Source organism: Pinus tabuliformis, chromosome 3_2 (assembly GCF_031772625.1).
Source record: "Pinus tabuliformis cultivar Carrire ecotype Pingquan chromosome 3_2, CPIR1, whole genome shotgun sequence".
NCBI lineage: Eukaryota > Viridiplantae > Streptophyta > Pinopsida > Pinales > Pinaceae > Pinus > Pinus tabuliformis.
Window position 1 is genome coordinate 373,778,740 of NC_142302.1, and position 144,179 is coordinate 373,922,918.

Below are 144,179 nucleotides of genomic sequence, written 5' to 3' on the forward strand. Positions count from 1 at the left end.
GAGAGAAGAAAAGAGGAAAAATACCGCTGCCCTGTAGGCATCAATTAAGGGATGGATCTATAGTGGCAGTGTTAGAAGAAAAAGAAACATTGCGTTACTCAACAAAGCATCTAATAGAAGATGGATTCTGCAAAGATAACCACTACATTTAACAAAAAAATCATTGTGATAGGAACATCTTGTGCGAATGGATTCCTAGCACTTCCTTTAGAAAATGTTGTAACATAATTAGTAGAAAAAACAAAGCATGGGAATGAATTTACAAGAAAAGCATGCTGCACATTAAACACTATGATGGATCCGAAATCTAAAGGGCAGAAGCTGCTCCATTAAAAATAATATTCGGAAAAAGATTTACACAGTCCAAAGCAGCTTTCCTCTACCAAAAAATTCAAACCTGTTATGCTCTAAAATTCAGAAAATATATACAATTAGCTCATCCATATACTAAGGGAGTTGATCTCAACCATCTCCCTAAAGATAGAAACAGTTACATTAAATTTGGACCGAATTTCTAGAAATAGGGGTCAAAGATGAACTCATATGTCTTGAACCATAATGCCTGTTACAAATTGAAAGAGGTTTCTGTAGATAAGGTCATTTTTGAGAAAAACCGCTCTCAAATTTTGGGAATTCGTTTCCAGTTTCTCGATATATATGCCACAAAATTATCTCTAAAACAGGAAATCATTAAATATTTAAATCTGTAAAAATAGGCTGTAAACATCTAGTCAAATATTCCAATTCACAACATCTGTGAATAAACTGAAAGAGGTTTTTGTTATATGGATTGTGTTTGACAAAAAAATCCTTGGGTTTCTCAAAATCACTTTCCATCTGTACTAAAATGGCACCACACTACAATGACTAAAACAGTAAAAGAAATGCAAAATTTGTTTTGTTTTAATGTATGCTTCAAATATCACTGCATATATCCCACATAGTAAGACTTGTATATAAACTGAAGGAGGTTTTTGTTATATGGTATGTGATTGACAAAAACCTCTTTCACTTTTGTAAAATTCATGTCCATTACTTCAGGAACTAATTTTGTAGTAAACTTGTCCCTGTGTGCAGCAAATGACCTCAAAACATGCATAACCAAGAATCAATCATTCATTTCGATCAAATCTTCTGATCCAGGAACCAGTTTTGGGCATGAAATATACCATTGTACATCTCTTTCTGAGGTACTTCTGATGAACATACTTAAGATATGATTTTCACTGAAACTCATGTGCAAACCATCTCTGAAAACCAGACATAGTAAGATCCCATTTTGATCCCTTGGTGACAGGCTGTGAAGACTAGAACTAATAGGCACCAAGCAGCCACTATTACCCAACTTAAGAAAACTTGTTCAAGTTTCTTGCTTTTATGGGGAAAAATAACATTAACAATATTGTTGATGTTGAGGTATGGATATTATAAATCTTTTATAGTCTACTTTAGTTTATATTTCAACGTTAATCAAATTTCATGTCTTATACTCTGCATTGTATCTTTTTTTTATTCAGAAAAAGACTCAATATTGATGGTAAGAAACAGGGATTGAAGAAAGAGGAGAACAATAACACTAGAGTGACAAAATGAAAATTAAAGAGAGGGAAGAGAACTGGTCTAGTGGTACCCATAGAGTCAATATCCCTCATAAGACACACACATAGAGACTGATGGTCAAGTCTTCAGAGTTGGTGAATTCACTTGCAATGCCTTGGCAACACAATGATTATGTTTTGAAGTAATGAAACAATATTTCATGTGTAAATTGTACTACAACAAATATTAAGTTGGAAAATCATATTGTAATACTTGACATTTTATATAATATAATTTGTGGTTGGTATTATTTATAGTTGCATTTGATATTACTTAGTCTTGTAATTAACGTATATAACTTTGTGTTTCCATATTGAATGAATATGTACATTGTATGGATTTCTTTTTTTAAATTTAGTTGCAAAATCGTACTAATTAATTTATGTTGATTAATAATCAACACATAAAATCAATATAAAACTGCTAAATTAGTAGTTTATGTTTATTAATGATGAACACAAATAAAATGAATATACTACTAAATTAGTTGTTTATAACGATCATTAATGAATGTAAATGAAATGAATATAAACTACTAAATTAGTCATTTATATAATGAATATAAAACCACTAGAAAAAGATAAATGACTACTGAAAATTATAAATTTTTGATTACAAATGATGACTAATTTTTTCATATATACGACTATTGGTAGCTAATTTATAGTATCTTATAACACGACCAAAATTTATTCATATTTCTTTGGTCATCAATTGGCTTCAAACGATGACTAAAATTTGCATATATGTGACTATTAGTATCTAATTTATAGTATCTTATAACACGACCAACATTTTGGTCATATTTCTTTAGCTATTAATTGATATTCTTGGGCGATTATTTAGTAATATATTTTGTTATATATTTGGTCAATAATTGTGGCAATCAATGACCAAATCAATGACTAAATTAATGACCAAATCATTGACTAAATTAATGACTAAATATACTACTAGACAACATAATTGAGACAACCAATTAATGGATAAGATAAAGACGACTAAAAGTTGGTCACGTTATAAGATACTATAAATTAGCTACTATTGGTCACCGACCGAAAAATAGTCATTTATATGTAAATTTTAGTCATTTTTTAGTAACTAATTAGCCATTTTGTACTAGTGCACGAACTCGACACATCTGTCATGCTGATATTGTACTTATTTTGACCATGCGACAGAGGATTGCCTTGCATTATTTGCTAAGATACGTGAAAAATGGGTGCAGCCTCAATAGCCGAATTAGAACCTATAGATGATGAAGGTGAGCCTCGCGAAGAGGATCCTAAGGTAAATATTGTGTTTTGTAGTCGAATGCCAACTGTCGAAGATAAGGGGAAGCATCCTGAAGAAAGTGAATGGGTCCACAAGGCTCCAGAAAAGGAGATCAGGTTTGATCTAGAGCATGTAAGGGAAACATTTATGGATGTGAAGAAAAGCTTTGCTGAGGCCTCTACCTCAAGAATTCAGGATACGCGAGGTGAAGAGATGGACCCTTCTATGCTTACTACTTTCTTGAAGACCTCTATGTAGCTGCTATGTGATAGCAAGGTTATGAAAGGACTGTAGGGACTAATAAATAAGTGCACCGAAAAAGAAAATGCTCCTAATGAACCGCACGTAGTCAGGAAGACTAGTAAGCATAAGGCAAGAACGGGGCATGAGATGAGGCTCACTGTACAGATAAGAGAATATGAGATGGATCAAGTTATTCTAGATCTGGGGTCAGAGGTGAATGTTTTGCCTAAATAGACATGGGAGAGGATGGGGAGACCTTCGCTGCAGTGGTCTCCGATTCAGTTAAGAATCTAAAATCAGCAGAAAATAATCCCCATGGGAAGATTGCAGGGAGTGATAGTTGATATTGAGGAAGAAAGCACATTGGCTGATTTTGAAGTAATAGAGATTATGGATGAAAACAATCCCTACCCTGTGCTCCTTGGGATCGATTGGGCTATTGAAATGAATCGGGTAATCAATTTGAAGAAGCAGAAGATGATATTTGAAAAGAACATTGTCCACGTAGTAGTGCCCCTGGACCCTACAGAAGGACTGCGTTATACTGAACCGATCCATGATTATGAAAGAAATGATGATTTGGACTAGATTTATAAGATAACGATGTGAGATCGGGATTGGGTAAATCTTACAGTAGATGGATGCATTTCTTGGGACCATGAGAGTTCCTTCACATCAGATTCAGATGAGGAGTTGGAGCACTGGAAAAACCATTGCACAAAGTATCTATGTTGCGCTTTAATATGATTACCAAGTCGTTGTGCTATGTATCATCAAAGGTAAGAAGTATTCCTTATTATGATGGTTTAACTGATGTCGATAAATTTTTGGATGCATTTGAAAGGGAAGTTTCAGAAAAGAATCACTTTCAGGCCTTGGATTGGGCATTGCACGCTACGCCTGTGAGATGGAGGGGTACGCACAAAGACAGTTTTGATGATTAGTGTGTGTATAGAATGATGATGAGATTGCATTTTGGTCACCCACAAGTCTGAATAACAAAGAAATATGATGTAAGGGATGATCCACGCGATCACCTAGCCAAACGGACTAAGGTTTATGGAGCGGAGCCTCAGCCTGAATGGGTGCATCTATTTTGTCATACTTTGGATATAATACCGATGAAATGGTATTTGGAATAGAGCTCCACCATGGCACTAAAGAATGGGACATTTTGCAACAGGGATTCTTGATGATGTTTAGCTTTGAGGATGGATTTGAATTTATTGATGAGGTATTGCAGGAAGTCAAGGTAGCGATCTTTAGAATACTGTAGGATCCTTTGGACTTAATTCAACTGGATTGGACCACCCAGTTGTGCCACGTGCTATGGTGCTACAAAGTGACTGTTTAAGAAGATGATGAGGATCCAAGTATTAATATCCTAGAGACTGAAGGCCATCGTAAATTGAGAATCCAGATATCACCGCACCGTAAAAACAAGACAAGTGAACATTGGAATAGAGGAGAAGCTGAAATTTGCAAATATTGGAGACTATTGGGATGATGCAATAGTAGATAAGGTCATTGAATTGCTCCGCAAATATCAAGAATTGTTCCCTACAAAGTTTTCAAATTTGAAAGGGAAAATAGGGGACCTGGGAGTTATGAAAATTATGTTGAAACTTGACACAAAGCCGATCAAGCAAAGGCCTTATCAGCTCAACCCCAAGTATAAAGAAAAGGTCTACTTATAGTTGGATAAAATGCTTTCCGCAAGTATTATTGAACAAGTCGGAGAATCTTATTAGGTGAGCCCAATAGTAGTTTAGGAAAAGAAGCAGGAGGATGAAATAAGGATATCTATAGATCTTAAGAAGTTGAATAAAGCCTATGTACATGATCCCTTTCCAACTCCATTCATTGATGAAGTGTTGGATAATGTAGGAGGACATGAAGCATATTCGTTCACGGATGGATTCTCAGGGTACCATCGGATCAATACCACATCGAAGGATAGAAGTAAGACAAACTTCACCATTGAGTGGGGGTGCTTCTAGTATACTATCATGCCTTTTGGACTGAAGAACGTTCCAACGATATTTTCACATGTAGTCATCACAGCATGTGAGGACTTCATTCACAAGTTTTGGAGGTATACTTTGAAAAATGGATGGTGTTTGGGCAGGTGAAACACCATATAGCCAGCTTACAATTGATGTTGGATAGATGTCGAAGGTATTAGATTGTGCTCAACTTGAAGAAATGTTTGTTCTATGTTTGTCTCAGAATCTTACTAGGCCATGTGGTGTGCAGACAAGGATTGATGGTCGACCCAACTAAGATATTAGTTATAATTAATTTAGAGGCACCAAGAAGTGAGAAACAACTGCGCGCAACGCTGGGGCATATGGGATACTATACGAAGTTCATTAAGAGTTATGCCTAGATTACCACGTCGATGGAGAAGCTGCTAAAGAAGGATGCTATATTTTGTTAGAATAAAGAGTGTCAGCAAAGCTTAGATGTGTTAAAGGAATATATGGTCACCGCGCCGATCCTAGTCTTCCCAGATTGGATGAAGGAATTTCATGTGCATGTGGACATGTCATGTATTGCACTTGGGGTAGTACTGACACAGGCCAATGAGGGAGAGTTGGATCACCCTATAGTGTTTGTGACCAGGAAGTTGTCTAAATCTGAGAAGAACTATTCAATGACAGAGCAGGAAGGTTTGGCTATGGTGTACACGCTCTAGAAGTTCAGACATTACCTGTTAGGAAGAAACCTCAATATGTATACAAACCATTCTGCATTGGAGTACCTGGTTAACAAGCCTATGTTGGGAGGAAAGATATGTAGATGGCTACTGCTATTTCAGGAATATGATTTTGAAGTCATTGTGAAGCCAGGACAGTTGAATGCAGGGCCATATCATCTGTCATACATCTAAATAGGAAAGGAGCGTGCTAATTTGGAGGAAGGACTTCCTGATGCATAGATCTTTGTAGTGCGTGTTGCGAACAATCACTTTGCAGATATCTTACACTTCCTGACAACAATAATGGCTCCACAGGGGTATACTAGTCAACAAAAGGAGTTGGTGGTATGTGCAACAGACTTTTCTGTCATTGCAGGGCATTTATATAAAATGGGATTGGATGAAATACTACAATGTTATGTGCCTGAGTTTGAATGAAATAAAATCCTCATTGAAGCTCATGGAGGAGCTGCGGGAGGACATTATGTTGGAAAGGCAACAACGCAGAAGATTTTACACACTGGTTTGTGGTGGCCAATGCTTCATAAGGATTCCAAGGCTTATTGTAATGCATGTGATGCATGTCAGAGCATGGGCAGGCCATCGCACAGGGATGAGCTACCTATGAATCCGTAGTTGTCGTTACAACCATTTGATAAGTGGGTGATTGATTTTGTAGGACCAATTCAGCATCCAGAAAGAAGACAGGTGCATGGTACATCATGATGTGACTAAGTATTTGACTAGATGGGCAGAGGTGCATCTTGTGAAGGACTGTACAAGGGCAATAGCAACTAATTTCATCTTTGTGTATGTTCTAACTAGGTTTCGTTGCCAAAATATTTTGATGAGAAATCGAGGTAAGCATTTTCTTAATGAGATAATCAATGCATTGATGGAGGAATTCGAAGTTTATCACCAAAAGAGTATGCCGCATCACCCGCAGGCTAATGGGATGGTTCAAGCATTTAATAAGATATTGGAGGACGTGTTGATGAAGGTTTGCAATGAAAAAATAAATGATTGGGATCTGTGCGTTGCTTCGGTGCTATGGGACAAACGCCTTTCAGGCTGGTTTATGGCGTAGAAGCTGTGTTGCCGATGGAGTACATTGTACCTAGTCTATGCATAACAACATTCACAGGGATGGTAGATCATGGAGCCTTGGAAGAGAGGCTCTCATAGTTGACAGAGTTGGAAGAAGATAGATTTTTGGCTGGATTCCATCAGCAAGTTCAAAAGGAGCGTGAAAAGGCATGGCACGATCAGCACATCAAACTGCACACCTTCAAGGTAAATTGTTTAGTGTTATTATATGGGAACAAGTTTGATAAATTTCTAGGAAAATTTCAGATGCATTGGCTAGGGCCCAATGTCATCAAGGAGATTACTGATAGTGGAGTAGTTTAGCTAGTGAAATTGAATGGAGATCCATTTCTAGGGAAGGTAAATGGCAACGAATTGAAGCCATACACTGGGGATCCAACCAGATGACTATGTGTGGAAGCATAGTCTTAGTGCTCCAGGAAGCTAAAAGGAGGCATGGGACTATAAACTACATTGCCTAGGTTGTAGAGGTACATGACTAGGGGACTGTGTGGAAAGGAGGAACATCATAGTATCAGCAGAAGTGCGAGGGGATTTGTGCGAGGGGAGGAGAAACCGTGCAAGGTAGTCAGAAAGTGACCATTACGGTCACTGTTCATGATTTTGACAGTGAGAAAATGGCTAAGAGGAGCAGGGGGCACCATTTAAGGCAAAATTTAAATGTAAGATCTTTCGAAATATGCCACCAATCTAGTATTTATGAATGAATTTTGGGGGGAATGGTTGGATTTGAATTCAAATTTGTCTATAAATTAAAGATGGCCACCCAATGAAAAATATTTTGCATTTTGAGAATTGAGGTGTTGAGCTATTAGTTGCACATGAACCTTGAGAGATTTGAGGCTTTGGTGGCTAGTTCAGTGTTTAACAATTTTCCTAAGGAAACCTGAGAGCTCCTTACTAGCCTCATGTCGGCACCCATGGAAACCGAAAGCACTGGAGGATTGATGGCCTCTGAGGGATCTTCCCCTGAGGTCGTCAGTGTAGAAGTGCCTGTAGAAGTGCCAAAGTCGCCAAGGTCACCCAGGCCGAGGCTTATGCCGACGAAAGAGGGGCCTAAGAAAAAGAAAGACAAGCAGGAAGTGACACATCCGGTGTGTGAGTCGCCAAGAAATCACCAGAAGAAAGAGAAGCCCACTGTGCAGGAGAAAGGCAAGGTGGTAGACCTAGAATCTGATGATGGAGTTTAAGAAACTGCTATGGGCACGGAAGAAATTGATATTAAGGGGGTAGAACCTATTTCCAAGCTAAAAGAATACATCCCTCTGCGCCAAGGCAAGGTGAAGGTCCCAATGGACCCATATGAAGGAAAATTTTTACTTAACATACTGTTGTTGCCAAACCAGATCACATTCGAAGGTCTGTGCTTGGCGCGCATCCCACATCTGAAGTTAGAGGACTGGGACTTGGCAGATACTGAGTGGTTCCCCCACTTGGCGACTAATACATTTATGACTCGCATCTTCTATAAAGGTTCTGGTGGGAATGCATTGGAGTTGAGGAAGTGCATTAGAGGAGTGGACAAGGTAGGACTATTGAACCTGCTATGGGTGCCGCATTACAACCGCATGCCTATAACTTTGATTGTGATCAAGCAATTGTTATGCTTGGTGCACGATGGGTGCTTGTCATTAGGAGAATCGATACCAATCCCCAATATGCTGATCCATAGGATGACATTGTTACCCACTCAAGGTTAAATCCAGCCAAGGCATTTGGCGGAGAGGTTGGTGAATGCGACCTCGCTAAGAGAATGAAGGGAAAGTTTATGTTTGTCAAGAAACTGCGTGGATACTCAATTTCCAGCATAACCAACCCTAGGGTTAAGGTAGCCACCAAGACCTTGGCTAGGAAAAGCATGAGGAAGTGTCACGCAAATGAAGTGTCGACACCAGTACTCTCACTAGCAGCCCAGTGTGTGGAGGGCATACAATTCAATTGGGAATGTTACCTATTAGCTTATTGCACCCTAACCCAGGTTCGGAAGAGGTTTCAGCCCAAAAAATCCCGCACTACCAGCCCTTTCAGTAATAATCCATGGAGCGCGGACTGAAGTCTCACCCGAGGTAGTATGGGAGGGTGCTGGAACCAGGTTTCCGCATCGTAGGGATGTCTTGATGAGGTCTGGAGGATTCACAACCCATTCTACACACTTATGCTATTCCGCGCAGTAGTTTGGTCTTTTTGAAGATCCACGAAGGGGTGTTTCTTAGATCCTTAGTCTTATTGCAGTTATTATAGATCTGATTTATTCTTTAAGGTCTTTAAGCGAACATTTAATAGTTAAGCCCAATGCGTGCAATCATCAATCTTAAATATACTTCATAAAATCCTAACATAAGCATAAACATTTAGATCTGCGATCAGATATATAATAATTCAAAAACACTTATCTTTATTAATCTTCCATTCAGTACAATCCACATTCCACCCTGCACACATAGCTGTAGGGGTCTGCGCACATAGCGGCGGACTCCACTAGGCATCTACGCACACAGCTACAGAGCCTACTTTAACCTCTACCCATATGCTTTAGATCTCCATTACAATTATCATCCAAAAACTGTTTTCTAAACCTAGAGCCTTGCTCTATTTATACATTCCCATGGTCCGTGAACCATGGGCAAGTCGACACATTCTATATTAACCTATAAAATTTTTGGGTGGACTACCCTTGGAATTTACCCCATTACAATTCCCGCTCCATACACTTCGCAGAACCTTTACCATCCTTTTACCTAGAACTGCGGGCTATGAGCCCCAAAACCGTTACACTAGGGGTCCACTACCCAACAGGCCCCCAACACAATCATCGTGACTCATCCTGAGTCACTCGTTGGTGCGGCTAGACACGCTGCCAAGGCTTCACAGTTCACCATCCCCGTGAGTGGCATACTCCACCTCATCGTTCAATCCTTGCTTCTTGCACGCTTCTTCAAGCTCCTACTCCATTGCCCCTACTAGTTCATTGAACTGATAATGCTCATTCTACTCTGATCAGTTAACACAAAGCTCCTAGGATTTTAGCTCTAGCTAAGACACCAAAGCCATAAACTCTTCATGTAGGGACAACAAGTTTGCACTTTCTGGTCCTGTATACTCAATATTTGTTGTATCTTGTGTTGCAATTTTTCAAGAAAAATGTTGTTGTCCACAAGATCCCAATCTCGAAGTCTTGTTAGAGATGAACTTGTAAGCAAAATTCCATCATTTGCCTCAGAATCCACCATCTTTCCCGTAGCTTTCACAGATTGCTTGCCAACCCTTGGTCTATGGAGTTTCATTCGGACTGGTCCTGCTACTTGTCTGAGAATTTCTTGTACATCTCCTACTGTCGGTGTTGAGCGCAGCATGGCGCCCCCATCTTCCAACATTGCACTATTCAAAAGGTCCTACATATCTTTTGAAAATACCTAGGTTACTGCCCCACCGTCGAAGTTCATCGGTTCCATATCTGGTGGAGTGCACAATAGCTTCAGTATTCAGATACTACAATTTGTGCGATAGGTGCCCCACTATGATTTATAGGCTTGTGGAAATTTAAATTCAGCCATTTCCTCCTTTTCTGGTCCATTAATGCTAGATTGACCGTAGATCATTCATACTTCATAACTTGATTGCCTGTCGCCTGCTCCTTTTCACCATAGCTCGGACATCTTGTCATGAAAAGTGACGGCAACGGTCACTTCCTTGATTGTCCATGCAGTAGCACAACCCCTCCCATGCAACTACGACCCTTGTGACATACTGATTCTACGTGCACCCCTGTTGTCGCGCAGCTCCCTAATAGACTTCTTTATCGTCCCACGCTCTCTTTCAACTGTCCAGAGTCGTGAGACTATACTCTGGTCAGTTAGTCAGGCAGTTAGCCTGCCTATGTAGGGCTTCGGGTGACTACCATTTACTCTTCCAGGGAATGGCTCTCCATTAAGCTACCGCGCTGGACTGTGCCTCCATTTGTGACTTCTTTGATGACATATGGCCCTAACCAATTCATCCAGAATTTTCCAGGGAATTTCTCGAACTTGCTGTAATATAGTAATACTAAATCATTTTCTTTGAATGTGTGAAACTTGATATGGCGATCATGCCAGGCCTTTTCATGCTGCTTTTGTACTTGCTGATGGAATCTTGGTAGAAACCATTCCTCCACTACTTCTGCCAGTTGCGCGAGCCTTTCTTCGAATGCTCCATAGTCTGCCATGCCTGTTATTGCTACTATTCACAAATTGGGTACAATGTATTCCATTGGCATGACGGCTTCCATACCGTAGACTAATCGGAAAGGTGTTTGACCCATCAATTTCTTGCAAGTGGTTTGGTATGCCCATAGCACAATAGGTATGTGCAATTCCCAATCGTTGCACTTCGCGTTACAGATCTTGGTTAACGTAGTCTCTAAAATATTGTTGAAAGATTCCACTATCCCATTCGCTTGTCGGTGATATGGCATATTTTGTTGATGATATACCTGGAATTCCTTGGTAAGCATGCTGATAGTTTCATTTAGGAAGTGCATTCCACGGTCACTCATTAGAATTTTTGGGCATCCAAACCGTGTCAGCACATTCTTGAACAAGAATTTTGCAACTGTAGCGGCCATGCAGTCCTTAACCGGTTGTGCTTCCACCCATCGAGTCAAGTATTCTGTCGCGGTGATGATATAGCATGCACCCATCTTTCCCTGAGGTGTGATGGGCCCCACAAAGTCGATCGCCCATTTTTCGAATGGTTGCAGCGTCGCCTGTGGATTGAGCAGCATTTCGTCCCTTCACGATGGTTTACTAGTCTATTGACATACGTCATAGGCCCGATAGTATGCTTTTGAATCCTGATGTAGAGTTGGCCACCATAGTCTAGTGCGAAGAATCTTCTACGCTATCGCCCATCCCACATAATGTCCTCCTGTAGCCCCTCCATGTGCTTCTGCAAGGATCTATCCCCATTCAAATTCAGGTACATATCTTCATAATATTTTGTCATTTCCCATTTTATAGAGGTGTCCCACAATAATAGTGAGATCCGTCATGTGTATCAACAATTCTTCCTTTTTTTGAACTGAATACCCCTATGGCGTGGTCGTTGTGGTTAAGAAGTGGATTATATCTTCAAAGTGACCATTCGCGACATGTACTGCATAGAGTTGTGTATCAAGTAGTTCTTGCTCTAAATTTGTTGACTCCTCACCATTGTCAATTCGAGACAGGTGATTTGGGCCTGCGTTTAGGCATCTTGGCTTTACGACGACCTCGTAGTCATACTCCTGGAATAGTAAGAGCCATCTACAGATGCGTCCCCCCAACACAGGCTTGTTCACCAGGTATTTTAATGCGGAGTGATCGGTATACATTTTAAAATGCCCACCAAGTAGATAGTGGCGGTATTTCTAGAGTGCATATACCATCGCCAATCCCTCGCGCTCAGTTGTGGAGTAGTTATTTTCTACTTTAGACAGTCGTTGGCTCGCAAATCCGATTGGGTGATTTATGCCTTCTATTCCTTCCTGTGTGAGTACAGTGCCCAATGTGATACACAACGCATCCACATGTACATGAAAATCAAGGTCCCATTTCGGGGAAACCAAAATGGGGGCGAAGGCCATTTTTTCCTTTAGAATCTCCAAACTCTTCTTACAATCCTTATTCCAACAATATGTAGTGTCCTTCTTTAACAATCGTTCCATTGGTGCCGTGATTTGTGCGTAGCCCTTAATAAACTTCAAGTAGTGCCCAGCGTGTCCCAATGTGGTACAGAGTTGTTTGACAGTGTGTGGTGCTTGTAGATTGAGTATGACAACAATTTTTGCAAGGTCCACCATCAAGTCCTGTCTGTAGACCACATGGCCAAGCAAGTTACCAAAGGGAATGAGGAAGGTACACTTCTTAAGATTTAGCACAATCTGGTGTCGTCGACATGTATCCAGCATCAATCGTAAGCCTGCCACATATTTCTTGACTAGCCCAAATACGGTCCAATCATCAAAATAAACCTCCAAGAACTGATGAATGAATTCCTTGAACGTAGCCACTACTATGCATGAAAATATCGCTGGCGAATTATTCAACCTGAAGGGTATCACATTGTACTGAAAGCATCCCCATTTGATTACGAAGGTGGTCTTGCTCCTATCTTCCGGCGTGATCTTGATTTGGTGATATCCTGAGAACCCATCCGTGAATGAGTATGCTTCCTATCCACCAACATTCTCCAGGACTTCATCTATAAACAGGGCTGGGAACGGGTCATGAATGCAGGCATCATTCAATTTTCAGAGATCCACGTAGATTTGAATTTCACCCCTCCGTTTCTTCTCTTGTACTATCATAAGACTCACTCAGTCAGATTCTTCAACAGGTTCAATAATTCTTGTTGCAAGCATCTTGTCCAATTCTTCGCAGACTTTTTCCTTATACTTTGGATTTAAACGGTAGGGACGCTGCTTAATTGGCTTCGCATCCAGCTTCAAAGTTATCTTCATCACCCCTAGGTCACTGAGAATCCCCTTCAACTCTATCAGTTTTGTCAAGAATAAGTCTTGATATTCGTGCAGTAACTCGACGACTTTATCCACCGTGGCATCATCCCAATAATCCCCGAGAGTCTCGTACTTCAGCTCCTCATCTATACCAATGTTCACCTGTTTCACTTTTAGTGGTGTTGTGATGTCAGAATCCTCAATTGTCGGTCCTCGAACTTCGTGGCTCCCTTCTGTTTCCGGAATGTTAATGTTTCGACGATCATTATCATCATCCTCCGCTTGCAGGTTGTAACATTCTAGGGCATGGCTTAACTGATGTGTCCTTTCCAGTTGAATGATTTCTTCTAGTTCTTGTGGTAATTTGAAGATAGCGGCTTTTACAAATTGTAGTGCATCATCGATAGTATCCATCCATTGGTCCTCAAATAAGAGTGTTAATAAAAACCCTTCATGCAAGGTATCCCATTCGCTCGTACCATGTCGGAGCTCTGTCTCAGTATATGAGTTTCTGGGGATGACATCCAGGGTATGATAAAATAAATGTACCCATTTAGGCAGGGGCTCCTCCCCATAGGCTTTCGTCCATTTTACGAGGTCCCTATGTGGGTCATCGTGTCCATCATATTTCTCGGTTATTCGTAGTTCCGGCCTCCCAAATATTAGCTGCATCATCCTTTTGCAGTCCTTCCAGCTTTCAAAGTTCCCTTCATGTGTTCCCCACTAACACACAGGAGTCGCGCGCAACACCCATTTTAATGCATCGAACCTTTGGTTTTCTGGTACTACACTCTCATACTGGAGCAAGAATTCGTCCACCACTTTTATTCCATCATAGGTTGGTAGATCCCATGCCTGGGAAGTTACGCAATGCAGGGAATTGGTCATCATATTACAATTTAGTGTCGTCACTTCCCTTAACTGATTGTGCCATCACTCATCATCTTTATCGGCCTCTGACAGATAGGATTTTGCGAGCCTCCACGGGGTCCTTTCATATACAGTAGGGTGTAACTGATCCTGGTTCCACGCAGTTATTTTGTAGAGTCCACAGCTATGTGTGCGGATCCCTGCAGATGTGTGCACAGGGTGGAAAGTGGATTGTACTAAATGGAAGATTAATAAAGATAAGTGTTTCTGAATTATTGTGTATCTAACCGCAGATCTAAATGTTTATGCTTATGTTAGGATTTTATGAAGTATATTTAAGATTTATGATTGTGCGCACTAGGTTTAACTATTAAATGTTTTCTTAAAGGCCTTAATGAATAAATTGGATCTATAACAACTATAATAAGACTAAGGATCTAAGAAACACCCCTTCATGGATATTCACGAAGACCAGACTACTGCGTAGAATAGCATAAGTGCATACCCAGGTTTGGAAGAGTTTTTAGCCAAACAAAGCCTGCATTACTGGCCCTTTCGGCAACAATCCGTGGAGTGTGGACTGAAGTCTCACCCAAGGTAGTATGGGAGGGTGCTGGAACTAGGTTTCCACACCATAGGGATGTCTTGATGAGCTCTGGAGGATTCGCAACCCAATCTACGCACTTATGCTATTCCGCACAACGGTCTGGTCTTCATGAAGATCTGCGAAGGGATGCTTCTTAGATGGTTAGTCTTATTGTAGTTATTATAGATCTACTTTATTCTTTAAGGTCTTTAAGTGAACATTTAACAGTTAGACCCAGTGCGCGCAATCATAAATCTTAAATATATTTCATAAAATCCTAACATAAGCATAAACATTCAGATCTGCGGTCAGATACACAATAATTCAGAAACACTTATCTTTATTAATCTTCCATTCAGTACAATCCACTTTCCACCCTGCACACATAGCTGCAGGGGTCTGCACACACAGCTGCAGACTCTACCAGGCCTCTGCGCACACAACTACAGAGCCTACTCTAACCTCTACTCATGACTCGGACTTACAGACTCAAATCACCCTTGCTTCACAAACCCATACGCTTTAGATCTCCATGACAATTATCATCCAAAAATTGTCTTCTAAACCTAGAGCCTTGCTCTATTTATACATTCCCATGGTCCGTAGACCATGGGAAAGCCGACACATTCTAGATTAATCTATAAAATTTTAGGGCAGACTACCCTTGGACTTTACCCCATTACAATTCGTGCTCCGCACACTTCGTAGAACGTTTACCATACTTTTACCCAAAACTATAGGCTTTGAGCACCAAAACCGTTATGCGGGTGGTCTGCTACCCAACAGGCCCCCAACACAATCATCGTGACTCATCCCGAGTCACTCGTTGGTGCGGCCAGACGTGCTACGAAGGCTTTGCAATTCACCATCCTTGTGAGTGACATACTGTACCTCGTCATTCCCTCCTTGCTTCTTGCATGCTTCTTCAAGCTCCTACTCCATTACCCCTACTAGTTCACTGAACCGATGATGCTCATTTTTCTCTACTCGGTTAACACAAAGCGGATCCTCCTAGGATTTTAGCTATAGCTGAGATGCCAAAGCCATAAACTCTTTGTGCAGAGACAACAAGTTTGCACTTTCTGGTCCCGTATACTCAATATCTGTTGCACCTTGTGTTGTAATTTTGCAAGAAAAATGTTGTTGTCCGCGAGATCCCAATCTCCAAGTCTTGTCAGAGATGAAATTGTAAGCAGAATTCCATCATTTGCCTCAGAATCCACCATCTTTCCCGTAGATTTCATAGATTGCTTGCCAACCCTTGGTCTATGGAGTGGCACTCGGACTAGTCATGCTACTTGTCTGAGAATTTCCGATACATGTCCCATCGTCGGTGTTGAGTGCAACATGGTGCCCCCAACATCTGACATTGCACTGTTCAGAAGGTCCTGCATCTCCTTTGAAAACACCCAGGTTACTGCCCCACCGTTGAAGTTCGCTGGTTCCATATCTAGTGGAGTGCACAACAGCTTCAGTATCCGTATAGTACAATTTGTGCGGTAGGTGCCCCACTGTGATTTATAGGCCTGTGAAAATTCAAATTCAGTCGTTCCCTCCTTTTCTAGTCCATTAATGCCAGATTGACCGTAGATCATTCATACTTCGTAATTTGATTGCCTGCTGCCCATTCCTTTTCACCATAACTCGAACATCTTGTCGTGAACGGTCCCAACAATGGAACCATTTGTTGGCTTATTAGGCCCTGACCCAAGTTTGGAAGAGTTTTTAGCCCAACAAATCTCGCACTACCAGCCCTTTCAGCAACAATCCGTGGAGCGCGGAATGAAGTCTCACCCGAGGTAGTATGGGAGGGTGATGGAACCAGGTTTCCACACCCTAGGGATGTCTTGATGAGGTCTGGAGGATTTGCAACCCAATCTATGCACTTATGTTGTTCTGCGCACCAGTCTGGTCTTCACGAAGATCTGCAAAGGGGTGTTTCTTAGATCCTTAGTCTTATTGCAGCTTTTATAGAATTGATTTATTGTTTAAGGTCTTCAAGAAAACATTGAACAGTTAAACCCAATGTGCACAATCATAAATCTTAAATATACTTCATAAAATCCTAACATAAGAATAAACATTCAGATCTGCTGTCAGATACACAATAATTCAAAAACACTTATCTTTATTAATCTTCCATTCAATGCAATCCACTTTCCACCCTACACACATAGCTGCAGGGGTCCACACACACAACTGCATACTCTACCAGGCCTCTGCGCACATAGCTGCAGATCCTACACTAACCTCTACCCACGACTTAGACTTATAGACTCAAATCACCCTTTCTTCACAAACCCATACACTTTAGATCGCCATTACAATTATCATCCAACAATTGTCTTCTAAACCTAGAGCCTTGCTCTATTTACGTGGACCATGGGCAAGCCGACACATTCTAGATTAACCTACAACATTTTAGGGCGGATTACCCTTGGACTTTACCCCATTATAATTCATGCTCCGCACACTTTGCGGAACCTTTACCATACTTTTACCTGAAACTGTGGGCTTTGAGCCCCAAAACCATTATGCTAGGGGTTCGCTACCCAACACTACCTTTGTAGTGACTTCCTCGTGAACTACATAGAAGCACAAGACCAGAGTAAGACCTTCCATTACGCATGGATTTTATTATCAATCATATTGGTTGCGTGGGAATTACCGAGGATAGTGAATTTCCTTCGGTCACGTCAGATCCACCAAAAGCAACGAAGTTCGCTTCACTCTGGGCCACAAAGGATGTCGATAGGGTCAAAGACAATAAGATATTTTGTGTGCTGATGGATGAAAGTATACACGCTCCAATAAACCACAATATGTGGCTATCACCAACTATCTTTGAGCAGTTGTCGGGATATGTGGAGTTCAAAGCAGACTTGCACTATGTCTCCATCTGGGCGTGGAAGGACCCTGAGCAGAAGTGGTATGATATCCCATACCTTGCGATAAATGATTCAATCATAGCGGTCCTTGAGCATTTTCTAGTAGAGTCGTGCACAACCTTAGATCTTTCAGCCGAGTCCAGTAAGTCCGCAGGAAAGTAGAAGAAGACAGAGGCCTAGTTGAAGATGTAGTAGTTGGCTAAAAGGAGGAAAAAGGAGTCTGAGGAGAAAGTCATAGCAGAGCACACTATGAAGGAGCAGGTTGAAGAGAAGGAAGGGGAGGAAGAGTGCGACTCTGACAAAAGTCAGAGGCCCCCTTCGCCGTAGACAGAGGATGAAGAGAAGCAATCGGAACAGGGTGGTGGAGACCAGGAGAGTACTTCATTCCGAATAAATCGCACTCGAGAGCAGGAAAAGGAAGGGTCATGGAAGAAGTCCAAGGCCAGTAAATCATCCCTTGACCCAATCAATTTGACAGAAGGTGACTTGGACGACATCGGAGATAGAGTAAGGGATGTGACCATTGAGATGATGCAGTAGTTTGAGCAGCAATAGAAGCAAGCCTTGGTTTCCATTCAGACGGGTCTGCGCAAGCTTCAGATCCAAAATAATCAAATGTAGACCGATGTAGGGCAGGGCAATGCGGTGTCGACTAATTTGGCACCAGGGACCTCTAAAGCAGCGGAGATGGTCCACTCCTTACATCCCTGGGCCGTCGCGCTGCCGGATGGAGCTTTGACTATAGAAGTGGAAGTTGACAGGGCTACTGTCAGCACTCTCAGGAAGGTTGGGTTGAACTTGGCCATGCTTCCAAGTGAGGCCCTTCACACCTTGCAAGCAGGTGTGATCGCAGAACTTCAAGCTCAAGAGAAGTGCATGCTGAGTGTGATCAACGAACAAAAGGTGAACAATGTGCAGATGTTTGTTGAGAATACTTCAACAATTGACACATGGAAGAATGTGCATCAGAAGAATGAGCACACTGTGGTAGTAGTCGCTGAAGCATGCACACTAGAAGAAAATGATGAAATTAGTGACCAGGTGACCAAAAACGTTAGTCACCATAACTTTTCCAAGTGAAATACTACCAAAAATGAGAAATCTTAAGTGACCCACCTAAAAATGACTAACATAAATGACTAATTTAGTCTCAGGTTAAAATATACGACTAGACAATAAGTAATGCGACTAAAAATTACTAATGTGAATGACTAATCCAGTTTAGGAACAAAAATACGACTACTTAAAAACGACTACAATAATACAAATTAGTCATTTATGTTTGTCATTTTAATTGTGGTCGATGAATGGCTACAAAATAGGGACCTTATGAGCCAATCATTCATGTTGTTGATGTATTTCTCACACGACACAAACATTTGATGGTCTATCATAGCGAGACACTCTGTGATGGTTTTCATAAATGCCCAACCTATGTCAATGAGCTACATTCTATTGCCAAAGCCTGTAAGTAATTAAATTATTATATTCAAGCCTACTATAACATGTTGCACTTACATTCTTATCAGAGTGTTGAGAATCATACTTCCTTCACACCTTTTTTTATCCTCTCCTTAAATTGTCACCTCAGAGGAATGCTTCAATTATACCTATGAGGTGTGAAATTGATATCCTTCTACCAAATACCAAAGAAATTTTCTATATCCTAGTTAGATTTATATATTCCTTCATTTTTTTCATTTCCTTTTGTTATATGTATGTGTGGAGATGCAAATACCTTTGTTATATTTTATAGGAGGATCATGCCATTGTAGGTGGGTAAGGAGGCCTAACCTTTTGATTTGTTTGCATATTATTAGATTTATTTTGGCATATTCTAATAACATTGCTCATCATTGATGTCACATAATCATGGTCTCTTGTGATTCTAGCAGGTTAATCATTCTTCATTCTATTACGTTAACTTGACACTAAACACAATTGGTAATACCCTTCAAATACATGAACATTAAACAATATTAACAATATACTCCATCCAAGAGCCATTTTGATTTTCTTGTTAAATTTTAAAAATACTTTTAATTTGAAAACATAATCTAAATTAATTTTTAATTGATTAAATATTTTTTTATATTTTAATATAAAAAATAGATTAACTATTGAAAATCCAAATATTCTTATAAAAAAAATTGAAAACTAAATTTCCCCAAGAAACTTTGAACTAAACCCAATCCAAAACAAATAAAAAAATATTAGTGTTTTCTTTTGGCGGAAGTTAAAAGAAATTAAAGCCAAAAAAAAAATTAGTGTTTGCTTTTGGCGGCACTTAAGAGATATTTAAGCCTGCAGGAGGGCTTTATAAAAACCCTTTTTTGATGTTTACTTTATGGTTAGCTCTGAAAATGCACCTCATGAATGCCGAAATGAGCAGGCCGAAATTAGTAGACAGGCCAAGCCAAGGTGTTGTTAAACATTTGGAGAAGCACCTAGATGCTCGACCTTGAAGCTCATTCAGTTTTACAGTCTTACAATCCCATGTGTAGGTGAAAATCTGAGCCATGACTGCGATGCAAGGAGAAGCACCTAGATGATCGGGCATTGAAGTTCATCCAGTCTTACAATCACTTGTGTAGGTGAAAATTTGAGCCATGATTGTGATTCTCTTGAGGAAGCAGATCACATAGGATGAGACATTTTTAGGCCATGATTGGCACTTCTTACACAGACTGTCATTTAGGCCCACTTCCTCACTTGCGTTTAGAGGTGTTTAGAGGTAGGAGGAATTCAGAGGTAGGATGCCAAGTAATCAACATATGTTTATTGCAAATGATTCCAAGGAAGTTGTTTGTCATGTACCAGATTTGTTTTTTTTGTTATCTTCAAATTGGTCATTAAATGTGGAGCCTATTGAATACATTAATATGAAATTTTTTGCTAATCAAATGGTAAATTCTGAAATGACAATGCATTTCTCTCTTACGGTGTGGTTCCATATTTTTTAGATATATATTTGAGGTTTATGAAGATCATTCCTACTCCTTAAGTGGATCAAAATGAACATGCTCATTTTTGTCATGGCAGCCGAGGGTATATTCCCATCATTTGTTAATGGATGGTACTAACGGTTGAATATTTGTCATAGATAAATTCTGTGTAATAAATATAAGATATAGGTAGTCAATCCTAAACCCTCCTTTTAAACCAGAATGGGCTAGATCTTGTGTTTTAGATTTGTTTTCTGCAATATAAAAATCTTTTTTTTTTCCTTCTGTATTTTTTCCTATTTTCTTGTATGGCATTTTGGTGGGTTGGTTACCTATTCCTAGATTTTGATGAGATCATCTTCCTTTTTATGAGTTGGTGAGGTCCAGTGTTCGAGCATGCTCAACATTTGTTAGGCACCCAAGTTCTATTATGGTTTTCACGATGATTGTACATTCTGTTTATCCCCAAGATATGAAAACTTGTTGGTCTCAGTGCCTAGGAAACTCTCAAGATATATCTCTGAACACTTTTAGTGTAGCACCTGCAAACTCTAAAACTCAATTAGTTAACCTATGCATGCCTTGTGATAACTTGAGGTAGACCCTAAATATAAATTTTATCTCATTGAGGGGTAACGTAATAGATTCAGATATTTGTAGAATGGATCTGGTTTGTACATGTTTTTAAATTAATCTAAAAGAAATTCTATAGCATCACCTAGATCAAGGCATTAGTGGGATGAATTGATTTAGTGGTTGCATTTCACATTGTTAGGGCCCTATGGTGACTTAGTAGGAAACAAACTAGTTATTGTTGGAGACAAAAATTTCTACTAATTCCTAACCAAACTAGCTTGTCAATAGACAATTTAAATAATCTGCATATAGTCTTTTTGGTTAATTGACTCTCTGTGCTGGAAACAATGTTGAATTTGGTTCATAAAATGAATTAACAAATATTTTTTGTCTCGGGAAATGAGTTTGGGTTTTGAATCTTAGGAATTTTTCCATATTTGGGTATAGGAGGTTACAATTGTCAGTAGACATAAATATACCATTTTTAGTTTTCTTTTTCATTTTTGTAACTTTCTTCTATGATGGTTTGAGGGTTTTATATGCATATGCAGGTTTTAATTTTTGGTTGTTTTGGCTTTATATTTCTCCTTGTCTCCACCATTGAATATAACAAAGTCAAATTACTGTACTGAAATTTTGACTTTCTCACTCTGATTTTTAAATGTGAGATGGCTTGAAAGAGCCTTCAACTTTTTGTGTGAAAATAATATTTAGATGTTAAGCTTTCACTCACATAAATAAAAAAGAAATGGAATCATATAAAACATGATCTCCCCAAGGCAATAATAAATAATATTTTTCATCTTAGATACATCCATCCACAAAATTACAATCTATTGCAGAATGTATGGGAAATGATTCCATCATATTCGAGATCAAGAACATATTAGGAGAAATGAGTGGAAATATGCACATATTGTATCTCTGCTTTACTTTACCAAAAGCTAAACATATTGAATTTCTTCTTGATGTTAATTTTGAACCTATGAACAATGAGATTATCATTTCCCTTGACCCCACTCACAGAGTAAACTGGCCCAAGAGGCTTGAACTGTAACATTGTTTCCTTGCACAGGAAAACCTCTGAACAATGAAATTATCATTTCCCTGGCCCTACTCACATATTAAACTGGCCCATGAGGTTTGAACCTTAATGTTGTTTTCTTTCACATTCAAAGCATAGCATAAGGGGAAATGCTTAAGAACATGCCCTTCGTTGATTGGAACCCTAGTGGATGGCTTGAGAAGCCACTGCACTCACCATTGGCTCACAATCCCATTGGAAATGGTGTTGGATATTCACAGATTTTTTGGGAAACCAACAATATTTTGTTCCTTTTAATTCATTCTGAAGTTGATAATTTTTTACTATACTATCAAACATTTGCAAGGATGGAAACAAACATTTATTTTTGACGAATGTGAAAATTCTTGACAAGGAGAAATGTATCAGAAATATCAATTGCAATGCTTTTCATACTTGTTTGTATACTCACATAGCTTAAAGTTTGGGTTTGATGTTTTATTTTGTACATTCTATTTCATAGCTTTTGACTTTTTTGTAGGAATCCATATTCACTACAAAATGTAGGATCTATACTAAATATATGTCCAAATAATAGTGGATGCTTGAAAGCTTTTAATAATATTCAACCTGACCTCAATTGGCTAATGGTAATAATACATTATGCAAGCTAGTAAATGTCAAGGTATCACTGGAGTTGAGCCCCCTTTAAAATCGACTCAACCAATGGAATCTTTGCCATTCTTGCCTAGTAAGGTAAATTTTGAATATCCGTTGTCAATGATAAATGAGAAGCATGATGCATTTAATGGAAAGAATAGACAATATGGACTAGTCTTGAACCATCAAGAAACTACAAATGGACATTTTGTTTAATAAATTACCAAAAAGAGGAAACTAGATGATACTTACTTTTCACCAACTAGTGAGTGGCTATCTGGGAAGTGTTCAGGTGAACTTGAGGTAGAGAGACAAAGAAAACTAACTAGAGGTAATGCAGTGGAATACCAATTAGTTTTCCCCAATTTTGAATAAATCCAAACTACTATGGCACCCCTAACAATACCTTGGTATGTATATCTATCTGTGTTCTCATTTTCACACTCTCCCACACTTACATTGTCCTTGTTTATGCTATTTTTTTCACATTATTATAAACATATTCATAAAACCCAAAGGAACACTATAACTCTTTGATAACTATACCCACACTTCCCTTAATTTAGTCTCACAACAAACAAATTTTCCAAAACAAAAGCAATATAAATTATTTCTCTTATTCTCAAAAATACATTACAGTCCATATACATAAGTCTTTCATCAAAAAACTATTTGAATTTCAACAATTCTAGAAATTAGTAAACCAAAATAAGAACATCTTACTACTCAACACTTAATAAACAACTTCAAACTCCAACTATTATCTTCAAGCTTTCTAGATGGTTGATTCCTTATTCGACCTCTAGGATCACACCTGACAGACTCCCAGAAGTAGTCATTTTGATAAATCATATGCTCTTGTGTTAGGTTCTCTACAAGAATTATGATATTATATGTTGGAGAAGAAGGTCTCCATTTTTTTCATCTCACCTAGCATAAGGTGCAAATTCATATTCCCCATTTTGTAGCAGTCCTTCATCTAGTGTATAACCACATCATAGTCACCAAAAATCAACAATTTTGTCTTGTCCATGTATGCTACAATTTTCATTAATATCATTAGAGCCATCAACTCAACATATTTATTAGTACTACACCCAAGATTGCATTGAAATTAAGGAGAAGAGAATCATTTAGAAATAAGGTACCTCCTATAGTACAAATAGTATGTTTCTCTTCACTAGCACCATACAAGTCACTCCAATTAATCAATTCATGGTTTATTCTGCATCCTGGGTTTTTGTGTCTTTTGATGTATTTTTATGATTCCAAACACTGTCTTGATATTAGATGCACATTAAAATGGAGGGATGTATCTCTCCTAAAATGTATCAACATTTCAAACTAATGATATGCTCCAAGAAACCACAATAGTAAGAGCTCTAAAACCTTCAAGTTCTTTATTTCGGGTCCAATTCTTCAAAGCCTCCTCCATAGTCTGCACTTTTGTTAAAATTGGAAACTAGGGCCAAACTCCATGTGGGTCATATTATTTATGGCAGCTGATATTTTTCTTGGATCACTCTCATCGAGAGGTGTAGGATTGATCCAATGGTCATCCGATTCCGATAAGTATTCATGGAGATATCAATTTATTTGTGTTATGGAACAATTCATCAAGGTCAGCTAACAACTAAATTGTCCACTCTTGTGCTCCACGTTTTGGTATAAATACAAGTGCCTTGCAAGTCATTTACACACATAACTCTCTTGAGATTTCTTCTTCTCCATTTTTTTTTGGGTTTTAGTGGAAAGAAGAATCTATAATGGATAAATGCTATCCTAAAAGGATGCCCTAAACATAGTCTTAGATGATGCCCTAGCAGCTCTACGCATGATCTCGATCTAGGATGCAGTCAGCCCTAATCCTCTACGCTGTCAAGGAAGAAATCCTTCATCTACTACACTATCCCAAGGGTGACCCTAACTGAAGTTATGGATATGCCCTAAATACACAACCATGGAAATGAAGGCAGAAACCCTAGCCACAGGTCTAAGGAGGAGAGATGCCATAATCTTAATTGCTACGTTTCCTAATGGAGAAGGTACCTAATCGATGTCTTAGAAGAGAAGTTCTACACAATTAATGCCCTCGTTGTCTTGGAGCTCTCACAATTAAACACTGAGGTAAAGAAGCCACCTCCAACTATCCTTAATGCTCTTCTCTAACTATTGTTTTGATTGTCATAGATTGATCTCTTAATGGAAGCCTATTGCTATCACCTAAACACTGAGAGGAGAATACATTGGGCACAATGGGACAACAATGGTTAACAATGTGACAACAATGGAACATGGTGTAGCGTATGGCACAATAATGGGACAACAATGGTCAATGGCATATAGTGCACAATGGGACAACAATCTACAATGGTCAGCAGTGTGACAACAATGGAACATGGTGCAGCATATGGTACAACAATGGGACAACAATGGTCAATGGCATATAGTACACAATGGGACAAAAATGTACAATGGTACAACAATGTGACAACAAGGTAAATACTGCTGCAAACTCATTGGACAACACAATGATGGGACAACAACATGTTGGGATAGCAGCATGTTAGGACAACATCATGTTGGGACAACACAATGATTAGGACAGCTATGACATTATGCAGTAGTGGCACAATAGGACATTAGCAACAACAAGTACATGGTGGTTGTACATAGTGGTATGGTACATGGGACATCAACAACAACAAGGTGCAACAAGCATAGTGCTGCAAGCACACTGGGACAATAGTATGGTACTTGGTGCAACAAGTACACAAAGCAACAATGGTACAACAAGCACATCCGTGATAGCATGGTGTAGCAATGGCACAAGGTAAAACAATGCTAAACATTGGGACAATAGTGTAGTAGTATGATGTGTACAACATGGTCATAAGGTCTAGAATTGTGATGAAGGGTGCAGCATGGTGCAGCACGGTGAGGTGAAACATGATGACGAGATGAAACACAATGATAGGTGAAGGAGTCGCCTTGGAGAATTAGTTGAAGTGGCATGTCTTCAATTGATCTCATGTATCATCTTCTTAGAGATGATCTATGCTCTTATCTAGATAAGTCAAAATGTTGAATTATGTTGTAAATGTACTATCTCTCTCTCTCTCTCTCTCTCTCTCTCTCTCTCTCTCTCTTTGTTGAACTATTGAAGAACATATAAGAAGAATTGATCAAGGGTTTCCCCACATTGGGGTTTGTACTTGGCTAGCACCACATCTTATGTCCTCTTGGCTTGGCTTGTCTTCTGCAATTTATTTTTATGTTCTATCTCCAGCTTTCTTTAATGTTGATGTGATTGCTAATCTGGAAAATATATTGAGATAACTGTGAAAATTGAAATAAATTTCTCTAAGCATAGAACATTCCTAAAATTAACAACTTGTCACCCTTCCCTACAAATTTGTCAGTTACTTCATCTCTTCCCATACCTTACCTGCATATGTTGAATTTTTAATAAATGATCAATTAGTTCTCTTTCCTTCTTACATAGCGTACACCACCCTGAACCATTATTGCTACATTTTTGAAGTATCTTCCAAGTTAGTGCTTTGTTCCAAAGAACTAGTGACATTCAAACCTTTGAATTTAGAGGAGCATAAGACTTCCATGGAATCCTTCACCTCCAAGCCTCCTCTTCCTAGGTTGTATCTACAAACTTTTCTTTGTACCCTAATATAGGAGTATATCCTCCAAGGGTAGGGTTCCTTGAGTACAACAGAAAATAATCCTTGATTATTCTGATATGAATATTCATATGTTGATCTAAAAAAACCTTCCAGTGGTGTATTTCCCTCTTTTTCAAGCTAAACTCCTTTCCTTTCTTCCATATTTCCTGCCAAAATGAGGCACATATTGCATCGGATCCCTAACCCAGGGTATGAATTCCTTGATGTTGTAAAGTAGCAACCAAATAAAATGGTAATATGTAGGCTTCTCCACATCAAACCTGTGGATTAGCCGCTATACCAATTTGATCCCCTTTTCCAACTCCCCATATTAACCATACACTACTAAAGTGAAACTCAATGCCAATGATTTCTAGACTATAGAGGCATTTTGGATAGTTTTTTTTTCCTTCCTATCTCATTTTTCAATGTTAAGGTGTGAAATGTTATTTTGGTATATCAACTGCCTCGAGAGTCCCTATTTGGAAATAATCTACCACAGACTTTTGGTAGCTAGAAATTTTCCAAAGAAGTGAATTTATTTTAAATCCCAAGCTCTAGTTTCTTTTGGTTTAGACAAGGACTAGCATCTTACAAGTGGAATGCCCTCTTTCTTCCTCTTACTTGTCCATAAAAATTTAAAGAATTTCCTTCTAATTATTTCAATACCCCTTAGGGATGTAGGCCATAATATGCCAATAGATTGGACTTGCTTCCAACACTGCATTGGCCAATGTCAATCTACCTCCCAAGAAAGCCATTGATTACATCGCTAGTTTTTTTTCCCTATATTCTTTATCAACTAATTCGAGTGATTCTTGAAATGTGGATACTTAAATCCTTCTTGAAAGTTGAGCTCTAAAACAAGAAGACATACAATATCATTGTAAGTTATTCCTCCACTACCCAATTAAAACCAAGTGAATATTTCTACATATTAATTTCCATTCCAGAAACTGAACAATATAGGTCAAGGGTCTCCTATAACTTGTTTAAATATTTTCAACATCAAATTGTTCAATGGTTTGATGAAATTTCATTGATAAATACATGATTCTGCCAATCTGTGTTGCATCTTTCCATTAACAATGTTTACTTGTGTAATATAGTGTTGTCTCTGCTTTTATGTTATTTTGAATTTTCTTTTAGTGTTGCAATTGGAATATAAGATATTAATTTATGCCTTGCAATTATAATTGCTGAGATACTATTATTTTTCTCTATTGTATTGTTATTTTTGGTCCTATGGGTGCTTTCTTCTTGTTTTTCTTTACTAGTTTAAGGGATTGGTAATTTTAGATTTTAGATTGCGAAAAGAAATTGTTGGTATAGCTAGACCAACACCATAGTTAGAAGACAGTGTTTTTCTTCCAAAATATTTTCGCTGTGTGTGCTATGGAAAAGGGCTCACCCCCTATAAATTCAAGCATTTGTGAGAGATCCTTATCATAATTAGCACCATTAATTTGACTTCAACCATTGGCTTTAGGCATAGCACTAAAAAAGAAGTCAGATGCACCATTGCTAAAGTAAATAAATGGTTGACAAGTTGAGATACTCCTGCTTTTATTACCATTTGAAAAGGGAGTAAAGAGTCTTGAAGGCAAAGTACTAGGGTTTGGTGATGAAGACAGACCATAAGAACGAAGTGAAGAACCATAGAGGGCATCATCTACCATCACTGAGTGTTCAATATCCTGGGAAAATGGATAGAATTCATCTATTTTATTTGTGGTTGTTTTCATAACTGTCATAACCAATCCCTATATTCTATCATTGTTTAGCCAACATGGAGTTTGACACTCTAAATTGAGATATTGCTATGCCTGTAGGATTCCCACTGGTCCTTGTGATAAGTTTAGCATCTACTCAGGACTGCAAGCTGTAATCTTTAACACATATTTGGAATGCAAACATGTAACAAGTATTGCTTGACAGGAATTACTGTGTTTACAGGTAAGTAAACATAGCAGGGACCAATATTTGTGGGGTAATTATGAAAATAGTGTAATTGGTACCATAAGGTTTCATATCTATAATACATACAGTTTCTGGTGAGTCAAGGTTTTCAATCCCCTCGTCAAGGTCAATTGTGTTTGGATCAAAGACAAAAACATAGAAAGTTTCAATAACAACACCAAACTTTGTAGCTTCTTCAAGGTCTTCTAACACATCTTCAGAGTTAGTATTGTCTGCATCAAAGTCCTAACCAAGGTCATCCATGCAATTATCAAAACCATTGTTTCAATCTTCCATGACAAAACTAAGTCAAAAGAATTCAGTTCCTCTGCTAGAGCCTTCTTCTGTGAGAAAAGATAGCATCATGTCATCTAGAAATTTTGTAATGCCACAATGAACTTCTCCTAAAGCGAAAACAAATCATTTGAAGCCTTCTTTAATGCCTACTTTTTCAGGTGGAACACCTCCAAATTTAAGGACCATAATGCTAGAAAATACAGCTTTAGCTAATAGTTGTAGACCTATAGCCCCCAAATTTGTGCGATGTGCAACTGAAACTCTATTGTAAGTAGTCTGAGAAGATAGTCATGGTCATCTAATAGAGCAAGAGAGAGTTTGGTATGACAACCTTACTGGTGATAGGTCTAGTTTGCATAATACGAGTCGAGAAAGGTATAAATGAATTGAGATCTCTCTCTAAAAGTATAGTAAAGTAATCAACTAAGTCCGTCAATGCCACCTTGCAACCTTAAGAGACAATGAATTCAATGTCATCTCAAGAGGGCACTATATTTGGGAGTACACTCTCAAAGCCAACCTTCATTATGGATTTGAAACACATGGTAAGTATTGACTCAACAACCTTGTCTACATAATTTTTCCTGGCATGGACCTTAATGTCATATTCTTCTTTTGCCTAAAATGAATGCAATGTGTCTTTCAATTTGGCCCGCAACATTTGATACTTCATACTGATGGAACATGTTTGTGTTGCAATTGTGAGAACATCTATTGTATGTAGAAGCTTCAATAAAAATTGATAAAAAATGACATTTATGCTCTGTTGTTTTCAGGATTTAAGGAAAATTAAACGAAGTAGCTTCCAACCTCATATGACCATCATGTCAAACTCATCTCAGGATACTGTCTTAGAAGGAGCCACCAAAAGCAAGCAATCTAGTATACATGACTCCCCAATTGCAATTAGCAGCAATGATAGTTCTGAGTATGTTGTAAGAATTGTTCCAGATATACTAATTAACCATTTTTAATTGGACGGGTCATTGGATGCTACAAAGAAAATACTCTTTTGACGTGCTTATTCCTCTTCTAGTTTTGTCCTTGTTCCAATATCTGGTTGAAACTATGGAATTTTGGGTTCTATAATTGTTCTGTATCAAGAAGGATCCTAGTGTACCATATGAAATTAGATACTATGAAACCATTGTAAGATATAAGAGTTAAATAAAGCTCGAACTTAAGTGAAACCATATTCTCCTTGCCAATGGTTTTTTTGTGAAAAATATTTTGTATGTTTAAACTTTGTGTTTGTTTATTTAGCTTGATCAATGTATGTATGAACAGTAGATTCTAGAATTCCACAATTGAACTCATACATGGAATCCAATGTTGTGGGGTTAAATATTCAAAAAAATTCTTGAGAGGAGCTAGAAGTACCAATTATCCATAGTATTAAGGGTTAGATGAGACAGGGAAGTTAATAAATCTAATGGCTAGGTCTTCTCTAAAAATCCAACCAAAGAATAGAGATCCTAGGTGAAAGGTTGTTGAAATCCTTGCCCTACTGATCCTAATGTTATCACAAGGAACATGTTGTAGGAATATTTCTTGATAGGAAGCACAAGTTAGATGATGATCTTATGCAAGACTCCCGTAATTCTAAACAACTTAGGAATCATACTGATCACCATAGTGAAATTGTGGAGTTTTGGAAATTGATTGGTCCTATTCCTCATAGAGAGAGAAAGCTACACTTATACAAAACAAAATGCATATAATAGATTGAAAGCAACCCGTCATTTTAGACTACCCCATCATAAATGGCATATGACTTAGAGATAGACCAAATCACTGACCTGGGATAGGTTGTGGGTTTTTTTTTCCGGGTCTGTTCAGTTTTCAACGTGCTATTGAAATGAGGCTGGTTGGTTCTGACTCTCATTCTATCTTGGTGTTGATACACTGTAGCATGGTTGTTATACAACTTGGATTCATGGAATGATTTAGTGTCACATCATATTTAGGCACATAATATGTGTCTCTATTTTTAAGGCTCTTTTATAATGCACCTAGCTTTTTGAAATACAACATATGGGGATAATGAAAAAACAAATTATAGTGGTTACCTTGTGAATTTGGTCTCTTGATTAAGGATCTAAGACTTTTTTCTTTATCTATTTATAGAATCCAGCCACAACGTGGCAGCAGAGTCAAATTTTGTCTACAATGCCTCACCAAAAGTGTGGCCGGAGGGTGTGCTAAAATTGATGTATATGTGGGCACTATGGTCCTTGAACAGATCCAAAAATCTTAGTTGGATGTTGTCGCATTTGGTGCATTTCAGCGGAAAAAATACTTCAAATATGGAATGAATTTGATCAAGGACACTATTTTGAGATGAGAGATGGGAACTGGGACTCTTCCAGTGCTGCAATTACCAATGGGAAGGTTAACGAGAAGGTGCCGTAATACCCCTATGCACCCCACATAAGACGATGTGCAAGGCTGGTTGAATAATTTCCTCATAATATTGGAGGATTATAAGTCAACAAAAAAGTGAAGTCCTTTGCTTGCACATATTTAATCCATCAATTTAAAATGATGAATTACCTATGCTCTGGGGTCAAAAGAAGAGATCTGGAAAGGTGTTCTGTCACACTGCTCTAATAGGTGGATACAAAAATGAAGAGGTTATGCTAGATCTGGGATCAAATATGAACATGAAATAAATAAATAAATAAATAAAATCATGGGAATTCATAGGGCATCTCAAGCTCCTATACTCACTCATTCAACTACATCTAGTGAACTTCTCAAGGAAGTTACTGATCGGTGGGCAGGAACATATGGAAGTGAATCTAGATGGAGTGAAGACCTATGTGGATTTCAAAGTAATTGATATCCTGGATGAAAAGGACCTCTGTCCAGTATTGCTAGGGATTGACTGGGATTTTCAAAATGATGCTACCTAAATCTAAAATAGCAGAGGATATCTTTTAAGAAGCATGAAAAGAAGGTATTCCAAACCTTGGACCCCTCGTAGGGATATAGATTCATTGAATAGTTGTAGATCGATTTAGACAATGATATGGTGGGCCAATTCTATAATTGGACAGTGGGACAATGATAGGATTATACTAATCCCACTTGTAGCTACTTGTGGTAACTGCAACTGGAGCATGACACATTCCTTTAAGCATTGAGTGATCCTTTGCATGGTTTGTTGAATATGTTTCTCCTTCTCTGTGTGTTCTTTTATGTGTTGCTTCATATAGCCCCATGAGTAGTATAGGGTATTGAATTTTTCCACAGGGGAGAAATAAGGTGTCAAATCCAGATTCGTTACCCACAACTCTGACCACATATGATCTAATCATCCCCTGACTGCCTCGAGCTCTACTTCCACCTACTGTCACATCTAAAATTGTGAATATCGATCTACTATGACCATTGTGAGATGCATATTGAGATCTTTATTTACTTGTTGTAGCTCCATGATGGACTACCTTGTCTGGCCCATCCTCACTAGAGTGTCTTATGTCCTCACTCTGATGACACACATCAAGTCAGCTGAAGGCATAACATTCACAGTGATTTATCCTTGCTGGATGTCTTCAGGGGGATTCAAGTTCAGTGGAATGCCACTTGTGAATGGTTGCTCAAACCAGAAAGGAGACTCTAATTGGGATTTTCTGTACTATTAGATGAATTTGATGTTTCTTCAATAAGGTATGTAGATATATCCAGTTCCTAGAAAACCCATAGGATTTTTAGTTGGTATTTTGGATCACCCACCGACAGTTGCATATGTACCATGGCTAAAAACTATTTCAGAGGGGAAGTGGCGCCTAAATAGTGTAGCTCACACATCTACATTTATCCTAGTTGTTGTTGCTCATGTACAGGGTCCGTTTCTTATGTGTATGCTTATTCTTCAGTTAAGTTCTCGTTCATCCTTGCGGGTGACGATTGATGATGTTTCGAGAAGTCCTCCCCGTAACATGTTGAGTTTGGTATAAATTGTTGGACCTCCTGCTCGAATATAGTACACAAGATTTGTTTGTTGGGGTCATCATCTATATACACAAGGGGAATATGTGCCCTTGTGGTTTCCATAAATCCAAATGCTCACAATATTTCATCGACCAAGGATAGAGTCTTAGCAGGCAGCTCTCTCAGGTGGGCCTGTAAGGTATCTCCATCGAGGTGGTAAGACCGATGGACTTGTGTCCCCAAGGGCACTGTGACTGGAATTGTTTATTCTGTCTATTTTTGTGGAAGAGTATCCTTTATTGGAAGAGGATAAGTCTTCCTGGAGAGTGGTTTCACCATCTATAACTTCTTGAGAGTGCTCTCACCTGGCAGTAGCCTTTTGAACATGTGTTTAAAATCTTTGCCAATGAAGGTGGCTTCATCAGGGGTGATGGGAAGCTCCACTATTTGGACCAGTGGTGTGGAAGTTCCCTACTGGGGTTACATGATGATCTCTTCTTCATCAACCTAGTCTCCATTTGTGGTCCCTTGTCGTTTGTTATTAGGTCCTTCTAGGTGATACATTGGTCACGTTACTACTCAAACACTCCAAGAAGGATGTATGAAGCCCTCAGATTTGTGACTACTCTATTTACACCAAGCTAGGAGCATACTTGTTTGTCCATGGCTTGTTTAGTTGTGACATCTAGATGTGGTGGTTGGCTTGAACATAATACGATTATTGCAACACCTACTAACTAGGACTAGAAATTGGAGATGGAAATAGACAGCAATAGAGCCCTATCAAGGTCCACTAATTGGAGAAGTTATAGTAATAGTATTTTTTCTGCACACACAAAAAATGTCACTATTGAAAATAGAAACAAAAGACAAAAAACTAAATGATTCTATCAGGGAAGTACTTCTGTGGACCCTGTTTTTGAAGCCAATTAAATTCAACCAAATAGTACATAAATGAATTTAAATCCAAGGATTCCATCTATAGGTGAGGAAGAGAAAAGAGAAATAAAATAGACCTTTTGTATTTATTGATATAATGGTAAACCCAACTAGGCCTATACACCTCATTAAGCAAGAACAATAAAAGGTTGTCAGAACAGGTTGCACAAAATCTCGATCAATGTCAACAGACAAATACTCCCTAGTAAGGTCCTAGTAGAGAATTTGTTTCTACATCTGGGAAAGCAATAACATTTGACCAAAGCACACTAAATAATTCAAATTTACAACATAAAAATACATTAAAAGCACTAGCAATTTCTTCCAAACCTGACACTCAAGAAACTTCCACAGTAGGACATGTTGCTGATTAAACAAAGTTAATTGAGTTGTATCTTGTGCATAATGACTATTTGTGAGATGTAATAGTTGAAAATACATTTTTCTTTTATTTTCTTTCCATTTTATTCTGTATATATGGGTTGAAGTAAGTGACCCAAGGCATGTGGCTTTGGTGATTTGTATTAGATTAATTCGTGGTCTTTGAAAATATGACTTGGAAGTTGGATCATTGCTTCTCTCTGTTGGAAGAGAAACCCGTGACTTCAATTCTAAGCCATTTAAAATGTAATTTGTTGCATCATTTAATTGTATATTCTAATTATTTCCAATATTCCCTTGGATTGATTATTCATCATTTATGTTATTTGTCGGTTGGGTAGGTTGGAGACCTTAGGAAGCCTCAGATGAAACCTCATGATCCCTGCCATATTCTTCACATGAATTCAGGTAATGATAATGTGAACTTGAGTGGGAAAAACAAAAAATTTATCCTATTGAGCAAGGAGATACGTGTGGTTTTAGGACTAGCAACTGCAAATCTGGGTCCAAATTTGTAACAGGTTCCTTATTTGCCTAATATTGAACAAAATTTCAAATAAAAGCTTGCAAGAATTGTCGAAATGCTAAAAAATTATAACATGAAAACATTATGAGTTATATCATCACAGATGTTTGTTGGGAAATCAATTAGAGAAATTGACCACATTGACATGGATCAAGAATTCTTCCCCCTAACATGTTGAAGTTCTTATAAACTTTTGGCCCTCTTTCTCAATTATAGTATGCAAGATTTGTTTGTTGGGTTCATCCTCTATATGCATGAGGGGAATATGTGCCCCTATGGTTTCCATAAATCCAAATGCTCACAGTATTTCATAGACCAAGGATAGAGTCTTAGTAGGCAGCTTTGTCAAGTGGGTCTGGAAGGTGTCTCCATGGAGGTGGAAAGTCCACCAGACTTGTGCCACAAAGGGCACTATGACTAGAATTTCTTATTATGTCTATTGTGGTGGCAGAGTATCCTTCACTGGAAGAGAATAAGTCTTGCTGGAGAGTAGCTTCACCATCTACAACTTCTTGAGAGGGATCTCACCTAGCAGTAGCCTTTTCAACATGTGTTTCAAATATTTTCCAATTAAGGTGGCTTCATGAGGGGTGATGGGCAACTCTGCTATTTGGACTTAGGGTGTGGAATTTCCCTACTACGGTTACATGATGATCTCTTATTCGTCAAAGTTGGTCTTCATCTGTGGTCCCTTTTCCTTCGTTAGTAAGTCTTGCTAGGTGATACATTAGCCATGTTGCTACTCAAACACTTTAGGAATGATGTATGAAACCCCCATCTATGTGACTACTCTATTTACATCAAGCCAAGAGCATACTTATTTGTCCATGGAATGTTTAGTTGTGACATCTAGATGTAGTGGTTGGCTTGAACAAAATACCATTATTCGAACACCTACTAACTAGGATCAGAAATCAGAAATGGAAATAGACAGGAATGGAACCCTATCAAGGTCCACGGATTTCAGAAGTTATAGTAATAGTATTTTTTCTACACACACACAAAATGTCACTATTGAAAGTAGAAAGAAAAGCCAAAAAACTAAATGATTCTATCAGGAAAGTACTTCAGTGGACCTTGTTTTTGAAGTGAATCAAATTCAACCAAATAGTACATATATCAATTTAAATCCAAGGATTCCATCTATAGGTGAGGAAGAGAGAAGATAAATAAAATAGAGCTTTTGTATTTATTGATATAATTGTAAACCCAACTACGTTTATACACCTCATTAAGCAAGAGCGATAGAAAGTTGTTAGCACAGGCTGCACAAAATCCTGATCAATGGAAATAGCAAAATCCTCCCTAGTAAGGTCTTAGTAGAGAATTTGTTTCTACATCTGGGAAAGAAATAACATTTTACCGAAGTACACTAAATAATTCAAATGTATAACATAAAAATACATTGCAAGCACTAGCAATTTCATCCAAACTTGACACTAAAGAAATTTCCATAGTAAGACATTTGGTGATTCAACAAAGTCAATTGAGTTGTATCTTGTGCGTAATGACTATTTGAGAGATTTAATAGTTGGAAATATATTTTTCTTTTTATTTTGTTTTCATTTCATTATGTATATGTGGGTTGAAGTAAGTGACCCAAGGCATGTGGCTTTGGTGATTTGTATTGGATTAATTGGTGGTCTTTAAAAATATGACTTGGAAGTTTGATCATTGCTTCTCTTTGTTGGAAGAGAAACCCATGACTTCAATTATAAGACATTTCAAATGTAAGTTGTTCCATCATTTAACTATAAATTCTATTTTTTTCCAATATTCCCTTGGATGAGATATTCATCATTTACATTATTTTTTGGTTGGCAAGTTGGAGACTTTGGGAAGCCTCAGATTAAACCTCATGATCCTTGTCATATTCTTCACATGAATTCATGTAATGATAATGTGAACTTCAGTGGGATAGGTAAACATTTTATCCCACTGAGCAGGGAGATACGAATGGCTTTAGGACCAAGAACTAAAAATCTGGGTCCAAATTTGTAACAAGTTCCTTATTCAAGGAAAGCTCGTAAGAATCGCTGAAATGATACAAAATTCTAACATGAAAACATTATGATTTCTATCATCACATATTTTTGTTGGGCAATCAATTACAGAAACTGACCACATTGACATGGATCAAGAATTCATTGAATCTTCTAAATTTCGAAAAGAAGATACTACACAAGACATAACACCTCCAAAGGGACAATGATAGGATTATATTAATCCTACTTGTGGCTACTTGTGCTAACTGATACTAGAGCATGGCACATTCCTATAAGCATTGAGTGATCCTTTGCATGGTTTGTTGAATATGTTGCTCCTTCTTTGTGTGTTCTTCCGTGTGTTGCTTCATAGAGCCCCATGAGTAGTAGAGGGTATCAATTTGTTCCTTTTTGGAGAAATAAGGTGTGAATTCTAGATTGGTTACCCACAAATCTAACCACATATACTCTAATCATCCCTTGACTGCCTCCAACTCTACTTCCATCTACTGTCGCATCTGAAATTGTGAATCTCAATCTGTTGTGACCACTGTGAGCTACATATTGAGATATTTATTTACTTATTGGAGATCTATGATGAACTGCTCTTTCTAGTCCATCCTCACTAGAGCCTCTTTTGTGCTCACTTTGATGAGACACATCAAGTCAGCTAAAGGCATAACATTTTGGGTGAACTGTCCTTGTTGCATGCCTTCAGGGGCATTCTAGTTTAGTGGAATTCCACTTGTGAATGATTGCTCAGATCACAAAGGACACTCTAATTGGGATTTTTTGTACTCTAAGATGACTTCTATGTTTCTTCAATAAGTTATGGGGAGATATCTAGTTCCTATCGAACCCATAGGATTCTTAGCCGGTATGTTGGATCACCAACCAGCAGCTGAATATGTGCCATGGCTAAAAACTATATCATAGGGGAAGTGGGGCCTAAAAAGCGTAGCTCATGCATATGCATTTATCTGAGTTGTTGTTGCTCATGTATAGGGTATGTTTCTTGTACTTATGCTTGTTCTTCAATTAAGTCCCCATCTATCCTTGCAGGTGACGATTGGTGATGCTACAAGAAATACTCCCCCTAACATGTTGCAATTTCTATAAACTGCTAGCCCTCCTAATCGATTATAGTGTACAAGATTTGTTTGTTGGGGTCATCCTCTATATGCACGAGGGGAAGATGTGCCCCTATGGTTCCTATAAATCTAAATGCTCATAGTATTTCATCAATTGAGGATAGATCCTTAGTAGAAACTCTATCAGGTGGACCTGGAAGGTGTCTCCATGGAGGTGGAAAGATCGCTGGACTTGTGTCACCAAGGGCATTGCGACTAGAATTTTTTATTCTATCTATTGTGGTGGCAAAGTATCCTTTACTGAAAGAGAATAAGTCTTGCTAGAGAGTGGCTTCAGCATCTACAGCTTCTTGAGAGGGCTCTCACATGGTAGTAGCCTTTTCAACATGTTTTTCAAATCAGTTCCAATGAAGGTGGCTTCATCATGGGTGATGGGAAGCACCACTATTTGGACCCACAGTGTTGAAGTTCCCTATTGAGGTTACATGATGATCTCTTCTTTATCGAAGTTGGTCTCCATCTGTGGTCTCTTGTCCTTTGCTAGTAGGTCATGCTAAGTGATACATTGGTCATGTTTCTACTCAAACACTTCAGGAAGGATGTATAAAACCCCTAGATGCATGACTACTCTATTTACACCAAGCCATGAACACACTTGTTTATCCATGGCCCATTTAGTTGTGACATTTAGATGTGGTGGTTGCCTTGAACATAATACGATTATTCTAGCACCTACACTTGGGATCATAAATCATAAATGTAAATAGAAAATAATGGAGACCAATCAAGGTCCACTAATTTGAGAAGTTATAGTAATAGTATTTTTGTTACACACATAAAATGTCGCTATTGAAAATAGAAACAAAACACAAAAAACTAAATGATTCTATCAGGAAAGTACTTTAGTGGACCATGTTTTTGAAGCCAATCGAATTCAACAAAATAATACATATATCAATTTAAATCTAAGGATTCCTTATATAGGTGAGGAAGAGAGAACATAAATAAAATATACCTTTTGTATTTATTTATATAATGTTAAACCCAACTACGCTTATACCCCTCATTAAGCAAGAACAATAGAATAACAATAGAATTTTGTTAGCACAACCAGCACAAAATCCTTATCAATGTCAATAGACAAATCCTAAGGTCCTAGTAGGGAATTTGTTTCTACATCTGGGAAAGAAATAACATTTGACCCAAGAACACTAAAGAATTCAAATGTACAACATAAAAGGACATTGCAAGCACTAGCAATTTCTTCCAAACCTGATACTCAAGGAACTTCCACAGTAAGACATGTTGGTGATTCAACATAGTTAATTGAGTTGTATCTTGTGTGTAATGGATATTTGAGAGATGTAACAGTTGAAAATATATTTTTTTCATTTTCATTTCATTCTATATATGTGGGTTGAAGGAAGTGATCCAAGGCATGTGGATTTGGTGATTTGTATTGGATTAATTGGTGGTCTTCGAAAATATGACTTGAAAGTTGGATCATTGCTTCTCTGTGTTGGAAGAGAAACCCGTGACTTCAATTCTAAGCCATTTCAAATGTAACTTGTTGCATAATTTAACTATATATTCTATTTTTTTCCAATATTCCTTTGGATGAATTATTCATCATTTATTTTATTTGTTGATTGTATAGGTTGGAGACTCTGGGAAGCCTCAGATGAAACCTCATGATCCTTGTCATATTCTTCACATGAATTCAGGTAGTGATAATGTGAACTTGAGTGGGATAGGTAAACATTTTATCCTAGTGATAAGGTAGATATGTACGGCTTTAGGACCAACAACTACAAATATGGGTCCAAATTTGTAACAGGTTCCGTATTTGGCTAATATTGAACATAATTTCATGGAAAGCCTTGCAAGAATTGCTGAAATGCTAAAAATTTCTAACATGAAAACATTATGAGTTCTATCATCAAAGATGTTTTTTGGGCAATCAATTAGAGAAATTGACCCCATTGACATGGATCAAGAATTCATTGAATCTTCTAAATTTTGAAAAGAAGATACTACACAAGACATAACACTTCCCAAGAATTCTAGCATGGTTATACCCCTCGTAGAGTTTATCAGATCAAACTACCACTTCACACAAAACCATTTGAATCCTTGGGTTGATGTGGATCATCTCTTGGAAGAGCCAACTGAAGAGAAATGAGTCGCAATCTAGTAGGAACAACATGGAGAATTGATGAAAAAAATAAGATGTTTAGTGCCAAGAAACATTGCCTTGTTTTGAGCCATAATCAAACACTTCTAAATTTAGCTAAGGTTTCATTAAATATAATCCATATTGTTATAATTCTAGTGATTCCTATGAAAAGACGATGTGAATTAAATGAACTGATTCATGGTAATATGAGTATATAAATGTTGCTAATTCATGATTTTTTTTGTCCAACAATTTATTGAAATAGATCATGTGCATGAGGAAATTCTAAGGAAGGAGGAGGAGAAAGACCAAGGGAAATGTCAACAATATATTTTTTTCTTTCCTTATATGGCAGCATGGACTAAATTTTGGCCTAACATCTAAAATGTTTTGGACAAGGTTACTATAATTTGGATTTAACTATTAATGTCTTTGCAAACTGTAGTTCTTACATGCATCATTCAATTTACAATGTGGAATTGGAAACTTTTATGCATGCCAGTAGATGGATCTATTCCTTATTTCATCTAATTCATTCTTTGATCATTTATGTTCCAAGAAAGAATGTTGTATGAACAACATGTGTAGACAATGGGCAATAAAGTTTATGCCATAGAGATGGCCAAAGTACTCGATCCCACAAGAGCTTTATTTGCACAGCATGTTATTTTGAAGGGTGATGAGGCTGATTTAGATGGATATGATAGGCTACCCAAAAGTAAAGATCTAGATGGTGCTTTTGGAATGGAATATGGAGTAGTAATTATCAATACTTCTGCAAGGGTTTGGCCTCATCATAGATATATTTTAATTCTGGTCGAAAGGTAAGTTCATTTCAATTCATTTTTAGTGTCCAATCAAGACCTTCTAGTTGTTAATTTTTTCCTTTCAAAAGTGGTGGTTAAAGATATATGTTATTGTTCCTAAAACTGAGAGACTCCCATGCATATATACATCCATTTTCCCTGTGGTAGGTGCCAATTTGGATTTCTAGGGTTCTCATTGTTAGAAGTATACATTGATAAGAAGCAAAAGGATGGAACACTGACATCTTCTTTAGTTGTGAGATGCTAAAAATTAAAATATAACACACATTGTGTTCATGACACAAAATTTAGAGATATTTCTTGAGTTGACATTGTATTGTTGCATTTTTAATGCATATACCATTCAATTTGAACATATGTGATTGAGATAATTTACCACAATTGTTTCTCCAATAAACAGTTGCATGAAGTGGATGTCTTGTAATTTCTTGTAACTGAGCAACAAAAAGTTTAAAAAAATTGTAAAGTGGTTTTCAATAGGGATTTTCCATTTAGAGAAGCATAGCCACATCTTCACCCTTTGTGGCATATGGATGACCAATTCGGTGCGGTATGCACAACATAAATTGATGAAAAAGTGTATCATGGTGTAGCCCTTTCCCCTAGGACTAACAAGGTATGCATTTTACCTTTTGTCAAAAGAATACTAAGATTAGAAATGAAAAATCATTTACTAGGTAATGTTGGTCTTTGAATATTCATGGTTGTTTACCAACTAATAGAATATCACTTTATGTGCATGAAGAATGGAAAGAAGAAAAAATATCTATTAAAACTAGTGGTCTAATTGTAAGAGTATTAATTCCTATGGTTTGTGGAAAATATGGATGTGTGTTATGATCTAGAGATATTTGTTAGAAAAATTAATATGACAGAGAAATGCAAGATATATAATATGCGGAAAAACACAAACAGATAAAACCAGAGAGACATAGATATACGTGGTTCACCTAGATTGGGCTACGTCGACCTCGAATAGCCAGTCCTTCCTTTCTATTATCCAGCAAAATGAAGAGACACAACCTACAGCAGATTCACTGTAATATCCTTTGTTTTCTCTCACAGTCTCACCTCTCTATTTCTCACTCTGAGAATACACATCTATTACCCAGCCTCAATATAATGCCCTCATACAAAGAGAGGGGTTGCCTTCTAGGGCAAAAAACCCTAAACTAAAAATAAATTCTACTATTAGATCATCCACCTAATGAACAGCCTAGATTGACTAGAAATTACTATACTTTTACAAGGCAATTTTACATCTGTTTTTAGCTTTGGGGATGCTGCCCCCCAAACCCCCGCTGGGGGACGGCTGGCCCCCGAACCCCTGCGAGGGGGACAAGTCCCCCCCGCACCCCTGCACACCACCCCCCCGCGTGGAGGGGTGTACAATATTCCTAGGGTATACATCTGGCTGAAAACAAAGACCTCTAAATAATCATGCTTCACACCCAACAATATTAGGGCTCTCTTGGTTTTTGAAACTGATATTTTTCAGGATGTAAATGAATATGAAAGAAAAAAATCAAGTGGGTGCATTTGGTCAGATACATTGGAAGAGGGTGTAAAATTAGAATTTGTTTTTAGAGAAGCATGACATGTCTCTGAATAGGTTACATCCTCATTTCCACCTTATGATAAAATTGGAATTAAGTCTATTCAAATGGAAGGTGAGACAGTAGTACCAATGAAGGAAACACAAATGAATTGGGTTCCATATATTCCATTTGAAGACAGGTAGCTATAAGAGTGTATCTCTAGTGCCATTTAGTGTTTATTTTATTTTTGAAATTTCATGTACACATATTTTCGTGTTGAATATTATCAGTTGAAAATACAGGCTTAGTTTGATTGAGCACTTGAAAACTCAAATCTTTACTTTACAGTGTACACAACGAAGGTGGGTGTAAGAAAAATATTGAAATCATACAAATTCCTTTTTCCAACCATTTAATATTGATTCATGCATTACTCTAACATCATGACTAACTTAGTTTGACAATGCACCAACTATCCCATGTTTTTAGTAACTAATTAGCGTGTGGATGATGTATCAAAACACTTATGGTGTGCATCTTTCTAAAGGTATATTGAATCTAGAGGGTGCATCATCACTTAGAATCATAGATCGGTCAATGAATGATGAATAAAGGAAAACGAAATCAACATTGGTTGAGGAAAGAAGGGGAGAAATTCATCTTCCCAGGTGGAGGTACAATTTGCATTCTTTACAGGTATGTTTTGTGTTATCTTGCATTCACATTTATTCTTTTGTTATGTACACTAAAATTTTAAGTAATATTGGATGAAGCTTCAGAGTTTGTTGATTCTCTTATTTTTTCTTAAATTGGTTTACTCAAGGTATCTATAGTTTCCACATGTGATGCCCATATCTTCTAATTTTTAAAATATTTTCTAGAAATATTTTGAGTGGCTGTAAACATTTATCAGATTTAGATAAAGAAATGCTTGAAAATGATTGGTATATTTAATATATTTATTATTTTAGAGGAATACAAAGCCTATACACTCAATTTGTTGAGATACAAGTGGAGAATATTTTGTAGTTGTAAGTGAGGATTATGTCAGGGTGTGGTTTTTCATGCTAGAAAATGTGGTAAATGTGTACATGAACTGATTTGTAGTGGAAATAAATTCCATTCATGTGGCTTTCATCCAAGCTATCCAAAATTTTTTGTAATTGGATGCTATCAAGTAGTCACATTTTGTATTTGACTTCAAAAATATTACTTATTTAATATGGGTTTTTTCCCTTGTAAGAGTTGGTAACTTTTGGTAAATGGATGCTATCAGGTTAGTAACATTCAATATTTGACTTCAAAACTATTACTTATTTAATGTGGAATTTTTCCTTGTAAGAGTTGGTAATGATAAATGTTGTGATAGAGATATGTGATTTGTTAATATTTATTATGTTTGATTGCAGTCATTGGAGCTATGAAATATGGAAGAAAACAAGAGTATGACCCTTCTTGCACACGATATCGAAGCAGAAATTGAAGAAAGAGGAGACTAATAACACTGGAGTGACAAATACAAAAAGAGAGAAAGAAGAGAACCAGTCTAGTGATACCCTCAAATCCAATATCCTGCATGAGACACACACATACAAACTAATGGTCAAGCCTTTAGAGTTGGTGAATTCATTTGCCATGCTTTGGAAAAACAATGATAATGTTTCAAAGTGATGAAACAATATTTCAATTGTAAATTCTAGTCCAACCAATATTAAGTTGGAAACTCATATTGTAATACTTGAAATTTCATATAGTATAATTTGTGGTTGAAGTTATTTATAGTTATAATTGATATTATTTAGTGTTGTAATTAACATATGTGATTTTGTGTTATCATATTAGATGAACATGCACATTGTATGACAATTTTTTTAAAATTTAGTTACAAAATAATACTAAATAATTTATGTTGATTAATAATGAATATATAAAATCAATCTAAAACTACTAAATTAGTAGTTTATATTGATTAATGATGAACACAAATAAAATGAATATACGATGACTAAATTAGTTGTTTATAATGATTATTAATGAATGTAAATGAAATGAATATAAACTACTAAATAAGTCATTTATATGATGAATATGGAACTACTAAAAAAGATAAATGACTATTGTAAATGATAAATTTGTGATTACAAATGGTGACTAAATTTTGCATATATATAACTATTAGTAGCTAATTTACAGTATCTTATAACACAACCAAAATTTAGTCATATTTCTTTGGTCATTAATTGGTTTCCAACGATGACTAAAATTTGCATATATATGACTATTAGTAGCTAATTTACAGTATCTTATAACGCGACCAATATTTTAGTCATATTTCTTTGGTCATTAATTGGTTTTCTTAGGTGATCATGTAGTAGTATATTTTGTTGTGTATTTGGTCATTAATTGTGGCAATTAATGACTAAATCAATGACTAAATTTATGACTAAATTTATGACTAAATTAATGACAAAATTTATGACTAAATATACTACTAAATGATAAAATTGGGACAACCAATTAATGACTAAGTTAAATATGACTAAAAGTTAGTCATGTTATAAGATAGTGTAAATTAGCTATTATTGGTCACCGACTGAAAAATGGTCATTTATATGCAAACTTTAGTCAATTTTTTAGTAATTAATTCGCCATTTTGTACTAGTGGCAAAACCATTCCGGAGCTTCATATCCAAGAAGAAGTGCCAGTAGAGGCCAAAATTCGGAAGCTCGCTATATGTGTGCGCGATGCCAAGATAGAGCTGGCCAAGGTTCAGTTTGAGCTGAACCTTAAGATCACAGAGCTTGAGTTGAAGGCCTAGCCTTGAACTCCACCAGAGGTCAGAAAGTAGCGCGAGCCAACTGTCAAGGATGTAGTTGTTGCAGTAGATGATGCGGTAACAAATTGCACTGCACTCTTTGAGCAGTCACTGGAGGTATTTACCAGTCTGCCAGAAGATCTCAAATTGCAGAGATTAGAAAAATATGTGAGGAAATTATAGAAGTATTACACTGAGGTTAGAGTGACGACATGCACTGTCGTCATCACACAGAGGTTGGCCAAGCTTCAGGAAGCATAGGGATTAAAGGAACAGGTGGACGCAACACAATGAAGAGAGGCAATACTAAAGGCGAGATTGGGGCCTTGGATGGATGATGCCTATGTGCTCACTGCCACCATTGAGGGAAAATTGGGTAGACTGCAAGAAACACAACAACAAGTCAAGGCAGATAGCATGGGACCAACAACAAAGCAACTGGTGGAGTACGTTAAGCAAGCAGCAATGCGATGTGACACCAAAGTGGTAGTGGTACAAGTGGAGCTGGGAGGTCTTCGCGACAAGATCTCCACGCCAGAATCTTGACTCGAAGGCGAGTCACCATATTTATGTTGGGGGCCTGTTGGAAACGAGTCCCTTATAGTCATTTTTAGTGTTAAAAGCCCAAGTTTTGGGTAGAAAATCCCAAGTTTTTGTGTAAAAGGTGTAAATTCTCTGCATTTTATGGTCACAGAGCATGAAGATGTAAAGGGTCATAAATGGTTTCTTCCCTTCATTTATGTAAGTCATGTTAGCTTTAGGAGATCTACCCATGGTCTGTGGACCATGGGATTATATAGAAAGGGAAGTCTTAGAAGAGTCTAAGGTAGTTCAATTCTTGGTATGTTTGAGTCATTGATGAATGTAATGGGTCTGTGAGAGCTAAGAGCGAAAAGTCTTACCCTAGGAAAGAGGCTTTGCAACTTTGTGCATAGAGGCCTAAGGTAGAAGTCTGCGATTGAGTGCATGGACCCCTGCAGCTATGTGCACAGAGTAGTTAGAGTCTGTAAAGAAGATCTAAAGCATCAATAAAGAGAATTATTCTGGAATTATCTATCTATGATCTATTTTACTTATGTCATAAATGTATGTGATTATGTCATGATGAATACTAGGTTTATGTTTTATTGATGTGAAAATCAATATGTTTTGCTTTTTTATATGAATGCAAGTAAGAATATATGTTTACATGGAGATCACCTTAATGCATGTTGAATTTATTAGATAATTAAGCTAATCTGGGTAAATACAGAAGTAAGAGTAATTACAGAGGTGCGTAAGTGTCTAATTCACCTATCCAAGGTATGCGAAGGATAGTCATAGACCTTCGCAGAGGTCTATAGGATGTCTAAGATAAGTATATCAATAAGCCCTAAAAATTTTATCGACCTGTGTGAAGGAAGGTTTGGGCCATAAAACGACATCAGTACCATCTTTGTGTGCAGAAAATTGGTCCCTACATCCCCCCATTCTGCTTCGAGTGAGACTTAAGTCCACGCTCTGCGGATTGATACTGAAAGGGCCAGTAGTGTAGGGATTTTCTTGGCTAATTAACATTGAACCTGGGTCAGCGCCCGTCAACCAAGCACAAAGATCGAGTAAAAACTCAAGGGAGGCTCTAAATTTGGATGCAGGCCAAAATTTTGGAGGGTGTTGCAGCTGCTACAACATCATCATAAATAACTTCACAACATTCTCCATAATTCTCTTCATTCCTATCCAAAGTATCATAACAAGAAGGAATATTGAGCACATGTTCATTAATGTCATAAGAAAGATCAATTCTTGTCTCTCTATATTCATAAAAACTAATAGGAAATTCATTTATATCAGTCTCTTTGTTTTATGGAACAACATTAAAACAAAGACATTTCTATCAGCAAAAATATCAGGATAGAGGTGAAAATGATAATCAAAAGCAATGAATTTAAATATATCTCTATTTGTGAATTCTTGTTCATTTTCTTCATTACAAATTTTAGATTTATGATCATTCATTTTTCTACTAATGCTTTCTTGAAGACAGTTTGGCTACCTTGAATTTGTCTTTTGATCAACATGATCCATTTCAAAAATTTGTATAACAGATTGCATATTGTTGGAAACTTCAATTTATTCTTGTATTTGTTGATTTATAATCTATTTTTCTGAATTTAATTCATAGTGATTTTCAGATTTCATGGGAGATGGTCCTTCAAGATTATTTTTGTTATCTTCTTGCAGTTGATTATCAAATTATTGCAAGGTTTTTGAAAATATTTCATTAGCATTATTATCATTAATACTGTAAGAGGAGTGTACTAAATTTAAGAATTTATCATACATGGATGAGGCCACTTCATCATGATTAATATGCACCTCTATATCAATTTTTTTTCATAATATTACTAGAAGTTGAAGGAGAGTCATCTAAGATTGCAATTGTATGATATGGATTTGAAATGGGAGGAAGAGAACAAATATACTCAAACCAAACAATCAACTCAATTTCTAAAGGTTTATCTTCACCTTTGAATCTCAAGAAAATTAATCGAAATCTAATGGAAAAATCTAAGAGAGATTCATTTTCAAATCTTTGTAAATCTTCGAATTCATCATATACCTGTTCATAATCATAACCATCAAATTTATAAAGGAACATTGTGATAAATTGATCCCAATTGTGAATAGAGGCAACTAAAATATTTCGACACCAACTTATGGCTTCTCCTTAGAATGTACAAGTCAAAATCCTACATAAAATACCTTCATCAATATCATGAAATTAGAATTTGAAAACTTTTGAATGAACTCTAAGGCATGATTAAATGCAGAAAAATGCTTCTTACTGCTAAAATTTACCTTTGACAAGTGTATTACTATTTCTAGTAGATTATTGGCAGATGCACATCCAGAGGCACAACTCGAAATGGGAAGTTTAAGAGGAGCCATTATGATTAAAAAAAAATTAAAATACAAAACCTCCAAAAGACAACAAACCATTAGGCCCTCCTTCTAGCAGTAAAAAATGTTGAAGGTTTGAAATTCTCTGTCTACAACTTTATAAGGGAGACCACCCAGTCAGGAAATTATAGTAGCTCCTTTTCCATTGAAATGGTGGTTCCGATTGGTTAAATTAGGTCCAGTTACCTTATCTCGATCTCCACTAGCTTAAAGTATGACTTTCACTTACCAATAGATAAGAGACATCAAATCATCCCTCTTGCTGATCAGGTAAGAAAGTGATCCTCAATCTGATCTGGGGCTTAGCCAAGCCACTCTAAAGATTGCCCCTTCATGATGGAACTTTTGGGATGCAGGAATTAAAACTAGAATGAAAAATATAATATAAGATACACTTATCCTAGACCTATCTCAATTAAAAGAAAGAGTAGTCTTTCTCTCAATCAAGAGAAAGCTAAAGGAAGGGAAAAGAAGCATGTTGGAATTGAAATGAGATAAAGGAAATAGATCAAGGAAATAATTCACAATATCTAATCCTTGTTAAAGTAGATATAAACAACTAAATGCCTAATAAATAGTTAGAAGACACTTAACTACAAATAACTCCAACTCCTAATAAAGATATGCATAAGAAACAAAAGATCCATGCCATAATACTGAAATAGTTCTAATAAAATGATATGTAGAAAAGAAGTACATCTATAACTTTAAATCGTTAGATAGCTAACTAGCCTAAAGAAATAAAAGTCTATTCTTATATGATTTCAAATTTTTCAAGGCATATTTCTGATTAATCCTACAAGATAGATTGATCATATTTTAAATGGGCATATCAGATAAAATTTAATAATAGTGATAAAGCCAAACCAATATACTCATACAACATAAATTTATTTGAAATCTGAAGCATTTATTTACAATAACAGATGCGAATGGCAGTGCTATGGAAACAATTATTGAAATACATATTATTATAAATATGAATCAAGTTACATAAACCTCAACAGCAAACTCAATTTATTGTATGCAAAGAAGACTTCAATCCCACTATAGTAGTGAAAATGAGACAAAGCTCCCTCTACAAAAAGGCTATCAGCTCAAGTATTATTCTCCCTCTTATCCTGGACTCAAATCCTCCCTAACTTAGCCAAATGATGGGTTTTAAAAATGATTTATAAATAATAACCATTTCCCCAAATATCTAAACAATAGAGTTATTAAAAATACAATTAAACGGAATGATTTCTATGATTGGGATCTGACAAAAAACCAATAGGATAGTTAAGAATGAATTCCCCAATTTAGTCTCCGCAATGTTCAAATTAACCTGGTGGTTTTCAACAGCTATCTGCTAATAAATGATTCATTTGTTGCATGAAGGAATTTCATTAGATCATTTTCATTTTCAGCCATATGTCAGAAGCCCTCTGTAAAAAATAAAATCAAAATTAGCCATTATATACTAAAAACAGAGTAAAGCAAACTTTGAACAAACTCTCATTAAAACCGAAATCAATATATATCATGAATTTTCTTTTAATAATACAATGTCGCCCTAGAGGTAACGAATGGCAAGCAATGATAGGCATCAGAGAAATGTATATTGGAGGTTTAAACATAGTCACACAGAAAATATTATGATATATGGTTGTTACAGAGCAGACACGATACCAATCCCTAAACCATCATTTATATGGCCAACTTTATAACTAAGCGGAATTTTTAAATTTAGTGGCTATAACACTGGCCAGAGGATGATACAAGTGGCAAGAGGTGAGTGGTATCAGAGGTAAGGCCATCAAAAATTTGTATAATGTACGTAAACAAAAAACATCGATTTTGGGAGGCTCCAATATGGAGCGAATGTGATTTCACATTTTTTAAAATTGTATTGGGTCCAAATATCAGAGGTGAATGAATTATCAGGGGTTTTATGAATGTTACCATTTAAAAGTTCTAATATATAGGCAGATGTGATATTCTGATTAGACCATTGCTAATATGCATATCGGGTCTAAAATATCAAAGCCTAGTAGATATCGGAAGTTGGGGGGGGGGGGGGGAGGTGCATTTGGATATTGAGAATGGAAAGATGATCAAAGATCAGAGGGGGAAATTGATATAACATGGTGCATTTTATCTAATATTGATATAACATGGTGCATTTTAGGACTATGACTCTCCACCCAAACATACACCACTACAACTAGTCCTCGTTTGCATCTATCACCCTCGAGCTAGATTCCATGGACTAAGGGATCTTTTTCTCAGGGATTTAAACATAGGTATTAGCTACACCAAAGACTCTAGAGATTCCTTCACCTCCACCCACCAGTTGAGCTACAAAGAACAAGGTGCACAAGGAGTCTAGAGACCTTTTGTATCCACTTCCAAGTTCAACATTGTGGCTTCCACCCAACTTGGGCACTCAAGAACCACAAAAAAGTAAAATATATAACAAGGAATCCTTAAAAAATATTTGAGTTTTTCCAAGAATAATTACTCCACCCTATCCCTCAGGGATTTTTTAGAAACACTATCTCCACCATATCATCATGGGTACTTGAGAGGTAATTACTTCCTCAACTAGAGAGATTTCTTCCTCACTTCTTCCAACCAAAAGTTATTTTTCTACTAGTGTTTCCTAAATTTTCCACTTCGTTTCCTCTATGTTCTACTCTCTTTAGCTTTCAACTATTCTCCTCTTTGACTACTTGTCCCTTGCAGTTTGATGTTTAGTTTTCCTTTTTGTAGTTTGAAGCTTCTTTCTTTGTTTTATGCCTTTAGTAATTTGACTCTCCTCTTGTTCTTTATGCTCTCTTTGAAAATCAAGCGACTATCTTTTCCTCTTACTCATGTGTTATCCCAACCAATTCAAATTTTTCTCTTCTTGGTTTCTTTGTTTTCTCCCCAACCGTCTATTGATATTTTGCTTGTTTTTAGGATTTTCTCCTTTCATATAATGACTCCTCCCAACTAAATCGTGTCATCCAATGAGGAGAATGTCACTTGGTTGTTTATTCCTAGGTTGTTAAATTTTGTTTGATTTTTTGTAGTGGATGGCCAACACACTGTACCAGCTAGCAAGTCACCCTTTTCTTACTCTTTAAAATTTCATGTCATAGTTTTATTTTCCAATGATGTAAAAGCACAGTTGATAAGAAAATCCACATTTTCCATATTTGTGTAGGTATTAGCTATTATGTACCAACTTAGCTTTTTTTCTTGTTGTAAGGAACAATTTAAAATTTTCCCAACAAGTAACTTACCCAGTCTTTGAAATCTGTGTCTCATTACTAAACCCATTTATTTTTAGTAAAAATATTTACATTACATACATGAGTGCAATTGAGTAGGGTTGTCACAAACACATCCCCCTTGGAGGAACGTTTTCCCTTGGGTTCTCTATCCACATGTAACATAAAAAACATAATTAAAACCAAAACATATTATTTTGTGCAGCTTTATATGTATAACTCTATATAGTATTTACAAATTTTTATATATTTTCTTCAACCAGAAAACAAAAAAGGATATGTTGCCCTCACTGAATCAACCATTTCCCAAGTGGCTTCCTCAGGTGAAAAGAGCCTCCACTATACTTTGGTTTTCTCTATTTCTCAATTTCGCAGCATGATGCTCCTCCGGTATAAGATGCATAGTGTTTTGGCGAGAACTTTCCCTTCGGTTCCATTCATACCACAAACTAATCAATCATGTGATTAGAATCTTATACATATCTTTTGATGGTGCTACATATCGCCAACATGCAAGGGGGTATCCTTGATGAAAATTCCCAGTTAGAATTCACACCATTTGGTGGGGGAGCCCTTCTGGAAATAAGGCCTGAATGCCATATGTTCTTAGAGATTTTCCTTGGCTATGATGGTCAGCACAAGAGAGTAATATACATGTAATTTCGAATGAACAAGTGAGTACACCTTGCGGAATGTTGAAAACATGATATAATTCCTACAAATTAAATCCACTCATGGCAAGATGACATCATTTTAATAAACCCATAGTCTAACGTGGCTCACAAAAAACCATTGACTAAGTTGGAACTAAATGTTAGCTAGGAGACTGGCTCAAGGATTGCTTAGTTGCACAGCGAGAAGGGTTAGGGGCTAGGACTGAGGCTTGAGATTGTGTAGTGGGTAGTTTAGGGTGGCCAAGCAAAGGTAACTATGCAGTTGAAGGATTGAGGGAGGAGATATTGAGGATTGAGGCTTGATGTTTCCCACTACACAGTTCTGGAAAGACAAAGGCATAGGGATTTCACAATTTTGTAATTCAAGGAGACATAATAGAGTATTGATGCTTAATATTATGCAGTGTGTAGAAGAAGGTGACTAGAAATGAGGTTTATGTAGTTTTTAAGCTCAAGGGTTATCGATGAGCACTAAAAAATATAGAGTGCGCAGTTCTAGGAGGGAAGATTTGTGCATTGCATAGTTCCAAGAGAGAAGGTCTGAGCTTGAGGATGGAGATTGCACAGTGCATAATTTAGGGAGGCTGAGTGAGGCCGAGTTGCTTTGGAGGTAACATTTCTGGATTTGGCTAAGTGTAGGTTAGTGAAGTCAAAGTGAACAAGGAAAAAACTTGAGCATGATCACACACTTAGATCAATTTATGACACAACATTGATCACTTAGAACATGTGAACAACATAATTCCATCAACACGATGATAATGTGACAATTTTCCCCAAGTGTGACACTAAAGATACACTTTGCAACAGCAATGGCGACACTTGTGAGACAACACTTCAAAATTTGGGGATGATTATAATACATGTATAAATGATAAAGAGAACTTACTATCACCAAATTTACCCCTTGAAATGAACCAAAACTACATTTATGAGATATGCAACATTTACCATGCCAAAAGATTGCACTTTGGTTTTCTTCGAAAAGCGGCTAGAACACTTAGAAATAACACATGGTATGAGTCTTACTACTAGAAACAACACCATCTAAAGTCAAAGTAGGTTCCGAAAGTGGATGTAAGCCAAAATTTTGGAGGGTGTTGTAGCAGCAAAACCACTTGGTGACACACTAATTGAACTCTCTCTTCTCTTCCTTGGTTACAACTTTCATCCAAGGTCTAGTTTGTTATGAAGTATTGATTCATCACGCTAATTATTCTGGCTTCCCCACTTACCTCATTTATAGACATAGTTCCCTTCATCTCCTTCTCAGTTGAACAAAATCATAAGACCAACCATATTACAATGTTTTGATTTAGGATAAGGGTAACGTAATTTGCAAGCTTAAGTTATTCAGAGTATGATTTTTCATCTTTAGTTTTGCTCCACTACTAGTAGGCCTAGACAATACCTCGACAGAGTTACTATAGGAACACAAGAATTGCTTCAATTTGTATGAGCTCTGACAATACACCATCAAACTTAATTGCTTCACCCCCTTGCACAGGAAGTCTTTCTCTTCTTTCATCCTTTATTCAATTATTTTATAGGAATGCTTCAGCACTTATTTATTTCATGGGGTGGAAAAGGGATCCTGACTTACTTAGACCATAAGAGGTTGTTCCTTCATAAAATCATATATAAAACCTCTAATATGAGTTTGATCATTAATATTTTCCCCTTTTGCTTCTCTATTTAATTGGATCAGCGTGGAAAACATTGAAACATAAATAACTGAGCATAGAAATGAGTCTCCTAGAATAGATATGTGTGTCATTATTTCACAAAAATCTCTCTATACATAAGGATCATATTTTCCATCAAAACATCATCGACCAAAAGGTATGAACCAAGGCAAGGAATAATAACTAAAGGTTAGCCAAAAAAATTTGTGTCACAAATCCCCTTTCAATTCTTCTAGATACAATGTCATGCAGGAGCATGAGACTTGGAGGGAAAAACTTCAAACTTATTCCAAAAATACAAAAAAACCTACAATCAAAGGAATGGGATCCTTTAGCCATCAATTTCCATGTTTTTCTAGTTAAGCATAGAGATAGAATCTAGGAATAAATCATGATGTAATAAATTTTAAATAGTTAAGATGTAGTGGAGGTTCTCGAGGAGAATACCTTGCTGAACAGATAGGATTATTTAGCATAGTGGAGGTTCTCAAGGAGGATGTCTCGCAGAACTGATAGTTAGAATAAATTTAAGCCTCTATTTTAGGAACTGGTTGTTAAAACAAACCAGTATATATGTAATTTTGATGCTATTATAAAGGGATTTTGACCGAATCTGTTTATCTCATATCACTGAAGAAAAGAACAGACATCTCTATGTATTGGTCGATCCCAGAGACATTGAGATCTCTGAAACACTTCTGTGCATCTGAACTTATGCTTGTCTATTAAATCTGGTGTTTGTGCGTATTTTGGCTTCATGCAGCGATTTCTTATAAATCTTCACAACAACGGTTCAACCTTTGTTTCCAATTAACATTTTGATTGAAGTATGTTTGAGTGTGTTCCCTTCAAATCGGTGTACTCTGTTTCCTTTATATGCATAATTTAGTCCTGCAGGTGAAATTTAGGTTTACACTAAGAAATCATGGAAAACTTAGTCCGAATTGTGAATCTGGACTTGAAATCGTATCAAGTGTGGTTGATATCCAAGTCGGGTCCGTAAACGCCATCGCATCACAGTGCTTGAGTGGAGAGGGACTTACCTTTGGAACAGCCGAAATCCGAAGTAGCAATACATTCGGATCCAAAATACTATAGAGAGGGTTTGATAACCTATCGGGTCCACGAAGCTTATTGCATCGCAAGCAGAGGAGCCTGGCATTGGAACATTGAAAACCCCGATTGCGATTGTCGATAACACTATAGTGTTATCGCATTGGGAAAGGGTTGTTATGTTATTGTCCCGTTCCATGTGGAACTACTGATAGCAATCGCCGATAGTGTTATTCCATTTTATGGGATAAAAACCCCGCCGATAGTGCAATTGCATGTTAATGCATCCCTTTGGAAAAAGCCCACCGATAGTGTATTTTCATGCATAATAGCACTATGGCAATTAAACCCCACTGATAGTGTATTTCCATGAATAATCACATTATGGCCATTTGAAGCCACCAGTAGTGTATTTTATGCACAATTGTATTAATTCCATTAAAGAAACCTCGCCGATAGTGTATTTCATAATTCTCATGGAATTACGGCTCCGATAGAGGAAAAAAGGCTCTGTGGTGTAAATTATTCCCGATAACAAGGGTTGGGGTGATCAAGGCGAAAGAGTGGTGATAGCAGCCTAAAGGGAAAGTTTAATTAAACAGCCAGTCTAGAAATAGATGACTGATACTCCAGTTGGGATTGAAGAAGAGTTTCAGCCAAAATTAGAGGAAATTGTTTTAGGGTTTGAATGTTTTTCCATATTGCCTGCACCCAGGCCACCATTAGTGGTATCAGAGCAACCTTTTGACACTGAATTTAATCTCATAAGCAACAGAAGGAGACCTAATATGGATTTCAAAGTTAAAAGAGTACGAGGACATGGTGGAAGAGGTCGCCCAGTTGAAAATGCTGAAGTGATGGAAGCTGTGCAACAGATGTAGGTTAGAATGGAAGCATTAATAGCGGGGAGAAATATAGATGATGGAGATGTTAGTGAGCCTAAGGTTGAAGCTGAAGGAGAGGAGGAAATTGTAGCAGTTACTCCTGAGATGAGATTCCTCAAGTCAGTGTTGAGATCCATAGCTATGCTGAAGACTTAGGTTTCAATATATGAAGAAGGATTGAATCCAGAAGAATTGACAGATTGGGTTAATGGCATGGAGAAATTCTTTGACCATGAAGAAACTGAATATGAGAAGAAAGTAAAGTTTGCTATCACCAAGCTAAAAGGACATGCAACACTTTTGTGGGATAGAGTGCAGGCAGAAAGAAAGAGTCTTGGCAAGCAATCAATTGGAAATCGGAATAGGGTGGTAGGAAAGCTAAGAGGTAATTTTCTACCAAGTAATTATCAGAAAGCATTGTTCATACAGATGCAAAATCTTAGATAGAGGTCTATGACAGTGAGAGAATATACAGAGGAATTTTGTAAGGTAAGCATAAGTGCTAGACAAACTCAGGATACAGATGAGAAGGTGGCTAGATATGTGAATGGTCTTAGGATGGACATTCAAGATGAGATAAGTATATTGTCTCCTAAAATAGTAGAGGAAGCTTATCAGATGATACTAAAAGCTGAAGAAAAATTCATGAAGAAGTAGTCTGCCAAAGGGAGAGGTACTTTCTGAGGAAGGGGAAGTCAAGGTGGTAGAGGAAGATATACAACACCTAAAGATGGAGCTAACAACAGCTCAACCCAGCATGCAACCACAAGAGGCAATGCAAGTGGCAGAGGGAGTTTTTCTAGAGGAAGAGGAGGCAAAGGCAGAGGAAGAGAAGTAAGATGTTACAGATGTAACAAACTGGGACATAGAGCTTTCGAGTGCGCAGAGAATACGAGAACAAGTCAGAGGAATGTAATTGTTGCTCAAGTTGAGGGAGAAGCGACAGTGACAGCAGTGATAGAAGAAGAAAATATACCAGAGAGAGGAGAATCTTTGGTAGTCAATAAGGTTTTTCTCGAGCCAGCAAAGGAGATAATTGAACCATCACAAAGAAAGACTTTGTTCAAAATAGTGTGTAAGGTTCAAGAGAAATGTTGTTAGACGATCATTGATAGTGGCACCACTGATAATTTGGTCTCTACAGAAGTGGTGGAGAAATTGAAGTTGAAGACAATGAAACATCCAACACCTTATAAGGTGTCATGGTTACAAAAGGGACATCAGTTTTTAGTGAATGAATAGTGTGAAGTGGAGTTTCAGTTGGGAAAATATAAGGAAAAAATTGTATGTGATGTGATGCCAATGGATGTGTGTCACATATTTCTTGGAAGACCTTGGAAATATGACAGAGGAGCTACGTATGATGGGAAAATAAACACCAAAAAGTTTGGTAAAGATGGTATCAATCATACATTGCTACCTATGGGAGAAGAAGATGCATCAGGAAAGAAGATTGATCCAAAAACTCTATTACTGGGAGGAAAGGAATACTTGCAACAGATTGAAGAGAATGAGGTAAATTTTGCTGTAATTTGAAAGCCCAAGGTAATAATGACTTCTATTAAAATTTCTAATTTACCTATTGAAATTCAAGAAATGTTGGACAACTATTGTGATATCATTGTTGATGATTCGTCTAATGAGTTACCACCCATTAGAAGAATTAGCCATCATATAGATTTGATTCCTAGAGCAAATCTACCTAACAAAGCATCTTACAGAATGACTCCTATAGAAAATGAAGAGGTTAGGAAGCAGGTTCAGGAACTACTTGAAAAATGACTAATCAAAGAAAGATTGAGTCCTTGTGCAGTACCAATACTGTTGAGTCCAAAGAAAGATCGAGGCTGGAGAATTTGTACAAATAAAGAGCCATCAATAAAATCACAATTAGGTAAAGATTTTCTTTACCTAGAATTGAAGATTTGATGGATTGTTTGAGTGGAGAAAAGTATTTTACAAAGCTAGATCTTAAGAGTGGGTATCATCAGATAAGGATAAGAGATGGGGATGAGTGGAAAACTGCCTTTAAGACAAATGAGTGATTGTATGAGTGGAGTGTAATGCCTTTTGGGTTGTTAAATGCACCAAGTACATTTATGAGACTCATGAATGAAGTTCTTAAAGAATTTATTGGTAAATTTGTAATAGTATATCTGGACGATATATTAGTTTATAGAAGGTCTAAGGAGGAGCACATGAGACATCTGAATTATGTCTTACAAAGGTTACAACAAGAGAAATTTTTGTTGAATTTAAAGAAATGTTCACTCATGAAAGAGGAGTTAGTGTATTTGGGTTTTGTTATTTTTGATGAAGGGCTGAAGATAGATCTAGAGAAGATCAAGGCAATCATGGAGTGGCATTCACCTAAAATTGTTTTTGAGGTAAGAAGTTTCCATTGTCTTGCTATTTTTTATAGGAAGTTCATAAAGAATTTTAGTAAGATAAATGCTCCCATTATTGAGACCATAAAAAAGGATAAACATCCATTTAGATGGACTGCTGAAGCAGAAAAGAATTTTTAGCTATTGAATAAGAAAATCACTGAAACACCTATTTTGGTTCTACTTGATTTTAGTAAGCCTTTCCAAGTGAAGTGTGATACCAACGGGGAAGATATTGGAGGTGTTTTAAGTCAAGAAGATAGACCTATAGCTTATTTTAGTGAAAATATGAATGATTCAAAGAAGAAGTATTCTTCTTATATTAAAGAGTTCTATGCAGTTGTGCAGTCATTAAAGAAGTGGAGACATTATTTAATGTCAAATGAGTTCATACATTATTTAGATTACCATGCACTACAGTATATTATGCAGCAGCCAAAGTTTAGCCAGAAACATGCTAAATGGGTAGAGTATCTTCAAGGTTTCCATTTTGTCTTGAATCACATAAATGGCCAATGAAACAAAATTGTAGATGCCTTAAGTAGGAGAAATGTATTACTTCAACAGAATCAAATTCAAGTGTTAGGTTCTTATTTTCTTAAAGAATTATATCAAACAGATCCAGATTTTAAAGAGGCATCTAAAGCTTGTAAGAATCATGTTTTGATGGATAGGAATAAATGGTTGGATTATTATTTATTACAAGATGGACTGTTGTTTAAGAGAAATCAATTGTGCATACCAAACTATTCTATGAGGGAGAATTTAATCAAAGAGAAACATAGTGGTGGACTTGTAGGACATTTTGGTATAGAGAAGACTTATGAACAGTTGAACAGATTTTATTTCTAGTCGAAAATGAGATCTGAAGTGGAAAAATATGTGAAAACTTGCAAAATCTATTAATATGCAAAGGGAAGAAGCCAAAACACAGGTTTGTATGTTCCATTACCAATTCCAGATAGGCCTTGGGATATGGTAAGTATGGATTTCGTTTTTGGCTTACCAAAGACTTAAAGAGGAAATGATTCAATTTTTGTTGTAGTGGATAGATTTTCAAAAATGGCACATTTTATTCCATGTTATAAAACTAGTGATGCTACTCACATTGCTAATTAGTTTTTCAAGGAGATATTAAGATTGCATGGGTTGCCTAAGAGTATTGTCTCAGACAGAGATTCCAAATTTGTTGGACATTTCTAGAGGACATTATGGAAGAATTTAGGAAGTAAACTGAGTTTCAGTTCTGCCTATCATCCACAAACTGATGGACAAACTGAAGTTGTGAACAAGAGTTTGGGAAATCTTTTAAGGAATCTTACTGCAGAAAATCCAAAACAGTGGGATCAAGTGTTGTCACAAGTCAAATATGCATATAATGACTCACCTAACAGGAGTACAGGACAAATTCCATTCCATATTGGTTATGGAATGCATCCAAGAGGAGTATCCGAGTTAAGAAACTTGGGAAAAGATGAGATGAGAAGTGCAGAGGGAGAAGATTTTGCTTCAGAAATGCAAGCAATACATGAGCAAGTAAAACAACAGCTACAGGATAGCAACATCAAGTACAAAACCAGAGAAGACATGAGAAGAAGAGAGGTGAACTTTGAAGCTGGAGATTTGGTTTTAGCACATTTAAGAAAGGAAATATTTCCAAAGATGGAGTATAATAAATTGAAGTTCAAGAAAATTGGACCATGCAGAGTATTAAGGAATTTTTCTGCAAATGAATATGAAATTGAGTTACCCCCTGATGTTGGAATATCTCTAGTTTTCAATGTTGCTGACCTATACAAGTATGAAGGTGAAAATGTAGATGATACAGCACAAGATCAGGAGACACAAGAAATTGACTGGGTAAAAGAGTTACGTACAACAAAAGAATTATAGCCAAAAAGGATTTTGGACAAGAAAGTGTTTAAGAAAACTAGAGGACAGGAATACTTTCAGTATTTGGTCAAATAGAAGGATCAACCAACTGCTAAAGCTACTTGGGTAACAGAAAACATGCTACAGAAGCTCGGTAGTTCTGTAGAAAAGCTCATGGACAGGAGCCTATGAAGAATTTTGTCCTCAGGAGTCTGATGCAGGAACATGAGACTTGGAGGGAAAAACTTCAAACTTATTCCAAAAATACAAAAAAAAGCTACAAGCAAAGGAGTGGGATCCTTTAGCCATCAATTTCCATGTTTTTCTAGTTAAGCATGGAGATAGAATCTAGGAATAAATCATGATGTAATAAATGTTAAATAGTTAAGTTGTAGTGGAGGTTCTCGAGGAGAATACCTGATTGAACATATAGGATTAGTTAGCATAGTGGAGGTTCTCGAGGAGGATGTCTCGCAAAACTGATAGTTACAATAAATTTAAGCCTTTATTTCAGGATCTGGTTGCTAAAACGGAGCAGTATATATGTAATTTTGATGCTATTGTAAAGGGATTTTGACTAAATTTTTTTATCTCTTATTGCTGAATAAAAGAGCAGACATCTCTGTATATTGGTCGATCCTGAAGACATTGAGATCTCCGAAACCCTTCTGTGCATCTGAACTTATGCTTGTCTATCAAATCTGGTGTTTATGCGTATTTTGGCTTCATGCAGCGGTTTCTTTTAAATCTTCACAACAGAGGTTTGGCCTTTGTTTCCAATTAATATTTTGATTGTAGTCTGTTTGAGTGTGTTCCCTTCAAATCGGCGTACTCTGTTTCCTTTATACACATCATTTAGTCCCGCAGGCAAAATTCGGGTTTACACTAAGAAATCATGGAAAACTTAGTCTGAATTGAGAATCCAGACTTGAAATCTTATCAAGTGTGGTTGATATCCAAGTTGGGTCCATAAACGTCATTGCATCGCAATGTTTTAGTGGAGAGGGGCCGACATTTGGAACCGCTGAAATCCGAAGTAGCGATACATTCGGATCTGAAATACCATAGAGAGGCTTTGATAACCTATCGGGTCCATGAAGCTTATTGCATTGCAAGCAGAGGAGCCTGGCATTGGAACATTGAAAACCCCATTGCAATTACCGATAACACTACAGTGTTATCGCATCGGGAAAGGGCCGTTATGTTATTGTCATGTTCCATGTGCAACTGCCAATAGTGACTGCCGTTAGTGTTATTCCATTTTATGAGATAAAAACCCTGCCAATAGTGCAATTGCATGTTAACGCATCCCTTTGGAGAAATCCCAACGATAGTGTATTTTCATTCGTAATAGAATTATGGCAATTAAACCCCGTCGATAGTGTATTTCCATGAATAATCACATTATGGCCATTTGAGGTCACTGATAGTGTATTTTATTCACAGTTGCATTAATTCCATTTAAAAAACCCCGTCGATAGTGTATTTCATAATTCTCATGGAATTATAGCTCTGATAAAGGAAAAGAGGATCTGTGGTGTAAATTGTTCTTGATAAAAGGGTTGGGGTTATTAAGGGGAAAGAGTGGTGATATAGGCCAAAAGGGAAAGTTTAATTAAACAGTCAGTCTGGAAATAGATGATTGATACTCCAGTTGGGTTTGAAGAAGAGTTTCATCCAGAATTAGAGGAAATTGTTTCAGGGTTTGAACGTTTGTCCATATCACCTGCACCAAGGCCACCATAATGGAACCCAAAACACACTTACACACAAGGTTTATTCACATGAAAGAAAAGACAAACTAAAAATATTGCACATGACAAACCAACAAAAAAGATAAATAGACTATCTATATAGGATAGGGCACAACCCTAGACTGACATTGTAAATATTGTTTCAAACCTTGGCCATTTATAGTAAGAGAGTTAGTCTTGCCGTCAAAGGATTGGAGCCGATAAGTGTGTTGGCCAAGCTTCTCAAAAACAAAAAATGGTTTGATCCACAAGAACTGGAACTTAGTGCGTTTTTCCTTTTATTCATGGGATTTGTCCCACTTCAATACCTGGTCACCCACATTTAATTCCTTCTTCCCCACATACTTATTATTAAACCATCCCTTTTTATGGTTCTGATGAAGAGAAATTTTTTCTTTTTCTTTCCTCCTTTCTTCTTGTAACTTCAAAATAATCTCTATCTTGCTCTGAACCATAAGACAAGGCTTACCCTAAGACACTTGCGACAGTTGAAGGGTAGGAAGGTAAATGCTTGGAGGTGGGATGGCTTCTTTTCCATACACTAAAATGTAATGATACGTATTCATATAAGGTTTAGGCATCACACAGTCAGCCCATGGAATGTTCACCAAAGAATTGTATTAGTTCCTTTATTCAAAGAAGACGATTTTTTAAATGATATATATAATGTTCTTATTGGTTGACTTAGGAAGACCATTTCCCTGTGGATAATAGTTAGATGAATGTTTTAATGCAATTCCATTTTCTAATGCAAATAATAAATTTGAAGTGATTAAAAATACATTGCATTATAAAAAACAAGTGAAGTTAGAATGTTGAACCTGGTGATAATATTATACTTGAGGAAGATGATGAATTCTTGATCATTCACTTTCTTGAGAGGAACTGCTTTTGTCCACCATGTCAAGTAATCTATAACAGTGATAATATAGCATTGTTTCTTCGATGAGTGTGGAAAGATCTAACTGATAAAATCTAAGCCCCATTTTTGGAATGGTTCTTCTACAATGATGGATTGCAATGGGGAAACTGACTTCTTATCTCTGCTAGCTCACTTCTGACAAACCTGACACTTGCGAGTATCAGCATGAACATCTTTGAAAAGTGTGGGCCAATATAAATCATCCCACATAACTTTGTGCATAGTAGTGTCACCCAAAAAAATTCCTCCTGTTGATCCATCATTGAGGTCATGCAGTACCATTTTTGAATTAGGTGCTTCCATGCATCTGAGTAGTGCTTCCTAAAAGGAACTCCATGTACAAACTAATAAGAAAGAGCTTTCAATATATTTTCCCTTTTATATCTTGGTGATAAATGAGACGGTAGGCTACCTTGGTCAATATATTATCATACATTTGTGTACCAAGACGTGGATGCATCAATGGGTGTAACTTCTTCAATATTATACATTTCTAATTCCTGTTCCCATATAGAAGAGTCATCATCTGGTGAACTTGTCGCTTCTGCTACTAGGAGGCATAAACCATGACCTTTGATTGTATGAACTGGTTTGAAACCAATATCATACTCTTGCAAGTTGATTATCTAGTTCACCCTCCTTTCAGCCAGCTATTGTTTAACAAACAATGATCTAACAGTTGAGTGCGACACAAACATAATAACATGATTATTTAGAAGATAAGGACTAAAGTATTTTACATCCTTGTAAACTGTGTAAGCATGTTTATCAATGGTGGGGTAGTTAAGTTTACGTCCTTTCAAGATGATACTCATGAATTATATAAGTCATTCATTATAATGATCATCCTTTTGCATAATAATGATAATAAGAGAAGTATCAGAAGCGAAGGCATATAGCAGGAAATATTTGCCAAAATTTGGGCTATATAGCATTGGTGCTTCTATGATTACTTTGTTTATACAGGTGAATGAATCCTTTTCCCTTTTATATCATTTATAGATCACATACTTCTTTATTGTATCTTGCAAGGTTCACTATTAGTGTGTAATATGAGAGGAACTTCTGGAGGAAATTGATTTTCCCTAAGGACTCCATGTCTTTCTTGTTGGTCGGGAAGGGAATCTAAGTAATAGTTATGACCCATTCAAAGCCTACCTTAATCGCACTCTTTGTGATGATATGGACTAAGATATTTCCCTTGGACATTGTGAAAATTCTATTCTTTGGATTAAGGGATATCCTGTATTTGCGACATTCCTCAAAAAGTTTCTTTAGATGGCCTAAATGGTCAGATCTTCTTTTTAAAAACATGGTCACCTAATGTAGGAAGACCAACATGATTTGTCCAATCAAACCAAGAAATGTGATGTAAATAGAAAGTTGAAAGGTTTCACCTGCATTAATAAGCCCAAAAGGAATTCTTTTAAAATCAAACATACCCCAGTTGGCTTGAAATGTTGTCTTATGCATGTCAATTTTTGACACCAAAACCTAGTTGTATCCTGGAAATCCCTCCAATAATGAAAACATTTCATACCCCTAATATTTTCTATGAAATATTTTCCATCGATGGCACTGGATATTTATCTTTCTTCGAGGTGTGATTCAGATTGTGAAAATCTATGTACCGACATATTTCCCTGCACTTCTTCCTTACTAGAACCAGCTTTGAGACCCATGTTGAATGATGAACTTTGAAAATGATCAAAGAATACAAAAAAATTCTTAACTGTTTCTAAATCAGTGGTTCAAGAGTCAGGTGAAATTTCCACAATTTCTACTAAAAAGGCTTGTCCCCTTCCTTAATTGGAATCACATTCTAGATTATTCACATGCCATAAGTCTTGAGATCATCGTATGTCCGCTCGAAAACGACACAGTATTGCTTAAAGCGAAGGATGAAATATTGTTGCTCTTAAGGTTTGAAGCAAGTACCGAGATTAACAAACTTTGGACCTTCTTCTGTACCAATATTTATCTATTCGTGTGACATAGTGGAATTATGTGGCTTTGCATTGACTAGTCAGTTAAAGAAATTTTGAAAGTCATACAATTTTTCCAATGACAACACACCCTTGGGCATGAGGTTTCCTTTGCTTTCTTGAGTAGAATCCTACAATTATTTCTCGTGCTCATCTTTGTCAATATATTTTTCTTTTAACAATCAACGGTCACCATAAAATCAAGTATCTCTTATTAATAACCTTTGAGATTAGGTGACACATATTGTATAGTAATCTGTACCTGGTGTACAAATTTTTAAATTCACCTATTACTTTGAGTACCTCAACTTTGAGGTCAATGTATTTTTCCAAACCTAAGATAAGTTCTTCATATTAAGAAATATTGTTAGTGCACTCAACCTTAAAGTGTTAAGAGATCAAATGCTTTCTCTGTTGCAAGTCTATTAAAATACAACTAGCTCTAGATCCCTCTTGTATTTTTGAACTGTCAAAATATAAAGTCCAAATGTTAGAAATGCTAGAGCTACATCCTATATTACTATTATCTGTATCTATTGTACAAAGGTCATTAGCACCAATTTCATTTTGAGGAAGGCGTTCGAACTGTGTATCAGGTGGGATAGATGAAGGTTGTGCCAGATAACATCCATGATCTACTTCTATATTTATTTTTCTTCCAAAAATCACCTTTGAAAGGCCTATTGGTTCATTTTATTCCTCAAGTTGTGTCATGGTATGCTTGATGTAGGGCATTCTTTCAACTCGAATCTTAGTTATGTATTTCATTGTATGGAGGCCATAAATGACACCAGTCTATCACAAAGTATCCTTGGATTTTAATGGACCAATCTTTGCTAAGCAGTAAGCCATAATATTTGGGAATGTCTATTGGCATTATGATACAAGTATTTTCCTTGATGGAAACTCACTCAGATGAAAGATCATAGTACATCAGGGTAACAACAAAGAATTATAGATCAGTCTACATAGAATGAAGAAAGAGAGTTATATGCAGGTTCACCTTGACCAAGTTGTTTATACACGCAGGTTCACTGGCCATAAGTAGCGTATACATACACACGCACTTTCGCAGAAGGAAAAGTGCGTATAGCTTGGAAAACTAAGTTTTTGGTCCAAAGTATTTGGTCCATGGTATTCTGATTCATGGTATTGGTCCAATGTATCTGGTCCGAGGTATTGACCCTAGGTATTTGGTCCAAGGTATTGGTCCTAAGTGGTTTTGTTCCATGGTATTAAGAAAGGCCTAAAACTATAAAAGGAGGAGAATATCATTAGGCCAAAGTGTGTAAGTATCGAATATCTAATGAAGTGGGAGAACTAGTATGCAGGCTATTGGATTATGGTGTTGTGCTTGATCTAAACCAGGGAGAACCTTAGCGGTTGATGGAGGATAAGATCTAATGATGGATCAGGATCTTAAGGCTTGAAATGAATTATCTTTATATGGTTTGATCATGTTTATTCTAGATCTGTATACTGATGCATGTGTTGTTCCGTAAATATTATGATCTGGGTATAATTGAAGTCTGGAATAACTGCAGAATTATGAATTAATATTTGGAGATGTATACGCTAGTTGGCTTTGAGAAAAGTGCATATACACACAAGTTTGACACATGGAAGTAGTGTATACCTTATAAAATATGTTTTAGTTGTTTCTATTTGTTGTTGCAGAGTTCTGGGTTCTGGTTTGGGTTTTGGTTACTGTATTCTGGTGACAGTATTCTGAATGATCAGATTGATGGGTTGTCAAAGTGATTGATTGATTCGGTTGTGGTTGGTTCAGAAAGTGATTGGTTGATGCAGATGTATTTGATGATTGAATTACAGTTATGATGTTGTTGATGGATCCAATCTGAAAATTTATGAAACGTGGTCCTTGGAGGAAGAAAGAAGGTCGTAGCCTTCTGTAGGTTGCAGCCTACGTACTAGTAAACATATCAGCTAGTACAAGAGTTAGGGGGTTGTAGCTCCCTTCAAGGAGAAGCTGGAGAATGAGAGAATGTTGTAAACCTCTACAGGTAGAAGCCTGCATACTGGTATAAGTCTGCGCCAGTACAAAATTGTAAACAAATTTTCTTATTATTAAAAGAAGACCGAGATGACAACAGCAAGTGGTTTTCACCCACATTGGGTTTCCACCTTATATCTTGGTGTTCATGTGTGTTTCTTATGTTTGATGCTTTATTCTACTTTTACTGAACTGTCTAATAAATCTCTGATATATTGGTTAAAGTTCAATGCATGATAAATTGGGTAAATCAAAAGTTCTCTGCATATACGCTGGCTGCCTTAAGTACAGTCGCGTATACACGCTAGTTCACTTAGCTGAAGTAGTGTATACAAATCTGTTTGGAAAATTAAATTATTGATTTGATAATACTAATTTACCCCCCGTCTCAGTATTATTTCCAACAATTGGTATCAGAGCAGGTACTTCAGAAGAAGCTTGATCACTTGAAGGGAGATCCATCATCATGAGTAATCAAGAAAACGTGGGATCCATCAAACTGCCAATATTTTATGGGAGAAACTTTGTTTATTGGAGGATAAGTACCACATCCTATCTACAATCACTTGGAACATATGTCTGCAAAATCATGGAAGGAGGATATACATTCCGATCAACAATTCCTATAGATATGACTGGTAAAAAGAAATATGAAGCCAATGCTAGGGCTGCCAATACATTATTGGGAAGTCTGCCACAATCAGAGTTTGTCAAAGTTATGCAGCTCAAATTAGCCAAAGAAATATGGGACAAAATCGTTCTAAGCTACGAAGGAGACTCTCAGGTAAAATGTGCTAAACTACAAACTCTCAGAATTCAATATGAAACTCTTAAGATGCAAAATGATGAAAGTATAGCTAGTTACTTCTTACATATAGATGAGGTTGTTAATTACATGAAGAATCTGGGTGAAGAGATAAAGGAAGTTACCTCAGTTGAGAACGTTTTAATATCCTTTTCCGCTAAATTTGAATCAAAAGTATTTGCTATAGAAGAAAAACAGGATCTACAGACTATCACTATGAAACATCTTCACAGAATCTTAGTTGCCTTTGAGATGAGAAAAGAAGGCCCATCAAATATGAGAGAAGTCGCATTTAAAGCTTCAGCAAAAAGAAAGGAAGAACTCAATGAATCAAGAGATATTTCAGAAGAAGAAGATGAAGCAAACTTTGTCAAGAAGCTTCAACGGGGTTCCAGAAGATTTAGAGGTAAACTAGCTTTCAAATGTTTTTCTTGTGGTAGAGTCAGTCATTATGTTGCCAAATGTACTCATAAAGATAAATAAAATAAAGGAAAGGAATTTGTAAAATGGAATAGAAAACAAAGTGTAAGTAAAAAGAGTTACTATACTCATGAATATGGCGATGGTTTATCAAATGGTGATGAAGATGAAAATAGTAATGACTATAGACTTCTAATGGCTTATGAAGATGACAATTTTTGGTATGCCTTAGAAGAAGATGACCTTCATGAAGAAATCTCTAAACTCAAAATATGTTTAGAAGAAAAGAATATGATTACAGATATCTTGACATAACAACTTGCTAAAAGAGAAAAACACAATGAAAAACTAGAATGTGAAATTCTGGGTCTAAGAAAGGATCTTGAAAAAACAAAATCTCTCAATCTTAGATTTGCTAAAGGATCAAAAACCTTAAATGAAATTGTCAAAGTGTAGCATTCTCGTTGATAAAGATAGGTCTTGGATATACTAAAGAAGCATCTCAATCACAGAAGCCGTCAACCTCCACTAAAAGCTATCTTAATGCAACAAAGAACAGTGAACAGTATGACAATCGTCAGCAAAGGCATAAAGCATATCACCAGGTAAATCAGGCTCAATTTTCTTCAAGGATGAATAGAAGCCACAACCAACCTCAGGTAAATCATACTCAATTTGCTTCAAAGATGAATATCAATAGAAACTACAATCACCAAGTCAATAGATTCGATAATCGCAGGAACTTCTTTAATGGTCAATGTTTCTCATGTCATAATTGTGGACACAAAGCTGCTCAATGTGTTGCTTACAAAACCATGATGACTAGAGAAGCACAAAATCAAAGGAATGTGACAAGGATAAAGAAATATTCCTATAATAACTTTTCTCTTCTTGAAAATGAAGTAGAATGCTCAATTTGTAAAAACTTTGGCCATGAAGAATTTGAATGTAGGAGTAAATTTCGGCAAATATCTCAAAAGAAGCAAACTCCATTAAATCCAAAAATATGGAGAAAGAAAGAACCACAAATAGAAAGATGTGGTATAGCCTTGTATGCAAAATGACAAGAGAATCAGTGGTACATCGATAGTGGATGCTCAAAACACATGACAGGTGACAAAGAAAAACTTCACTCATATAATGCTTTAGAAAAGGAAAAGAATGTCTCATTTGGAAACGACACTCTGCTGTCATAAAAGGTAAAGGCTTTTTTATCTTGAAAGTAAAGGTTAAAGTTAGGAATGTTATGTATGTAGATGGTCTAAAGCATAACCTGTTGAGTGTCAGTCAAATGTGTGATCAAGGAAATGAAGTGGTGTTTCGATCAAACGGATGTGTTGTTCGTGAGCTTGATATAGGAGAAACTGTGATCAAAAGGTAGAAGAACTCCAAAAAACTTATACATACTCAAGGGAGGACAACAATAGTGCTATCTAAGAAAAAATGATGAAAACTAACTATGGCATAGAATATTGGGGCATCTAAGCTTTTCTAAAATAAGAAAAGCATGCAGGTTCCAGGCTGTTCATGATCTTCCAAATATCAGCATTCCTGAAAATACAATATACAAACCATGTAAATTCTGTAAGAAAACCATATCTCACTTCATTGAAAAAGAAGGGTCAGCTAGTAAGCCTCTTGAACTTGTTCATACTGATTTATGTGGACCATGAAGGAAAAAGTCACCTCGTGGAGAAGAATACTTTATATTGTTCATTGATGATTTTTCCAGAATGTGTTGGATAGGTCTTCTAAAGCATAAAGATGAAGCATTTGAAGAATTCAAAGCCTTCAAAGCTTTGGTTGGAAATGAATCAGATCGCAAAATCAAATGCCTCAGATCTGATCAAGGAGGGGAATTCACCTCAGATCAATTCTTTGAATTTTGTGAACAACATGGAATAAAAAGGTAGTTCTCCACTGCAAGGACTCCTCAGCAAAATGGAGTGGTAGAAAGAATGAACTGAATTTTTCAACAAATGGCTCGAGCTATGCTAGATGAATCTAGAACTCTTGCAACTTTCTGGGGTGAAGTTTCATTCATCGCCATCACTATTCTCAACCAATCAAATGTTCGAGTAAACAGCACTCAAACTCCACATGAACTTTGGTATGGTAAGACTCCTACTGTAAAATACTTTAAATTTTTTGGAAGCAAATGTTACATCAAAAGGACTGATGAAAAACTTGGTAAGTTTGAAACCAGAGCAGATGAAGGTATTCTTCTTGGCTACTCTTCCCAAAGTAAAGGATATAAATGTTATAATAAAAGACTTGGGAAAATTATTGAAAGTATTGATGTTGTGGTTGATGAAGCATGCAAAAATCCAAAATAGATAAAAACCGAGGATTATGATAATGAAGAAGATGGGGATTATTTTCCCACATCAAATCACACTGATTTTGAAGAAGAAACCAATGAAGCACCAGAAGAAGAGATAACAGTAGAAGAAAAGACTCTATCTAGGTATGTTCAGAAAAATCATCCAGAAACTCAAATTTTAGGGGAAAAAGAGACATGTGTACAGACAAGAAGAACTATTATAGAAACCTCAAGCTATCTAGCACTACTATCCTCCACCGAACCTCAAAATGTAAATGAAGCATGCAAAGATGAATGTTGGGTCAAGGCCATGGATGAAGAACTTGGGAAAATTGAAAAGAATAAAACTTGGGAATTAGTTCCTAGACCTCGTGATAAGAATATCATAGGAACTAAATGGATATTCAAAAACAAGCTGAATGAAAATGGGGAAGTGATTAGAAACAAGGCCAGACTTCTTTGTAAAGGATATGCTCAATGAGAAGGTATAGATTTTGAAGAAACTTTTTCACCTGTTTCTAGAATTGAAGCCATAAGGATGTTTCTTGCTCTTTCTAGTTTTCAAAAATTCAAAGTATACCAAATGGATGTAAAATCTTCCTTCCTTAATGGAGACTTAGAAGAAGAAGTCTATATTGAACAACCAGAAGGATTCATTCTTGGAAATGATTTAAAAACTGTTTGCAGACTTAGAAAGGCTCTCTATTGTCTAAAACAAAATCCAAGGGCCAAGTATTACCATCTTGACAAATATCTCCACCAACATGGTTTTTCAAAGGGGTCAGCAGATAGCAATCTATATATAAAGATTGACACTGATAAATTACTAATAATTGTTGTTTATGTTGATGATATCATTTCTGGTAACAATGAAGAATCCATGAGTCAGAATTTTTCTTTAGTAATGCAGTAATAATTTGAAATGTCCTTGCTTGGTGAGCTTACCTATTTTCTTGGTCTACAAGTTCAATAAAATAAAGATTGTATTTTTCTTTCACAAAACAAATATCTCAAACAGATCTTGAAAAATTACAGCATGGAAGATTCTAAACCAATATCTACCCCAATTGTAATAGGATGCAGTCTTAGCTCAAATGATGAATCAATAGCAGTACATCAACCAAGTTATAGATCCTTGATTAGCAGTCTGTTTTATCTAATAGGTACCTGACCTGACATCATGCATGCAGTAGGAATAGTTGTAAGATTCCAAGCAAATCCAAATGAATCACACCTTCAGGCAGTCAAAAGAATTTTCAAATATCTTCAAGGAACACAAAACTTCAGTTTATGGTATTCTAGAGATATAGATCTTACGCTTCATGCATATACAGATGCAGATTGGGAAGGAAGTGTTGATGACGGAAAATACACTAGTGTTGGTGTGTTCTATATGAGTTCCAGGTTAGTGTCTTGGTTCAACAAGAAACAAAGTACAATTGCATTATCTACAGCTGAAGCAGAATATGTGGCTGCTACATCTTGCTGCACAAAACTACTTTGGATGATGCAAACCTTGCAAGACATTCAGATCACATGTACTCCATCCATCTCCATTCTATGTGATAATACAAGTTCCATCAGTATTTCAAAGAATCTAGTCATGCACTCAAAGACCAAGCACATACCAATCAAATATCATTTTCTATGTGAACAAGTGCTTGAAAAAAAGGTCAAATTGGAGTATGTTCCCTCCAAAGAACAGGTTGTTGATATATTCACTTAACCACTGCCCAAAGAGACATTTGAATATCTCAGACAAAATCTAGGAGTAGTTGCTGCATCATCCTGCTACTAAATCCTATTTTTCAGAGAAAGGTTGTTATACATGAGTTTGATGAAGTGTAGTCACATACATATGCGAGTTTCTGTGGGCATAGTCGTGTATATGTTGGTTTGAGGAAAAGCAGTGGGCCAGACTCAGGAAAAAGGGATCTGATATGGTTCTTTCAATTATCTGCTCTGTTTAATGATGGTTACAATCTGCTAATAGCATGTGGAAATATATTGGTCCTCATAAAGTTGTTGATAACTTGATGTATATCTGATTGATGATGATGCTTTGATATTTCTTACTGATATATGCAATAATCAGATCTGACAGTAAACATCTGGCATAGGTTCAGGGGGAGCATATGCTTCTAATAATGCTTTTTTGGCATTATCTTAGAAGTTCTTGGTATAGATCTGCATAATTGCTTTGATTCAACGGACTCTTTTGATGATGGAAATGTACAGGCTATTGAACTTGATGTTTTTGATGGTGCAGATCATATATGGTGTATAATAGTTGTTGATGACTATCATGGTCTTGTTGATGTCCTTATTATAAATTTCATGCATATCATTTAATGTAAAGGTCATGAAAATACCTAATTTGTAACCCCACTATGCATGGGATGGATGATGTAATATTTCTTGTTTTTGTCATGTATAAACAATTGGTATATCCCCACTTGGTTGGGTGGATGAGTCAAATTTGGTATATCCCCACTTGGTTGGGAGATGCATGTATCTATGAGCTATTGGTGATAGGAAGGTCATTGGTGATGTATGTATAGAGTCATGTTATTCTTTTAGAAAATATTTTTGCAGACTTATACTCAGGGGGAGCATGGACTCAATCATGGGAGCTCAATCAGTACACTTAAGCATATCAGAGAATTCAACATGTACTCAGGGGGAGAATGGCCCTTTGCCCTTAATGTCAAATGGGGAGAGTGAGTTGGTGTTGTTGTTTCCATCAAGTCCAAAGAGGGAGATTGTTGGCATTATGATACAGGTATTGTCCTTGATGGAAACTCACTCAGATGAAAGATCGCAGTACATCAGGTTAATAGCAAAGAATTACAGATCAGTCTATGTCAGACCAAGAGGTAACTCCTCAAATCAATTCATTGATATTCATTTAGGTTGGTCTTTATTATATACATGAGGGAGAGACTGTTCATTTCATCTCCCGGTGACTATTCATATTTTCTATTATTTATTTACAACAATTTCAATTATTCACCCAATCCTGATGATTAGGTGTCAAAATTCCCCCCCTTAATCTGAAGGGGTGTTGGTGAGTCCAAGAATCATTCTGAATCTTTCAAGCTTTTCTCTTCTAAGCGCTTTGGTGAAGATGTCTGCAATTTGCTCATTAGTGGAACAATGGAAGAGACAGATTGTTTTGGCCTCAACATGATGTCGAATCAGATGATATTTAGTATTGATGTGCTTCGTTTGATCATGGAACTTTGGGTTCTTAGCCAACTTTATTGCCAAGGTATTTTCAATCATGAGTGGAGTCAATTGTACTTGTTTTACCTGCAAATCTTCAAGTATTTTCCTGAGCCACACAATTTCTTTTGTTGCCTCAGCTGCTGCCACATATTCTGCTTCTGTTGTGGAATTTGTTGGAACTGATTGTTTGTGTGATCTCCAGGAGATAGCTCCTGATCCAAGACTCATAGCATAACCTAAAGTAGATACCCCAGTTTCTTTGTCTCCATCGAAGTCTGAATCAGAGTATCCAATCAAGCTGAAGTCGTCCACCTGTGTATACTTGATTCCAAAGTCTTAAGTTCCCTTCAAGTACCTTAGAACTCTTTTTTGCAGTAGACCAATGTCCCTCACAAGGCTTTTGCATAAACCTGGAGAGCATTCCAACAATAAATGAAATTTCTGGTTTGGAAGTAGTTAGGTAGTTGAGACTTCCTACAAGCTGTCTATACTTTGTTGCATCCTCAAATTCTTTTCCTTCAATGGATGTGAGCTTTAAGTTTTGTTCCATTAGAGTAGTAAGAGGATTGCATTCTGTCATGCCAATCCTATTCAACATATCTCCAATGTACTTCTTTTGAGAAAGGAATATGGACATCAGATGTTGAGTTACTTCAATACTAAGATAGTAATGAACATAGCCCAAATCAGTCATTTCAAAACCTTTCCTCAATTCCTTCTTTATGGATGCAATTTAGCTTTCATTGTTCCCTATCATCAAAAGATCATCTACATATACCACAAGATATACAACTATTTTTTCAACTTTCTTGACAAATAAAGTTGCATCATCAAGATTATGTTTAAGTTGAGTTTCAGAAGATGCTCAGTTAGTTTTTCATACCAAGCTCGTGGTGCTTATTTGAGGCCATACAAGGATTTCACAAGTTTGCATACTTTATGTTCATGTCCTTACATAGCAAATCCTTCAGGCTAGGACATAAAAACATTCTCTTTTAGATCTCCATTCAAGAAATCAGTTTTTACATCCATTTGATGGACTTTCCAACCATTTTGAGCTGCCAGGGCAAAGAATATCCAGATGGTAGCCCATTTTGCTATGGTGGAAAAGTCTCCTCATAATCAACCCCTTCCTTCAGTGAAAAACCTTTTGCCACAAGCCTGGCTTTGTGCTTGTCAAGTGAGCCATCAACTTTATACTTGTTCTTGTAGACCCACTTGCATCCAATTGGTTTAGTTCCTAATGGAGGATCAACCAGCTTCCAAGTGCCATTCTTTATCAGGGCATCATACTCTTTTTGCATTGCTTCTTTCCGTTCATCATGAGAAGCAACTTCTTTGAAGGAAGTTGGTTCGAAATCCGTAGACAAATTCAACTCACAATCATAAGAAAAATCGATATCAACAAGTGAATCAGAGTCATCTACATCACCTCCATTTTGCTTGTTTGAATTTCTAGTTCATGTCTTCCCAACCTCATTAGGATGAAGACTTTCAAGTGTCTTTGTTAGCCACTTTGGGTGACCTTTCTTAGATGGTCCATGCTGCTCCGTTGATTGAGTTGGGACTGAATCAAGATTGAGTCTCCCAATTCTATCAATCACATCTCTTAAAGTATCATCCGTTATTGGAGTTTCATGTGGGGGAGAGAGTGCTTCAAAAGAAGATTTCACAGGTTGATCTAGTATAGGAATCCCCCCTTCAAGATGTGGAATCTTATTATCAAATTCTTGAAATGATTTTGCATTTGCAAATATTCCAACTGATCAAGTTGCCGCTCAACAACATTGTCAGTTTTGGATGTTTCAAGAAAGATTGCATCTCTAGATACAACAAAAAATTTATTGACTTCATCATAAAGACAATATGCTTTGGAGGTGTTTGAATATCCCAGGAAGATACACTTACGACTTCTTGCACCAAGTTTGTTTCTATGTAAATTTGGTATCAAGGCATAATAGGTGGAACCAAAGACCATGAGATGCTTTACCGAAGGAATGTTCCCATACCAGATTTCATAGGGAGTCTTGTTTCTGATAGCATTAGATGGACATCTATTCTTTATATATACAACACATAGAACTACATCAGCCCAAAACATCAATTTTACATTTTTGAAAAACATCATGGAGCACACCATATTTAAGATTGTCCTATTCATTCTTTTAGCTACACCGTTCTGTTGGGGATTATAAGGCACAGTTGTTTGATGTTTGATCCCATGTTGGCGAAGATAGTTTTCAAATTCATTTGAAGTATATTATTTTCCATTATCAGTGCGAATAGAGCTAATATGAGATTGTGAATCATTTTCAATCCATGTATGAAAGTTCTTGAATGTTTGAAAAGAATCAGATCTCTTCTTCAATAAATAAACCCCAACACATTCTAGTGTAGTCATCAATAAATGTCATCATAGTCATCAATAAATGTCATCATATATTTATTTCCATTTGCAGAAGGAACAGGCATTGGACCACATAAATCTAAATGAATGAGTTCAAGTTTTCTATGTTCTCTTGAATGTGAATCATGAAAAGACTGTTTGCTATGCTTTCCTAGAATGCAAGCATCACATTACTTAATTTTCCTAGGAATTGTAGGCAAACCAATAACACCATTTTTCTTCAACAAGCGGAGGCTATCATAGTTCAAATGTCCAAATCTAGCATGCCATAATAAACTTGAGGGAAGTGTACCTTCTTCATAATGAGAGTTGTATGAGAAATGTTCTGCACGAGTAGAGGTACCCTAGAGCTTGAGAAGCCTTTCTTCTTCTATCCTCCTGATGACAAGTGAGTGGTAAGATGCTTTTCTCACCTCAAGCTTGCCATCAAACATATGAATGGAGTGACCTTGCTGGAGGATGTGGACCAAGGACAACAAGTTTCTCTTTAGCTGTGGGAGATATAGAACATGATGCAGAAGGAAGTCTTGAAGGCCAGGCAATTTAAGCTTGATTGTGCCAAGCCCTGATGGCTTGAGTTTTGATTGGTCTGCAAAGTATACTACTCCATCAACATTGTCAATAAATTCTTCAAAAAAATCTTTTCTATGAGTCATGTGACAGGTTGTTCCTGAATCAAGTAACCAATCATTTTTCCAAGAAGCAAGTGAAGCAATAAATAAGTCTTCATTTACTCTGATATTACATTGTACCACAACATAATGAGTGGATTCAGGTGCTTTACCTTTGTCTGTGTCATTATTTTTACCTTTGGGTTGGTTTCTTTGCTGCTCAATTTAGTCCCAAGGTAACTTGCATGTAGAGGAATCATGTGATCCATTTATTTTGCAGCATATGCAGTGCAAATCTGACTTTTCTCCTTGAGAGTGCCTACCCCCACTCCGCCTCTAAAATATGTTCCTCTTCCCCTTAGACCCCCTCTTCCTCTAGAATAATCATTGACAAGATTCTTTTCTTTATGAGCAAGGCACATAGCCTCTTCAGAAGATTCAGGGGTTGTCTTCTTTCCAAAAGCTTTCTCTCTTTCAGCTATTTTTTTCACAAGAGAGTCAAAGGTAATACCTTTGAGATTTCCATTTTTTTGTAATGACTCAAGATAATTGAAGTAAATAGGATAAAGTGCCTTGAGAAAAGCTATCAGAGGAATATCCAATTCAACCTTAGTGGCTTTGATATCATGCATTATAGATTTTACTTCGGATGCAAGAGAAAGAGGATCATTATTTTGTAATTCAAGAGTGAAGAGCTTAATCATGAGTTGAACAACTTCAAGTGCAGAGTGTGAGTCATAGAGTTATTTCAACTTTTGTAAGGCTTCGAAAGCATTTGAAGATGGCGAAATATGGCGACTCATATCTTTACTTACAGATGTTACAATTAATGCATAGGCTTTGCTGTTCTTATTTTCCCAAATGGCGAACTCTTTGTCTGAGGTAGGTTGTTCTGGCTTTTTGTCTCCATCTCCAACACACACTCCTTTCCACAACTCATTGAAAATGAGGGTTTGTTTTATCTTCCAGGACCACTCAGGATAGTTGTCCTTGCCGATGGGAATTACTCCCACAATAGATATGATTGAATGCATTGTAAAATTTGTGTACTGTGGGAAAAAAAAATATCTCTTCTATTGGTAAAACAATTTGCACTTGTTGTGTAAAAGAGAAAAATAAAAGTGGTGTAGTAAAATATAGTTTTGATGTATATATTAGAGGTACCATAATGGTGACAACGTATGGAGGAGGGCAATATATGATAATGGCGGAGTCTTAAAAACACTTTACTATCAGTGTGATACGAACTTCTATGTGACCATATAATCGAAAAGATTAGATGAAATACAAAATGAAGCTATATAGCAAGGAATTTTCTTTGTAGCAGGTTTGAATCTACGAATCAGCAAACCCAAGTTCAGAAAGCTTCAGGTGAGCTTCCGCATAGTCAACAAAGAAAGTGTCTTCGTCCTGTGCATACTTCTGAAAATAAACTGCAAAACTAAGATCAGCAAGCAATGCCTATCCTACCATGGAGACCAACTGTGGATAGAAGAGTATAATGTGCACAATGATTTGGAGAGTATTCAAACTATAGCATTCATATGACCACCGATACCAGGTATTACACGTGAGGGTGTAATGAACAACAGATGAAGCATAGTATTAACCTGGATTATTAATAATAGAGGCAGCGCGGTATTACCTTGGAGTGTGGTGAGGAGAAATTAGACAGGAGGCTGCGAGATTGATTACAATGGCGGTGTGGCCTAATTTTTGCAGAAGATTGGCCTCCCTCATGAACCAGAACAAGCACAACATGACGCTAACTGAGAGGAGGAGGATGACATTGCTAACAGTAACGCTGAGTATCAATGCCATTAATCAATGTTGACCTTCTCGAGGGCTCCTCCAGGCGACGATAAAGAAAAAATCTTCAAAATGAAATGCGCACAATGCCATATGGTTGATAATGGTGCAGGTATCGATATCATGTCAGGTTGAATGCATTATTCTGGGAAAAGAAAGCGACAACTAGTGGGGAGAGTGTAGAAAGAACCATGAGCATTTTGTATGTAGGTGGAGCAGCGACAGGAGTATAATAGCAGAGAATAATAGCAAATTGCGGGGGAATAATGATGCGTTCACTCCAGTGGAAGCGTCAGAGTTGCCTGGCTAGCCAGTCTACATGGGATTCAGACTACCATAGGCAGAATATGGAGTTACAAAGCAGAGGGAAGCTAAAAAAGGTGTTGGCTCTGATACCATGTCAGACCAGGAGGTAACTCCTCAAATCATTTCATTGATATTCATTTAGGTTGGTCTTTATTATATACATGAGGGAGAGACTGTTCATTTCATCTCCCAGTGATTATTCATATTTTCTATTATTTATTTACATCAATTTTAGTTATTCACCCAATCCTAATGATTAGGTGTCAATAGTGTACATAGAATGAAGAAAGAGAGGTATACGCAGGTTCACCTTGACCAAGTTGCATATACACACAGGTTCACTGGCCACATGTAGTGTATACGTAAACATGCACTTTCATAGAAGGGAAAACGTGTATACCTTGGGAAACTAAGTTTTTGGTCCAAAGTATTTGGTCCATGGTATTTTGATCCATGGTATTGGTCCAAGGTATCTAGTCTGAGGTATTGACCCTAGGTATTTGGTCCAAGGTATTGGTCCTAAGTGGTTTTGGTCCATGGTATTGAGAAATGCCTAAAACTATAAAATGAGGAGAAGATAATTAGGCTGAAATGTGCAAGTATCGAATATCTAATGAAGTGTGAGATCTAGTATGCAGGTTATTGGCTTATGGTGATGTGCTTGATCTGAACTAGGGATGAACCTTAGCGGTTAATGGAGGATAAGATCTAATGATGGATTAGGATCTTAAGGCTTGAAATGAATTATCTTTATATAGTTTGATCATGTTTATTCTAGATATGTATACTAATGCATGTGTTGTTTCATAAATATTATGATCTGGGTATGACTTAAGTTTGGAATAAATGTAGAATTATGAATTAATATTTGTAGATGTATATGCTGGTTGGCTTTGAGAAAAGCGTGTATACATGTAGGTTCAACACATGGAAGTAGAGTATACCTTATAAAATATGTTTTAGTTGTTTCTGTTTGCTGTTGCAGAGTTCTAGGTTCTGGTTTGGGTTCTGGTTACTGTATTCTAGTGACAGTATTCTGAATGATCAGATTGATGGGTTGTCAAAGTTATTGATTGATTCAGTTCTGGTTGGTTCAGAAAGTGATTGGTTGATGCAGATATATTTGATGATTGAATTACAGTTATGATGTTATTGATGGATCTAGTCTCAAAATTTATGAAACGTGGTCCTTGGAGGAAGAAAGAAGGTCATAGCCTTCTGTAGGTCGCAGCCTACATACTAGTAAACATATCGGCTAGTACAAGAGTTAGGGGGTTGTAGCTCCCTTCCAGGAGAAGCTGGAGAATGAGAGAAGGATGTAACCTTTTACAGGTAGAAGCCTGCATACTGGTATAAGTCTGCACCAATACAAAATTGTAAACAATTTTCTTATTATTAAAAGAAGACAGAGATGATAGCATCACGTGGTTTTCACCCACATTGGGTTTCCACCTTATATCTTTGTGTTCATGTGTGTTGCTTATGTGTGATTCTTTATTCTGCTTTTACTGCACTATCTAATAAATCTCTAATATACTAGTTAAAGTTCAATGCATGATGAATTGGGTAAACCAAAAGTTATCTACATATACATTGGTTTCCTTAAGTACAGTCATGCATACACGCTAGTTCACTTAGCCGAAGTAGCATATACAAATCTGTTTGGAAAATTAAATTATTGATCTGATAATATTGATTCACCCCCACCTCAGTATTATTTCCAACATTGTCCAAAATTACAATATTTACACATAAGTGAACTCTATGATCAGATGATAATCAAATAATAACATTTTTGAACTCACCAATGGCCTAGACAAATGATCTATCTAGCTATATGATCTGTGCATTAGGTTTATCCCATTTTGCATTTATTTTCTTAGGAACAGACAATGGCATAATATTTGTGGATGCAATGGAATCAACCAAACAATTATGAACATTATAATTAAAAATTTTGAAACTTAATAGGAATGGAGGGAAGAGAGTGTTAGAACTTAAATTTATAGAATTTGCAATAGATTTGATGATGTCGTGAGAATTATCGGACATTACCCAAGAAGCAAAAACTTCTTTACATGCTGAACTGTGTGATGAGAGTTCCTGGAGAATCAGTCCCCGCTAAGTCGTTATCTTTGCGAGTTTGAATAGAGAAATTTTAGCTCAAGCTATTTTCATATATTCCATAATGTTTTAATTAATGCATTTTATCTTAACGAGTTGTGTTGATGAATCAGGTGGTGTAACTTTATCTGCTAGAGCAGAAGTGGTGGACTTGTTCTTGTTAATGTTGTAAGTGTTCTAGGAAGAAGGAGAACCTCCAAACTTGTTCTATGAATTTTGAGCTGGATCGGAAGGTGGTAGAATCCTCCACAACAACTACTTATTAATTTCTTTTGAAGAAACAAGTCCCTTGACTCTCAAGTGATAAACATCAGTCAACTGCTTTGGAGGAGCTTCACTTGCTGACAGTTGATCAACACTTTGTTCATTAGCATTTTCTATGACTCTAAACATGTTCACTGAATTTCCAACACACGAACTTTCTTTGGTGAAGATAGGTTCATTTTCTTCTTCAATCTTATCAAGTTCTTCTTTTGCTAATAGAGTATCAATGAGATTATCCATCATAGTGTTCATATTCCCGTTCCATTTTGGGAATGTCTTTTCTAAATGTTTTTCCTAATGAAAAGTGTAGAAATGATCCATGCCCAAGATTTTTATATTGAACACTACATTAGAACTCTAAATATATTTGGTCGGTTGTGAATTAGTGTTGTTTTTAAAGAAAGGTGTCCTGAAAGACTTCCTACTGGTAGTCGATGCCTCTCTTGACCATCTCTTCAATTCTGGTACTTGGTTCGTGAGAAAATTTAGAGACTTGTCCAATCTTTCCATATCGAAAGAGTTTGTCTTTAGCTTTACCAAAAGAGGCTTGGATTTTCTTTCTAGATTCTTTAGAGTCTTTAAGATCATCAGTGTCTTCAATGATTCCAATAGAATGCACATCTTTTTCAACAACAAGAGATTTTGCAAATTTTAAGGCCAATATGTTCTTCACAGCTATTTTAAAAAGTACAAAAAAGTTAGTTGGAAAATAAATTATGTAATAATCATTAGGGATATCATTGTGAGGCTACACATCAACATCATACTTGTTCAAACAAAGAGTAAATATCTTATTAAAATATTTAACAATTTCAGTGTCCCCCATTTTCAAATTCCCAAGTTATTTTAATAACATGGTAGGAGTCTTGTCGTTGGAAATCTTTTCTATTAAATAGATTCTTAAACTCCCTCTAGTTATGGATTGAATTGGTTAGAAGACTTTGATACCATATAGAAACTCTACCCAATAAAATGTATGGAAAGAGTATGTAAGCAACATCATCGAAACGTACCTCAAGCATCCATAAATGCATGTAGAAATCATATAGACAGTCTTTAGCCTTGGTCTTCTTTTCAAAATCAAACTTGACAATATATTTTTTGGATGTTTCTACATCTTGTGAAGATTATCTGGAAAAGATATTTTGCATTGGGCCATTTAATCCAAGTCTGCATCAACCATGTTTGCATATCTATCCTCCTCCTCTTCTTATGAATTTAAATATTCTTCTCCTTCACCGTTGAGATGTTCCTTCTCATAAAAATGAAATTCTTCCCCTTCACTATCTGGATTCTCCTCAATGGGTGGAAGTTCCCCTTGATTTTCTGTAGGTTTGACCAACTCCTCAAGGGTTGCGATAAGAAAATATTCCATTGAAGAAAATATTATGCTATTGGGAGTTGTTTCCTTCTTTATAGGCTTATGAAGTAGAATCAAAACAACGAGTAAACCAAGACCTCTCGCAAACTAATTGAGTGATGAGTCAAATAGTATAGAGTTGATTGTAAGTAACTTCAAAGGTTTTTCCTAGACTAGACTACCTATTTTCTTCTATTTCTAGCATATGGGGCGAAGTGGAAATGAGAATGCTACTACCTTTCACAAAATTATATTTGTTAGGATGTGGTGAGCTTTCAGCCATAAAAAGTTTGTCTCCCTCCTTCTAGCACGAGAATGTTGATGGTGTTAGATACTTCCAACATGTAAGGGGGTCTCCCTAATGAAAATAACCAATTAGACTTCGCACCGTTTGATGTGGGATCCCTTATGGAAATAAGGCCCAACTTCCATATGTTCTTAGAGATTTTCCTTGCCTACAATGGCTAGAAAAATAGAGTAATATAAATCTACTTTTGAATGAACAAGTGAGTATGCCTTGTGGAATTTTCAACTATAGGATGTATCAAGGTTCTTCTTTCGAAGGGGAGATAAAAGTGAGCCTTTAAAATAAAACTAATAGTACTAATCTAGTAAAGACACATGAGCATATCCATATAGATGAATCATTGATCAACTAGAAAAAGAGTTCACATAACAACAATGATTTTTAAAACACATACAACACATCTTGCACAAGATAAGTACCAAGGACACCAAAATAGTTCAATTTTCTTAGTACAAATGAAAATAACATACATTTCAGACATTCAAAGAATAGACATACAATATTTATGAGTATGCATGAGAGTCTGTTAGCTCAATGAACTTCGAAATTAAGCAAATGTTCCAAGATACATCAGTACATTGAACACCAGTATCTCCAATAGTGGAGAATTAGAGAAACCACTTACTTCTCTGAAAAAACTATCTTCCTCTCTAATTCTTGGTAGGAGGAGCCAAGGTGAAAATTCCCTTGCATGAGCTACAAGGTTGTATATATAACAAATGGGGTGGCCATTCACCTTGCTTGTGACTCTTGGACTACCACGATGACTGTTTGACTTCTCTGTGACCTTTTGAATCGTTCATGACTTTTCACGTTCTACAGATGATTCTTAGACTTCCACTTTACATTACATTTCTTACATATTAAAAATTACATAATCCACATATGATGTGGCAGATGACAACTCATATACATCTTGACATGACACCATCACAAGGCTTGACATGAGATCGGTGACATGGATTGCATGATTATGTGGCAATGTCAGGCCATGCTTTCTATTGTTGTCTTTGTCTCTTCTTGAAGGATGGTATATGTTCTTCCTCTTCCTCCTCCATAAGGATTGAAGGTAGGTAGTCTTCAATATGATCATGATATCCAGCTACTGTCACAATCTGGCATCCCTTTGTCTTTTCTTCATTGATCAACTTGTCTTTGCAGCTACAAAGGTGTCTTCTAGTAGGGTTTGCTTCTTCATCTTCATCATCATCCTATCATAACATGATATAATACCTACAACTGAAATCCACCCATGAAAATATGACATCAATCTCTAATCTAACATGCTTCATGATAAGCAATGATTGAGCTGGAACCAGGTGTTGGGATGAGGGACTGGTTCAAGGATTGTGTATTTTCATAGCTCAAGAGGTCAAGGGTAAGAGTTGAGGCTTGAGACTGCATATTACATAGCTCAGGTAGGCCAAGGAAATTTAACTACATAATTGAGGGGCCCAAGGAGGCAAGCTTGAGGCTTGAGGCTTCAAGCTTCCCACTGCATATTTCTAGAGGAATAGAGACCTATGGATTATAGAGTTGTGCAGTTAAAGGAGTCAGGCTCGAGGCATGATGCTTGAGAGTACATAGTGCACAAAAGAATGTGACTAGAAAGAAGGGATATGCAGTTTTGCAGCTCAAGGGTCAGGGATGAGAACTGAGACTACGTAGTGTAGATTTTTGGGAGGTAGGATTTGTTCATTACACAGTTCTAGGAGGCAAGGTATGAGATTAAGGTCTAAGACTACACAGTGCATAGCTCAGGAAGGCCGAGTGAGGTCGAGTTGCTTTGGAAGGAACTTTTCTGGATTTGGCTAAGTGTGGGATCAGTGAAGTATAAGTGAACAAGGACAAAACTTGAGCATTATCATGCACATATAACGATCAATAACACAACATTGATCACTAACAATAGAAGAACAACATAATATTCCCAATGCAACGACAATGCGACGACTTCCCCAAGTGAAACACTAAATGTACACTTTGCGATGACAGTGACGACACTTGTGTGATAGTGCTTGGAACTTTTGGGATGAGTATAATACATGTCTAAATGATAAATATAACTCATTATCACCTTGCTTCCCCTTGAAATGAACCAAAAATATATTTACGTGATATGCAACACTTTCCATGCCAAAAGACAACACTTTGGTTTTCTTCCAAAAGGGATTGGAACACATAGAAAAAACACATATTGTTACTAGAAATAACAATATGTAAAGTCAAAGTAGGCTTTGAAAGTGGATGTAGGCCAAAATTTTGGAGGGTGTTGTAGCAGCGACAATAATATAGTTTGGGCATATATGCATGGAAAATATCATGGATTTTTACTGATGGAGGTAAATCCATCATACAAGCTACTAGTCCAATCCTTTCAAAAATCTCAAAAGGTCCACAAAGTTGTGGTGCCATATTGGCACATGACCCAATTTTTAAGGAACTTTTATTGGTTTTAATTCTTATGTAAACATGTTCCCCAAATTAGAACTCTTTATTCACCCTATGCTAAACCACATAGGTATTTTACCTATCCCGTGGAACCTTCAAATTATGTTTTATAATATGTATTTTTTGTTCCATCCTTTCATGATATTAGGTCCAATAAGTACCTTGTTCACTTGATCATTCCAACAAATAGGAGTATTACAACTACTTCCACAAAGTTTGTCAAATGGGCTCATCCTTATGGATTCATGATACCCATTATTGTATTCAAATACTAAAAGTGGAAGATACTCTTCTCACTTCTTAGGATAATGCATAACATACATTCTCAACGTGTCTTCAAGGATGGTATTTTTCCTCTCTATTTGGCCATCTGTTGGAAGATGATAAGTTGAAATAATGCCAATTGTTTCCCCAAGCCCACAAATAGTTCCTTCCAAAATCTTGACGTGAACATGGAATCTTTGTATGAGATGATTTTCTTTAAGATTCCATACAAACTCAAAATTTCCTTTATACAAATTTGAGCCACCTCACTAGCTAAATTGGTGTATTTGACCACTACAAAGTGAACCACCTTCCTCAACTTGTCAATCACCACCATAATTTCATCATGCTATCCATAATTTCTTGGAAAATCAATAATGAAATCCATGGAGATTACTTCCCACTTCCATTTTGAAATGAGAATAGGTTGAAATAATCCTACTAGATGTTTACATTCAACCTACAATTACTAGAATTCTATACATTTTGCAACAAAATAAGCCCCTTCCTTCTTCAAATTAGGCCAATAATAAAAAAAATTGATGGATATGAGATTCTTTTGATATCTCATATGGTTGAAATATGGTGTCACATGGAGCCCTCTCATTATAAGCCTCTCCAAACCATCATTATTTGATACATAGATTTTGTTCTTGAATCTAACTAGGCCATAATATGTGAGATGATGTTTCTCATCTTCCCCATCTTGTTGTAGTTTTTCCTTCACATGTTGATATTTCTCATCATGTTGTCCTACATTTGTTACCCTTTCTATGAGGTCTAATCCATAACAATTTATGGTTTCTAGGTGATTCAAATAATTTGTTCTATTGAGTGCATCAAAAACCCTATTTTCTTCTCCTTCAATATACTTGATTTCAAATTCAAACTCACTAAGCCACCTATATTTTCTTGCACTCAACTTAGGTTGATCAAATAAATACTTAAGTACACTATGATCTATCATGAGTGTAAATATTTTGTTGAGGAGATAATGCTTCTGCATCTTCAATGCTTCACGACTCACATAATTTGCCTCATGCTAATTTATTTTTAGTGACTCATAACAAACTACTTGTCCTTGTTGCATCAATACTCCATTCATCTCTTCCTTGTAGGCATCTATACATACCCCAAAATATTTTTTCATATCTACAATCCTCAACTCTGGTGCTTTAGTGAGAAAGTACTTCAACTACTTGAATTTAGTTGCACAATCATCTATCCACTTGAATTTCTTTACTTTTCTCTACAAGGATGTGGTAGGGTGTCCTATCTTGGAGAAGTTTTTTATGAACCTATTGTTATAGCCTGCTAATCCCATGAATGATCTTACATGGTTCACATTGTTCGGTGTTGGCCATTACATTATGTCCTTGATCCTCTCTGAAGTAACTATAGCACTGTGCGCATGTGCTTTTCATGCTCTTATTTGGTTCTTGAGTACAGCAATATGTCATCAAAAAAATAAAGACAATTGTTTCCAAATAAGGATGAAACAAACTATTCATTAGACATACAAAAGTGGTAGGGGCATTATTATGCCGAAAGGCTACCACCACAAATTTGTAGTGCTCGTACATCATCGAGAAAGTATTTTTATGGATATCCTCTTCTTCGATGCACACTCGATGATAAGAAGACTTCAAATCGATATTGGAGAAGATTGTTTCTCCTCTCAATTGATCGAATAAATAATCAATTTGTCATAATGAATACTTATTTTTAATAGTCACTTTCTTTAATTTCCTATAACGAATACATAGTCGCAGTGTACTGTCCTTTTTCTTCACAAATAATGCTAGAGCAACCATCAGTGACACAATTGGTTGAACATAACCTATTGACAGTGTTGGATGATGCCAACAATAATAGGGTCTCCTTGATATGAAGACCCAATCAGACCTTACATCATTTTGATTCGGAGCTCCAACCAAAAACTAAATTCGATTGCCATAATATTAAATATGTTCCTTGACTGCAATAAACGATACAAGAGAAACACATATAATTTCAAGATAAATAAGTAAGTTAGATTTATCGTGTATTCAATTGAAAAATGTATAATGTCTCTTTTATGAAGAGGAAAGGAAAGTGAGTCTTTAAGAGAAGAGTAATAGTAATATCCTACTAAAGATGCATGCATAACCTGAAAGAATCGGTAATAATCTTTTGAAATAGTTCACAAACAAATAATGATCATGAAAGAAAAAGACACAGTTCAAAGATGCATACTAAAGCCAACAAAATAGTTAATTTTCAGTAATATGTGTTGAAATAACATACACCACAAACAACGAAAGAATAGCCTTACAATCATTCATGACACATGAATGAAAAGTGTTCCATCTACAAGAGCTTCAAATTATTGAGTGAAATTCTCAAGATACACTGTTACAATGATACAAAACTAGCTCCAATAGTGGAACATTAAGCAACTACCTGCTTCTCAAAAGGATAGTCTTCTCTCCTATCCCTAACTTGAGAAACCAAGGTGAAAAGTCCTTTTCTTGACCTATGATGGTGTATATATAACAAATAAGGTGAATTTCCACCTTCGTATGACTCTTGTTCTTCCCTCGTGACTCTTGAGCTCCCATGTGACTTTTTGTACTCCTATGAGACCCTTGAGCTTCTACATGACCCTTCACATTTCATGTGTGACCCTTGGGCTTTCACACATATTCCATTTTGGAAATTACATCCACAAATGATGTGGAAAAATAAAATGACACATAGGACTCTTATGGTGACACTTGGATAAACCATGACTTGGAAATGATGACATGGAACTTCATTATAGAGTGTCAATTCCAAGACTTCTCCTTGCTTCCATATTTGTATCTTCATTATAGGTCTTGCATGTATTCCATATTCATCCTCCAAGAGGCTGGGATGATACAAAATCTTTCGTGTGTTCTCATTCTTCCTTCTCCTATCATGATCTAGTGTTCTTTCATCTCTTTGCTTGATGATCTATTTGTTTTTTTAGCTTTAGAAGTGTCTTTTTGTATCATCTCCTTAGCATCAACCTTGAGCATCATCCTTCCATGTCACAATAATAGCACATTCAAATGGAACTCACTCATGATAATATGACATTAGTCCCAAAATGTCCTAGTCTATCTTGTTTCTCATGAAACATTCTAATTGAGCTGGGATAAAGTACCAAGTTTAGGAGGAGGCTCAAGGATTGAACAATGCACAGGAGCAAGAGGCAAGGAGTGGGCTCTAGACTTTGTGACTACAAACTGCATAGTTGTTAAGGGAAAGGGAATTATGATTGCATAATTAAGATAGTTAAGGATGCAGTGAGGTAGGCCTGCTCACTATGATTGTGTAGTGTGTAGTTCTAGAAGAAGGGGATCCATTCATTGCTCAGTTGGAAAAGTCAAGGATTGAGACAGGGCCTGACAACTAATTGAGAATGCATAGTGTGTAGTGGAGTCCTAATTGGGAAATGATTGTGTTGTAACATCCTTTATTTTTAATCAGTTAGTTTTTTATTTATAAAAGAGGGTATGAAAAAATAAAGAATGTAAAAATGAAAATGAAAAAATGGAAAATAAAAAGAGATGAAATTAAACCCCATCAAAACAAAATCAAAATTTGTATAAGTGAGCTTGTTTAAATGCCACTTCAAAGAAACAAATTGCATTGCAATAAATTAAGTTTTTGTGTTCAAATTGTTTAAATGTCACAACCTATTGTTTTGATTTGAATCATATTGTTTAATCATGATCAAATCATTTAAATTTATGTTTTAGAATAAATAATAAGATCACCAAATTGTTTAATCTTGGTATAACATTATTATATAGAATATGATCGAATAAATCATGGCCTAACATTCTCAAAATTTGCCCAAGAGATATATTAGATTAAGGACTAGATTGATTAGTAGATAATTACCTCTTAAGGGTGATTAATTTTTGTATTAATTTAAAATTTTATTATGTCTTAAGCCAAAGTCATAAACATCAAATCCACTTTTTTCACGAAGTGCTAAGCATCTGACACTTTTGGATGGTGATCCACTTCCCTGTTGAGATCAATAGCAGGGAAGCCATTTCTCACCCCCTTTCACCATTGCAAAATAACGGAAGTGGGGGGCGGTCTCCAGTTTTCCTTCACGTGGACCCTTCACAAGATGTCATTCCCTCCTCACTTCACACCCCCTGCCTATTACCACTTACCACTACACCCCCCCCCCTTCCAAAATCCGCTTATCCATTCACATGTACGTCATCTCACCAATGGTCATTCCCTTTCCCGTGCCTTCCATTCCCAAGCCATTTCATTCCACGTGTCCATATCTGTTCTAGTCTATCCGCCTATCCGTTTCTTCCAACCATTATATTCTCCGATTGGCCATAAATGAAAATCCTCCCATTCAATAACTATTTGCCTTTAACAATAACACATTATTTTTTATAAATAAGCCCCTTATCCTATTACACGATTTTCCCTCACTTTGTCTCTTATTCAGGTTTCTTAAAGTTCGATTATTCCTTGTTTCTTCTCTACAAGCTAACTGAATTTACCTTCATAACAAAACCTTTTCTCTGTCATGTATTTTCATCCCTAAACTTTTGTTATTTCTTCCTCTTATTCTGTAAATAATGGCTCATAAATTCATCACAGGAAAATGCCAAAGTCTCTAATACCCTAGACCTTGATCACATTCCCTTAGCTGACCAATTCTTCAAAATTATAAACACAGAGTGTCAATTCGACATGTTTGAATTGCACCATTGGTTAAAGCAGACTAACTAGGACTCTGAAGATAAAATTGACTTATGGAAATCTTTATTTCCCATGTACATGTTTCCTCAGACTCATCCTTTTCTTGACTTAGTCATGTGGTGTCAAGCTAAGTAAAATCCCCTATAGAGAACTATGGTAGCTTAGAATGGATATATTTTAATACCCATCACCCTTGAAACTATCAATAAGATGCTTCTTATCCCTAACAATAATTCCCTTATCTTTTTCTCAACTGTCATCTTAAAGGATCTACACCATAAGCTCACATTCCCCCAAAGAGATCAAATTTTTGAGATCTTTCTTCAAGAAGATGTTGAAATTCCTAAAAGAACCATCCTTATCTGGCATCCATGTTCCTTGAGAGAGCTAAACACATTATTTCCTTAATTTCTTGCTTGTTATGTTACCAAACAGATCAATGGGTAGATGAATATATCCTAGGTCATTTATCCATCTTCTCTAAAGAAAACAAACTTGCTTTCATGTATAATTACAATCAATTTTTGGTTGAACGTATGCATGAACAACTGATGAAAATTACTACTGAAGCAGCATTTAAATATTCCTCTGTGCTAGTGCATATGATCATTTTTCAACGAGGAGATAGGTTGCCTATAAATTTACACAAGAAGGATGATCAACAAGTGATTCAAGAAGTCACACAGTGGACTTCATTGATCAGTAGGAACTCAATTGAGTTCAAGTTTTCAGATTTCATTGACTATTTATTTATCGAGTTGCACAGATTTTCAGCAGCCAGAGCGAGCCTAGGATCAGTGCAGAAATCAAAAGGATCATGCATCTGAGTGACCATGCCAAGACATGGGACCGGTATATTTACCATTATTATACAGAGATTAGAGTGTATGGCTTTCAACTAGCTCCATACAAATTGCCCAAATATGTTCCAATGAGAATTTTCTCTCTAGAATATATTAGGAAAATGATTAATATGGATGAACTACATTTCATTTCAGGGAAGAGGAAATATCAATTCAAAATCAAGTCACAAGTAGGAACATTTATTTGCAATACCAGATCAATAGGTATTGAAGCATATTCAATCCTCAAAAAAATGGGATTCAAGCCAAGTTTCACTTTCTCTTATGACCCATTCAGTATAATGTCCAACTTAAGGGTGGAACTCAAAACCATACCTTACAATCGTACTCTAAGACCATATATTGCAAGGTACAAAAATCAAGAATATTGGGAGAAGAATACACTTCGGGAAGTATAAAAATAGACTTTACCTCCTTCTACCTTCCAGACTCCCACTTCTCAAATCTGTTGGGTGTGGAACCTGATTATCTTCTGTATTCAAAGGTATCTCTGCATTGGACCCCAGTTCGAAATGGGGGTGGCAACGCCACCCATAAAATATTCGTTGCAGGGGGGGGGCTGGGGGAGGGGGGGGGGGGGGGCAGCTGCGACCTTTGGGGAGCCCACCCCAAGTGGGGGGTTTCGGGGGCAGTGCCCCCGAAGCTAAGAATAGATGTAAAATTGCCTTGTAAAAGTATAGTAATTTCTAGTCAATCTGGGCCATTCATTAAGCAGAGATCTGATGGTAGAAGTTATGTTTAATTTAGGGTTTTTTGCCCTAGAAGGCAACCCCTCACTATATATGAGGGAATTTTATTGCATCTATGTAGATCTGTATTCTTAGTGAGAAATAGAGAGGAGATTGAGAGTGAAGAGGGTGTTACAACAGATCTATTGTAGGTTGTATCTCTTCAGTCTACCAGATAATATAAAAGGAAGGACTAGTTGCTTCTCCGTGGATGTAGCCCAAACTGGGTAAACCACGTATATCTGTGTCTCTCTTGTTTTATGCATTTTTTGTGTTTATATTTCTGCAATATTTTATGTGTTCCATTGCTTCATAATATATAATTTTTTGACAACTAGTATCAGAGCCAAAGGTATATTTGGCTAATAAACTCACAGGAAAGAAGAGTTCCTCATCCAAGTGGGAGAAATGGTGGAAGATGGTAAGTTTAGGGTTGAGAAATTTAATGGCCAAAACTTCTCACTATGGAAGATGCAGATGGAAGATTATCTGTATCAGAAAGATCTGTACCTACCATTGGGCAGAAAGACAAAGATGCCGACGGGTATGACAGATGAAGAATGGAACCTTCTCAATAGAAAGGCACTCGGAACAGTATGGTTCTGCCTCACAGCATCGGTCGCGTTCAGCATTTCGAAGGAAACAATGACAGAGGGTTTGATTAAGGCATTGGCGAAACTGTATGAAAAGCCCTCGACCTTAAACAAGGTATTTCTTATGAAACGGTTATTTAATATGAAGATGTCGGAATGTGGATCTATTGTAGACCATTTAAATGACTTTAATACTGTTACAAGTCAGTTAAGTTCTGTAGGGGTAAAATTTGATGATGAAGTTAGAGCTCTGTTATTCTTGTGCTCATTGCCAGAAAGCTGGAATGGTTTAGTAATGGCCATTAGTAACTTTGTTTCTGGATCTAGTACTTTAAAGTTTGATGATGTTTTCGGTGCTATCCTTAGCGAGGAAATGTGATGAAAAATCTTTGGTGAGACATTGGGTAATGCTTTAAGTGCAGAGTCTAGGGGAAGAAAAATGGAAAGAGGAAAGAGCTCAAGATATCATAGTAAATCAAGGAAAAGTAGATCCAAGTCCAGATCGGGGATATTGTGCTGGAAATGTGGAAAGAAAGGACACCTAAAGAAATACTGTAGATCTCGAAAGGGAAAAGAAGGAGATGCACAACAGGAAAAAAATCATGAAGCAAATGTGACAGGTGAGGTGTTATAAGATGCTTTGATTCTTTCTTTTGAAAATATTACTGATTCCTGGGTGGTAGATTTAGGGGCCTCATTCCATGCCACACCTGATAAGAAATACTTTCATGACTATGTTCAAGGAGATTTTGGACAAGTCCATTTGGGTGATGATAAACACTGTAAAATTGTTGGAATGGGTAAGGTTCTTGTAAAATAGTAGAATGGAAACCAATGGCTGCTAAAGGAGGTAAGGCATGTTCCAGATCTAAATAAAAATCTGATTTCAACAGGGTAGTTAGGCAATGAAGGTTGTGTGAAAAATTTCATGAATAAAGCTTGGAAGGTCACCAAAGGAACCCTGGTAATAGCAAAAGGTGAAAAGGTTGGTACATTGTATTTATGCAATGGTATTTCTAACTATGTTAATGCTTTAACTTCCAAAGGAGCAGATATAGCATTATGGCATCATAGGCTCAGACACATGAGTGAAAAGGGGATGAAGATTCTTCACTCAAAGAATTTGTTGCCGGGTTTAAAGAATGTTTATTTGGACTTTTGTGAGAATTACATTTATGGAAAACAGAAGAGAATCAGATTTCTCAGAGTTCGGAAAGAAAATAAGAATGAAAAATTAGAGCTTGTGCATATAGATGTATGGGGACCTACTCAGGTATCATCTCTCAGTGGCTCTCATTATTATGTTACTTTTACTAATGATGCAACTAGAAAAACTTGGATTTATTGTATTAAGAATAAATCTGATGTATTTGATACTTTCAAGAAATGGAAAGTTTTGGTTGATATTGAGACAGGAATGAAATTGAAGTGTCTCAGATCAGACAATGGAGGTGAATATTGCAGCCAAGAGTTTGATAGGTATTGTTTAGAGCATGGAATTCAGAGAGAGAATATAGTTCCAAGAACACCACAAGGAAATGGTATGTTAGAAAGGATGAACAGAACAATCATGGAGCGTGCAAGGTGCATGAGATTGCATGCAGGGTTGCCTTTACAATTTTGGGCAGATGCTTTAGATATTGTTGTTTATCTAATAAACAGAGGGCCTTCAAGTTCCTTGGATGGTGGTGTTCGAGAGGAAGCATGGACAGGTAAAAAGGTAAACTACTCTTTTTTAAATCCTTTTGGTTGTGAGGCCTTTATCCATATTAATAAAGAAAATAGAACAAAGCTTGAGGCAAAGTCAAAGAAATGTACCTTTATTGGATATGGTGTTAATGATTTTGGTTATCACTTATATGATTACGAAAATCACAAAATAATTAGGAGCAGAGATGTAATATTCAATGAAAAGGTCTTGTATAAGAATTAGTTGCAGGAAAAGAAACAGGAAAAAGAAAACAAGGAATACACAGTTCTTGATGAAATCACTGAAAAAGCAAAGGTGCCTGAAAATAATAATAATCAACAACCACAACAACAACAACCACCACAATAGCAACAAGCACCCCAAACACCTGAAAGTGGTGTTAGATGATCTACCAGGATAAGTAGACCGCCTGAACGATATTCTCCTTCATTATCTTATTTATTGTTGACTGATTCTAGTGAACCTGAACGTTATGAATAAGCAATGCAGGTTGAAAGTAGGAACAAGTGGGAGGTAGCCATGGAAGAAGAGATGGACTCCTTAATGTGTAACCAGACTTCGGACTTAGTCAGGTTGCCTGCAGGAAAAACTACATTGAAGAATAAATGGGTTTATAGGCTGAAGGAAGAAGATGGAGGAAAACAAAGGTACAAAGCTAGACTTGTGGTGAAGGGGTTTGCACAGAAGAAAGGTATTTATTTTGATGAAATATTTTCTCCTTTTGTTAAAATGACTTCAATCAGAACTATTTTAAGTCTAGTAGCAGTTGAAGATTTGCATCTTGAGCAGTTAGATGTAAAAACAGCCTTTCTCCATGGGGATTTGGAGGAAGAGATATATATGCAGCAGCCACAGGGATATGAAGTGAAAGGGAAGGAGAAATTAGTGTGCAGGTTGAAGAAGAGCTTGTATGGCTTAAAACAGGCTCCAAGGTAGTGGTATCTAAAATTTGACAAGTTTATGTCTGAACAAGGTTATACTAGATGTCACTCTAATCATTGTGTTTATCTGAAAAAGAAAAATGATGGCAGCTATATTATATTGTTATTGTATGTGGATGACATGCTTGTTGCAGGGTCTAACATGCAGGAAATAAATGTGCTCAAAATAAAATTGGAAAATTCATTTGCAATGAATGATTTGGGAGCTGTAAAACAAATCCTTGGTATGAGAATAACTAGAGACAGGAAAAATCACAAATTAACATTGTCTCAGAATGAGTACATAGAAAAGGTGTTGAAAAGATTTAATATGCACAATGCAAAACCAGTTAGTACACCTTTTTCTAGCCATTTCAAACTTATTAAGGAAATGTGCCAAAAGACCCAAGAAGACATGGATTATATGTCTAAATTCCATATGCATTAGCAGTTCGAAGCTTAATGTATGCAATGGTCTGCACAAGGCCTGATATTTCACATGCGGTGGGAGTTGTAAGTAGGTACATGAACAATCCAGGAAAGGAACATTGGATGGCAGTGAAATGGATTCTCAGATTTTTGAAAGGTACCACAAATCAAGCATTATGCTTTGGTAGTTCGAACATTTCTCTATAGGGATATGTTGATGCAGATATGGTAGGTGACAGAGATAACAAGAGGAGCACTCCATTATATGTATTTACTGTAGGTGGAACAACTATCATTTGGGTTTCAAAAATCCAAAGTGTTGTTGCACTTTCAACAATAGAAGTAGAGTATGTTGTTGCTACAGAGGCTAGTAAAGAAATGATTTGCTTACAAAGGTTTATCTGTGAATTAGGTAAGGAGCATGATATGGGCACGTTATACTGTGATAGCCAAAGTGCCATTCATCTTGCAAAGAACTCAACATTTCATTCCAAGACTAAACACATATAGCTCAAGTACCATTTCATACGATCAGTGTTGGAAGATGGAGAGTTGAAGCTGGAAACGATACACACTAGCCAAAATCCTGCAGATATGCTAACAAAAGTTGTAACCAGGGAGAAATTAAGAATCTTCTTAGTTTCAATTGCTCTTCAAGTATGATGAAGAAGATGAGAAACAGCCAAGTCCAAAGAGGAGTCATTGTCCAACAAATGAAGCAGCGGTGGAGTTGCTATAATTAGTCTCCAAGTGGGAGATTGTTGGGTGTTCAGCCTGATTAGCTTCTGTATTCAAAGGTATCACCGCATTGGACCCCAGTTTGAAATGGGGTGGCAACACCACCAGTAAAATATTCGCTGCAGGGGGGGTCTAGGGGGGGCGACTGCGACCTTTGGGGAGCCCCCCCTGGCGGGGGGTTTCGGGGGCAATGCCCTCGAAGCTAAGAATAGATGTAAAATTACCTTGTAAAAGCATAGTAATTTCTAGTCAATCTGGGTCGTTCATTAAGTGGAGATCTGACGGTAGAAGTTATGTTTAATTTAGGTTTTTTTGCCCTAGAAGGCAACCCCTCACTATATATGAGGGAATTGTATTGCATCTATGTAGATCTGTATTCTTAGTGAGAAAGAGAGAGCAGATTGAGAGCGAAGAGGGTGTTACAACTGATCTGTTGTAGTTTGTATCTCTTCAGTCTACTGGATAATATAAAAGGAAGGATTGGTTGTTTCTCCATGGATGTAGCCCAAACTGGGTGAACCACATATATCTATGTCTCTTTTGTTTTATGAGTTTTCTATGTTTATATTTCTGCAATATTTTATGTGTTACATTGCTCCGTAATATATAATTTTCTAACAAAATCGGGTAGGAGAAGAGGCTGAGAGAAGAATATTCATCATTAGCAAAAGGTGAAAAATAATTCATTCATTATCAGAAGAAATCAAGGACTGACTCCAAAGGCACTACTACACTAAGTCGGAAATAGCCTATAATCATCAATTTGGATGATTCACATGTTTCAAGAGGGAAAGAAGAAACTGTAATCACTCCTCCATTTTCCTCTTCAGTTTCAAAGAATTTGTTCGACATCCCCCAGTCTGCATGAGTAAATGAGAAAGTGGAGCCAGACATCTTCACTAATTTCCTTGAAATTAAACAGAAGAATGAATCTTTGAAGGCAAATGTATATGCTCAGTTTTGGAAAAAACATCAACTTCACAACACAAGTTATTGACAACTTTTGACAGTGAAAAAGGAAGGATGAAAATGGCATTCCTACAAGCCCTAGTGCCTTTTATAAGGGCTTATTCAGATTATAAGAAGACTATATTTTATTTTGATACCAACTAGATACATCCAATTGATCAGATGGACATGCATAGGCAATCTGGTCAATGCTTTTCTCTACCATGACCAAAACTGCTATGGCATTATCAAAACTCAAGACAACTCTTTCAAATGTACAGTCACAATTGAAGATAGAAAAGCTATCCTCTTTGGCAAAGGATAACAGGGTAAAATCATTAGAAGATTTAGTGATTAACATTGGGTATGATCGCACTGATGTTAAAGTTATAGAGGACATTATTAAAAACAAGAATGCAGAAATTTCAGCATTAAGGACGCAGCTCAAACTACCTTCTACAGAGGATCCTCAAACCAAGGAGATAGCATAAAGAAGAAATGCTCAAGTGGATCATTGAGAAAAATGTACAAATAAAGACAATGGAAGAGGAAATTGAGAAATTGCTTAAAGAGAAAGATGAATTTGATCAAGTAGCCATAGATCAAATTACAACTATACCTATTACAGTGTTAAGGATAGCAATTGAATCGAAATCAACATCAATAGGATCTAAATGAATGGCAGGATATTTAAACAAAGTCATACAAGATTTTTCTTTCCAGATACAAGAGAATGAAAAGACTCACAAGAAATTTAAGAATCTGGAGACTCAGAAGATTAAAAATGACACTATTTATGTTGAAGAGATATAAAAGACCTATAGATTGACTAGAAGGATAGAAGAGTTGGAAAATGAGTCACTAATGGCTTAGACCAGGGCCCAAGCCAAGGAAAATATTTGGGCAGACATTAGTCAGGCTATAATTGAAGTTTGTCCCTCCATAAAAATTATTTTTGAATAGGAAGAGATGATAAACAGGTGCCAAACAACTATTGAATAAATTAGATAGCTTCTTAACGATAAACCAAGTGAAACCATAAACATGATTAAAGTTCTAATTTCAAAAACCAGAGCCGAGTTAGAGAAGATTCAAATTGTGGACATGACTAAAACTATTTTGGAGATTAAGAAGGTATTGCAGAAAAAGAATATCATGACTCACTTCGACACCAAGTGCCAAGCCTTGAAAAATGTTGTCCAAAGGTTTCATTTCAAGTTCAACTTACTCAACCAAAGATGACTACCAAGATTAGTGGCACCAAATGACAGGTTGATCAGTTCAGAGGAATATTGTGAAAAGCTTTATGTAATTTCCACTGACAAAGCTACATTTGCAAGTATAAAGGGTCACCTTACAGGGAAGGAAATCTTATAAGTTTTGGATTTTGATTTAAGAACTAAGCATGAAATTAAACAAATCTTTGGTAATAAGCCTACCTTTGAAAAGTATACCAAGGTTGATAACGTCTACAGGAAGTTTGTTAATCTTTCTATACCAAGTGAAGATAGGTGGGATCACCTATTTGAAATTATTGAGTAACCTTCATCACCAACTACAGATAGCTATGCAACATTTTTTAGGGACCAGATCACCAACAAATTCCTTAAAGATAGTGACATCACTCAGCAGCTTTAGAATTCCTATAATTTTGTACTATTTTTGTATTTTTTTATAATGTCTCTAGAATATTTCTCATTTTGTATAAATAAGTTCCTTTGATTTATTAAGGGTTGAACCTTTGGATTACATTTCAAAACAGAATTCTAATCGAGCTAGAGATTTGCTTCAAATTAATGAAAGGATTCTGAATTTGTCTCAAATAGTTTGTCTTCTTGTAAGTTTTTCTTATGTGTTCATTTCATTATGTTTTTCTTCTTGTATTTAAGTCTTTATGGAGAAAGATGGGTAAGATCAAATTGAATATCAGTCCATCTTCAATCCCCTGTGAAGTTATAAAAACTAAGTAGAGATTAGTTTATATAACTGTTTGTTATTATAAACTCCTTTATATTAATAAATTGTCACACCCATTTGTATTAGACTAAATATATTCTGTTGACCAGGGAAACATTGTTTACCCTCTTTCCTTCTTATAATCAATTAAACATTCAGTTTGAATATTTAGTAGCTTGTAATTCTTTAAGATTATGTTATTCACTCAATTAAAATCAATTAACTATTTTAGACAAATAAACAACCCTTTCATTCTATTTGGAAAGTGTTAAAATTTAAGCACCTGCTTTCAAACTATTCATAACATTGGTCATCCAAAAAATTTAAAACAAGCAAAACATTTTAGATGCTCTGGCATGATTAATTAATCTAGAATCATCTCAGAGGACATCATCATATTGGTGTCATTTCCTGGGAGCGAAAAATGAAGTATTTTCCCTGGGACAATGATTAAGAATTTTCCTTTTAGGTGAATAAAGGAATTGAGGTTTAAAATCTTTCAGCTGGTGACTCCACAAGCTCGAGATGACTCCTTCATAACATACCAGATGTCATTCTAATTCTCAAATTTTTTCTCCATTATCTGATCTAGAGAGACTGATAATATAAGCCTCTTTTAGAAGGAGAATTGAAGCTTCTGATTCTTCTTTTGTGCCACTACAGGCTGAAGATATTTCAGCTTTTGATCCCTTTAGGTTTGTTCCATCCCAATTAGACATGGATGATCTAACACCTAGGGTTTTAGAACTATTATCTAAAGGGGTCTGCATTTAGCTGTCTTATTCCATTCTTTGGAATCATATTAAATCCATAAAATATTTTCGAATTCACCCAAGTCAGAATAAGAATTAGATGTACATTTACTGGAGTTAAAACCTATTGATTTTATCTCCCCCACTCATTATACATTTCCATGTACTTCTGCCCAACCTGAGGAAACATTTTCTATATATTCAAACCCTTTGTTTGAAAATAAAGAAGTTGAAACAGAGGTTCAGAATCTAGTTATCAAAACACCCTAAAAAACTTTTAGGGATCCTCCAATTTTCCATCCTCCTCCTCCTACCATTACACCTCCACCTTCACCTACATCTTCACCATCTTCCTCCTAATTCTCTACTACATCATCTCCCACCTCTTCTACTGATTCATCTTCATCTTCATCTTCATCTTCAAATATGGTTGCCTTTCAACCTATTATTAAAGCTAGGTATGATACCTTACATCTTCCTAACAAACTCAATAATTTTCTTGATGGGTATTTGAAATGCCTACCAAGGTTTAATGGAGAAATTGGTTTGTCTGCTAAAGATCATTTAGTTTCCATTTTGGATTTTGTTGATAATATGGACATTGAACATAAAGATCTATATATGAGATTATTTTTTCAGTAGAGGGGAACGTTAGGATTTGGGATAGACAACTGAGATTTGATTCAATTCATTCTTGGAAGGAATTAACTACCATATTGAAGAATCAATGGGGTGTTAAGAAGGATTCAGTTTAGTATATTACAGAATTTGAAGAACTAAAAAGGAACCATGGAAAACCAGTGGAAGATTTCATAAAACGATTCAATAAACTTTATCATAAGATGCCACCTGAGCGTAAACCACTAGTAGCAACAGTAAAAGTTCGATTTTCTAAAGAATTTGATGATGAATTTGTAGTCATTCTTAGGGAAAGGACATCCCATACTCTACAAGACATGCAAACAAATTCTATAGAAGTTGAGGCTAATAGGTCAGCATCAGCTAAACTTAAAGCTAAGGCTGAAAAAGATGAAAGGAAAATGAAAATTAAGGAAGAAGGATCTTCCTCAAAAACTAAAAATGAAGATCAAAAGATAGATGAGATCACATCATTACTTAGAAACCTTTCAAATAGAATTTAAAAAATAGAAACTCAGCCTAGAACAATTCAACAAACTACTGCTAGACCTCAAACTCAATTTAGAAGAGCCCCCCAAACTCAAATTTTGCAAAGAACAAATATTGATCAATAGATCCAACCCCCATTGATGATTGATGACCAACAACTAGAAGGCATTGGCCCTTTGATTTTTGAAGATATAAATAATTTGTATCATTCATCTTTACAAAATGTTATTGTTTCTTTCCTTTTAAATCATTCTTCTCAAGATCAATAAGACTCTCAAATTTCAGAATATCAGGCCTTTTTTGAGTTTTTAATTGCATAATTGAATAAGACATACGATATAAGACCTATTTCAGGGCTTGGTATACCTCTAAAAATCCCCATTATAAATGAATTTCAAATTAAATCCACTGAAATTCTAACAACAACAATTCAACCATTGAATCAAACAGTTGAAATAACTCTAATTGATAAAATTGTTTTAACCACTTTCAATGTTCAAAGGGAACTGGAAAGAGTTAAAATACCCATTCCTTTATTTGAAATCTGAAATTTCAAATAATCCTGGATATAAAAACCAATTTTCTAAATGGATCCAGTCATCTAGTGTTGATGTTGAAGGGGATGTAATAAGCCTACAAGATGAAAAACCTTCAGTAGTCTTTCGTCCTAGCTCATACATGATTGATGAAAATGCACAATCGTTTTATGTGACTCTAAAAATTCATGATTTCTTGTTATAAAACTACATGGTAGATTCTGGGTCTTCCCATAATTTGATGCCAAAGCTAATCATGGACCAACTGCAATTAGAGGTCACTAGAAGTTATCACGATCTTTACACTTTTGACTCCAAGAAAGTACCCTGTCTTGAACTTATAAAAGATCTGGTAATTACTTTAGCTCAAATCCCTGTTAAGAGTATGGTTTTAGAAATTGTAGTCACTGACATCGCTCAAAAATTTGGCATGTTATTATCAGGATCTTGTTGTGCCAAATTAGGAGGAAGCCTTCAAATGTATATAGGGGTGAGCATAGGGGTGAGCATCTTAGATTATACAAAGAAGTAAGATTCATGAATATTGTTTGTAAATTTGATCAAGCCAAGAATCATCCTATTTATGCAATAGATAAAAACTTTGGATGTTTTGAATTATCATCAAATAACTCACAAAATACTCAGCTTATTATTGAAAACATTGTTGACAAGCCTAAAACCATCAATGCTTATATTTGGAAATTGTACTTTGATGGTTCTTGCTCAAAGGAAGGAGAAAGACCTGGAAATGTATTAATTTCACCAGAAAAAGAAAATATTACCCAATCCTATAAGCTTGAATTCAATGTAACTAATAATGTAGCAAAGTATGAATCTTTCTTGCTAGGATTGGAATTAGTAAGAAGTCTTAAGGTGCAAAATCTAAGTGTATTTATTGACTCAGAAATTATTGTCAAACAAGTAAGGAATATTTGTCAAACTAAACACCCTAGACTTAGATCTTATAGGAATGAGATTTGGGATTCAATAGATAATTTATTTTCAGCATTCAACATCACTGTTATTCTTAGAGATCAAAACATTCATGCAGATTTCTTCGTTGTTTCTCCTAGTTCATTAAAGTTCTTGATCAAATGCTTGTCCAATATCAAATTCAAGTTAAGTATAGACCATATATTCCTGACAATCTTAAACAGTGGCAAATATTTGATGACGATGAGCAGTTAAAATCCTTTTTGCAAGTAACTGATGAGTTTTCAACCCTAGAAGTTGAGGAGGAACAACTTGATAATCATGAAGTTTACAATGAAAACCAAACACCACAATTTGACTAAAAAATTTATGATCATAGCATTATTCAATTATCTTACAATTTTATTCCAAAGGGGTTAGTCCCTCTTGAGAAGCTATTTCATCATAATGATCTTCCCAAAAATCCATTATCAAATTCACCGAATGAAAATATTGAAATTTGTAACATTGGAATTTATGAAGAAACCAGAAATGTTAAAGTTTTTGCATCCTTGTCAATGGAAGCAAAAGACAAATATTTATCCCTATTTAAAGCCTCTAAATATGTTTTTTCCTAGTCTTATAATGAGCTAAATACATATGATGCATCTCTCATTGAACATAAAATCCCATTAAAACTAGAGGCTGGACCTTTAATGTAAAAATTAAGGAGAAATAATCCTATCCTCCTTCCTATTATTGAAAAAGAACTCAAAAAGCTACTTGATGCTAAACTTATAGTTCCATTGAGATATTTTGATTGGGTAGCTAATTTAGTTCCAGTAAGAAAGAAGAATGGTGAAATTAGACTATGTGTGGATTTTAGGAATTTGAATAAATCATCTTTGAAAGATAATTATCCATTACCCAAGATGGATCAATTACTTCTTGATGTTTCAGGAGCTAATAGAATTTCTATGTTAGATGGTTTTTTTGATACAATCAAATCATGGTTAGTCTAGAGGATAGAGAAAAGACAACATTCACAACTCCTTGGGGTACATTCATGTATGCCCAGATGCCTTTTGGGTTAACTAACGTTGGAGCTACTTTTCAAAGAGCTATGGATTTAGCATTTGTGGGTAAGACAAACAAATTTTTTGTTATTTATCTTGATGATTTGACTGTTTTTTCCAATTCTGACCAAAAACATTTAAAGCATTTGAGAAAGGTTTTTAACAGGTGTAGAAAGTTTGGGATTTCTCTTTATCCCAAAAAGTATTTGTTTGCACTCAAAGAAGGAAAATTGTTTGGAAATATTATTTCTAAGGAAGGAGTAGTCATTGATCCTAAAAGCATTTCATCTATACAAGCACTTTCATTACCAAGGAATAAGAAGGAAATTCAGGCTTCACTTAGGAAAATAGGTTTTTTTAAGAAGGTTTATTCCTAGTTATGCTGAAATAGTTAAGGATATCATTGATATGCTGAGAAAGAACCATGAAGTCAAATGGACTATTCCTACAAGGTATGCATTTGATGAGATTAAAAGGTCTATTTCCGAAGCTCCCATTTTAGCCATCCCAGATTATTCTGAACCATTTAATATCTTTTCTTTTTCCTTTGAAACTACCTCGGTTGTTGTTCTTTTGCAAAAGAATAAACATGGAGATGACCAACCTATTACCTTTTTTAGTAAAGTCATGAGAGATGCTGAGTTGAAATATGAAATTATTGAAAAACATGCCTATTCTTTAGTTCAAGCCCCGAAAGCATTTAGAGTCTATGTCCTTCACTCTTCTATTATTGCCTATGAACCCAATAGTGTTGTTAAAATTGTCTTAACTCAGCCTGATACTGATGGAAGGAGAGGGATATGGATAACTAATATTTTAGAGTATAATCTAATTATCAAAACCATAAACCTGATAAAAGTTCAAGGCCTGGCTAAGCTTCTTCATGAGTCAAATTGTAAGAAATTAGGAATAAATTCTATTTTTTAAATCCCAACTGAGAAGAATCCACAAGAACCTTATGAAATCCTAACGCAAAAGAATCCACAAGAACCTTCTACAATCCTAACTGAGAAGAATCCACAAGAACCTTCTAAAGTCCCAATACAGAAGAATCCATAATTACCTGCAATCCAAACACAGAAGAATCCACAATAACCTTCTTCATCAGATCAATCAATTATGATTCATATTACTGAGAAATTTTTATTATCTCATCGGTACACTGATATTGTAAATTTTCATAGAAATTTTGAGTGTCCATCTGAATTCACAAAGAATCAATGTAAAACACTAAATTTGAATGCCATAAAATATTGTATTGTTAATGAAAATCTATATTGGAAGGATCATCTTAACATCCTTTTACTTTGATTAACATAAAATGAGACAAAAGGGATTATTGATCAATTTCATGCAGGCATTTGTGGAGGGACTATGCTTGGAGGGATACAACACACAAGATTTTAAGAGAATGATTTTATTCTCCTGTTATGTTTGCACATGTGCGAGAAAAGGTTAGAAGTTGTACCCAATGTGATATGTTTTCTCGAAAGAAAAGATTAGTATGACTTCCATTAGTTCCAGTACTAGTCCAAGCACCTTTCCTTCAATGGGGATTGGATTTCATTGGTGAAATTCATCCTCCATCAAGTAGTCAGCACAGATGGATATTGACTGCCACATATTACTTTACCAAATGGGTAGAGGCCATTTCAGTTAGGACTACAACTAATACTGTAGTTATTAAATTTATTGAGGAATACATATTGTCTAGATTTGGATGCCCCCAACAAATAGTGACAGAAAATGCAAAAAAATTCAATAGCGTCAAGATGATTGAATTCTATCAGAAATACCAATTCATGTTGAATCATTCTACTCCATACTATCTACAGGGAAATGGACTGGAAGAGTCCTCAAACAAGAGTTTGGTTAAAGTCATAAAGGAAACATTGGAGGATCATCAAAGGAGTTGGGATAGTCATCTCATTTATGCACTTTGGGCCAACTAGATTTCACTAAAGAGATCAACAAGTAAATCTCCCTTTCAACTTGTTTATGGTAATGAAGTTATATTTCCCACACATTTAGCTTTTCCGGTCATGAAGTTCTTACAAGAATCAAATGAAGATCCGAATGATTTCTCTAGAAGAATAAATGAGATTATAGAACTAAATGAAGATAGAGATGAAGTTCATTACAAGCTTCGAAAATATCATAACAAAATGGAAAGTTTGTTTGATAGAAAAGCTAGGGAAAGAGATGTTAAGGAAAGTGATTCAGTACTAAGATGAGATGCTAGAAGAGAAGACAAAGGAAAACATGGAAAGTTTAATAACCTATGGTATTGACCTTTTAGCATTGCCGAGGTTAAGGGTAATAACACTTTCATCCTGCAAAATTTAGAAGGAAAATATTCCTCATTGTCTGTCAATAGGAAATACTTGAAGCACTAGATTCAGTATTGATAGGTTCCCCATTAATTCATCATTGTATATCACCAGAGAGTTTATTTTACATGTAGCATGTATTTGTTTCAATAGAGACCCCATTAGCCTGAGAAGAAGTAACATGGATCTGCAAGCTCTTTGTAACCTGCAGGAGGAAGCAGTCCCCAGTTGGAGCCAATGTTGTAACATCCTTTATTTTTAATAAGTTAGTTTTTTATTTATAAAATAGGGCATGAAAAAATAAAGAATAAAAAAATGGAAAATAAAAAGAGATGAAATGGAACCCCATCAAAATAAAATCAAAATTTGTATAAGTGAGCCTGCTTAAATGCCACTTCAAAGAAATAAATTGCATTGTAATAAATTAAGGTTTTGAGTGCATCTTGTTTAAATGCCACAACTTGTTGTTTTGATTTGAATAATATTATTTAATCATGATCAAATCATTTAAATTTATATTTTAGAATAGAGAATAAGTTCACTAAATTGTTTAATCTTGGTAGAACATTATTAGATAGGATAGAATAAAATAAATTTTGGCCTAACATTATTAAAATTTGGCCAAGAGATATATTAGATTAAGGATTAGACTGATTAGTAGATAATTGCCTCTTAAGGGTGATTAATTTTTGTATTAATTGAAGCTTTTATTATCTCTTAATCCAAAGTCATAGACGTCAAATAAAATTTGTCACGAAGCGCTAAGTAGCTGACACTTTTGGACGGTGATCCACTTCCCTGCCCAATCAATGGTGGGGAAGCCATTTTGTCCCCCCTTCCACCATTGCGCGATAACGGCAGGGTAGGGGCGAGGGGCTCTAAAAATTAGTTCATTCACGTAGGCCCCTTGCAATGTGTCATTCCCTCCTCACTTCACACCCCCTCGCTCATTACCACTTACCACTACCCCCCCCCCCTGAAATACGCTTATCCACATCGTGTGTACATCATCCCACCAACAGTCATTCCCTTTCGTGTGCCTTCCATTCCCCAACCATTTCACTCCACATGTCCATATCTGCTGCAATCTAGCCACCTATCTATTTCTTCTAGCCATTACATTCTCCCGTTGGCCATAAATGAAAATCATCTTGTTCAGTAATGGTTTCCCTTTAACAATAATGCATTATCTATTATAAATAAGCCCCTTATCCCGTTACACGATTTTCCCTCGCTTTGTCTTTTATTTAGGTTTCCTAAAGTTTGATTGTTCCTTGTTTCTGCTCTGTGGCATAACTGAATTTACCTTCAAAACGAAACCTCTTCTCTATCAGGTATTTTCATCCCTAACCTTTTGTTATTTCTTCCTCCTATTCTGCAAATAATGGCTCCTAAAAGAAAAGACCAGCCCTCTGCTAGTCAAACTTCATCACAGGAAAATCCCAAAGTCTCTGATACCCCAGACCTTGATCACATTCCCTTAGCTGACCAGTTCTTCAAAATTACAGACACAGAGTGTGAATTTGACATGTTTGAATTGCACCATTAGTTAAAGAAGACTTATTAGGACTCTGAAGATGAAATCAACTTATGGGAATCTTTATTGCCCATGTACATGTTTCCTCGTACTCATATTTTTCTTGACTTAGTCATGTGGTGTGTTATAGACATTTTTGTGCCTTACAGCTCTAAGCATGAAATGTCCATAAACCAAGGGATCCTAAGTCCCTAAAAGTGTTGTTCCTACCCCTAGAGGAACAAGGTCAACCAATTACAGCTTCTCCCAGAAGTTCTCCACCAAAAACTGCTCAGAATCAGTCAAATCAGGATCATTTCAGCTGCTCCACTAGCTAGCTGCATTGCATAGCACCCCAGTCCACTAGCTAGGTGCGTTGAAACGCACCTAAATGCACTACCAGGTTGCGCTGAGCGGGAAATGACAAATGGCAGTGTCATTCCGCGAGGTGGACAGACAATGGAAGCTTCCAGAATCTTCCCCAATGACACTTGCCTCACTGAGTTCGACCAAGGATGAGTAAGAGGCTCTCAGTCTCCAAGTGGAAGCAAGAACTGACAGAGAGAGGCCACAAGTCAAATCATAAGCTGACTCATCCTCTTTGAATACATCTATATATGGATCCCTCATCCTAGAGATCTAGAGGCTAGAATTTTGTACTTTGCAGAGAATTGTTGTTGGTTTTGAGATAGAGATCAGTGCATTGGGTGTTTTATGCTTTGTTGGAGGTGAAGAGGGGATTCCTTTGCTGGGGGGTTGATGCTGGATCATGAATCATCGGTTGTAACTCCTCCTGGACCTTCTTGTTATATCAATAAAACTATTTGAGTTTCTCCTACATGCTTGTGTATCAATGATGTTTTGTTATATTTGCATGTTTAGCTTAAATCTGATCCTAAGCTATTTATCAATGTAAATCCATGTCTTTGTGTAGTTTTCCTCTTCTGTGATCTTGCAGGAACTTGTTGAAGCTGGGCAAGTAAGGGAGCAGGTAGCTGGAAGCTATCAAAGAGGAGAGAGATTGGATCAAAGGACTAGCGCAAGACACAGGTTGGTTCATCCTATTCCTCTTCGTTTACAGTTCATAAAGAAGAATACGAAAATAGTTTTCCTTGTTTGTTGCTAAGGCACTGTCACACCTTAGTGGGATAGGGGCGTTCTGAGTAGACACTTTTCCCATCAACAAAATGGCGACTCCACTGGGGATCGTGTCTAGTTAGTTTGTTTGTGTTTCTCTTGTTGTTTGTTTCATAAACACAGAAGTAGCAATCGAACTGCATTTGCCATTATCAAATGCAAAGTAGACACCTGCTACTTCAATCCACTCACTGGATTTGTTTATGATTTGAACAGTTGATTCACAAATGATCTAATTACCCTTTGTGATAGCTCTTAGACCTCTTTTAAATCCACCCTCTGATTGTGCATTACTGATTGCTTTTACTCGGCCAAAATCCATAGATTAAACTACAAACCGTGACCCAGAACCCGGATAGAAGTCTCGTTTCTGCCCCAGCGCAGGCACTGTGAAGAGACTCTGCATTTCAACGCAGTTCCCGAGAGGGCTACCTCCGCTGCAATTCAGTTTCTCTGTGTAACAGGTGCGCTGATTAGCCTAGCCCTGTGCAGCTGAGGTTCTTTGCTTCATTTTTTCAGTTTTGTCTCTGATTTTGCAGCCTATGATCAGTGTGCGTCTATTTAAAAACCCCTTTTCTTTGCCTTAATTCCGCCTCCTTTGTACAAAAAGACTGTAGATGTTCTTTGTGTGTTTGTTACATCATTTACAGTTTTCCATTGAAAGAGTAGAATAGTCATACTGTCGTCCTTGTGTTCAAATCTGTCGTAAGTGCCGATTTTGATCTTAGGAGAAAGTTTGTTTGTTGTTGACAGTTGATTATGCTTTTACTTTTGCCTTTGGTTTGAATTTGTCACTTTCTAGTGTCGAAACGAGTGTTTATTTCAAAATCATAAAGTGTCGTAATCTTCTCTACCTTTTGATTTCGAAAAGAAGCTTGTTTGTGTTTTTCACTTGAAAGCGAATTCAGATTTGTACATCAACTTTCTTTTTAGGCATCAATATTAAGAAAGTGAAAACAAATACATGCATATGTGCATTTGCATATTGATAGTTTGTTTGGCTTGATTTAGGAAAAGTGCATCTACAGTGTGCTCTTTGCTCTTTGAGAAAAGATTGTGTCTTTCTTTTCCCCTTGTAGCTAGGATTTTCATTGCTGAAAAGAGATAAAAGCTTGCTTATCATCTTTAGATTTCATTTTAGGAATTACATCTACATCTCGTGGTGATCCCAAAAGGCAAACTTCTAAGAAATATCAACTTAAAATAAATTTAATGAATCTAACAACGCATTGGAACTTAACGCACAACATTTAGAGGTCTAGGCTAGAGACGTATTCCGGCGTCGTAAAGCCTGGTAACTGTTGTCCTCACTGATGGTTGGGTGATTCCTCCACTTTGAGACGATAAGTGCCAGTACGGACTTGTGCTCCCACGTACCATCAAGTATCTATTGGGAGACCCCTATAGGTTTAAAACCTTTTATCCATAGGAAGCTGTGTCGGCCGTCCTACTGATCGCAATGCACAGAACACAGCATTCGGGAAGATTGACTGCCGTACCGTAAAAAGTATTCTGTAGTTTTGCGATTGGTTTGGTACTCCCTCTACCTCGATCTCCAGAGCAGCCCCTTTCGTTCCTTTTCAGACTCCTTAACGGAAAAGGTCCATCTGAGCACTTGTCACTTCAGGCTCATTAAAAATCGAAGGAGACTAGAGTCATCTTTTGTTTTTTCTCGACTCTTTAAAATTGAAAAAACAAGTTGTGTCCAAGCGTCTTAAAATTTATTTTAAACGGAATATTCATACCCTTTTCCTACGTTGATCTTAGGTTGAGAAAATGGAGTCTACCAACCAAGGAATTCCCCTTGGTGGAAATCCTAGTCCCTTCTCCTCTTGGGGAGATGTTGGTGCACCCCATATGGCCACATTGTCGCTTCCAGGACTGACAATTGGCTTGCCGGTCTGGCTCTTCTCAACCAATGTCGTTCAGAACACCACTATTCCTGAACAATCGAATCAGCAACCAGACGAGTCCAGAGTTGCCCACCAACCTTCTACTTCCTCTAATTCTTCCTCTCCCCCTTCCTCTTCGCTTGATGGGGCTGGCAAAGCCAAAAGTCAAGTTCCTAAGGAGAAGAAGGAGAAGAAGAAGAAAGAGAAGAAGAAGAAGGAGCCAAAGGCGAATGGGGGAAAACGAGTGTCGTCTAACGAAAATCCACACACTGCACCGACCAGGCCTAAATCGCCATGTGTCATTTGCAAAGGAGACCACTTTCACAAAGATTGTCCTTGCATCCCTCGGATACTAAGGGACTGGTCTCCTCGTTTGCACAATCTAGTGTCATCAACCTCTGATGATCATGTTGAAAGCACACCGTCAACTAGCGAAAGTGAAGCCCCAGGACAAAAAGGGAAAGCTAGATTTCCCTGTAATCTGTGCGAAGGCAATCATGCCGTCCACCATTCTCCCTTCTTAAACAAAGCGAAAAGAGTTTTGGATGATCGTCCGGTTTCACCGTTACGACTTCCTCCTGGATATAAAAAACTCTTGCCAAGTCCGTCACTAGTTGAGAATCCAGCTGGCCCACTCAAGTGGTCGGCTAAAGCGCTTATCATCGAAGATAAACCATCTGAATCCATACCAGACGAAAGTCAAAAGGTCGAGGTGGCAGTTGACCCAGTTTTGCCTTCAGAGGTTTTATCTTCGGATGATACAGTCACTGAAGAGAACAAGGATGACACCGTCCAAATTCTTTTCATCAACAAAGACTCCGACGAACATGGGGGCAATCTACCCATTCCCTTACTGCAGGAGGGAAGCTCGTCAGAGCCATATCCGGCCGTCTACTTGGTCCCACCTCCAAGCAACCTAGTTGTCTCCTTCGACTGGAATCAACTAGGCAGACCCCATTTACCAGCAAGCATACCATTCCGAATTATCGTTCAAATATATAGAATGGTTATGGTTGGTACCATCATAGATGAGGGGGCTTCTGTGAGTATCCTTTCCTCTACTGCTTGGTAAGCGCTTGGTTCACCATCGTTGTTGCCTGAGATGAGAAATCTGACAGGCTTTGATAAAGGAACCAATCGACCTTTAGGGATCCTTCCCAATGTGCCCATAACATTGAGAGGGAAGACAGTTCAAATTAACGTAATGGTAGTTCAAGGACCCTTGGATTATAACCTACTCCTTGGACGAGACTATATTTATTGCATGGGAGCCATCGCCTCCTCACTCTTTAGAGTAATGTGTTTTCCGCACGAAGGAAGAGTGGTCAAGCTCGTGGACCAGCTTTCATTTCCCAGATCACGCATAGCAAATAGTCATATACCATCCCTAAATGGTCTCTTCATGCAAGAAATGTCTCAATCTCCAATCCGTCCTCCCGATGAGCGCGAGTAATTCGGAGGGATATGACTGAAACCCAGGGGGCATGCGTCCTGGTCTGCTTCGGCAGGAAAACTTCGGGTATAGGGTAGATTTTCGCGGGAGAATATGACTAGTCTGTACCCCGTCCGTCGGTGGAAGAGGGGTTATTCTAGAACAAGATTCTTTTGTCAAAGTTATGTGAGTTGACAGAACTGAGTCAATCACCTTTGTTTATCTTGGTAGACATCGCCGAAGAAGTGTTTTGTTTGCACCGCGAATAGAACAATCTTTGGGTAACCTGTAAGAGGTAGGCCTTTCCTGATAGAACAAATGTTTTGTCTGCAAATTGAGGGGTAACTTTGAAACCATATTTTATACCTGGGGGCATGCAAACCTTTTGGAGTGCAAGCAAGGGGTGGCTCTTTATTTTTTAAATTTTTAGGACCTCTAACCCTTTAAACTCGTAGGATTAGTCATCACCTAACTTGCATAAAGAAAGGATGTGGGGCAAAAATCTAAAAGTTTCCATTTTTATATGAGACATTCTTATCATATGACTGGATTAATCGAGCAGTTTTAGCACATAGTTCAAGCTCGTTAAAAAATAAACATAAGACATGAGCAAGTGTTTCCACCCGCGTTTAAGCTCATTAAAAAAAGAACTATTCCCCTGTAAATAACCACCGTGAATGAAGATTTCAGCCATTAAAGCCTTAGTCGTGTTTGTACTGTCACCTCCACTTTTCCATTGGCCGATCATTCACCCCCATTTGATTGTTTACCCATTTTGAGGAACAGCTGCGAAGAGTGATTTCACTAGCCATCCTTATGACACTGCCGTAATTGGAAAATTCCAACCCTTACCTGGAATTAGCTGCTACCCATTTTATCACTCGTTCCTCAAAAGACGAGTCTTCTTTAAGCTCTTTTCAACTGACTCGTAAAATATGAAAAGATTTCCGATTTTTGGCCTTCCAGCTCGTTAAAGCGACCGGAAGTGTTATCCCTCCTCTAGATTTTAATCTTTTTGGACCTGAGGGATTATTGCACAAAAAGATCGAGCGCTTGTTTTGTTCGGCTCGTTAAAACTATCGAAAATTCATCCCTTCTGTATTGTTTTATACTTTTTTGGACTTAAGGGATTAGATGACGAAAAAGGAATTTCGGAGTTACCTTTACGTACCTTTTCAGACTCTCTAAAAATGAAAAGGACTGAGCTATCTTTGTCATTAAACTCGTTAAAAAGATTAATAGCGACAAACTTGTCTTTAGACGAGAACGAGTTTCACTATCACTAGGCTTGTTAAAACATAGCGATGGGTTTGCTCGAAGGGAAAATTATAGAACAAGCATATGTTATCCTCCTCAAGCTTGACAAAAATAAAGAGGTACTGGTCAGCAATGACTGGGGAAAAATTGGGAAGAAACTCAAAGAATCTTTATTGGTAGCAAGTCGCTCTTGAACATGACACTTCCACTCCGTGCCTGAGTCGGCTTGGGTTGTTTCAATCACCGGTCACATCACCATGGTCACGCCATACCATCCACATTTGGGGTAAATGCTACCAATCCATCACATAAGTGTCGCCAACATGTTCAAGAGAAGTTATCCAGAGAAGTCACCCGTGTCCCATCCACTACCATACACTATACTCCATTCTTTCATGACCGCCATCCTGAACCATGTATCATCAGATCGTTTTCACCTCCATCAAAATCATTTGCTCCGTTCCGTGTCATTGATGTGGGATTCATCAAGGCCCTCCTTTGACGGATCGCTTCTTGTCGACACCAGCTCATTATCCAAGAAGTTGATCTAGGAACACCCCATTCAGTACTTTGAAGCTTGCATGCCTCGGTGACAGGTATACATCAATCACCTTCGACCGAAAGATTTTGCATGGTGTTTGACACCAAGTCCTTTATTCACACCACATGAATTGTACTGCAGTACCTTGAGGGTCATCATCATTATCGGTGATTCCTCTCGCGCTTGTTAACAGTTTACATCATCGACTGATAATCAAGCGATGTCTTTCCATGTTCGACTTCAAAACATTTCTCACATGGATCGACTTGTACTTCGAGTGAATATCGGACGAGATTGAAGACCCCGGATCTAGTTTCATCCATCCGGGTTGCGATATATATTCAGGAAAAATAAAGACATTGACATGTACAGCATTGCAGCACAGATAATCATCCTACCAAAAGGATGATGACTTCATCAAAATCATCAGTCTACCATCAGACGATTGTCTGTCCTGTGTACATAAAAATGAATTTATAAAGCTGAGCATGGGAATGCCCACCTCAGCTAGATCATGAAAGCAGTATGAAGATAATGTATTGTATTGTATCTTATTACAGGTCTCCTCCCAACATTGAAAGAACTTCGGATCCTCCTAATAAAGCATTTCACCCGATAAACGGCCTCATACTTTAGGGGGCAACTGTTATAGACATTTTTGTGCCTTACAGCTCTAAGCATGAAATTTCCATAAACCAAGGGATCCTAAGTCCCTAAAAGTGTTGTTCCTACCCCTAGAGGAACAAGGTCAACCAATTACAGCTTCTCCCAGAAGTTCTCCACCAGAAACTGCTCAGAATCAGTCAAATCAGGATCATTTCAGCTGCTCCACTAGCTAGCTGCGTTGCATAGCACCCCAGTCCACTAGCTAGGTGCGTTGCAATGCACCTAAATGCACTACTAGTGTGCAATGAGCGGGAAATGACAAATGGCAGTGTCATTCCGCGAGGTGGACAGACAATGGAAGCTTCTAGAATCTTCCCCAATGACACTTGCCTCACTGAGTTCGACCAAGGATGAGTAAGAGGCTCTCAGTCTCCAAGTGGAAGCAAGAACTGAAAGAGAGAGGCCACAAGTCAAATCATAAGCTGACTCATCCTCTTTGCATACATCTATATATGGATCCCTCATCCCAGAGATCCAGAGGCTGGAATTTTGTACTTTGCAGAGAATTGTTGTTGGTTTCGAGATAGAGATCAGTGCATTGGGTGATTTATGCTTTGTTGGAGGTGAAGAGGGGATTCCTTTGCTGGGGGGGTTGATGCTGGATCAGGAATCATCGGTTGTAACTCCTCCTGGACCTTCTTGTTATATCAATAAAACTATTTGAGTTTCTCCTACATGCTTGTGTATCAATGATGTTTTGTTATATTTGCATGTTTAGCTTAAATCTGATCCTAAGCTATTTATGAATGTAAATCCATGTCTTTGTGTAGTTTTCCTCTTCTGTGATCTTGCAGGAACTTGGTGAAGCTGGGCAAGTAAGGGAGCAGGTAGCTGGAAGCTGTCAAAGAGGAGAGAGATTGGATCAAAGGACTAGCGCAAGACATAGGTTGGTTCATCCTATTCCTCTTCGTTTACAGTTCATAAAGAAGAATACGAAAATAGTTTTCCTTGTTTGTTGCTAAGGCAATGTCACACCTTAGTGGGATAGGGGCATTCTGAGTAGACACTTTTCCCATCAACATGGTGTCAAGCTAAGTAAAATCCCCTACATAGAACAGTGGTAGCTCAGAATGGAGAGATTTTGATATCCATCACCGCTCAAACTATCAATAAGATGCTTCTTATCCTTGAAAATAATTCCCTTAGATTTTTCTCGACTATTGTCTTAATGGTTCTATACCATAAGCTCACCTTCCCCCAAAGAGCTCAAATATTTTAGATCTTTCTTCAAGAAGATGTTGAACTTCCTAAAAATAACCCTCCTTATCCAACATCCATGTTGCCTGAGAGAGCTAAACACATTATTTCCTTAATTTCTTTCTTGTTAGGTTACCAAACAGATCCATGGGTAGATGAATCTATCCTAGGTTATCTATCCATCTTCTCTAAAGAAAACAAATGTACTTTCATGTACAATTACAATCAATTTTTTGCCGAAAGTATGCATGAAAAATTGATGAAAATTAATACTGAAGGATTATTTAAATATTCCTCTGTGCTAGTGCATATGATCCTTTTTCAATAAGGTGAAAGGTTTCCTATAACTGTACATAAGAAGGATGATCAACAAGTGATTGAGGCAGTCACACAGTGGACTTCATTGATCAGGAGGAACTCAACTGAGTTCAAGTTTTCAGATTTCATTTATTTTTTTATTCATCTAGTTGAACTGATTCTCGGCAACCAGAACGAGCCTAGGACCAGTCTAGAAATCAAAAGGATCATGCATCTGAGTGACCAAGCCAAGACAGGGGACTGGTATCTTTACCAAAATTATATAGATATTAGAGTGTATGGTTATGAACCAAATCCATACAAATTTCCCAAATATGTTCCAATGAGAAATTTCTCTTTGGAATATATTAGGAAAATGATTAATATGGATAAACTACATTTCATTTCAGGGAAGATGAAATATCAGTTCAAAATCAAGTCATAAGTAGGATCATTTATTTGCAATACCAGATTATTAGGTATTAAAGGAGATTCAATCCTCAAACAAATGGGATTCCAACCAAGTTTCACCTGGTATTATGACCCATTCAGTATAATGTCCAACTTAAGGGTGGAACTCAAAACCACGCCTTACAATCATACTCCAAGACCAAAGATTGAAAAGTATAGAAATCAAGAATAGTGGGAGGAGAATACACTTCAATAAGCAGAAGAATAGACTTTTCCTCCTTCTACCCTCCAGACATCCACTTCTCAAAGCAGGCAGGATAAGAGGCCCAAAGAAGAATATTCACCATCAACAAAAGGTTAAAAAAATTCATTCATTACCAGAAGAAATCGAGGACTGAATCCAAAGGCACTACTAATATAAGTCAGAAAGAGCCAATAATCATCAATTTGGATGAGTCACAGGTTTCTACAGGGACAGAAGAAACTATAATTATTCCTCCATTTTCCTCTTCAATTTCATAAAATTTGTTGGAGATCACCCAATCTACAGGAGTAAGTCAACAAGAGGAGCCAAACATATTCACTAATTTCCTTCAAATGAAACAAAAGAATTAGTCTTTGAAGGAAAATGTATATGTTTAGTTTTGGAAACAAACAAAAAATTCACAACACAAGTTATTGACAACTTTTGAAAGTGAAAAAGGCCGGATGCAAATGGCATGTCTACAAGCTCAAGTTCCTTTTCCAAAGGCTTCTTCAGATTATAAGAAGATTGTATTTTCCTTTGTTGCCAAATAGATAAATCTAATTGATCAGATGAACATGCGTAGGAAGTCTAGTGAGATTCATGTCTCTACCATGACCAACACTGCTATGGCATTATCAAAACTCAGGACAGCTCTTTCAAATGTACAGTCACAATTGAAGATAGAAAATATATCCTCTCTGATAAAGGATAATAGGGTAAAATCATTAGAGTATTTCATGATTAAAATTGGGTATGATCCCATTGATGTTAAAGATGCAGAGGACATTATTAAAAAGAAGAATGCAGTCATTTTAGCATTAAGGAAGCAGCTAAAACTACCTTCTACAGAGGATCCTAAAACCAAGGAGATAGAAGAAGTGAGTAGCATAAAGAAGAAATTCCCAAGTTGATCATGGAGCAAAAATTACAGATAAATACAATGGAAGACCAAATTGAGAAATTGCTTAAAGAAAAAGAGGAATTCTCAAGTAGCCGTAGCTCCAATTACAACTATACATATTACAGTGTCAAGGACAACAGGGGAATCGACATCAGCGTCAGCAGAGTCTACATCAACAACAAGAGATTTAAACAAATTCATACAGGAGTTGTCTCTCTAGAGACAAGAGAATGAAAAGCTTCACAAGAAATTTAAGAATATGGAGACTCAAAAGATTAAAAATGACACTCTTTATGTTGAATAGATGCAGAAGACCCATCGATTGACTAGATGGATAGAAGAGTTGGAGAATGAGTCATTAATTTCTCAGACCTTGGCCCAAGCCAAGGAAAATATTTGGGCAGATATCAATTAGCCTATAACCGAAGTTTGGCCCTCCATACAAATTATTTTTGAACAGGAAGAGATGATAAATAGGTTCCAGACAACTATTGAAGAAGTTATATAACTTCTTAAGGATGAACCAAGTGAAGCCATAGACATGATTAAAGTTATAAATTCAAAAACCAGAGCTGAGTTGGAGTAGATTCAGATTATGGACAGGACTGAGACTATTTTCGAGATTAAGAAGGTTTTGCAGAAAAAGAATATCATGACCTAGTTGGAGACCAAGTGCCAAGCCTTGAAAATTGTTGTCCAAAGGTTTCATTTCAAGTTCAACTTACTCAACCAGAGAGGACTACCAGGATTAGTGGCACCAAATGACAGGTTGATCAGTTTGGAGGAATATTGTCAAAAGTTTTATGGAATGTCCATTGATAAAGCTATATTTTTAGGTATAAAGGGTCACCTTACCAGGAAGGAAATCTTAGAAGCTTTGGATTTTGATTTAATAATTAAGCATGAAACTAAACACATATTTGTTAATAAGCCTACTTTTGAAAAGTATAACAAGGTTGATGAAGTCTACAGGAAGTTGGTTAATATTTCTATACCAAGTGAAGATAGGTGGGATCACCTATGTGAAATTATCGAGTAACTTTCATGACCAACTGACAGATGGCTAGGCATCACTTTTTGGGGATGAGATCACCAACAGATTCATTAAAGATAGTTCCAGAACTCAGCATTTTTAGAATTCTTATAATTTTGTACTATTTTTGTATTTTGTTAAAATGTCTATAGAAGATCTTTCATTTTGTATAAATAACTCTTCGTTCAACTTATCAAGGGTTGAACCCTTGGATGATATTTCAAAGCAGAATTTTAATTGAGCTGGATATTTGCTTCAAATTAATGAAAGGATTCTGAATTTGCCTCAAATAGTTTGTCTTCTTGTAGGTTTTTATGGTGTTTTCATTTCATTATGTTTTTCTTCATGTATTTAAGTCTTTATGTAGAAATATGGGTAAGATCAAACTGAATATCAGTCCATCTTAAATCCCCTGTGAAGTTATAAACAATAACTAGAGATTAGTTTATATAACTACTTGTTATTATAAGCTCCTATATATTAATAAATTGTTACACCCATATGCATTAGATTAAATAAATTATGTTGGCCAGGGAAACATTGTTTACCTTCTTTCCTTCTTATAATAAAATAAATATTGTGTTTGAATATTTAGTAGCTTGTAATTCCTTAATATTCTGGTATTCCCTCAATTAAAATCAATTAACTATTTTAGACAAATAAACAACCCTTTCATTCTATTTGGAAAGTGTTAGAGTTTAAGCACCTATTTTAAAACTGTTCATAACATTGGTCATCCAAAAAGTTTAAAACAAACAAAAAAATTTAGATGATCTAGCATGATTAATTAACCTAGAATCATCTTAGAAGACAACAGATTGCACAATGAACAAGAGCAAGATGAAGGGACTATGCACTGAAATTGTGCAATACACAGTCGAGGGAGGTAATGACTACAAAATGTGTAGTTCTATGAGGAATGGATGGCTGACTGGGGCTTGTGACTAGGCAATGCATAGTTCAAGAAGGAAAGAGGATTGGTGGTTGCTCAGGCAAGTTGTGAAGAGAGGAAAACTTCCAAAATTGACTAGGTATGGGATGAGTAAGGTAGAAAGATGAGACCAAAACATGTAATAGGACTTGAATATGATCACACACTAAAAAATGATCAAGCACATGAAAATGAAGCACTACATCTAAAATCAACATACATCCATTCAAATGACAACAAAACAATACTTACTTCCAAGTGTGACACTCAAGATACACTTTGCGACACAAGTGTCATCTCCAACAAGAAAGTGTGAAATAATTTAAGGATGAGTCCAATGCTTGTCCCTATGATAGATATAATCCATTAATGAAAAATGATGAACTAGATCTCCCTCTTAATAATTTTCCATGACCCCCTTTCTCTAAAAGCCACACTCCCTTAACAAAAGACAACACTTGGAATTCATTCACAAAGGGACTTAGAAACTTAAGAAGAAAACATGATATGACTCTGATAACAAGAAATGATAGTGCATATGGTAAATGCTGGGCTCCAAAGTTTGAAAATAGGACAAAATGTGGGGGGGTGATGTAGAGCTACAATACTTGATGATTCACGAAGATAACCACAAGCTTATATGTTTTGTTCTAGCTTTTATACACAAGGTCTAGTATTTTAGGAAGTATTGATTCATCATTTGGAATACCTTGGCTTCCCCATTTATCCCTCTTACAGATGCAGTCTGATCCATCCATTTTCTTGGCTAAACACATTTACAAATCTTACCATATCACAATTTTTTCAATCTGAAAGGAAGGTGATATGTAGTTGGAAATTTGAAATGATTAGAGTTTTAATTTCACCTCCGGTGTTGATCCACTGCTAGCATAATTTTTCAATACCCCGATGGAGTCACTACAGGAACACAAGCATTAGTTTGTTTCTAGAAAGCCTATTTAGTACCCTGGCAAAGTTACTTACTTCACCTCCCTGTGCCGGCATCCTTTCTCTTATTTCACCCCTTATTTTATTCTGAATATTCTCATTGGAATTTCATGAATGTTTATATCACTAGGGTGGAAGAGAGATCCTGACTTATTGAGAGGAAGAGAGGTTGTTCCTTTAGAGACCATTATATACCTCTGAAATTAATCTACTCGCCATTAGCTTTCCTCTTTCCCTTCTCTAATTGATTGGATCAGCAAGCAGAACACCATTCAATTACAAGACCAAGTTAAGGAATGAAGATCCTAAAATAGATATGGGTATCATGGTTCTACTTATAACTTTCCATTTGAATGGATCATATTTCCATGTTAATATCATTGATCTTAGAGATATTAGACCAAGAAAAAGAATAGGGAGTGAAAGTTAACCAAGTGTTTTTGCATGTCAGAAAGCTCTTAAAATTTTCACCACATGCATTAGAAATAAACAAAAACATTCACACAAGGTTTTATTAATAAAACAAAAGGATGACCCAAAGGACACAACTTGGCATCAATATGACAAAGAAAACAAAATAGACATGGAAATAAATATGTACATAGGAAATAACATAGCCCTAGGACGTTATTAGAAATAGTGCTTGAGAGCTTGGCCATTGATAGGAACATATTCCATCCTCCCATCTAGAGGATGAAGATGATAGGTGTGGTGGTGTTGTTGCTGCTACAACACCCTCCAAAATTTCATTGCATTTTAATTTTCGAGCCTGCTATCACTGTCGAATCTAGAGTCTCTTTGATCACCGGATGTTATTTCATTTTATTGTATGTGTTTCAAGTGTCTTTGAATTGTCTTAAGTGTCATTGCATTGATCAAAACATATTGTGATGCATTTCATGGTCATAACATATTTGTTGTCATAAAATGACACTTTTGTGTCAAAATCTCACACATTACACTCGTTGCACTTGGGGAATGTGTATAAAGTGGTGTTTTGATGAATATTCACCATTGTTCAAGTTTGTCTAAGTTTTATTAATGAGTTGTTATGTGTCGCACTTGTTTCTATGTCTAAAGTCATCCCGCTTTCCCCTCACCTCATAATCTAGACTTAAACAAATATTTAGTTTCAAAGTGAACCCATTAAGGCCAAGAGCACATGAGAACACTCTGAAACCTTAATGGGGAATCCTTCTTTGTTCAGAAATGTGTGATGCACCCTCTAAGGGTGTAAGGCACACTACTTAACCCTCTTCCCCTTTCTTACTCTGAACTGTATCCTCCTAGAGACCAAGTCTTCCTTGAGTGCACTCCTTCTACTCGAAGAAGTGTGCCCTCCTTCAATGCATAGGCACATCCTGAATGCCTTAAGATTCGCTTTGCAACCTTCCCTAATGCACCATGCACCCTCTCAGACTCTTCTAACGTATGAGCATACTCTGAAGGAATGAAGCATCAAGCTTTATCCTTCAAGAGTATGCCATGCACCCTCCTTAACTTTTTGAGTGCATGAGTGCTCCACAATGGCCCGAAGCCTTCATTATTCAACCTTTAGGAGTGTTTCATTCACCCTCCTTCTCTCCCTTGAGAACACAATGCACTTGGGAAGCCCAAAGCCTCCCACTTCGTCATTCATATGTGCACCATGTGCCTTGCCTTCACTGTTGCCTTCTTTTGAGCACATGACAAAGCCCCGAAGTCTTCCCTCTTCAGTCCTTCACCCTTTCAAAGTGTGTCCATGTGCCTTGAAGCTCCTTTTGATCCTCTTGAGCACACCAAAAAGGCATGAATGGAAAATATGCATGAAACATGATAGAATATGAGATTTTCAGGCTAATGGTTACTCATCATGAGGGCTTTACAGATACAAGTATTCTAGAAATATCATGAAAAGAACACAGGAGGAAGATTGGGGAAGGAGAACAAACAAAGGAATCTTAGAAAGAACAAAGAACCTACTTGAATGTTGCTAATAAAATCACCCTAAAGACTCCATTTGATCAGAGATACTTTGGAGAGTGGAGGACATCAACAATTCGTGTTGCATGAAGAATAAAGATGCAATTGGAAGCCATGTTACCACTGGAGAATGTCCATGTCATTAGTCACTATTAGTCCTAGTCATGAAATATAGTGACATGTCAAGTCTCATCACACGATAATGTGGAATTCATGGTCTATTGTTGTAATCATTTTAAAAGACAAATAAGTGGAAGACCAAGAGTCATGTATGAACTAAAGAGTCATGGAAGTCCAAAAGACATGTAATACCAAAAGTCATATGTAATTCCAAAAGTCATTTGGAATTCCAAAGGTTGTAGAAATCCAAAGGTCACTAGAAGTTGGAAAGTCAAGAGTCACGAGGATGTGAAAGGTCATCCCTCAAGTTATAAATAGATCCTCATTTCCCATGTAAAGGACGTTTAACCTTGGCTTCTCCCACAAGAAAATAAAGAGATAGAGTTAGTAATTTTTGGAAGCAAGTAGTGGCTCTAATGCTCCACTATTGGAGCTAGTGGTGTTCATTGTATTTATGTATCTTGGGAATTTTTCTTAATATTGAAGCATTCCAGGCTAGCATATTTACACACATGGATTGTGAATATTTTTAAGACTATTCTTTGAATGTTTATGATTCATCTTTTCTTTCATTATCACTAGAGTAATTGAACTATTTCGGTGACCTTGGTGGTTCTTGTTGAAAAGGTGTTGTTATGTTCATAATGATCATCACATCCTTGTGAACTATTTCTCTTGATTTTAGATGTACCTTTCTCTTCTACATGTGTCTCCATTACGGTAGTACTATTAGTTCTCTCTTATAGTCTCACTTAATTTTCCCCTTCACTGTAAGAGAACCTTAATACATCTACATGTGAACATTCACAAACCGCACTAGATTCCTCATTCAAAAGGACATTTGCACTTCTATCTCATGCTGACAGTTAAAGCTAAGCCATAAATTTAAGTAAATAAAAGTTGCATCGTATTCCAGATGGGACTCCTACACCAAATGGTGTAAGGTATAATTGGTACCTTATATCAGAGAGATCCCATGTATGTTGGTGGTTTCCATTGTCATCAATATTCTGGCACTAGGAAGGCCACTAGTTTTTTATGGCCGATAACTTCATCTACCTAAATCATTATTATTCCAGAAAAGGTAGCAATATTCTGAGCACCATTCCAACTATGATTCCCGAAGTAAGAGGATCTCTGTATCCTAGCCATGAACCAACTTGTGAGGTAACCTATGAGCATATTTGGGGAATTCAACCCATAACGTGTTGGTATGCAAAGGCTATCAAATTAATTCCAGGAGTGTAGAATCTTTTTCATTTTTTGAAGAAGAAAGAAATGACTAGTACTATTATATAAGTTTCTAAAGTGAAATAATTGGTTTATAACAAGGAGTTGTGAAAATATGTGGACGATATAAAACATCAATATCACCTTCCACCTCTTAACAAAGGGTATGAGGATAACACACTTGTGCTTTCTAATGACGTCTTCAATGGATTAAATGGTGAATATTCCTCAAATTCTGATAAGGAGGAAGAACACAGAGATGAGAACATGGCCGACCAAGATTTGGATTGGATGGCCCAAGGGCCTCTTTCTCTTCCAGACAATTTACATAAGATTCCAAGACATCTAGAAAAGCTACTTTCAAAGTATGATCCAGATAAGAAGATGAAGGCATAAGATCACCTCGATGATTTTTACATGCATCTATGAATGTTGGAGGTCAGATATGATGATGTTTCCTACAAAATTTTCCCTTATACATTAAATGAGAAAGCAGTAACATGGTACCACAGTTTGTCCATCAATTCAATCCACACTTTGAGGGAGTTTAAAAAGTTATTTCTCAAGAAATTTGTTGATGAAACGACTCTGACCATGTTACTCAAGGAGGTTGGAAGCATCAAGATGGGGAAGAAAGAGAAAGTGAAATATTTTAATAAAAATTCAATCTTATATTAAATAATTTTCCCCTTGGCACACAATTGCATGATTCAATTACTATTGGTTATTACACAGATGTCTTCCCCACCAATATTTGCCAATTTGTGAAAAGAGTTGCAAAGGTGACATTGGCATTAATTTTAGAAAAGTGATCATCTTTGAGAAGGACTTACGCATGATTGGAGTTACTATTGATCATGATGAATATGTTATGTCACAAGACAAGAAAATAATTATGTCCAAAAATTTCTAGTGAAAATGGGATCTCTATCACTTACAATAATCTTTGGGTTTCCATGTGGCTTTTCAATTCTTTCCATTAATGTTATAGCAACTGTACTGGCTTTAAAAGGATGAGACAATGAACAAAAGTGTTCATACTTGGTAAGACTATAAACTACCATCATGATGACACTCTTTCCTTCAAACTTGGGTAAAACTGGGATAAAATCCATTGAGATCTCCTCCCAATGTTGGATTGGAATGGATAAAGGTTGTAACATACCCAGGATCTTAATTTTCTCAACTTTATTTTGTTGGAAAACCAAACACTCTGCCACAATCTTATGAATATCATATTTAAGGCCATCACAAAAAAACTCCTTCTCGACCCTGTGGTAATTTTTTTAAAAATATTGAATTCCCTCCTAAGCGGGAGGTGTGAAATTACAAAAGAATCTTTTGTTTGAGTTGCGAATTCTTACAAAGATATAAGAAATATTTGTACCATAATGAATAATTTTTCTAGACATATGTATCTGATGTACTAGGATCTTGCTACAATTTTTTAATGAGTGTCCACACCTCTTCTTCATTCTTCCATTCATCCCTTGCTTCAATTATCTAGTCAAATTGGATAATAGAAATGGCACAGAGAAATGATTCCACATCCTCATCCTTTCTCAAGAGTGCATTTGTAACAAAAATTTTCCTTCCATTCTGTAGATTATTTCAAAGTCATAACCCAACATATTTCTGACCCATTTTTATTTCTCTTCTGAAGGTAGTCTTTGTTCCAAAAAGCATTTAAGACTATCATGATGGATTTTTTCCTTGAGGTGTCTTCCCACTAGGTAAGTTCGCCATTTCTTTAGTGTGTGTAGTATTTTCAACATTTCCTTCTCAAAATAGGTTTGTGTACATACTTTCCCTTGATTGGAAGACATTCAAAAGAATTGGTTCTTCCTTCTTGCATTAAAACAACACCAATTCCATTTCTCGAGGAATCACATTCCACAATAAAGGTTTTTGTGAAGTCTAGTATAGCTAAGACCAATGCTTGTAAAATTGCCTGTTTAAGATGTTCAAAGGCATTAGTTGCTTTTGGAATCCACGAAAATGAATCTTTATTTAGTAATGTCATTAGAGGCACTACTATAAACCCTTCAACCCAGGAAATCCTCGAAGATGATTTAGGGTTGTAGGTATTTTCCATTACTTAATGGCTTTAATTTTTTTAGGGTTTACTTTAATACCCGCATGAGACACAAAATGAGCCAAATATTCCCCCTCCTGTACTCCAAAGAAACATTTTGAGATTTTTTTCATATATTTGTTTCTCCTATAATAGTTTAAGGACTCTTTCAACATGTTGAACATGACCCTGCAAAGACTTGTTGTATATTAGTATATCATCAAAAAATACTAACACAAATTTTCTAAGGAAAGGTTTGAAAATGGAGTTCATCAAACCTTGAAATGTGGAAGGTGCATTAGTAAGGTGTTGATGGTGCTAGATCTACCAACATTCATGGGATCTCCTCAGTATGAAGTCCCAACTAGACCTCACACCATTTGGTGTAGGAGTCCCATCCAGTTTAAAGGCTTGATTGCCAAATACTTAGAGATATTCCTTGGCTCTAGCTATCATCACATGAGAGCATTGTGCTAGAATCTTGAAACAACAAGGTACGTGTGCCTCATGAGTATTTAATGTAACTCATGTCTCGATCCTCTTAATGCAAAGGGAGAGAGTAAAGTGAGCCTCTATGTGAGAGGTAATAGTACCACCTAGAAAGAGACACACACAAACTAGAAAGGATTGTCCAACATCCAATGAAATAGTCTACAACAAAAGTGGAAGTCGTTAAAACCAAGGTGAAGGGGAAAAAACATACACCACCGAATGGAGTAGTAAACACAGATGTGACAGGCGTTGTAACCAAAAAACAAATATGGTCTGTTGAGTATCTCATGGAGTAGTACACAAGGTTGTGACAATGGTGATAACTAATATAGAAGGATGGTTTGTCTAGTGTAAGTACTAAAACAACCGAAGTATTTAAACTATCTTAGTGCACGTGGAAAAAACATGCATTATAAATGCTAAAAGAATAGTCTTACAAACATCTAGAAATCATGCATGCAAACATGTTGGCCTTAACATGCTTCTAATTTAAGAAGAAGTCATAAGACACATCTGTACAACACACATCACTAGTGCCAATAGTGGGACATTGGAGCCACTCCTTGATCCTCAAAGAACTGATTGTCTACTCTGAAGGATATGTGGGAGGATCCAAGGTGAAAATTCACCAAGAGTGATGCTTGACCCTTGTGACTCTTGGACTACCCTCATGACAATTCAACTTCCTATGAATTTTCAACTGAGATGACTCTTCATCTTCATGCGTGGATCCATTGGATTTTCCCTTTACATTATATTCAGTTATAAAAAATATTGCCCATAGTGGTGATGTGGCCTCGACAACTCATGAAAAAACTTGACATGACACTACTGAGATGTACTAGTTGGTTGCGGTGGCAATGTTAAGTTGCTACACTGCTAAGTGATGGATGTACTCTCATGTGTGATTTGTCTTTTCCTCCACATGCCTTGATGTTGTGGGGTCCTCAATGGTATTTGTGTTGCAATATGGTTGTATGCATGTGTTCTTTTCGCTTTCTCTTGGATCTGATTCTCTCGTTTTTCCAGTGACAAGTATGTCTTCTAGCATGTGCACTCCTTCTTCATCATGTTCGTTGTCTCACCATAGTCCATCAATGTACTTGATCCTACAATTCACTCATTACAGGATGACATCAAATCCAAAACCAACTATTCTAAGATTCATGCAATGTTTTATGTGTTCCAAGCCAAGGGCATATCATAGGCTGGGAAGAGGGTCTAGCAACTACGCAATGAACAGTTCCAAGTGACAAGGAGGTGGACTGGCCACTGAGACTTTGCAGAGCATAGTTCAGGCTTGGCTGAGAAACTTCGGGGCATAGTTTGCACTGTCGAGAAAAACTACATAGTGGTCAATGGGAGGTAGGAATGTGTAGTTGAGGTCACCAGTGACATCTGCAAGGTGCGCCCCTGAGGGAAACCTCTTAGCAGTTTCCAGAGGGAAGACAAGGTAGGACAGTAGAGAGACGAGAGGAAATTTTTGTGCAATTTTTTAGAGCAGTGGGTCCTAACTGAGGGAGGTCACTGGGAGGAGACCTCTGCATATTTTATGAGAAAATTGTAGGCTCAAGTCTCTGCACAATGAGGGGTTCTAGAAAATAGGAAGAAGTCTTAATGACTAATCTTATGAAGTGTGCAGTTCAGGTCATACCTTGAGGCAGTTTCTACACAGTTCTCAGAAGCAAGATAGGTTCCTCACCTCTGAGATTGCGTAGTGAAACTGACCCGGAGGACAAACTCAAGCATTGCGTAGAGGCAGTAGAGAAACACTGGTATGGGTTGACACTATGTAGTGCAGCTCAGTCAGGGTCTGTTGAAGTGGGGTTGTTCAGTCAAAGAGATTTTGAGGAAAATGGATAAGTGTGAGAGGTTAATGAACTTGTGATAAATTTGACATTGTGATCACACACCTAGTATATGTTGATAACGTGACAACACTAACCACTGGGAAAACAAAGAAAATCATGACCCTTTATGGGATTGTCTAGAGATGAAAGTGACAAGTGCGACATTTGGGATAAAACTTTGGATGGACGTGATGACACTTTCGCGACAATGCATCAACTTTGTGTGCGAGTGCGACAGATGTTCACATAGCGAGGACAAACCAAACACAGAAAGACAAACCTTTGAAGTCACCAGAACAATATTGCAAGAATGACAAAGAAATCCACATTCCAAAAGATGACAGTTGGCTGAGCAAGTGAAATAGAGAAAGACACGTAAAGGAAACACACGGAATGACTTTCAGGGCTTGCAACCATGCATGTTATTGAAGAAAAAATGATATGACCATGATAAGAAGTCCTTCAAGCTACACTAAGAGGTAGGTTTCAAAAGATGTGCTTTATTTTCCATACCTGACCTACAAAGATTTGTGCATCAAATGGAGTCTTCATGTGGTACCAATCTTCTATCATACCTTTGGTTCCTTGTTCTTATTATCTTCTTCCTCAGCTCCTTGAGAGTCATCTAGCATGTCATACTTCTTGTGATCATTGAGAGACACATGTGCATTGTTTCAGTGGGCAATGACTGTTGTGAGATGAGGCCCTAGAAGGACACATCTACGTAGTTTCAAAATGCAAGGCAAACTGTGTAGCTGAGGTAGAAACTGCGCAGCTTTTGGAGACAATGGGTTTTGAATGAGGGAAGGACACTAGGGGAAACCCACTGTGTAGTTTTGAATGCCAATGGAGGCTAGGTTTATTGTGCCATTAGTGTTTGAGAGGAGTGTGAAACATGTTTGTGTGGTGAGGACAACCCATTCTCACAAGCTTTCCCCTTCAAGAAAAAAAAAATATTCCCTTTGCATGACGAGTGATAATCCCCTGCCCAGAGATGACACATGTTATAGAAAGATAAAAGAATGAATGAATCTTAAGACCGAAGAGAGAAGGTTGAGAACACCATCTTACGAAAAAAGTGACTAAGGAACAATTGATCATAGGATCCATAGTAAGATCTGAAATTTGAGTATAGGCCAAAATTTTGGAGGGTGTTGCAGCCACTACAACACTTGCGACACACTAGTTGAATTCCAGGTTCTTTTTCTTGGTTCATTTGGTGTAGGGCCTTAGTCCATAAGGGATTATTGTTTGATCTTGCAGATTACTTCAGCATCCCCACTTACCCCATGGACAGACATGGTTTTCTTTATACCAACTCATTTGAACACAACAAAAGATTCAACAAGATCAAAATTTTCGAATTGAGAAGGGTAGTTTAGCTCAAGAGCTTAATATTTTCATAGTATAGTTTTCATCTATAATGTTTCTCCATTGTCAGCTAGCCTAGAGAGTACCCCGATGGAGTTACGCAGAAACACAAACATTCCTCCACTGCCAGCGACCCTGGATAGTACCCGAGTGGAGTTGCTTGCTTCACCTCTCTACAAAAGAAGCCTTTCTCTTCTTTCGCCTTTGTTATTTTTTAAAGAGAACTGTGTATAGGCACTTATTTATTTTTGGGGTGGAAGAGGTATCTCGACTTATTGAGAGTAAGAGAGGTTATTCCTTTAGAGACGTATGTAAATACCTTTGATTCAGGTTTGCTCGTTTAGATTATTTCCCTTCTCCATTTCTACTAGTTGGATAAGGTTGAACACACGAAAGTAGAAAACTGAGTACATGCATGAGGTTTCCCAGACTGGACATAGGTTCATGGTTGGGCCAAAGATCTCCTTAGAGATGGATGATATTTTCTGTCAAGACTTCATCGGACGAAAGTTACAACCAAACTAAAGGAAGACAGACACAGGACTAACCAAGGGCTGCAGTGTCACAAGGCTTTTTCAACATCAACCACATACACATTTAGAAGCCAGGACACAGGTCTAGGCATAACACTTATTTGCGTAGTGAAAACAAACACAAAATTGAACAAGGAAGGAAACAAAGAAAAAATAAAGAAGGAACAGAACCATGAAACCAAAATCGAAAGACAAGACAACAAAATGACTAAAGAGAACATGTTGTAAAACCATAATGAGACAACCAGGACAAACTACAGGGAATGAACGCAAAGCGAGTGTAAGGAAGGGAAAACTAAGACACAACTAATCTTACTCTTATCCTAACAGCTAGACGATCAGGGTTACTATTGGGAATGGGATCCCCCATGGATCTTTTTGGGGCTAAAAGCCCCCGTTGTGGTCAAGTTTTGTAATAAACTTGTAAATACTCTGCGTTTCGTGGTCGTGGAGTGCAAAGGTGTCAGGTGTCATAAAGAGTTGTTCACCCTTAGTTTTGTAAAGTAAAATCAGTTGTAAAAGATCCACCCATGGTATGTGGACCATGGTATTGTATAAAAAGAGCTAAGTAAGTAAGCTCTAAGTAGTTCAGATAAGTCTAAGAGATTCATAGCTCTGAATTAAGAAGTTTAAGTTTCAGGTCGTAGTGTAGGTAGAGGCTCTATAGCTGAGTGCGTAGAGGCCTAGGGTGGAAGTTTGTAGCTGAGTGTGTGAACCCCTACAGCTGTGTGTGCAGGGTGGATAGAGTATGTAATCACTTGAAGATATCAATAAAGAGAAGTATTCTGTAAATTCTATGTCTTTGTTCTGATTAATGCATCTTGTCATTTTATGTATGGATTTCCTTTATAATTATTATCTGATGCACAAATTAATGCAATTACATTGGGTAACTGAACGCAAGTAAGAACATCTGTTTATGTGGTGCTAACTGTAATTATCTAATAAGATAAGTAAGATTCTTAAGATAACTTGACAATCTATGCAATATGCTGCCTTAGTAGTGCAAAAGCATCTAAATTGAAGATTAGGGTTGCGAGAAGGCCAACCATCGCAGAGGTATCAAAGGGAGGAATAAGGGGTTACAAAGACACAGCCCTAAAACTAAGTGACTTGTGTGAAGGTGGGAATAAAAGGAATAAAATGGCATCACAACCATCTCAGGGTGTAGAAACTTGGTTCCAGCATTCCCCATGCTACTTCAGGTGAGACTTCAGTCCGCTTCCCGCGAACTAATGCCGAAAGGGCTAGTAGTGTAGGGATTTGTTTGGCTAATTAACGTTGAACCTGGATCAGGCCCCCCAATCCAGAAAATGGTTCCGTTGTCAGGACCGGAATCTACATAAGAGATGTGTGATGTCGTATCACTGGAATCCAACTAAGAAAGAAATTGGAGACTGGTTGGATAGGAAGATCCACAAATTCGTAGTTTAGGAGAATAGAAGTCCACAACTAGCAAAGGAATAGTGGCTAGATAGATACCTATATATAGAAATACACGAGATCTTTTTTTGTTCCTTTCTGATTGAACTATACGACTGTATTGTGAAGATAGCAAATAACCAAGGAAGGTGGAAACTTGACGGTCCTATTGTGTGGACCCCAGAGCTATTGCAGAGGTTGGAAGCATATGAGGATAAGATCACTCATGTTGTCGATCATTGGCTCAATCACGTCATAGGAGGATTTGTAACTGAATTTGCAATCGACACCTCAGTCAGCTACAGCGAGGTAGAGCAACTCTTTTTCAAAGGACCATGAGGTATGTACATAAAATCTTTGAATACCTGGATTAAAATGTTATTATGCAAAAAGCGGGTTATTTGTTGGGTGTGGAGCGTGATTATCATCCTAATTTATAGGTCTTTGTTTCAGCCAAATGTATACCTCAGGAAGATTGTACACCCCTCCACACGGGGGATTCAAGGGCAGCGCCCCCGAAGATAAAAACAGATGTAAAATTGCCTTGTAAAAGTATAGTAATTTCTAGTCAATCTAGGTTGTTCATTAGGCAGATGATCTGATGGTAGAATTTATGTTTAGTTTATGGGTTTTGCCCTAAAAGGCAACCCCTCTTTTTGTATGAGGGTATTGTATTGAGGCTATGATATAAATGTATATTCTCAGAGTGAGAAATTGATAGGTGAGACTGTGAGAGAAAACAGAGGATATTACAGCGGATCTGCTATAGGTTCTGTCTCTTCATTTTGCTGGATAATATAAAGGAAGGACTAGCTGTTCGAGGTGGAAATAGCCCAAACTGGGTGAACCATGTATATCTGTGTCTCTCTAGTTTTATGTGTTTGTGTTTTTCCACATATTATATGTTTTGCATTTCTCTGTCATATATATAATTTTTCTAACAACTGGTATCAAAGCCGAAGGTCTATTTGGTTGATAAACTCCCATGAAAGAAGGGTTCCTCATTCGAGTGGGAGAAATGGTGAAAGATGGTAAGCTCGGGGTCGAGAAATTTAACGGCCAAAACTTCCCAATGTGAAAGATGCAAATGGAATATTATCTATATCAGAAAGATCTGTACCTACCAATGAGTGGAAAAGAAAAGAAGCCAATGGTTATGACAGATGCAGAATGGAACATTCTCAATAGAAAGGCACTCAGAACAATACGGTTGTGCCTCACAGCTTCGATTGCCTTCAACATTTCGAAGGAAACAACGACAGAGGGTTTGATTCAGGCGTTGGTGAAACTATATGAAAAACAATCAGCCTCAAACACAGTATTTCTTATGAAATGGTTATTTAATATGAAGATGTCGGAAGGTGGATCTACTGCACACCATTTAAATGATTTTAATATAGTTACAAGTAAGTTAAGTTCTGTAGGGGTAAACTTTTATGATGAAGTTAGAGCTTTGTTATTCTTGCTCTCATTGCTAGAAAGTTGGAATGGCTTAGTAATGGCCATTCGTAACTCTGTTTCTAGATCTAGTACTTTAATGTTTGATAATGTTGTCAGTGCTATCCTTAGCAAGGAAATGCGATGGAAAAGCTTCGGTTAGACATCAGGTAATGCTTTGAGTGCAGAGTCTAGGGGAAGAAGAATGGAAAGAGGAAAGAGCCTAGGATATCGCAGTAAATCAAGGAAAAGCATATCCAAGTCCAGATCGGGGATAGTGTGCTGGAAATGCAGAAAGAAAGGACACCTAAAGAAATACTGTAGATCTCAGAAGGGAAAATAAGGAGATGCACAACAAGAAAACAATCATGAAGAAAATGTGATAGGTGAGGTGTTACAAGATGCTTTGATTCTTTCTTTCGAAAATATCACTGATTCCTGGGTGGTAGATTCAGGGACCTCATTCCATGCCACACCTGATAAGAAATATTTTCATGACTATGTTCAAGGAGATTTTGGACAAGTCCGTTTGGGTGATGATAAACCCTGTAAAATTGTTGGAATGGGTAAGGTTCTTGAAAAACAGCAGAATGGAAACCAATGGCTACTAAAGGAGGTAAGGCATGTTCCAGATTTGAAGAAAAATATGATTTCAACAGGGCAGTTAGGCAGTGAAGGTTGTGTGACAACTTTCACATATAAAGCTTGGAAGGTCACCAAAGGAGCCCTGGTAATAGCAAAACGAAAAAATATTCGTACATTGTATTTATGCAATGGTATTTCTAACTCTGTTAATGCTTTAACTTCCAAAGGAGCATATGCAACATTATGGCATCATAGGCTCGGACACATGAGTGAGAAGGGGATGAAGATTCTTCACTCAAAGAATTTGTTGTTGGGTTTGAAGAATGTTGATTTTGACTTCTGTGAGAATTGCATTTATGGAAAACAAAAGAGAGTCAGATTTCTCAGAGTTGGGAAAGAAAAGAAGAGCGAAAAAATAGAGCTTGTGCATACAGATGTATGGGGACTTGCTCAAGTATCATCTCTTGGTGACTCTTGGTATTATGTTACTTTTATTGATGATGCAACTAGAAAAACTTGGATTTATTGTATTCAGAATAAATCTGATGTATTTGATACTTTCAAGAAATGGAAAGCTTTGGTTGAGATTGAGACAGGAAAGAAATTGAAGTGTCTCAGATCAGAAAATGGAGGTGAATATTGCAACAAAGAGTTTGATAAGTACTGTTCAGAGCATGGAATTCACAAAGAGAAGATAGTTCCAAGAACACCACAAGAAAATGGTGTATCAGAAAGGATGAATAGAACAATCATGGAGCGTGCAATTTGCAGGAGATTGCATGGAGGATTGCCTTTACAATTTTGGGCAGATTTGTAGATACTATTGTTTATCTAATAAACAGAGGGCCTTCAAGTTCCTTGGATGGTGGTGTTCTAGAGGAAGCATAGAAAAGCATAAAGGTAAACTACTCTTTTTTAAAGCCTTTTGGTTGTGAGGCCTTTGTCCATATTAATAAAGAAAATAGAACAAGGCTTGAGGCTAAATCAAAGAAATGTACCTTTATTGGATATGGTGTTAATGATTTTGGATATCGCTTATATGATTATGAAAATCACAAAAGCATTAGATGTAGAGATGTAATATTCAATGAAAAGGTCTTGTATAAGAATCAGGTTCAGGAAAAGAAACAGGAAAAAGAAAACAAGGAATACACAGTTCTTGATGGCATCACTGAAAAATTAAAGGTGCTTGAAAATAATAATAATCAACAACCACAACAACAGAAACCACCAAAACAGCAAAAGGCACCCCAAACACCTGAAAGTGGTGTTAGAACATCTACCAAGATAAGTATACCCCGTGAATGATACTCTCCTTCATTATATTATTTATTGTTGACTGATTCTGGTGAACCCAAATGTTATGAAGAAGCAGTGCAGGTTGAAAGCAGGAAGGAGTGAGAGCTAGCCATGGAAGAAGAGATGGACTCCTTAATGCATAACCAGACCTGGGACTTAGTCAGGTTGCCTGTAGGTAAAACTACATTCCAGAATTAATGGTTTTACAGGCTGAAGGAAGAACATTGAGGAAAACAGAGGTACAAAGCTAGACTTGGGGTGAAAGCGTTTGCATAGAAGAAAGTTATTGATTTTGATGAAATATTTTCTCCTGTTGTTAAAATGACTTCAATCAGAACTATTTTAAGTCTAGTAGAAGTTCAAGATTTGCATCTTGAGTAGTTAGATATAAAGACAACCTTTCTCGATGGGGATTTGGAGGAAGAGATATATATGCAACATCCACAAGGATATGAGGTAAAAGGGAAGGAGAAATTAGTGTGCAGGTTGAAGAAGAGCTTGTATGACTTAAAACAGGCTCCAAGGCAGTGGTATCTAAAATTTGACAAGTTTATCTCTGAACAAGGTTATACTAGATGTCACTCTGATCATTGTGTTTATCTGAAAAAGAAAAATGATGGCAGCAATATTATATTGTTATTGTATGTAGATGACTGATCCGGATTTTAAACAGGAACGCAACAAATTACAGAGATAACCATAAATACAGAGATGCGATAACCATAAAAATAGAGATGCAGCGGAAATAATACTTCATTTCATTACTGTAAAATATTGAAATATGCTTACAAACAGAAATGGAAAGAAACCAGCTAGGGCGATGGTAGCTTATCTCTGAGAAGAGATGTGGCGGCTACATGCCTCTGAACTGTTCCGAACTGTATTACAATGAGGCTCGAAGGCCTATTTATTGTTGAGAAACAATGGAAAACCCTTCACATACCGAAACCTAACCCTAGAAGATGAAACGCCAAATTGTGGGCCCCGTTTGGGTAAATTGGTACATCAATTTCTCGGGGTCGTAACTTTGGCATACGATCTCCGTTTGACGCGTACGATAGCTCGTTAGAAAGATCTATCCGAGTACTACCACTCTGGGGTGGCAACAATAGGGCTCGATCGCCCCAGAATTCCAAAAAAACGTCGTTTAGGGCCTCAAAACGGCTCCGGAAGTTCAGGACCCGAAAAAACTGCTAAAAATAGTAAACTGTGCTACAATTAAGGAAACTGAAAATGCTGAGAAAGACAATGGTGGGGGTCCAGGTGGACCTGGCAGGTGGCCACCAATATCCACCTGGATCAATGACATGCTTGTTGCAGGGTCTAATATGCGGGAAATAAATGTGCTCAAAAGAAAATTGCCAAATTCATTTTCAATGAAGGATTTGGCAGCTGCAAAACAAATCCTTGGTATGAGAATAACTAGAGATAGGAAAAATCACAAATTAACATTGTCTCAGAATGAGTACATACAAAAGGTGTTGAAAAGATTTAATATGCACAATGCAAAACCAGTTAGCACACCTTTTGCTAGCCATTTCAAACTTAGTAAGGAGATGTGCCCAAAGACCCATGAAGACATGGATTATATGTCTAAAGTTCCATATGCATCAGCAGTTGGAAGCTTAATGTATGCAATGGTTTGCACAAGGCCTGATATTGCACATGCAGTGCGAGTTATAAGTGGGTACATGAGCAATCCAAGAAAAGAACATTGGATGGCAGTGAAATGGATTCTCAGATATTTGAGAGGTACCACAAATCAAGCATTATGCTTTGGTGGTTCAAACATTTCTTTATAGGGATATGTTGATGTAGATATGACATGTGACAGAGATAATAGGAGGAGCACTACAGGATATGTATTTACTGTAGGTGGAACAACTGTCAGTTGGGTTTCAAAAATCCAAAGTCTTGTTGCACTTTCAACAACATAAGGAGAGTATGTTGTTGTTACAGAGGCTAGTAAAGAAATGATTTAGTTACAAAGGTTTATGGATGAATTGGGTAAGAAGCATGATATGGGCACGTTATACAGTGATGGCCAAAGTGCCAGTCATCTTGCAAAGAACTCAGCATTTCATTCCAGGACTAAACACATACAGCTCAAGTACCATTTCATACGATCAATGTTGGAAGATGGAGAGTTGAAGCTGGAAAAGATACATGCTAGCCAAAATCCTGTAGGTATGCTAACAAAAGTTGTAACCAGGGAGAAACTGATAATATGATCAGTTTCAATTGGTCTTCAAGGATGACGATGAAGATGAGAAACAGCCAGGTCCAAAGAGGAGTCATTGTCCAACAAATTAAGCAGCGGTGGAGTTGCTACAATCATTCTCCAAGTGGGAGATTGTTGGGTGTGGATCCTGATTATCATCCTAATTTAGAGGTCTTTGTTTCAACCAGATGTATACCTCACAAAGATTTTACACCCCTCCACGTGGGGGTTTTGGGAATAGAGCCCCTAAAGCTAAAAACAGATGTGAAATTGCCTTGTAAAAGTATAGTAATTTCTAGTCAATCTGGGGCGTTCATTAGGTGGATGATTTCACGATAGAATTTATGTTTAGTTTAGGGTTTTTTCCCCTAGAAGGTAACCCCTCTCTTTGTATGAGGGTATTTTATTGAGGCTATGATATAGATGTGTATTCTCAGAGCGAGAATACTGATAGGTGAGACTGTGAGAGAAAACATAGGATATTACAAGGGATCTGTTGTAGGATGTGTCTCTTCATTTTGCTGGATAATATAAAGGAAGGACTGGCTGTTCGAGGTGGACATAGCCCAAACTGGGTGAACCACGTATATTTGTTTCTATCTGGTTTTATTTGTTTGTGTTTTTCCACATATTATATGTTTTGCATTTCTCTGTCATATATATATTTTTTCTAACATTATTCAGTAACCTTGATGTTTGGAGCTACGCGAAGTGGAAAAAATTACATGAATGAAGGAAAAAAGGGTCATGAATATAGTCCATTGATTTCACCTCCACGAGGTGATGAAGAGGGGATAGTGCAGGCTGCTCCATGAAGTGCTATTCAATTTATAAGACAAGGATTCCCATGACTGCTACCTCCACCCACACCACCTCCAAATTCACCACCATCACCTGTGACTTCACCCATGCCACCTTCGCCTCCACCCACACCACCTCCAACTTCACCACCATCACCTACGACCTCACCCGTACCACCTCCACCTCCACTGCAGTTTAGAATGGTGAATTCAGTGAAGCTGCCTTTGTTCAAAGGCTTGGAAAATGAGGACCCAGACTAGTTCTGGTTCATTGTGAAAGCCGTGTGGGAAGCCTAGGGCATTATATATGATCACATGAAGAAGGCGGCATTGGTTAGTGCTCTGCAAGATCGTGCGCTAACTTGGTATATCACGTACTCTAATGATAACCTGAATGCTAGAGTGGCATAAATCCAAACAACACTGAATAGGGAATTCAGTAGGCTTAAATCTAAATCACAGTCTATTATGGGGTTCAAAGAAATCGCGATGCAGCCAGGTGAGACACCTTGGGAATTAGATCAGAGGTTGAAATGTAAAATATGCGAAGCTAACATGAACTTGACAGATGGACAACATCGTGAATGGTTTGTGGCTTCGCTCCTGCCACACCTAAGGGTTGCGTTGTCTTAATAGAAGATAATGATTTAGGTGGAGGCCTTGGAGATTGCAATGAGACTACATGAAACATCGATGCAAGATCCAAATTAGGGGGTTCAACAGATCCATGCACAATTGAGAAATCATTGCCTTGAGATGTAATGTTTGAAGCATGACAGAACAATTCAACCAGAGGTGCGCAAAGAGGTATGGTGCCTAAAATGCAAGGGTTAGGGGCATGACAAAGACCATTGCCTGGTCTTTGCAAACTACCTGGCAGGAGGAGAGCCAATATCTTTAAGGTCGTAAGCTCAGGTATGACCAAGTGCAGGGCCTGCATTGTGGTGCACTATATGTCAGGTAGGAGGAAAACATGCCACGAAGTTTGTACAGACACTGTACTAACTGTTCTGCAACTTCTGTAGGTTGGTAGGGAATGATGAGCATAATTACAAAAGATATGAACTAATGATGGATAGAACTCCCACATATAGTGTTTAGTAAGAAACGCATCCCCATGATGAGAGTGCGGGGATGGCACGGACAGGCTTTCAGGGGCACGGACAAGGCCAAGGCGGAGGACGACCTGGCAGAGGTTGGGGGCTGCTGATTTGCTATGATTTTGGAGGACCAAGACACTATGCCCATGATTGCACTCTATTTTATCATGAAATGGAAGACTGTCCTATGTTGATAGCAACGATACGTGATAAAGCGGTGCTACCACCTTAGCCGACTCAGAATCTACATATGATGACGTCTGAGCCATGCAAAGAGGATCTGAAAGTGAATATAGTGCTCCAAAGTGGAATCACAATAGGAAATGACAAGGGGAAACAACCTGGAGACATCACATGGGTTTGCAAAGCCCCAGCGAAGGATACTGAGTTCGATTTGGAGCACGCACATGAAAAATTCATGGAGGCGAAGAAGAGCTTCACTCAGACCTCCACCTCAGGAAGCAAGGATAAGCTTGAGTAGGAGATGGATCCTTCTATGCTCACAACCTTCTTGGAGACCTGCATGAAGTTACTACACAATAGAAAGGCTCTGAATGGGTTGTAGGAGCTTATAAATAGATGTGTCGGAAAAACCCTGAGTGAGTTGCGCATAGTATGAAAGATAGGTAAGCATAAAACAAGGATGGGATAGGAGATGAGACTGACCGTGTAGAGAGGAGAGTATGAGATGGATTAGGTTATCTTTGACTTGGGGTCAGATGTGAACGTCCTACCAAAATAGACTTGGGAGCAGATGGGTCTCCGATTCAACTAAGGATGGTGAGTCAGCGAAAGATCATCCCCATGGGGCGGCTACAGGGGCTGACTGTAGATATTGAAGGTGTGATCGTGCTGGTTGACTTGGAAGTAATATAAATTATGGTTGATAGAAACCCACAACCTATGCTCCTGTGAATTGATTGGGATATTGATATGAACGGGGTAATCAATCTAAAGAAGCGGAAGATGATATTGGAGAAGAAATCGCTCCATGTAATAGTACCCCTAGATCCTGCTGAAGGATCGTGTTATACTGAACCAGTCCATGATCATGAGAGTGATGATAATCTAGATTGTATCTATAAGATAATAGTGCGAGACCAAGATTGGGTGAATCCAATAGCGGATGGACAAATTACATGGGATGGCGTGAGTTCATGCATCTCGGTGTTATGAAACTAGCTCATAAAAAGATAGAAAAGAAAGATAAACACCTTGGAATTCAGCCTCTTCGAGGCAAAACCTCCTTTACATTACACAGATGAACAATTCTTCGATGATACAAATGACAAGACCTCCTTTCTATATATAGGAGTCTAAGGGGTCATAATATAATCATAGCCGACATAACAATAATAATGTAAGGGCACAATAATAACAATATTGGGCTTCTATGGGGCACAATAATAAAAATATGGGGACTACATGGGCACAACAATATAATAAGGGGGTTGTACTAATAACAATAAGGGGTTACAATAGTAGTATAGGGACCTAACATTCCCCTCTCCTTCAAAAAGTGTTGTCATCAACACTTGAGTAGTTCTTGATGCTTCTGTATAAAATATTGTCCTACCATGTGGAATCTTCAGTGGGTATGTTCTTCCACTTGATGAGATACCCTAAAATTGATTGATTTTGTAGCTGTCGGGTTCTTGTTTCTGTGACCACTCCAGGTTCCAATATGATTTTTCCTTCCTCATCAAGTTCTGGAAATATTGTTTGAACTGGGACCTTCTGCAACTTTTAAATGAGTGGGCACACTTCTCCATCCTTCTTCCATTCATCTCTTGCTTCATTTATCCAATTTGGTTGGATAATAGAAAGAGCACAAAACAATGCTTCCACATCCTCATCCTTTCTTGAGAGTCCATCTGCAACAACATTTTGATTCCATTTTTTGTAGATGATTTCAAAGTCATAACCCAACATATTTGTGACCCATGTTTTCTATTCTTCTAAGGATAATCTTTGTTCTAAAAAGTATTTAAGGCTATCATGATCCATTTTTACCTTGAAGTGTCTTCGCACTAGGTAAGGTTTCCATTTCCTAAGTGCATGTATTATTGCCAACATTTCCTTCTCATAAATAGCTTGCTTGAGATGTAGCCGTAAAAATACCCAATCGCCTACATCAAAACTTCTTTCACTGCGATGTTGATTTGCCTGTTGTTTCATTCAATTCTCCACCAAAGTGGCATTATCCTTTAAAAGTTGAAGAACATGCTTTTGATGCTCGATGTGATCTTTCACTGCTTGAATATTTTTCTTCTTGATATGTCCTTCTATCTTGATAGTTTCAGGAGTGGTAATTTCTTTCAATGAATTAAATGATATGGTTGGATTCATTTCTTGATGCTCAATGTGATCTTTCACTTCTTGAAAATTTTTCTTCTTGATATATCCTTCTAGCTTTATAGTTTGAGGAGTGGTAATTCTAGCCAATTCATTACAAGATATGGTTGGATTCATTTCTTCTTTCTCGATGTGATCTTTCACTTCTTGAACATTTTTCTTCTTGATATGTCCTTCTATCTTGAGAGTTTGAGGAGTGGTAATTCTTGCCAATGCTTTACAAGATATGGTCAGATTCATTTATTCTTTCTCTCGGGTTGGTTCCCGGTGTATATCCTCTTCTTTTGACATTTCTTGATCCTTTTCTTCCTCCTCTCCACAATCAATGTAAATAATTTCTTCTCAGCACACTTATGACCTTTAATGTATTTGCTATCACAATTGTAACAAAGCCCTTTTTCTTTTTTTCTTCCAATTGTTGTGGTGTCAACCTTGTAGGTTGTGGAAAGCTAGGAGAAACAACACTTCTATCTTTATAGTTGTGAGGGGTAGACTTCCTTGTTTCCATAATTTTTCTTTCCACTTTTCTTGCCAACCCGAATGCCTTCTCCAAAGAATCAGGTTCCCAAGGATGAACCTCATGTTGAATGTTATCCTCTAAAGTCCCTATGGAGACAGCAATCCTTTGCTTCTCTGGAATATCATTTTACCTTATATTCAATTTTTGATAGTCGTCAATAGGCTCTGCCATTGAACACTTTTTTTTTAGATTTATCAATTGGATAAAGAAGGTGTTTCTCTTTGTATCCTCATAATGTGCTATAGTTTCCTCCATGAAAATTGACCACATAACAAGTGGTTTATGAAAACAAAGCCCTTTATACCATAAAAATTGATTGGGTTCTAAATATGAAGATGAAATACATACCTTTTGTAACAGTTGCACCTTATGTAGATCAAAATATTGCTCCATATGTAGTATCCAATTTATCGGATCATTCCCATCAAACTTCCTCATATCGCCTTTTCTTGCTTTTAGGAGCTCGATCTTGAAACGATTGTAACTTTGTAATTTTATATCTCCAAGTTCTACAATTGCATCTTGCAGTGGCCTCTGAGTCCTCTTTCTAACCCCGCAATTCTGATCAAGATTGGATTCTACAAGGAAGAGTTATGTCAAATCTCCCACGATGACCTGATTATAGACTACTTCAGTAGAGTGAAATTGTACGTGGTGTCACATGTCACGGTTTCAACCTTAGGACCTAAAACCAATATACAGAGAAATACCATTTGTTCTCTTTCTACAATTTCTTACAAAATTTCAATCTGATGCTCAGAGAGAAAGTTATGAGGATTTTCACAAGGTCCTCTTTTTAGGATGTAATTTGGGAGCCTGATGAACCCTAAATATCTTGGACTATATCTCTGAAAATATAGTGTAACAAGATCTAAACTTCAGCCGCGAGTTTCACCGAGATTTCAGATCAAATGGGTTTTAATGTCAGAGTCTAACCCTTCATAGAACAAAACTTATAGCACAAATTCGATGATGACCTGTTTGAGATGAAATTCTGGAGCTTGCAAAAACCTTAACTTCCTGAGATCATATCTCCGTATATATAGTGATACAAGATCTGAAATTTAGACCCGAGGTTCAAACCAATTTCTTCTCAAATGGGTTTTTTTATTTAGCTTCTGAAACATTGTAGCGAAAATATTATACCGAAAATTCCACGATGACCTGTTTGGAGTAGAAAAACCTTATAATCCAAAGCTCTGATACCAAATGTTATGAAACCAGCTCACAAAAAGATAGAAAAGAGAGATAAATGCCTTAGAATTAAGCCTCTTCGAAGGGGAAACCTCCTTTACATTAAACAAATGAAAAATTCTTGGAAGATACAAATGACAAGACCTCCTTTCTATATATAGGAGTTTAAGGGGTCATAATATAATTAGAGCTGACATAACAATAATAATGTAAGGGCACAATAATAACAATAGTGGGCTTCTATGGGGCAAGATAATAACAATATGGGGACTACATGGGCACAACAATATAATAAGGGGGTTGTACTAAAAAAAATAATGGGTTACACTAGTAGGATAGGGACCTAATACTCGGACTCTGATCAAGAATTAGAGCGTTGGCAAAATCGGTTCCATGAGATAACTACATTGAGTTGTAACATGATAACCCGGTCGCTGCGTTGTGTGTCATCAAAGGTAAGAAATATGCCTAATTATGATGGCCTGAATGATGTAGATACCTTTCTAGATGCATTTGAAAGGGAGGTACCAGAAAAGTAGCACTTCCAGGCGTTGGACTGGGCACTGCGCACTACGCCCGCAAGGTGGTGGGGTACGCACAAGGGAAGGTTTGATGATTGGTGCGAAAGTAGGAGAATGATGAGAACACTCTTTGGGAAGATGAAGGTGCAAATGAAAAACAAGTATGATGGGAAGGATGACCCGCATGCGCACTTGGCTAAATGGGCTCATAGAGAGAAGCCCCAACCCGAATCGGTGCACTTGTTCTGTCACACCCTGGATGTCGTCCCAATGAAATGGTATGTAGAAATAGAGTTTTGCCATGGTACAAGTGAATGGGATATTCTACACAAAGGATTCATAATTACATTCAGTTTTGAAGATGGGTTTGACTGTATTGATGAGGCACTACAAGAGGTGAAAGCCGCAATCCTTAGGATATCGCAGGATCCTTTAGACTGGATTCAGCCTGAGTGGGATACTCAGTTGAGTCATGCGCTACAATACTATAATGTAACTGTTTAAGAAGAAGATTAGCATCCGCGAAATATTAACATCCCTGAAACATAAGGTAACCGAGAGGTTGAAGGACCGCAGATTGCAAATCCTGACATAACTGCACTACTGAAAGCAAAACAAGTAAACATTGGTATAGAGGCGGAACCCAAATTTGTGAATATTGGACATTACCGGGATGATGCAATGGTGGATAAGGTCATTGAATTGCTCTGCGAATACTAGGATCTATTCCCTACCAAGTTTATGAATCTAAAATGGATATCTGGGACCTAGGTGTTATGAATATCATGTTGAAACTCGACGCGAAGCTGGTTAAGCAAACACCTTACCATCTCAATTCAAAGTATAAGGAGAAGGTTCACTTAGAGCTAGACAAGATGCTTGCGGCAGGCATCATTGAGCCTGTGGAAGAGTCTGACTAGGTAAGCCCAATGGTGGTATAGAAGAAGAAGCAGAAGGATGAAATAAGGATATGCGTGGATCTAAGAAAGTTAAATGACGCTTACGTACATGATCCTTTTCTAACTCCATTCACTAATGAAGTGTTGGACAATGCAGGTGGCCAGGAAACATATTCCTTCACTGATGGGTTCTTAGGGTACCACCAAATCAAA

General features: G+C 37.0%; 1 pseudogene; it reads left to right on the forward strand.

The window, feature by feature from the left end:
- The first annotated feature begins 39,811 nt into the window (after positions 1–39,811).
- On the forward strand, positions 39,812–117,079 carry LOC149180975 (RNA polymerase II C-terminal domain phosphatase-like 3; annotated as a pseudogene).
- Positions 117,080–144,179: the final 27,100 nt, after the last annotated feature.